At 32.4% G+C, this 142,968-nt stretch overlaps 13 protein-coding genes, 1 long non-coding RNA gene and 1 pseudogene across 18 annotated transcripts in view; 12 read left to right on the forward strand and 3 right to left on the reverse strand.

The window, feature by feature from the left end:
- The window catches only part of LOC133677479 (cytochrome c oxidase subunit 5b-1, mitochondrial-like), a 3,796-nt gene extending 54 nt beyond the window's left edge, over positions 1-3,742 (forward strand). The window contains exons 1-6 of the mRNA XM_062099571.1: positions 1-291; positions 658-743; positions 1,091-1,141; positions 2,674-2,740; positions 2,874-2,953; positions 3,407-3,742. The exon at positions 1-291 is cut by the window's left edge and continues 54 nt beyond it. Coding sequence (XP_061955555.1) covers positions 135-291; positions 658-743; positions 1,091-1,141; positions 2,674-2,740; positions 2,874-2,953; positions 3,407-3,472 — 507 coding nt within the window. The 5' untranslated portion in view covers positions 1-134 and the 3' untranslated portion in view covers positions 3,473-3,742. The remainder of the gene's footprint in view (positions 292-657; positions 744-1,090; positions 1,142-2,673; positions 2,741-2,873; positions 2,954-3,406) is intronic.
- A 6,783-nt stretch (positions 3,743-10,525) lies between these two features.
- Positions 10,526-14,725, forward strand: LOC133700358 (uncharacterized). 2 transcript variants are annotated; one of them, XM_062123861.1, is made up of 9 exons: positions 10,526-11,048; positions 11,243-11,357; positions 12,427-12,463; positions 12,615-12,696; positions 12,816-12,920; positions 13,308-13,458; positions 13,630-13,712; positions 14,160-14,253; positions 14,341-14,725. In XM_062123861.1, exons 1-9 carry the CDS (start codon positions 11,015-11,017, stop codon positions 14,426-14,428), a joined length of 789 nt encoding a protein of 262 aa, XP_061979845.1. In that variant the 5' UTR covers positions 10,526-11,014; the 3' UTR covers positions 14,429-14,725. The 2 variants fall into 2 exon arrangements, with proteins under 2 accessions (XP_061979845.1, XP_061979854.1); XM_062123870.1 differs by having other exon boundaries at positions 10,538-11,048; positions 12,627-12,696.
- A 586-nt stretch (positions 14,726-15,311) lies between these two features.
- LOC133690307 (uncharacterized) lies at positions 15,312-20,726 on the reverse strand (annotated as a pseudogene).
- Positions 20,727-25,323: 4,597 nt separating this feature from the next.
- Positions 25,324-30,328, forward strand: LOC133679477 (periodic tryptophan protein 2-like). Of its 2 annotated transcripts, XR_009836170.1 has the most exons (8): positions 25,324-26,662; positions 27,549-27,800; positions 27,891-27,983; positions 28,260-28,631; positions 28,988-29,332; positions 29,546-29,773; positions 29,864-30,180; positions 30,293-30,328. XR_009836170.1 is itself a non-coding variant. In XM_062102085.1 (7 exons), exons 1-7 carry the CDS (start codon positions 25,442-25,444, stop codon positions 30,029-30,031), a joined length of 2,679 nt encoding a protein of 892 aa, XP_061958069.1. In that variant the 5' UTR covers positions 25,324-25,441; the 3' UTR covers positions 30,032-30,296. The 2 variants fall into 2 exon arrangements, 1 of the variants encoding a protein (XP_061958069.1); XM_062102085.1 differs by having other exon boundaries at positions 29,864-30,296.
- Positions 30,329-36,739: 6,411 nt separating this feature from the next.
- Positions 36,740-40,204, forward strand: LOC133691246 (uncharacterized). The gene is made up of 7 exons (XM_062111676.1): positions 36,740-37,079; positions 37,163-37,267; positions 38,145-38,386; positions 38,586-38,668; positions 38,925-39,036; positions 39,438-39,512; positions 39,604-40,204. Exons 1-7 carry the CDS (start codon positions 36,818-36,820, stop codon positions 39,784-39,786), a joined length of 1,062 nt encoding a protein of 353 aa, XP_061967660.1. The 5' UTR covers positions 36,740-36,817; the 3' UTR covers positions 39,787-40,204.
- Positions 40,205-42,609: 2,405 nt separating this feature from the next.
- Positions 42,610-43,465, reverse strand: LOC133688632 (late embryogenesis abundant protein 2). Its single transcript, XM_062108191.1, has 2 exons — positions 43,336-43,465; positions 42,610-43,251 (listed from the first exon to the last, which is right to left on the reverse strand). The coding sequence occupies exons 1-2, from the start codon at positions 43,387-43,389 to the stop codon at positions 42,880-42,882; spliced, it is 426 nt and encodes a 141-aa protein (XP_061964175.1). The 5' UTR covers positions 43,390-43,465; the 3' UTR covers positions 42,610-42,879.
- Positions 43,466-46,358: 2,893 nt separating this feature from the next.
- LOC133700779 (late embryogenesis abundant protein 29-like) lies at positions 46,359-47,114 on the forward strand. The gene is made up of 3 exons (XM_062124446.1): positions 46,359-46,418; positions 46,585-46,683; positions 46,959-47,114. Exons 1-3 carry the CDS (start codon positions 46,359-46,361, stop codon positions 47,112-47,114), a joined length of 315 nt encoding a protein of 104 aa, XP_061980430.1.
- Positions 47,115-50,345: 3,231 nt separating this feature from the next.
- Positions 50,346-50,892, forward strand: LOC133687407 (uncharacterized). Its single transcript, XR_009840746.1, has 2 exons — positions 50,346-50,477; positions 50,581-50,892. It is a non-coding gene; the product is annotated as an uncharacterized LOC133687407 (long non-coding RNA).
- Positions 50,893-53,346: 2,454 nt separating this feature from the next.
- On the forward strand, positions 53,347-59,916 carry LOC133680975 (uncharacterized). The gene is made up of 10 exons (XM_062104048.1): positions 53,347-53,617; positions 54,917-55,042; positions 55,715-55,802; positions 56,261-56,346; positions 56,433-56,621; positions 57,878-58,062; positions 58,373-58,531; positions 58,634-58,714; positions 58,829-58,883; positions 59,473-59,916. The coding sequence occupies exons 1-10, from the start codon at positions 53,507-53,509 to the stop codon at positions 59,695-59,697; spliced, it is 1,305 nt and encodes a 434-aa protein (XP_061960032.1). The 5' UTR covers positions 53,347-53,506; the 3' UTR covers positions 59,698-59,916.
- An 18,695-nt stretch (positions 59,917-78,611) lies between these two features.
- On the forward strand, positions 78,612-80,097 carry LOC133700879 (uncharacterized). The gene is made up of 4 exons (XM_062124596.1): positions 78,612-78,769; positions 78,953-79,322; positions 79,533-79,644; positions 79,746-80,097. Exons 2-3 carry the CDS (start codon positions 78,958-78,960, stop codon positions 79,621-79,623), a joined length of 456 nt encoding a protein of 151 aa, XP_061980580.1. The 5' UTR covers positions 78,612-78,769; positions 78,953-78,957; the 3' UTR covers positions 79,624-79,644; positions 79,746-80,097.
- A 7,452-nt stretch (positions 80,098-87,549) lies between these two features.
- Positions 87,550-93,847, forward strand: LOC133679248 (uncharacterized). The gene is made up of 9 exons (XM_062101792.1): positions 87,550-87,756; positions 88,635-88,823; positions 89,589-89,650; positions 91,031-91,090; positions 91,258-91,503; positions 91,573-91,635; positions 92,559-92,627; positions 93,363-93,408; positions 93,547-93,847. The coding sequence occupies exons 1-9, from the start codon at positions 87,747-87,749 to the stop codon at positions 93,615-93,617; spliced, it is 816 nt and encodes a 271-aa protein (XP_061957776.1). The 5' UTR covers positions 87,550-87,746; the 3' UTR covers positions 93,618-93,847.
- Positions 93,848-97,261: 3,414 nt separating this feature from the next.
- LOC133699436 (uncharacterized) lies at positions 97,262-99,776 on the reverse strand. 2 transcript variants are annotated; one of them, XM_062122677.1, is made up of 5 exons: positions 99,501-99,776; positions 99,207-99,348; positions 98,583-98,653; positions 98,258-98,461; positions 97,262-97,618 (listed from the first exon to the last, which is right to left on the reverse strand). In XM_062122677.1, the coding sequence occupies exons 1-5, from the start codon at positions 99,705-99,707 to the stop codon at positions 97,544-97,546; spliced, it is 699 nt and encodes a 232-aa protein (XP_061978661.1). In that variant the 5' UTR covers positions 99,708-99,776; the 3' UTR covers positions 97,262-97,543. The 2 variants fall into 2 exon arrangements, with proteins under 2 accessions (XP_061978661.1, XP_061978668.1); XM_062122684.1 differs by lacking the exon at positions 97,262-97,618 and adding an exon at positions 97,620-98,035 and having other exon boundaries at positions 99,501-99,773.
- Positions 99,777-101,395: 1,619 nt separating this feature from the next.
- Positions 101,396-114,413, forward strand: LOC133672435 (phosphatidylserine decarboxylase proenzyme 2-like). 2 transcript variants are annotated; one of them, XM_062092853.1, is made up of 20 exons: positions 101,396-101,812; positions 101,912-101,936; positions 102,046-102,105; positions 102,877-102,945; positions 105,605-105,697; positions 105,781-105,831; positions 106,242-106,325; positions 106,673-106,764; positions 107,184-107,339; positions 107,459-107,543; positions 108,249-108,360; positions 110,326-110,426; positions 111,565-111,612; positions 111,744-111,890; positions 112,164-112,259; positions 112,769-112,843; positions 112,944-113,036; positions 113,591-113,677; positions 113,773-113,823; positions 114,065-114,413. In XM_062092853.1, exons 1-20 carry the CDS (start codon positions 101,523-101,525, stop codon positions 114,212-114,214), a joined length of 1,965 nt encoding a protein of 654 aa, XP_061948837.1. In that variant the 5' UTR covers positions 101,396-101,522; the 3' UTR covers positions 114,215-114,413. The 2 variants fall into 2 exon arrangements, with proteins under 2 accessions (XP_061948837.1, XP_061948846.1); XM_062092862.1 differs by lacking the exons at positions 101,396-101,812; positions 101,912-101,936; positions 102,046-102,105; positions 102,877-102,945 and adding an exon at positions 104,858-104,902.
- Positions 114,414-122,931: 8,518 nt separating this feature from the next.
- LOC133700330 (uncharacterized) lies at positions 122,932-127,939 on the forward strand. The gene is made up of 3 exons (XM_062123828.1): positions 122,932-123,046; positions 123,586-124,884; positions 125,628-127,939. The coding sequence occupies exons 2-3, from the start codon at positions 123,838-123,840 to the stop codon at positions 127,722-127,724; spliced, it is 3,144 nt and encodes a 1,047-aa protein (XP_061979812.1). The 5' UTR covers positions 122,932-123,046; positions 123,586-123,837; the 3' UTR covers positions 127,725-127,939.
- Positions 127,940-135,382: 7,443 nt separating this feature from the next.
- On the forward strand, positions 135,383-136,234 carry LOC133699062 (uncharacterized protein At1g15400-like). Its single transcript, XM_062122195.1, has one exon. The coding sequence runs from the start codon at positions 135,501-135,503 to the stop codon at positions 135,876-135,878; it is 378 nt and encodes a 125-aa protein (XP_061978179.1). The 5' UTR covers positions 135,383-135,500; the 3' UTR covers positions 135,879-136,234.
- Positions 136,235-142,968: the final 6,734 nt, after the last annotated feature.

The raw sequence follows: 142,968 nt of genomic DNA on the forward strand, positions 1-142,968 counted from the left end.
ATTTTCTTTCTTTCTTTCTTTCTTACTGATAAAAAAAAATAAAATAAATAAATAGCAGCAGCAGAAAGAGAAGACGTGGTATTACGAACAGGGCGTGACCTCACATCAAAACGAGAACACATACACAAGAAACAATGTGGAGAAGACTGGCCTCTTCACACCTCAGAACCCTAGTCACCACCACCACCACCACCTCCGCCCGATCCACTCAATCCCTTCTCCTCAATCGATCAATCATCAATCCATCTCCCTCCACTTCTCTCTTCAATCGCTATTTTAGCGCCGATTCAGGTCATCTAACTCTCTCTCTCTCTCTCGACTGTAGCCTAGTCTATTATAATCTCCTCTCAGATCTTCACCTACACACAATTACAACAACACTATTCCCTTGTGATTGTGGTTTTTGAGGGTAGTATTTGATTTTTTATTTTATTTAGGTATGTGCTAGGGAGATGAGATTTATTTTAAATCTATGAATTATTTTAAATTTTTAATTTAATATCTATGCCCGCTATTGGATTGAGTTGAAATAGATTTCCGATAAATGATTCTGCTGTTTAACGCTGAATAATTTATATTATCTGCGTCATTTATGGTGTGCGAATGCGCTTGTGGAAATTGAAATCAAATAATAAATTATGAAGAACTGCTTTGTAGTGGATGGTGCCGTGAAGAAGAGAGTTGAGGATGTAATGCCTATTGCCACTGGACATGAGCGGGAGGAGCTAGAAGCCGAGCTTGAGGTGATCCCCCCCCCCCCCCCCCCCCACTCCTGGAAAATGAGGAAAGGAAAAGGGAATTGTGTTTTCAATCATGTTAATAAAGCAAGAGAAATGAACTTTTGCGTTCTCTGATTTTTGGTTAGTCATTTTGATTTGCATGAAATGGGAAGGTAAATGGAACTGAGTGCAGTGTCACATGCACTTGTTCAAACTTTGTTTTGTTTGGACCTAATTATGATAATTTATGATGATAATGCATTGCATTTTTTTAATTCCAGTAGTCATCAACCAAGGTCTACTTTATCTCTTGGGTTTAATTATATAGTGGGTAAGAGATCATTCTGATTTCAATTGTTTTTTCTATTCAGGGAAAGAAACTTCTTGATATAGACTATCCCGATGGCCCTTTTGGCACAAAGGTTAGTGCTTTGCACTTTGCAACTTCAACAATGTTGATTCTGGTTTAGTATTGTGTTTTTAATAGATCAGGTCATTCTCTATGTGTGCTTTTATATATTATTATTGACCGCTGTTCATTTGTGCTATGAGCTGTGTTCTCATTGGTTGTAATGCTTTGTGTTTGTGTGACAAAAATGGTTCATGCCTTACCATATGTTGTTTTGAAAAAAAATGAAAACACAGTCATGATGGTGACAGCATTTTCTTGATTAGGATGCAAACTTGGCATGAGGAAGAAGTAAACTTCGGGTTGCTTGGTTTTTGTTTTCTCACTGTTGTGTTTCATTACATGGTTGAATGTCATTGTGATTGTGTAAGGTTTCTTGTGAAAGTTGGTCGACACAATGAGTGGTTTTGACCGTGATTTTGGTTAAAGTAAAGATTAAATGGATCCCTGTCTAAACTTGATCATTAACATGGCTCCTGTGTTGAGGTCTCTGGGATTGTGCCAAGGGCTGAGTCGCTTGACCTTTGTATTGCTCTAAAAGTTGTTTTTTAAATTGTACAGTATTATTTAAACAAAATTCATCATGTACTTAAGAACATGGTTAGTAATCAATAATGAAAAAGAAAAAAATCAGAATGAGAACGAGAAAAACCAATGAATCCAATGGGAACGAAAGACGGTTACTATGTTATACAGATCTGAGATGAGAAAAAGATTCTACGACAATAGTTAATTAATTGTTATTGGTGGTGGTGGCTGTGCTGGCAGCAATGAAGGTGGCAGGGGTGTTGTTTTGGGGCAGTAGGTGGTTTGGTGGTAGAGATGATGGCATTGATAGTGGAGGTGCTGATCAGGGTAGCTATGGTAAAAGTTTCAAGATCATTCCTATTCCTTGTATCTGAAATCCACATCCCATGGTTATATATCTAGAAGGACTTTTCTGATTCCATTTTTTTTAGTTTTACTCAGAGTTAATCACTGAATGAGTGGGTTTAATTTAATAACCTTTATTCACATTCATTCCCATTCTTGGAAGGTTAACAAGCAGAATCTAATGGCTCATGTTAGCCTGGGTTGGTTCAGTTCTCATTAGGGCCATATTTTGGTCCAACCTGCACTGTGCGCGTGTGCATACACATATATTTGTAGAGAAGTGGCATCACATTTTTCTTCACTAATTTTACATATGAGGTCTGTTTGTATACATTATGTTTATTTATATTAGATTCTTTCAGATGGATGTGTCTTTTGCTGTTATGATTTTATTTGCAAGCACAACTCTGCTAAACTGCCATTTGAATCTGCTGGTAGTTCAATAATAGCAAACCTCAAATAGGTGCCCTTCCGATTTTCTACCATTGTAAATGCTTGCAGGTCCTTTTTTAATGTAGATTTTATGTATGGATCACTGCCTATAATATGGGCCCTTTTGAATTGTCAACCATTCATTGCTGACAAGTTGTTATCTCTTTGTGTCTGTATTATACCCTCTGTTTTCATGGCTCAGAACTGTGATGATCTTGACTTTATATATTTCCCTTGTAGGAAAAGCCTGCTGTTATCAAGTCCTACTATGACAAGAGAATAGTTGGATGCCCTGGAGGTGAAGGAGGTTGGCTTCTATCACTCTTATATCTCCATTTTTGTTTGGGCTGATTAGTGCATCTTCACTGAAAGCAAAGGTAATTTATTGCAGTACATTGAACAAATGAAGTTCACATAATTTTCTCGTTTTTGAGTTGCAGAGGATGAGCATGATGTTGTGTGGTTTTGGCTGGAGAAAGGCAAGCCTCATGAATGCCCGGTGTGCACACAGAACTTTGTGGTAAGTAGAAGAGTTAAATTAAAATTACTTAGCAATTAGTAGGGCCTTCTCTGAAGTGTACCAAGCTTAACTTGAATGTCAATATGTATGTATAAATCTGGTCCTTAGATCTAGTTTTGTATGCATGTGAACATGCACCTGTGGTTGAGCATCGAAGGCTTTGCAGTTTTTATTCAGTGTTGAGTGTTCAATTACAAAGTGATGTCTATGGACTTTGTTTGGATTTGATTTTTGGATCACAATGTGCTGTCTATCATACCATTCATGACGTAGGGTAACTCAAGTAACAGAATGCGTAACCAAATAATTATCTTTCGGTCCAGATACATGGAATTCCATACAAATAGACCAAGTGTCTTTTTTTAACTGAATTGTCTTTGGTTGCACTTCTATAACAACAAGTTGCTTTGAGTAGTGCTGAAATTTCCTTATCATGTTGTTGATGTTTGACAGCTGGAAGTTGTGGGCCCTGGAGGACCGCCCGATGGACATGGTGACGACGATGATCATCATCACTAATTGCAGCTTTCAATTTTGCTGTTGGAATAAAATTTGAGAAGATGATGAGACAATTCCCAGTATACAATGCAGCTTCGAAGTTCAAAAGCTTCATAATGTCTTGTTTGTTTTTGATTGGTCCTTTATTGTTGTGGCAGTTGCTTTGGCAACAATTGGAATGGAATCTCATTTGTGGTTATGTAGACACAGACAGGTCAATTACTGGATCTCGGGATTTTGTTACGCCCTTTTAATGCATTGCAAAATAATCCATGGCATACATTCTTTCCAGTTTTTCATGGAACTTCATGATGGAGTTTCAAGGGAGCCATAGAATCTTTGGAGTTCTGTGACATGGTGCCCTTCTTGCTCCATCACCAGTACAGTATTCAATGTTATTATTGGCGTGTGCCATTGCAAAATTCGGAATGATGTATCACGAATAGCGAATGAATTTTATCAATCAAAACTTGGATTCTGATATTTAAGAGGAGGCCATGACCTTCAAATCTCACCTCTGGTCTTTCTTGCTGTTTTATCATTTATGCGAGTCTGTCACAAGAGAGAGCGGTGCGTGAGACCACGTCATCGTTGCATCAATGTATTGTATGCAAGGAAAACCGGAAAATGGAAACCCATCAGTTTATTAATAACAAATTATTAAAATAATATTTTTTTATTTTTTTTAATATTAACACCAAAATATATAAAAATAAATTAATTTTAAAAGAAAAAATCTAACTTTTTAGAAACAACTGTAAAAATGAATTGTTGTTGATGTATGTGTTCGAGACTTCGAGTAGCCTACAATGAATTTATTCCTATTTGGATAAAAGGTTGACGTTTCTTTTTTGAAAGTATGATAAAGAGATTCGGGTTAGTCTGTGGGTGATTTGGTGTTTGATTTCTTTGGATAATGCTAAATAAGTTTTATCAATTAAACGACTAGATAATCCCAAATGATAGCAAGATATTTCTTATCTCGCTCATGTTTTGAATTCGAATTTCAGAATCAATTTCGAAAGAATTTATTTATTTATTAAATCTACCATGTCAAGGTAAAAGTGAGTCCTTGATTTAATCTTGTAAATTCTTCTTGAATACAAATATAGAGATGAGTTTTTAAGATGGTTTCAGAAGAGATTTAATATTAATATTGTAATGAAGAATGAAAATCATCATTGAAAAAATAAAGAATGATCATGATGTATTTATTCTTCACAATGTGTATTCCTAAAGTTTTTTTCTTGAACAATAGATTCAAATATCATGTATTGACAAATAAAGCAATCTAACTAAAATTCAGTTCAGAAATATATTTTTAATTTTTGAATTATTAAAAATATATTTTTTTAAATGACCTTTATTTTGAAATTTATGAAGTTTCCTTCGTTACAAATCCACGGGGTCAGTACTGATAACGAAAGAAAATGTTCCATGCTGTATTTAAATTAATTCAAAGGGATAATTTTACATAACAGTATAAGCACATACTTTATAATTCTCAGCTTTTATCTTCTAGCTGGAGCAATATAACTAAATTTATCGGGTCTAAAAAACTTTAAAGAACTAAAAAACTCTAAATTGATCTTAAGCAATATGTCTGGACCCAACAACCCATGAACTTAGCCTAGGTGAAGAGCCTAGTTCTTATAGGCTCAACCTAAAAAATAGCCCGACACTACGAGCTCAGCCTAGGAGAAGAGCTCAATCCTCACGAGCTCAATTACATTTTAAATCTTACTCTTCATACATCCCCAGGTGTATAAAAAATCTTCAAGGACTTACCATAGTTCTATCGCATTAATATTTGTAGAAGACATATTTATCCCTCATTAATGTTATCAGGGCAAAATAACACTCCAACCTCTTCTCTACACAAAAAGATATGGCTCATGAGTTATAAATACCTATGAATCTTTCAAGCTTCAGGTTTATAATCTCTTCATTCTGAATATTTTTAGCATACATATTTTCAGAGTTTATCTCTTTAAAATATCATTGCATTTTTTCTTTCTAAAAAGATATCTAAACATTTTAGAGTCCCCACTTCTATAAAAAAAAACTTTTTTGTAGCTACTAGCCACCTTGACTTTCTAGACACCAGGCATTACCTACCAATCACTTTGGCTAGAAGAATAAATTAGATTGTTAAAACTAAGAGATTAATCAATTATCCAACATATAAGCCTTACTCTTAAGCTAATTGGATTTTTTGGTATATCATCATTGACACTTGTTTGTGGGAAACTGAACAAAAAGTCAGTTCATTCTTGTTTCTTAAAAGCTCTTTCCATAGTTGATGAAACCCCAACGCAATGGTAGCTATGCTAATGACTATGTTTACAGCCACGCCAATGACATGCCAACATTTATGCCTAGGCCACACCCCACGTGGCTATGTCAGTGGCTATATACGACTACACCTGCAATGACGCCCATGACTATGTCTACGATTAAACACGTGGCTACACTTCATGGTTATTCCCTAAGGTTATGCCCACAAACAATTTTTATAATAGTTTATACACACCAAAAGATGTCACCAGGATTTGAGGGCTCTGATGATACATAAAAGGTAACATTATGTGCTATAAGTATATATCCTTCCTTACTCTTGCTAGGCCATAAGCCTTCCTCTCACTCACTACTCTCCAAGGGATGAGTACGTAGTTTTCCTAGTGCAATAACACTATTCTTTAAGGAATACGTATGAGGTCTTCATTAGCAATAACACCACTCTCTAAGAGATGAGTATGTGTTCTATCTAATGCAATAGCACAACTCTTCAAGAGATAGGTATAAGGTTTCCTTATATAATAACATCACTCTTTAATGGATGAACTTGGTCTCCCTAGTGAAATAACATCATTTTTCAATGGATGAACTTTGTCTCCTTAGTTTAATAGCACCACTCTTCAAGGGATGAACTTGGTCTCCGTAGTGCAATTGTATCACCCTCAATGTGTTCCTTCTAACCTCTTAGAAATTTTCTAAGTATAAACTCACCCTCCATGAATTTCCTCCAACCACTTAGAAATTTTCTAAGTATAGGCTCACCCTCTTTAGATTTCTTCAATTATTTAGAAATTTTTTAAGTATAGGCTCCACCCTCCACGGGTTCCCATCGGCCTCTTAGAAAATTTTCTAAGTATAAGCTCACTTTTCTTGAGTTCTCCCAAGCCACTTAAAATTTTAAAGTACATGCTCACCCTTCTCGGGTTTCCCTTAGCCACTTAAAAATTTTATAAGTAGAGACTCACCCTTCATGGGTTCTCCCTAGCTACTTATAAATTTTCAAATATAGACTACACCCTCCATGAGTTCCCGTCAGTCTCTTAGAAAATTTTTTCAGTATAAGCTCACCCTTCTTAGGTTCCTTTCAGCCACTTAGAAATTTTTTAAGTACAGGCTCCACCCTTCATGGATTCCCCTCAACCTCTTATAATTTTTTCAAAGTATAGACTCACCCTTCTTGGTTCCCCTAGCCACTTATAATTTTTCTAAGTATAGGCTTACCTTCATCGAGTTTCCCCCAGCCTCTTAAATTATTTTTTTTTAAGTATAGGCTCACTCTTCTTCATAGAAATTTTCTAAGTTGGCTCACCCTCTTCGGGTTCCCCTTAACCTTTTAGAAAATTTTCAAGAATAGGCTCACCCTCAATGAGTTCTCCCCGGCCACTTAGAAAATTTCTAAGTACAAGCTCCACCCTTCATGAGCTCATTTCAGTCTCTTAGAAATTTTCTAAATATAGACTCACCTTTCTCGGGTTCCTCTTAGCCTCTTAGAATATTTTATAAGTATAGCCTTATCGTCAATAGTTTTCCCCAAGCTATTTAATATTTTTCTAAGTATATGCTTTACTCTCCATGAGTCCTTCTTAACATATAAAATTTTCTAAGAATGAGCTTCACCCTTTCTAAGGTCCCCCAACTCTTTAGAAATTTTCTAAGAGCTCACCCTCTTTGGGTTTTTCCAGCCACTTATAAATTTTTTAAGTATAGGCTCACCCTCTTTAGGTTTCTAAGTATAGGCTCATACCATTAAAAGACATTTAACTGCAAACTGAAAAGTTTATAAGTGCGTTTAATAAAATAAATAGAAAATTATATGTGCTAATAAATGATAATAAATTTATTGATTTCAACAAAAAAATTGAGTCGGTAAACTTAGATAAAGATGTCATTTCTTAGAAAAAAAAGAGATTGAATATGTGTTTCAATTTAAAATTAGGTCTTTAAAGTTTTAATTGGTTTGAATCAATAAAATTAAATTTTATTTTGCCAAACCAAGCTTTAACTCAACATCGAAATTTATTTTTAACATTACAAGAGCCCCATATAAAGCTAACCAAAACAAAACATTAAACTCAATCTCAAGTCTACTTAACATAAAAGGATTAAATTAAGAATAAAAAAATTCAAGTGACAAAAAAATTAAAGAAAAAAGTATTGTGGGTAACTATTACAACTTACAATGAACTGTGTTTTTTTTTTTTTAATGTTGTATTATTATTATTTTTTTAATTTCTTCAATCTTGCATTGCCTTTTTTTTAATGATTTCAAACACTATTTTATAATTGACTGAGCAATAATTTTACAAAACCAAACTATAATTAATTGTTAAATGGAAAGTAAAAGAACTTAATGAAAAAATAATGTGAATGAAAAGAAGAAGAAGATTTAAGGCAGTACACTACTTGTATATACAAAGTTTCCACCTCAAATCTTTTAATATTTGTATACTATACCATTCTCTTTTTTTTTTCATTTCAACAAACGCCCTGAATATATTTTCTAATCTATCTAATGCATGTCCCATCAAATTTTTTATCGCTACATTTGCTACTTTAATTTACATTCACTAATTAGTTTATCGATCTACAATTAAAATGTAGATCATAGGGAAACCTAAGCTAAAATGGTATGGTTCACAAATGTCTCGTCAGTAAGTGATCACCAGCTTCTTACCTAGAAAATATTATGCCTTTGCACTTTATTCACATTGTTGAAGATTGGAACCTTGTTGTCTCCTATTTGTAGAGCTAGCTTTAATACATTTGGAAGCCAGCTTAGGAATAACAACTAAAGCCTTCTTTCTATATAAAATAGGTTGCCTTAGTTTTATATCCCTGAGAATCCTGTCTTCTCCTTCATGTAATTTATCAGAATATTCCAACCCTCATGAAAATTTGCTAACCTGAGTGCTTTATTCATCTATTTTAATCTCCTGACAACAGCACATATATCGTCTGCGGTTTAATATGCAAACCCACAAATTAAAATAACCATTGACGTAATTGAGACTGATTCTTTCCCTACTGAACTTGGGGCATGGAATTTAGGTGTTGACAAGCAAGAAAGTTGCCCTTATTTATTTTCTTTTTCCTCCACAAACGAGGGAAATTGCCCTATTCGAGCGTTGACATTGAGCTTAAGAGCTTTTGATGGGTGCGGCATTTACTGCAATAACGAATTACGGCATGCCATGTCGGCCTGATTCTTTGGAGGATGAGTTTAGTCAACTAGTTGAATAAGAGCAAGTGCTTTTGAAATGTTCATGGAACCCTAAAAAAGAATACTCCTTGGGACTAATTATATATCACCATAGCTAAAGCTATAAAGCGAGTGGGACTCTGTGTGTGTGTGTGTGTTGCCTCAAGTTTGAAGTTCATAGCTAAGAATTCCTGGTTTTAAGAAGGAGAAAAGAAACATGGGTTGGGAACAACTGTAAATGGATGTCATCTGTATAGAAAGCAGAAAAGTTCTTCCACCATTGTTTCCTGTGTTAAGGCTGCTGCGTCTTCTAGGTGACCTACGAAGTGACATCTTATGATGAAAGGGCAAGACCCTTCGGCATTTCACTCTGTGATCTACTCAAAGTGTGAAACATTTGATGGTGGGTCTGCACGTCAAGACTACTTATCTAGCTGAGGCTAGCTAGGATATATGCTACAGCTGGCCCTGGCTTACAAACTTAGTAGCCAATCACATAGAGCAAATCATATTCCAATCCTGGCATTTGGATCTCAATTTGTGATGGAACATGTGGTAGGTGCAAAGGGAATTTTATTTAGGGGAGTTAAAAAGGAGCTGAAGAACTCTTTGTGATGTCTAGTGGTGTTGATTGAAGTGACACCCATTTTAGAGATTCCTGATCTTATCATTTAACAAAGGAATTGTGTGAGTGTATAGAACTTTCAACCAGAATGGAATGAGATGAAATTGGAGTAGGTCCTCGAATGCTTTGCGATTTTGTAAAAGCATGCCTCGGGATGGACATTTATAATAACAATCTAAAGTACTCCAGCACTAGGAAAAAGTTCACAGTGAGTTAGAGAAAGTTCTTCCTAGCAAAACACTCAAAAATCCCTCCTGAAAACCTTACCATGAATCCATAGTGCATTCTGCAAAAGGGAAGGTGCATTATGTTTGACCATCAGAGCATCATCCGCATGCGCGCTAGCACATACACACACATGAACGCTTACAAATTAGCACTTGAGATTCTTTTTTGAAGAAATCTCGGGAAATAGCTTACAAGACAGCCTCTTACAGAGAAAGAAAGAAAGAAAGAAAGAAAAGAACTGTGCTCATGTTTCCCCCCCATGACATTAGCATAAACAAACAAAAATTTTATTGGTGGGACTTGAGCTACCAAAAACTATCATGGTGGGAAACAGAAAAGCAAGAAAGAGGATTGGAAGGAGAGAAAAAAGTCGACATGCTTTTTCATTTGTCTCTTTCTTTTGAAAAATGCAGGTTGTTAATATGAAAATTCACACACATATTCTGGCAGACATATCATTATGTTCTGTGCACCTGTATACAGTACATTCATGTAAATATAAAGAAAATCCAACTTCTCATCATTATTTACTTCTGTTGCTGGGCAATACTAGTCCATGAATATCACACTTTGTTTGTCTGTCATCGATAAATCGGACACTTGAAACATCTCTTTAAGTTTGTGGTTAATGGGAATCTGTCGATCATCAGAAATGCATAAACAAATGATTGAGAAAATATATTTCGTAAAGCTGACTTGGGTTTATTCTTTCTTGTTTTCAGTAATATTCTTGAAAGCTGTTGTTGATTGTTGCTCTTCTTCTTGTTGTTATTAATTGTTTGGATTTCTTTTTAGCCACTTCCCCCAAGCATTAGATTCCTCTCTATGTTGCAAAATCGCAGAGCCTTCCCTCTCTCCTAGCTGGGCGGCTCAGAAATGGATGATTGTGCTCCTCTCTGCCTTGATTCTCTCTGCTCTTAAAAAGATTTCTTCCTTTTTTTTTTCTTTTTTTTTCTCTTTCCTTGTCTTTTTCGCCCTCTCCTTTTCCTGGATGCCTTGCCTCTCCCCTTTTCAGTTTCTAATTTGTAGCTAGTGTACACACTACACATAAAAATCTTACTAGTGAAAGATATGCATATTCACTTGTCTTATTCCTTTTCCACACTATAAATACACATTGTCTTTCTAGGTTTTCTTCATTGCAGTAGCTCCTCTTCTTGTCATTTATTAACATATAGGAGGTGCACTAAGGTGTTTGGTCCCATCCTCAAAAATGAGCTACCAACAACACTTTTCTATGGGTTCTGGTTTGTTTCCTTCCATATCTTGATTGCCTGTTTTCATTTCAATTTGAATATAGTTTTGTTCCATCAATGCAATGTTAAATGAATGTTGATCTTCTTGGTTTCATGTGCAAGATTTATGTTTTCCTTTTTATTCTGTTCTTTCAACCTCATGGTATATGAGAACGGAGAAGTGACTTCATCGCTTCAATATTCAGGTAGTAGACCTGCTAGAAGGAACTTTGAATTTGGGAGGACTTATGTGGTGAGGCCCAAAGGAAAACACCAGGCCACTATAGTTTGGTTACATGGTCTTGGTGACAATGGTTCAAGGTATTAATTGTAGCTGTTATTTTCCCTTTTTTTTTTTTTTTTTTTCTTTCATGGCATTGACATAGTGCTCTCTACCCATTCAAAACCAAGTTTCAGATTCCGAAACTCTCCTCCCCCAAAGAAGCATAGAAGAAACTTTTTCCTTAGATTTGTAAAAGTTGCAGACAACATATTCTTTATATTCAAGTCCATCATGGAATTAAGTGTTTTCAGACTCAAACATCATCATGTCGGTAGCATATCACTAATCAGCAAGCTATTGATCACTATTTTTCTGTGCAGTTCATGTGATAAACAGTCCAACTGGGGTAGTGGGAACTCAATGATTAATTGTAAACATGCCTTGGTTATTCCATAACTTGCCGACAATGATTTATGCTTTTTTATCTTTTCCTCCTTTTGTATTACATACAAATTCTGTGTTGGAATATGGTGGACCTTTTGGTTTGATCAAGGACAAGGATAAGATAAAGGAGTTCACAAACGTTAACACAGAGGCATGTTCTTTATTGGAGGGTTCCGTACGATGTCACATATTTTCAATGTTAATCTCCCTTCACTGAGATTCTCATTAGAATAAATTCCATGGGGAGAGCAGCAGCGCCGTGAAATAATGTTGATCAAATTATTCGTCCTTTCCTGTTTTTGTCTTGTTTGATACTGTGCTTAATTTGGGTAGGCTTTAATTGGATAACTTGTAGATGCCATATTCATGAATAGGTGACCACCACTTCGCTTAATTCTGGCATGCAACCCAACAATGATAAGCAGACATTTCTTGAAGGATATTCATATGCACTTAAGCAATAGATTGTTTCTAGAGATCATCTTTGATCTCTGAATCCTATGGGATGGCCAATGAACACAAATCCATGCCCCATGTTGAATTTGCTTTGTTCTTTCACTGTCGAAAACTTCGAAGATAAAGATATTCGTGCATTTATGTCTTCCACTGCTGCTTTTTCTCAAATGCTGTGATCATACTTAGAAAATATACTGCAGATGTTTATTAATAATTTATATCTTAAAACCAAACATGTTTCTCATTTTATTCTCTGTTTGGTTGCAGCTGGTCCCAGCTACTGGAAAATCTCCCTCTTCCAAATGTAAGGAATTCATTTTGTATTTTTTTTTTGCTTCCTAATCTTGTGCACTCTGAATAAATTTATATTTCTTTTTTTTGTGTGCTTTATTTATCACCTTGTGGATGAACTGTTAGTCTTACCCCTCCATAAGTATCTTATGCTTTGAGTGAAGCTCATGATGCAGATTAAATGGATTTGCCCAACTGCTCCTACTCGTCCTGTGGCACTGCTGGGTGGATTTCCTTGCACTGCATGTAAGAATGATCGCCTTGTTTTTTCTTTTTAATTTAATCACCATCACGCACTACACTTCCATCTTCAAATATTTCATGACGGAATCCATTCACCTATTATACTTATGAAATTTGTACAGGGTCCGACGTTGGAGAAATTTCAGAAGATAGCCCAGATGACTGGGAGGGTTTAGATGCTTCAGCAGCACATATAGCAAATTTACTGTCTACTGAGCCAGCTGATGGTATTTTCGAGGCTTTATTTTCTGTGAAAATCTACCTAATCTCATGCAAATTTATCCTGTTGTAAGATTTTATAAAGTACCGTGTGCTTATTACACTGCTTACAAGGGCAACTGATTTTAACAAAAAGTAGAAGTTCAAGTCCATCTGAACTATATGAAAGCAATGCTTTCTAGCCTGTACCAATTTACTCCAAACTGTAACACTGGATTATGCACCTTTGATATGTCGTCCGCTAGGTTGAACTTCTCAGTGCAGTTCTCCAAGTCGCAGTTATCAGATATGTTCTACTAATTAAGTCATCTAGTATCAGTTTAATGCATAACCTCTGTCCATATTATCTGATTCAAATATTGGCAACTTCATTCTTGCAACACCTTTTGTGACAGTGAAAGTTGCTATTGGAGGCTTCAGTATGGGTGCTGCAACAGCCATTTATTCTGCAACTTGTGCAGCCTTGGGACAATATGGTAACGGTAATGCGTATCCTATCAACCTCAGAGCAGTTGTTGGACTAAGTGGCTGGCTTCCAGGTTCAAGGTATGACCATGCTGAGCTTTCCTTCTCGAATAAACCCTTTTATCCTCCAGCTATTACATGGATGAGGGATCGGTGGATCCTCCTGTTATCTAAGGAGAGCATCTATAGAGCTCAGTACTTGTTTGCGAAATCTTCCCATATTTCTAGTTAAGAGAGCCTTTTGTCATACAGGAGCTTAAGGAGCAAAGTCGAAGGGTCACACGAGGCTGCGAGGCGTGCTGCATCGTTGCCCATTTTTCTTTGCCATGGAACAAGTACGCACTCCAGTTTTTGATGTCTCTAAAATGCTTCATTTTTTTTTAACTAAGATATCAATCTAGCATAATATAAATGGTGGTGGCACTTCAACAATCTGGACAGTTTATGAAGCTGAATTGAATAGCTGGCTTTGCTCTGGTGACAGGAGTTTCATAAGAACTTACTTACCCCCTTTGAGGCGTTTTTCATCGCTATCACGATTTTATACGGCCCTGTGCAACTGATCTGCTCAAATCTACAATGTTATTACTCAGCATGTCTATAGAAATATAGGGAATTAGTAGCTTTGTCTACAACCCATCATAGCAGTGAAAATGCCTTGAAATCGACCTAACTCTTCACCTTGATCAACCAACTATTTCCATCGCTGTCACTATAGGATATACATGTTTTCCTTTCCAATTGAATATGCAATTAATGCGACAGTAACATACCTTTTTCAGGTGATGATGTAGTCCCCTATAACTACGGAGAGAAATCTGCTCACAGCTTGAATACAGCAGGATTCCGAAACCTGATTTTCAAATCTTATGAGGGGTAAAAAAATTTCTTCTAAAAGCAGGAATTAACTTTTACTGGTGAATGTAACTTGAAGCAATTTTTGAGGGCTTAATTTGGCTGCAGGCTTGGTCATTACACGGTCCCCAAAGAAATGGATGAGGTTCGCAATTGGCTCACAGCCAGGCTGGGGCTTGAGGGCTCCCGCTCTTAGTTGCAGAACAGAATCGGCTTCGGGTTGGAGCTTATAGGAGAAAGAACAGGGAAAACAATAACGGGAAGAGGATGACTAGATTTTTATAAGTAGGTAGTAATAGAACAGGTTATGGAGAATATGGTATAGATAATATAACCTTCCTAATTCCCTTTTGCTTTCTTGCCTGACCTTAAAAATAAATCTTGCATGTTTTCATTTTGATTGTATAATTTAGCAGTGATGGGTCTAATCACTTCTGCTTGCTCAGCATTTTGTTTTGGTTAATCTAATATTCAGTCTAGTGAGTTTTGCCTACCATGGTTTCCTCTCTCTGGTGAAAGCATGACTGTTTGAGTTTTCAGTTATCCATTCAAGTTTCCATACCACAACTTGGATAGAAGGAAGACAAGATCTTTGATCTTGGATTCACTGTATCCCAAAAATAGAAATAGGAGAAAGGAGAAAAGTGTTGCATTCATGTATATGCACATGCACAAAAAGAGATTATTAACCTACAAGAGTACTCGTTCAGAAAAAATAAAATATAATCCCATAATAGTACCTGAAAGAGTAATATAAGCAGATGATCACAGAGTGATCAACGAGAATTTAAAAATTGCTTGAAGTTGTAAATTTAAGTAGCAACTGGTAAGCTGTAATGTTATCTAACCAAACAAAGGTGAAGAAAAGGGTTAAAGTTTAGCACTATTGAGAAAATTATGCTTCCAAGATTTCTTGGACAAAATGGTTGAGCTTGTGAGCAGTTAATTTGGAATATATCCTGGAGGACAGTACTCAACTCGCTTCAGCTTTGAGTAAGAAAAAACCCATATTTTGCAGACATGTTGCAATGGAAATCCAAATAACAAAGTTATCACATTCCACACTTAGCATATTCCAGTCATTGGTAGCCAGTGCTAGCTTTATGATCGCCATCATTTTCATGGATTGCAGCCTGTGACTTACTATATGGAGTAAGGGGAGGGAAAGAAGGCAAATCCTGCAGAATGAATTTGCATCCACTTCTCAACCCCTGTGACGAGCTTGATCTTAACTCATGTGAACGAATTTTTGGAGGAGACACCCATTTCTGATTAGGTGAGCAAGATTTCACTCCCTCTGTACTGGGGGTACAGGTGTTCTTGAGTGTCTCAGGCGTAGCATCCTCCATCATGTTACAGAAAAAGCTGTCAGAACTGAGCTCAGGCAGAGCCTCACATCCATATAATTTTGGAGGAAGACTACTAGGTGAATGGTGCCAATTAAGGTAGCCAGATGGTGAGAGGACGCTGCTTTCTTGTTGCGATTGACCTAGAAATTGTTTTGAACAGTCCCTTATGTTGAGAGAACCTGAAGAGGCCACTGCACCTAAGAGACAATGTGATGGTGGAGTCAGATGGCCTATATCAGCAAGTTCTTCCCATGTTGATGAGAATTGATTAGGTCTCTCAGCTTTGATGCAATCATTATGACTCTCCAAAGTATCCAGCTGCTCCCGAGATGGATTATTCCATCTTTCAGCTCTTCTGTTACTTGTTTCTGCAATTTCATCATCATGTAGAAATCAATTTGATAGTGACTTTAGAAAAGGGGCGATCGAAATATTCATAGTTTAATCCAAAGTATTTGTCCTAGATCGAATTCCAAAAAAAATCCGAAATCCAAATGAGGATTTACATCAGGAAACAGCAAACTTCAACAACCTCCACAATTGCCATCGATTTGAGTCTACAAAATATAAAAATCTTAAAGATGCCTAAAGCTTCAGTGGTCGTACAATTCATGGGATCAAAGGCATACGACTACTGATTGATATTTCAGGCTTTAATGATGTTGCCAATGAGAGAAGTTGTTCCCGCTCTAAACTTTCAGACAGTTCCGAGTACAAGTCTGAAAGTATTAAGGTAAGGATGATGTAAAAATGACCGTACATATCTCGAGAAAGCATTCGAGGAAAGGCATTTGATAATTGCAACATTGTTCTCACCGAACTTGTATGCTTGAAAAAGCTCAGAGGTATCAAAATATGCCATTATCACAAGAAATGAAGCAGTACCAACGTGCATTTTAAAAGTGAATACCAAGAAAGTTTTAATAAATCAATCTTGAAATTGACACGAGGCTACAATTTGCTAATATCGCTACAGTACTCTTGCATCCCATTAAAGTTTGAAGTCGCATACCCTAATTGCTCGTGAGAAAAGAAAATGGAAGTATTATTAGTTCAACAAGTTCCATTTCTGATGGTAGGAGATTGGTTCTTTTCTTTGTTTTCCGAAGCCAATGTTTGAATATGGATTCAGCATATGATCAAACTAACTGAAAATGGCTAATCAATAGAGTAAAGTGTCACCTGTTTTGTTTCCATAAGGATTGTAACATCCTTCACATCGGCATCCATTACAGCATCCAACTCCACCCTTAGAATACAGAGAATGTTTACAAAATAAGAACAGCTTAAAGATTGAATATGTCATGTAATTTCCAGTTTAAATATGCCATCCTAATTGAACAAAATAATCATAACATCAATGTCGAAATGCTATGTGTAATCAATTTCATCCAAACTAGAAATGAGAAAGAACAGTACTTTTTTAGAAACTCTTTTGCAGAAATACTGCCAGGAATGTTGATACAAACCTGAAAACATTCACAATATTTTTTAGAACACTTTGACTTCTTGCAGTTGCACCCTTTCTTGTGCCTGGATGAGGATGTTTTCATCCATTTTCCTTCTTCCTGTATATCATTTTCACCTCAAATAAAAAATTGAGGCAAAGAAACAAGATGAGCAACTTGAAAAATGAGATTACCATCATATTTGCTGGAGAGTTGGTGGCATTATTGACAACTTTTGGAGCAAAAGCAAGAGGATTACGGGCTTCAGTTTGTTGTCGCATATCGAGAACTGTGTCCTCATATTCAGGCTTGTTAATGCAATTTACACATGAACAAGTATCTAGACAATAAATTCCAGCAGCGAAGCACTCGCAATAACTGCCCAATAACAAAAATTGTAGGTGAGACAGTGGAAAATAGCAGGGATTATTGATTTTCTATTTTTCAATGAGACCTGAGGTAGTTCGCAAGCTTAGATGAACTAGTTCGTTTTCTTTTATACATGGAAAATTAAGGGACTGTGGACCATTATGAAAGGTGGAAGTCATCCCCAACTTCTGAAAGCGTAAGCAATTCATAGAACTAGAAAATTCATAAAACTTCCATTGTTTTTCATTTTAAGGGCATTAAAGATATCACCTGCCACTCCTGTAACGCACCATTTGTAATTACCGAACAAGTGTGAGCCACAAAAGCATGTCGATGCTCTTTTTTCTTTTAATAAAATAAAGCAAGTAACAAAACAAAATCTAAAATTTTCTCCACTCGTAGCTACTGTTCACTTACAGTTTCAAGCATCTTGATTTCTTACAGTTGCAACGTCTACAACCCTCACTCTTGATGGTGTATTTTGCCTTCTTCCTAATTAACATCACCAACAAATACAAAACGTAAGCAACTTGAAAGGGTATAACTGAGATTCGGAATGTTTGAATAAAAAACATTCAGGTATTCCACCTATTCCTCTCAGGGCTCATTTGGTTTATGTCAGCATATTCTGAAGAAGGCATTGTCCCCTTGCACAGAGATGCCTGCTGCTCATATGGTATCAAATGCAGAGAATCACATGGAGGTTGCATAATACTACTAGATTGATAACTGGAAGAACCTGCTCCCGCAGCAGCTTGACTCTCCTGCTGTTCATATCCCAAGTGAGAATAAATTTCCCCAAGAAAAGATAAGACTGGGATACCGTCTATTTCCTTGCATAAATAATGGTCCCTATCAGACATTAACTTCTCCTCTTGTTGGTGTAGATTACTTCCCAATTTCTTACTTGTACTAAATTCTGAGCCCACGGACTCAGATCTGACAAAGCTATTTAAATGCAAATCTCCGCCCGAGGGAATACAAGCTGATACAGCACGGTTTCCATAATTTTGAGCTGATCTAACAGATTCACATGCAGATGGGGAGAAAGAGGACCACAATGTTGCAGTCTGGGAACAACTTCCGGCCTGCCAAATGCCAGAGATTCCTCTTGTTTCAACATGAGGTGGAACCAAACTCTCAAAGTCTGTCTGACGGGCTGGTAAGCATAAATTGGCTGTCTCATGAGTCCCATTACCCGCATGTTTGCAGGACATTGCAGCCCCGAAATGCAAATGTCTACGTATGCCACGATGGCGCTGATCAGCCTCCTGTATTGAATATAACATTGCACTGCCGTAATTAACTCTCGAAGAAATTGGATATGAATTACTCTTGGCAATACCTTAAATAAAATATTAAATGGTAAGTTATTGTTTTTGCAAGAGAAACTTCACAAATCTCTTCAAACTCACAATTCATCAAGGATAATAAAATAAAAATAAGAATAAGAATGGGAGTATAAATTAAATTACATGTTTTATTAAATTGTGCACAAATTTCTTGGCATCTAAGTAAACTCTTCATGTTACATTTTTCCGTTAACACACAATACATAAAGCACCAAAATCTTGATTGGTGCATAATAACTCAAGAGCCATTGAAGCTTAAGCTTGAAAACCCTCTTGATTGCAACAAAGTGTGTGCTCCAATTATGCATCGCCTTTTCTAGTAGGTCCTACTGTCTTTTCCCAGGATAAAGGACGATCGTTGAACCAAGTGTTATGAAGTAGAAGAATATGACACCATCTTTGATATTTAAATTTAATAAGTTGCACCTTTGTAGTCAAATAAGATTCAGTTGAGTCTCAACCAGGACTCAGAAACTTTTTCTGCTAAAGAAAATTTAGGGAAACCCTAAGCAGGACGGAAGCCTGCAACGACACTGACGCACTTGAACAAGACACTTGAATGATATTGTCCGTATCAAAGAACGCATCACGGGGCACAGCTTCAAATACTATAAATAGAAAAGGATTTCCTAACAGAAATTAAAAGTATCCAGTGCAATCATATTATCTTGCTGACAGCACGTACGTCGATCTCCACTTCACACCAAATAATTTTAAATTTCGATAAAACAGATGAAGAACTTAAATCCAAAAGGTCAACATTGCATAAAAGAATATAACTAGGTTGAACAAAGCGAGAAGAAAAAAGCAGCAATATCTCCTGCACTATAAAAGGCTATAAATTTGAACATGAAATAAACTACACAAGTTTTGTATTATACGATGATGTATAAGAAACAGGAAATCAGTTTTTACCTTAACAGATTCTTTTGATAGCGATCCTAAACTCTCTTTAGAATATTTATATGCCTCATCTCTCTGCAAAAATTCAGGAAATATCTGAAAACTAGCACCAAGTTTATCATGTTGATCACCTGCAGCCTGCAGCTCAATATTCTGAGGAAGGTACAACAACGGGAAACCAACTGAAATTTCATACTGAAATTCTTGTTAAATTAACATGCACATAATGAACCCAAATCAATTTATTCACCTGAGGTGAAAATAGTTCATGGTGCTGTTCTCCAAAAAATGTGCCCCCAAATATATCAGACTCGACATGATCATCAACATTTCCAGGCAAACACTGCAGGAACTCTCCGAACCTCTCAGTTTCTTTCTCTCGTGCAGTGGCATCAAAAAAATTCATTGAAACAGAAGGGATTTCCTCTCCAGTTTGGTCTGACATCAACACTGTAGCCTTTCCATTGCCAGCATTAGTATCATCAGCTTTAGTGGTGGTTTCTTTGTGGCTTGTAAGGCTACTCATTGAAGAGTTCATAATACTGTCCTCCTTGAAAGGATCAGCCAGATGTTCGTCAATGCATCCTGAAGAACTGTACGATTGAACTTCCTTTTGAAAGCAAGGCATCAACTGAGGTTTCGGTTGAATATCACTTTGTCTATAAACATCTGAACCTGGCATCTCGCTGACAACATACAGATTAAAATCTTCAATAACAGAAATCAATGGTGTATTTTTCATTGAAAAAAAATGATAAATTCACTGCAACACGGACATCATAAACAAAACGAAAACGGTAGAATATTATAACATCAATAAATCTCGAACCTTAATAGGAAACTATTGTGTTGCTGCAGATCTACACTAACAGATCTTATGGGAGAGTGATTACTAAGGTAATTAAAACGAAATACCTACAATTGAAAAAAGAAAAACAGAGAAATTAAACAGAAGAAATCACACAATTCAGACTGTTTCCAAATTAGAAAACTCTAACCAAGCAGTTATGGGAGGAGAACATAAGGGGGTACGGGTACCTATAATCTTCACTAAAGAATCATAACAATGACACTATGACATGAAGAAGAAAACAATAATAAACATAAAAGAAAAGGAAGCAAAGAAATAAAGTAACAGATTACATCGTTTGAAAAATAAAATCCTGTCAGGAATAATAGTCATGTAAATTTGGAAAGTGAACAGAAACATTGGAAATGAAAGAACCTAGATGCAACAGAGACAGGTCCATTTCAGCGTCAAGAAAACAATCATAATAAAACCGCATTATTAAACCATCTGAAATATATAAAAAAATTACAATGGCTCAAGTACTTGTAGCAAATTTTCGTAAAAAGTTAAGAACTTGCAAGGAAATTAAACAAAAAAAAAAACTTGGAGAAGTTGGTTTATCCCCAAATTCCCAGATCAAAAACTTGACAACAAGAAACAGTGATTGCCATACAAATCAAAAGGGTCGTTCATAAAAGGAAAGAAAGCACAAACAATGTGTTTTCTTGGGGAAAGGTGGAAGAAAGACAGATACTTAGAGGGCCACACGAGAGAATGCAGGCGATGAGGACGTGAAGGGGATGATGCGATTGGGTTCAGGAGAATCGATATTATTGTTTTAAAACAGTAGTGGTAAGAAGGTTTTGTAACATCACCATCATCATCGAACAAAAATGTTTTGGTTTGGAATATGAAGATGACAATAACAAGAACAGCATAATCAGAGGTGCGGATTTTGTTGACGTTTCTTTTTGAACCTTCCTAGCAAGCGGGAACATAATTTTGTTTTCCTTTTTTCTTTTTTTATTTATTACTAGGGACTAGGTTTCCATAGCAATCCATAATAAGCCCATTCCATAAGCAAATACATCATTATCAGATAATTATTACCGTTATCATTATCAAATATGATGGAAGAAATGGGAGAGACCCTGTTCATAGACCGTGTCTTTTTTCTTTTTTTCATTTCCCTCATCAAACTTTTTAAATTATAATTTCATTCCTTAGTTATATATTATGATTTTATATGTTGATATTTCTTCTAACTTTCATTCTGTTTGGTCTACAAAGTATTGGCTAATGTTAGAAAGATTCGTGTGACCTGAGATTCAGTATTTTATCATAGTCAATTTTTAGACCGAGTTTAATAACTATAGTTTATATAGATTGGAGTTAATTATTTCATTTTTAGATTCACAAATATAGAAGCTACAAGAATAATAACATTGATGATGAAAGCATTGATGGAGATGACTATTTTTTAATAAAGGCAACTTAACGATCATCGATCCAGAATGAAAGCCTATGGTTAAGGCTTGGTGAGGGAAGTTCAAAGTTAATATATAATCAATACTTTTAATGGATAAAAAATGTTTTTAAAATTTGGAAATTAATTATTTTATGAAAATAATTTCAAGAAAAAATTTTGGTGGGACGAGACAAACTCAAAGGTGACAAAGAAAGTCTAGGAAAAATATAGCTCAACTAGATAAGGTTTGATGTGTGATGTATATTTTTTTTTGTATAATAGTGATATTTTTATGTAAATATTTTTAGTTTAATGAATTTTTTAATCAGATTACATGATTTTTAGTATGATGCCCACAATTATGCTATGAGATAAGTCGAGTCAAATGACTTTGATGTTTGGAAGAATTGTAGACCTCTCCATATCACAAAGAGTAACTGAGAGAGATATCCAGAGTTATTCATGTTGAACACTTTTAGGAGGCACTCATGGAGTGAGTACTCGAATAGAAACAAAGAGACCTACAGTTCCATTAGCAAACATATTGATGAATCATTTCCTTTTATTAACCATGCAAAACACTTGGTAAGAGCCTATTTTATTTTAAAGTTTTTTCTTCAAATGGTAATTGTTGTTTGTGATAATGTTTAAGTATTGGTTTATTTTACAATCAACACAGCTTGGATGCAAGTCTGCTCTGATGGAGTTGTATATGGAAACACAACCTAGCTCGATTCAACCATTACCAGCTATTAATGAGTTGGTTGAACAACGAGTTAGTGATCCGAGGGTCGAAATGGAGGCAAAGTATAAAGAACAAAAAAAGAAGTTGGAGGGCATACTTTTCCAGTCATTATCCTCCCTCATACGAACCTTCATGATATTTTTCTTCGCTTTCACCTCCACATACGACTAGATCTTGTAATTAATTTGTATAAACATTTGTAATTGATTTTTACATTATATAAAATTTATTTTTTAATTTAAATTAGTTGTTTGATGTTGTTTAATTCAATTATGAAATTATTGGATATCATTTTTTTTCTTTTAAAATAAAAATTTGTATAAAGACCAACAAAAATTACATTGGTAAATGATTGTCATTTTCCTCAGGGAATTACAAAGAGCCATTAATTGTTTGTGTACATACCGATGAATAAATGATTACCATTTTCCTCAGAGAATTCTAGAAAGTTGTTAACTGTTAATATATACCTCGATGGAATCACTAACAGAATATGTCCTTGGTGATTCTGTTGGTGAATCCATCAATGAGATAGATATATTGTTGACGGATGTATCTATCAAAAAACTGTTGATAAAACTCACTAATGAATTTAGCGACAAATATTGGTCGATCCTTTTTTAAAGATCAAAGAAAATAAGTCATCGTTATATCCTTTAGAATAAAAATAATCTTGGAATTACTGAAAAATATGACATCAGTAACAAGATACTTTCTGACGACTTGTTTCTATCAGTAAATCCATTGGTGATTTTTATATTGATGGAATTAGTGTGTTTATACCGATAGAATATTTCGTTGGTGTTATGCTATTTTTTTTGTTGTGATTTATTAAAATAGTATTGTGTGTATATGTATTATATTTTTAATTAGGATTCATAATCTTTTTTGATTTTTTTCTATGAGAATAACATCCCGATCCCATGACCTGAGTCGCGAGTTGACAGGTTGTTCCGGGGTTGACCCACTTCATTTTTTGGTCATTTTTTCATTGAATATTTATTTAATTGGTCTTTGTAATTTTTTTTGTTTGCTTTCTATGAGGTTATCCTGATCTCATGATTTAGGTTGCAGGTTTGGAAAGTTAACTCAGGTTGACTTGATTTATTTTTTTTGATTCATTTTTAATTGATTTTTTTTTAATTTCAGCATCCAACAACTCAATCTTCTTCTTCTTCTTCTTTTTATTTAGTTTTGTAATTTTTGTAATCTTGCTTTTTGTGGAGTTATCTTGGTCTTATGGATTTAAGTTTTTTCCCCTCAATTTCAACTTTTAACATTAGATATGTTGAAAATAGAGTTTTATAATTTTTTTTTATTTGCTTTATATGAAATTATCTCAGTCTCATGACTTAAGTCACAAGTTTAACATGTTAGTTCAGGTTGACTTAAGTTGTTTTTTATTTGTCTTTTTTAATTAATTTTTTATTTGTTTTCTATAGAATTATCCTGATCTTATGGTCCAAGTTTTGAATTTGGAAGGTTAACTCATGTTCAATCATATTGTTTTTTGTCTTTTTTAATTTCTTTTTCAAGTTTGTCCTTTAACATTGGGTTCATTAGAAATTGATATTCATAATTTATTTTTATTTGCTTTATATAAGTTATCATGATCTTATTATGTGGTTTATTTTTTACCTATTGTTCAACAGTTACCTGAACAATAGGTAAAAAACGTGGTTTGACTTTGAAAAAATTTCAAGATGATATCTATTTTGTTTTTTAATATTGAGATGATAATATATTGGATTGATTTGTGCTTTGCAACTTATCCCGTCAAATCCATAATCTGGATCATAAATTCCACTAATTTTAGCAATTTTATTTTTTAAAACTAGTTTTCACTTAATAGTACAATAACATAAATAAACGCTCATAAAATTGAGCATCAATTAAATATTATAATGTTTATTTGATATTGTAATAACCTCATATAAAACATACCAAAATAAATTATAAAAAAAAATTCAAAATCAATAAAATATTGAAGGATGAAATTAAAAAAAAACTAAAAAGAATTTAATTGACATAGACGTTTGAAAATTAAGTATCAACTAAATATCAAGATATTTGTTTGAGATATCAATAACATCATAAAAATCAAGCTAAAATAAATTATGAATAATAATTCAGAATTAATGAAATATTAAAAATTAAAATTAAAAAAATAAATAAAAGAATTTAATTGGAAAAAAACCTAAAGGATAGATTTTTTAAAAAAATATTTCTTTATTGTTAATATGAAGTACTAGGGAAAAATACCACTTCCTTTAATAGAGTAGGTAATCATTGGTACTCTTCAAGTGTGCTTATTTTAGAAGTTGAGATTAAATTTTGTGTATAAAGCCATCAAAAAGCTAGGAAAAACAAAAAAAAATTAACTTTTATAATTAAATTTTATACATAAATAAATTTTATCCCATTTCAATCTCAACCACAAGAACGTTTTACGTACTTGTACTTTTATCTATCGTTGACTTTTTCAGTCCTTCTTGAAAAACACTTGAGCAAGCTCTAACACTTGACCACCAAGAGCTTGCTCAAGTGTTTTGGGGCTCAATGGGCTACTTTAGTTTAGATTGGGTCACAATATTATAGGCCTTGAGGCCCGCTGTTTCTATTTTCTTCTCTGGCAAAAGCAAAACAACAAAAGAAAACAAATAAATAAATAAAAAAGCATACGCGCTCTGTTTAGCTTTAGCTAGCCCAGAGTTTAAACCCTAAACCCTACGAAAGCAAAGGGAAACTGAGCTGGCTTTCTTCTCCACTTAACAAAACACAGAAGATGAATTACAGATTTCATAACCTTCTCGGAGCCCCCTACAGGGGAGGCAACGTTGTGATTACCCAAAACACCCAACTTATCTCACCTGTCGGTAACCGAGTCTCCATCACCGACCTCCTCAAATCCCAAACCATAACCCTTCCACTCCAATCCTCATCCAACATCCGCCGCATCGCTGCCTCCCCCGATGGCACTTTCCTTCTTACAGTCGACGAGAACCACCGCTGCCACTTTATCAACATCCCCCGCCGCGTCATCCTCCACCGCATTAACTTCAAGAATGCAGTCAATGCCCTCAAGTTCAGCCCTGATGGTAAGTTTATTGCTGTTGCGGCTGGAAAGTTGGTTCAAATCTGGCGGTCTCCGGGGTTCAAGAAGGAATTTTTCGCTTTCGAGTTAGTTAGGACCATAGCAGATTGCGAGGATACAGTTACCGCGATTGATTGGAGCTTAGACTGTAAGTATTTGCTTGTTGGCTCGAAGGATTTAGTGGCACGCCTCTTTTGCGTTGAGAAATTGAAAGATGGGATTTTGAATAAGCCCTTTTTGTTTTTAGGCCATAGAGATAATGTCGTTGGTTGTTTCTTTGGTTATGATAAGAAAAATACTGATCAGGTTAATAAAGTTTATACAATTACGCGTGATTGTTACATTTTTAGTTGGGGTTATAGTGGTAATAATGATGGTAATTTTGATGAAAACGATGAGGGAAATTCAGAGCCTGCGTCTCCAGGGACGCCAAAGAGGGATGGGGAAGGGAATGTGAATGGTGAGAGCTTGGGTAATGTTAAAAAAAGGAAGGATTTTGATGGGAAAGATCTGGGAGAAGAGGGGTATTTGCATAAGAGGAAATGGGAGCTGTTAAGGAAAGATGGGTTTATGCAATCACCGGCGAAGTTAACTGCATGTACTTACCATAGGGGGCTTGATATGGTGGTGGTGGGGTTTTCTAATGGTGTTTTTGGGTTATATCAAATGCCAGATTTTGTTTGCATGCACTTGTTGTCAATTTCCAGGGAGAAGATTACTGCTGCAGTGTTCAATGAGAGTGGGAATTGGTTGGTGTTTGGTTGTGCAAAGCTGGGGCAGTTGCTTGTGTGGGAATGGCGGTCAGAGAGTTATGTGTTGAAGCAACAAGGGCATTACTTTGATGTGAATTGCTTGACTTACTCGCCAGATTCACAATTGCTGGCTACTGGGGCGGATGATAATAAAGTAAAGGTACAAAATGAGCATACAGAGATGTTTTATGTTTTTCAGAAGCTGTAGTTACTTAGCATGCTGTTCTTATGCTGTTCTTAGATTGGATTTGTTATGGAAATGTCTGCATGATGAAATAGGCTAGGTTATTCAAGGATATTTAGGTGCTGTTACTGTGTATATATGGATTGTCTGAAAGAAATGCGTTGCTATGTGCATGTGTGGACGTGGTTGGTGGCAAAAATTATATGCTTATTTGTTTGATATGCAATTGCTAATCTATATTCTGGAGAGTATGTTGGAAAAATGTTATTGATGCATTTGCAAAAATGTTATGATTTTTGTTTATTGTCTATATGTTATATTCATAGGTTGTGAATTTGTTTGTGTGCATGTACATGTCTTTGTTAAATGCAATTAGTTGGACACTGTATTTGTTCTATGTATTCTGTTCATGGTCCTTTAAATTTTCAATTGTTTATATGGCTTTGGTCCTATAGCCCATCTGCTGTTGCAGTTGTTGCAGTGTTGGTCTTTTCTAAGGTAACAAATTTTATTTAAAATGATGAGGTAGCATGTGACGAATGTATGCTTGTAATGTTTGGTAAGTGTGTGATCATACTGACCATGTTTGTCTTAAACAGTTCCTATGATGGTATATTAGTACTATATTTCATGTATCTTGTGAACTTAGCTATGTTCTGAATTTTACTAACGTGAGAATCATCAGAATCATAATTAGGAGATCTTGTGCATGCTTATTTCATAGTACTTTCACAATTTGATGATCTATTTTTCATTTCTGATTGTTTAGCTTTTGATAATGTGCTATATGCTTGTCTTTTTGTTGACTCCTTTATTTTTGTACGTATATGCCATATGAATGTGTTGTATTTGCTTGTCACAGGTGTGGACTGTTTCATCGGGCTTTTGCTTTGTAACATTCTCGGAGCACACTAATGCCGTGACTTCTCTTCATTTTATGGCTAACAACCATTGTCTTTTAAGTGCATCTCTTGATGGAACAGTACGTGCATGGGATTTGTACCGTTATAGAAATTTTAGGACATTTACCACCCCTTCTTCAAGGCAGTTTGTCTCTTTGGCAGCAGACCAAAGTGGGGAAGTAATTTGTGCTGGAACTTTAGATTCATTTGAGGTACTAATTTCTTTTGCTGCTGCGTTGAGACCAATATGCTGTTTTTTTTCTTTGTTTTTCCTGACAGAGCTTAATTTTTGTTTTCAATAGATATTTGTTTGGTCAATGAAGACAGGCCGTTTATTGGATATCCTTAGTGGTCATGGAGGTCCTGTTCATGGGCTGATATTTTCTCCCACAAATGTGAGTGGTATTTGATAGCTGTATCTGCTCTTTCTGGTTATCCATCCCTTATTTTGTGTTAATTCCTCTTGGTTTCTGTGTTTTGTCCAAAGTGGTTTATTTACATGAATTTCTTTTGATGTTCGATCCCCCTTCTACATTTGGCATATAACAAATCTTGGATTCTTGTAAATTAACTAATAGCAAAGGCATGAACAAATTTGTAAGGTTTATAGTCAGCTTTCATTACCTATTGATTAATGAGTAGCTTCTGAAGTGAATCTATTTTGCCTGTAGGCAGTCTTAACTTCATCATCATGGGACAAAACTGTTCGCTTGTGGGATGTTTTTGAAGGAAAGGGAGCTGTTGAAACGTTCTCTCACACACACGATGTTCTTACTGTGGTTTATCGTCCAGATGGAAGGCAATTGGCTTGCAGCACATTAGATGGGCAAATTCATTTCTGGGACCCAATTGATGGCTTGTTAATGTACACCATCGAGGGCCGCAGGGATATTGCTGGAGGGCGTCTCATGACTGATCGTAGATCAGCGGCAAACTCAACTGCAGGAAAGTGTTTCACAACCTTGTGCTATTCTGCTGATGGGAGTTATATATTAGCTGGTGGAAGTAGCAAGTACATCTGTATGTATGATGTCGCTGATCAGGTCTGCTTCATTCTTATGTATAACCTCATGCTTATCATTTCACATTTTAATTTGGTAAATGTTTCAAATAGTTTAATTATCTAGTTTTATTATTTCATGAATTTCATCACAACATGTTTCTATCAATCACTGGAAAGCTCAAACATTTTTGTTTTTGTCATGCATAAGCTAGTTGAATGTAGAAATTAGATTGATAACTATTTGGATGTTGGATATACTTTTGAAGGAATGGTATAGCTTAATTACCTAGTGGCTTATTCTTCCATTTTACATTTGTTTGGATGGGTTCCTTGGTCTGCCAATGTAGATCTCTCTTAATGTTTGAAGTAGCGGATTGATTTATGTATGAACTGCAGGTTCTGCTGCGTCGCTTCCAAATAACTCACAATCTCTCACTAGATGGGGTGCTGGATTTCTTGAACTCCAAGAAAATGACAGATGCAGGTCCACTTGATTTAATTGATGATGACGACTCTGATACTGAAGAAGGCGTTGATAAACAAACTCGAGGAAAGTTGGGGTATGATTTACCAGGATCCATGCCCAATCGTGGAAGGCCTATTATTAGAACAAAATGCCTGAGAATTGCACCCACTGGGCGAAGCTTTGCAGCGGCAACAACAGAGGGGGTTCTTGTTTATTCAATTGATGAATCCTTTATCTTTGATCCCACTGATCTAGATATAGATGTTACACCAGAGGTATCTTGTGTTCTTTTTGTAAAATGCTGTGAAACAAGTAAATCTTTAGTTTTCTTCTCTCTTGTAACTACTTACCATGGAGAATTCAAAGCATGTTATATAAGGCTGTCAGATGATTGGTATCTGCTTAGTTGGAAATAACAAGTTTTCTTCGTTGACTTTTAGTAGTGTTTTCATCTGCTGATTTCATTTGATGACTACAATGGTGTGCAGGCAGTTGAAGATGCATTAGATGAAGATCAACCAAACAGAGCATTAATTCTCAGCCTTCGTCTGAATGAGGATTCACTAATAAAAAAGTGCATTTTTTCTGTTAGTCCATTGGATATACCAGCTGTTGCCTCCTCAGTCCCGTACAGATATCTGCAGAGATTAATTGAAGCATTTTCGGATCTTTTGGAAAGCTGTCCGCACTTGGAATTTATACTCCGTTGGTGTCAGGTGCTTGCTGCCAACTTATGAAATTCTATGACATCATAGGTCGTCCTGTATTCAGATCTAATTCTTTGTTTGTGATTATTTTTTTGACAGGAGCTTTGCAAAGCTCATGGAAATTCAATTCAACAAAATTCCAGAAATCTTCTTCCCGCTTTAAAATCCTTGCAGAAAGCAATTACTAGAATACATCAGGATTTGGCAGATACTTGTTCGTCTAATGAATACATGCTCCGGTATTTATGCTCAAGCACCAACAAATGATGAACCACTATTAGTGGTCGGGATTTCCTCACTATTATCTGGCAAGGTAATATAACTTATTCTCTTGTGAAAAGGGAGCAGAGCAGGCACGCCCATAGCTAACGCCAACATGCCATGTTTGGATACTTTGATGCAAGGTTCATGTGATTGTAAGCACTTGTTTGTTGGATTTGATCTGTTGTTTATTGGGAAATGTAACAGACTTTGATTCATATACATGACAAATTGTCATGAACTGTTTTTAATGCAATTTTGTTACAGGAAAGATGAATGCAGGTCCATGACAATGATTGATGAGGGTTGCTGTATAATATGCTGTTGGTAGACAATCAAGTTAACGGTTCTTGCTGTGTTGCTTTGTGTTATTTCTCCATTGAAGAAAGGCAACACAACAAAAAGCAAATCACACATGGCCAACTAATAACCTATTTCCAGGCTAGTATCTTAGTTTCTGTGACCATTCTTAATGAGTAGTGTCAAATTAATTGACAAATGCATCCGAAGCACATGCACATGCACATCCAGCTAATAAATCACCAAAAATTCGCAGGTAAACATGGGACGTTTAGACATGGGCTGCTTTTGGACCTGAAAACATCATCGCACTTCTACGTTAAGATGCGCACACGTTTAGATATAAGCTGCTTTTGGACATTTAGACATGCACATGTTTAGATATTGCCAAGCAATTTTAACTGAGGAAAGTTGAAAGAAAGTATTGCACTCCTATGTTAAGCCATGCATGTGCACTATGACATGGAAGAGATATAGATTGAAGAATCTTCGGTGGCCAAAGAGAGCTAACACTTGAGCTTCTATCATTCCAAAGATCATCACATTGTGAATCACTAAATCTCAGCTAGGAAATGACCAATCGTTCACGTAATCCCTTTATTTCTTTCATTACTGCAATCATGATCTTCTTGTTCTAATTCTTGAGACAAGTGAGCATAACGCAGGTAGAGAAACAATCTTGTTTCGTAACATAGGCTTTGTGAAAGGATCCAAATCAGGAAAACCACTAAAATCCTCTCTCATACATGCTCTAAATGGTAGAGAAACAATCCTTAGGATTTGCAACAAAACCAATTTCGACCTTTATAATGTTCTCCTGCCCCATGGACCTTACCCATTCCCAATGTCGTTTTTCTAGGCCACCAATGTTCTCCTGGTTCCCACTAAAGAGAAAGGAACTATCTTTAGATCATTCATGTATTTTTCTACATGAACGGGCTAATTTAACTGTCAAGAAAGCATTGAATTCAGATTATCAATCAAAAAACTTCTAATACTTACTGTATTGCTTCAAATCTGTCACGGCCAGTGCGCTAAATCCACATTGAGGAAAATCGGGGTACCCCTTTATGTAAATCACAACAGGGTTGTCCTAGACATCCTGCACAACAAGCTGATAATGATTATTGAGAGATAACAGGAATATGAAAAAGAAACTAGCATCTACTAAGCTTGATAAATAAGATAGAATTAAGCAGACATATATAACTTTTCAACAACTTCCATGAAACTTATTCCGGAAAAACTCCCACTCCGACCCTTATTATTTTGTTGAAAATCTGCATGACTGTCAGGATCATTGGGAACAGTGGTAGAGAATCTCAGTCCAATGTGGTTAAAACATGCAGGAACCTGCAAGTAAACCAAGCGAATCAAGACATGTGCCATTGGCATTATCTTCATGTACGTGTTGAGAATTTGCAATGTGATTGCCCAACTAATATGACACATCACTTAAGAATTTCAAGATTATCAGTTAGTTAAGCTGCCACTTTGTGCAAAAAAAAATTAATTCCCCATCTCTGGGATTTACCCTGTTCATGAAGAACAGCATAAAAAATGGCGCACTAAAAAATTAACATGGTTCTCATTTTTCCCCAGAAAAAGAAAACTGCAAGTAAAGTTTGCTTCTTCGGAGCAAAAACCTGAGAAAAATAAAAACAGAGAGAGAGAGACTCTAAATATAAATAAAGGAAGCGGTAAACAAGTGGGAAGCCTCACAAATAACCAAAAAACTGAAAATTTAGAAAGGAGTAACTAGAACCCTAAATCTTGAAACCAAGACTAGCTTCAAGGTAATGCAAGGGATTCTGAACCAGCCTTATTAAAAAACAAATTTTAGCATAACCCTTTATTTCTCGAAATGAAAGGGTACCTACTGTTGATCACATAATCATTATTTATGTTCTTACAATGGTAGGAGAAGGTGATGCACGCGCAATACCCTTGAAGATTCTTTCTGGACGTGTTCACTATCTACATGATGTTAGAAATTACGAAGGAAAGATTAATGGCTTTATTGTTACTGGAGAATTAGCTTATTAAGGATACTGTATGAGCAACATCTTGGCATTTAAACGTGTATTATGATGTCGAGGAAGGAGGTTTGGCTTGTAGAGGAGGAAGAAAAGGAGTCCTATCTTCTTTAACTTGGAGATATGATTTTTGGGATGGGAAGTTCAAAGACTAAATGCTTGTTAGTTGTTTTGATATTGCATGAAGGACTGCAATTCTTCGATGGGGATGATAGTAACATGGCTCAACAACAATAAATGAGCATATAAGTTATGAAATATAATTTTAATAATCATGTACGAATTTTATTATATCTTAGTTTATATCCTCTTCTATTGTTGTGCTTAAATTTATTGCACAGAACAGTGATAAATAAATAATCAAATAGGCAATACCCTTGACGAGACAAGGAAAAAAATATTTATCCAAGTCAAAACACGAAGAATATTAAAAACAGAGAGGATAAATTGAAACAAGGATAGTTTTGAGAGTGTTGCTAGCGGCTGTCAAAATGATGATCGCTGGCATTCCTTTTTTCATATCTACATTCAAATGCTGAATGTTTCACAACAGAGAGGATAAATTGAAACAACTATAGAATTTGTTCTATTTACAAAACAAAAGACATTTGAAAGACAATGAAATAAATCGACACCCGGTACTTATTCTTCACTGCACGCTGGCTGTCTCAACAGTTGTGGCTCCATGAGGCTACGTTAAGAGTTATCATTCATCCTCTCTGAAGGTCTGCGCCTGAGCCATATTCTTCCCATGCGATTGTTCCTAAAATTGTTGTTCCCACTAACATTACGATTTCTACTAAAACTATCATTCTGTCTATAGCTGTTTCGACCATGCCGCATCCTCTCTGGAATATTACTCCTAGAACTGTTGTTCCGCCTAAAATTGTCGGTTCGTCTATTGTCATGACTAGTCCCCATTTCATAGCCTGCTGGCAACATGTTCCTGTTGTTCTGTATGAAATTGCTGGTCTGCCTACTGGTATTGTCTAACGGTAACATGCTCCTTGACAATTGATTCGTGAATTGAATGTTCATGATTACAACAGGATAGTCATATGGGTTTGAAGAATTCACAACCTGGTCAGGATCTCCTGAATATCTGTCTTCGTTCTCCTCATCTTCGTCTATGCTATTCGGGCTGATCATAGCAGGTAAGTCATCAAAATCTCTACCAAGATCCTCTTGTTCCTCTCTTGTTGAGGCGAGCATAGCAACCATGTCCTCAACATCTCTTTCATACTCAAAGTTGGTCCAGTCACGCGCGTTGCCGTTGGGGGTCCACCTTAGATGGCTGAATAGAAGGATGGTCAGACCTCGCGTGCTTTCTAAGTTCTGAATAATTCCCAATAAAATCACAAGTCCCCAAAGAACAACTCCGTAGCTTGGAATTCATGAATTCTCGTGCAGGCTTCACAACAGTCCATCCATAAATTTCTCCTCGACATAGAGGGCAACAAAGCTTAGGCTGCAGCTCACTCTCACAATGCCCACTTTGCCCAAGCAGTTGCAATTCTTCCCTTGTTCTATTGGAAACAGAAGGAATTTATTGCAACATTTCTGTGGATGGAGATGACACGGAAGACTTGCGGAATTGGTCGAGGCAATTTGAGTGGCGATAGCTAGTATTGCACATGTATGGCCGGCAGCCTTTACCAAAAGAAGAACATCGTAAGAGAACAGCATTGTGGGGATGTTCCATGCAAATGGGGCACCTAATTTCTTCCCATTCTTTGGCATCCTCAGTCGATCTCAATGAGCTCCTGGGATCTTCAGCTTTATCATGTGGATGGTCCAGTGAGATGGGGCACCTAACATTCTTCCATTTTTGGACATTCTCGTCTGATCCCAATGAGCAATGGGGTTTACATTGCTCAGTGTTGTTTGAAATGCAAGGGTAAGGAGACGATCTGGACTGATCAGAAGACAATCGTTTGAATCTTCTATCCTTTGGCATTTTCAGAAACTTAGAATTCACCTTTTTCTTAGAAAGAATATGATCCCTTGATAATCATATGAAAATCATGAATTCAGTAACTTGAGTTTAAAGCAAGCTATAAAGCAGTAAAAACTAGAAAGTCAACATGAAGGAAATAGTCATCAAATCCCAAAACCATTTATTCATCCACAGAATCCAAAAGCAAGAAATGACTATATATAAAAGCATAGAGCAAGTCCTTATATGCTTGTGTTAATGACTCCCGACAATTGATGGTTTTTCTTAAATTTGTAGATTTTAAGGGCTTGATCATCACTACTAATGTCCTATAAAGTGCAGCATGAAATAATTATAAATTCCCAAAATTGGTCCAACATAAGAACACAAGACATTGTAAAATGTCTTTTTCCTCGGAAAAATCTTAAGATTAAGATTACATCTCCTTTCATCTGCAAATTAATGAAATACACCATTAATTATTTGCTTACATCTCCTTTCATCTGCAAATTAATGAAATACACCATTAATTATTTGCACTATAAGTGAAACATACTGACAAATTAATTGGCAACCACCACTCGATGAATAGAATCTCAATCACACAAGAAAACCAAGCAATTGATTGATTTAATTTCTTTATACAAAAGCCTAAAACGGATGTAAAAGCAGTAAAGACCCAAGCTGGTTCAACTGAAACAAGCAAAGAACAAGACGATTTGACTGAAAAATAATAATAAGACTTTCAGATTACTAGCAACAAGCAACCATATCAATTAGCACCCGGATACAAAAAAAAAAAAGAAAAATTGTAATCCCGTGAGGATTTCACAAAGACATGACATCAAAAGCAACAAACAATCAAATACGTAAGAACCTGCGATCAGATTTTCATCAGGCAATCAGGCAAACATTAGAGCCCGTTTGTTTGTTTACGTTTTAATTAAATTGTAGATTTAAACCGTTTGATAAAGATAAAAATGAGATATACTGTTTATGATCCTATATGATTTTTACATCCGAAACGTTCGAAATGCAGGGAAAAAAAAAGCAAGGAATTTCTGCTTTTCACATACTGTTCAGGCGAATTGCACTATTTACTAAACAATACAATTAACATGAACAATATACGTTGATAAATTGTTCATATTGATTGCACTGTTTAATCAACAGTGCAATTAGCTTGAACAGTTTAACATGCTATACTGTTCGCCGAACAATTGTAGCATGCTACACTGTTCCGGCTGAATCGGGTCCGGTTCAAAGCTCAACATGCATTGAATCAGGTCCAACTCAGTAAAATAAAAAATAAAAATTATTTTAATTATTTTAAATTTTTGAATTATGTTTTATTCGAAAAACTAGTGTTTAATATTATTCAACGACATTACATAAATTAGACAGAGATAGCTTGATGACGTAGTATTTGTAGAATTTGATCGCAATTCCAATTTTGTTCCTAATTATATTTTACCTGATGTTGTCACGCGCTTAAGAAACCAAAAAAATTATAGTCCTTGTTAGATTCTTGTCAGATATATTTCATACATGATGAAATTGTAGATAGTTTAATGGAATAATGAAAAATATTTTATATAAACTATTTTTTATTTAATGATATAATAACAATAGTTAAATCTACAATATTTAAATTAAAAATCATCAATATTAATATATATCCTTTTAAATTATTTTATAAACTTAATTTCAAAAGTATTATTAACTAAATACATTAAATTACTTTTTGTTCAACCTCAATTTCAATCATAATTTTAACTAAATATATATAAATATTAAACCAATCTTAACTAAAAATATTTTTTAAATTACAAAAACAATTATTACAACATCAAACACAGGCTCGAGACACAGTTCTATTAACGGAGAAAGTCATGTCACCTGAAGATTCGGGAGAGACACAGACAAGATGTTACGTTTCCTCGTATTTATAACACAGCAGCAAGTCACCAGATGCTTCGATCAATGGTCGGTGCAGGTGCAAAAGAACCCTCGGCCGAAGGAAAAAGTGTAGTCGGTATAGCCCAGCCCAGGTATTTGTGTATATGAATCCCTGGCTTCAGGCCCAATTCTTGACCCAATAAGTAATGAAGAGAATTGTTAAAACATCTCAAATGTAGTCCTCGTTTTTGTGTCAATTCAGCAAGCAAGCCACTTTAAAACATATTTCATCAGACTTACTTTATATTCGTCTTATTTTATAAATTCAACCCAATAAGTAATCAAAATTCCAGGAATTAAACCTATTGGTAGAGGCTATATTATTCTTAGTATTACGATTCATTCCAATTAGATTAAATTTGACGAATACAGAGTACAGTTAATAAAATCAATTTTATAGGGGCTCATTTGTCAAACCTATACAAAAAGAAGATCCAAGTGTGATTTTCCGAAGTATTGTAAAACCCCTCAAATGGAGACATGGTTAGAACTTAAAACCCTAGCCGGAGAAACCCTCGGTCCTTTTCTGTTGCCTCTCAGTTCATTTAAACCGGGTGGAAGATGCAGGTTTTGGTGAAAACGGTAACGGGAAAGACCCTAACATTGGAGATGGAGTCTTCAGACACCATCGACTATGTAAAGGCAAAAATCAAAGACGAGGAAGGCATTCCACCCGAACAACAACGCCTAGTCTTCGCAGGAAAACAGCTGGAAGATGGCCAAGCCCTTGCCGACTTCAGTATCCGCAAGAAGAAGAAAAGCAAACCCCTCGAGCTTGCTCTGCTCCAGGTTGATGACGCTGATGCTCCATCAAAACAGCTAGGTAACATCATTTGATAGGACATGCTTAAGATCGTTCATTCTTGGTGTCTGGTATTATTACAATAAGAGGAAACTGTGTTGCAGATGTCCAAAATCTAGAATCGGAAACACCAGTTGCCTCTACGAAAGCTAGAAAAACAAAGAAGAAGAAACGCGCTGCGTCTGACACAGGAGACACAATTGATACTGGTATGGATTGTCATACAGTTTTTTTTTTAATTATAGTTACTGCTCCTTGTTTGTATTGTCCCAATTCATTTGCGTAACTCACACAATACATGGCTCATTGTGTTTAGCACTAGAAAGATAAATGTTTTGACTCGATAAGATGATGGGTTTTTTCCCTTGTTTATGTAATTGGATTTAGTTGAAGTATTCATTAACTTGATTAAAGCAGATAATATACAGTTCGAGCTAACGGTTTGCTCCTTAGTCCTACTATGATACAGCTTATGTCTGCCATTTTACTGAAAGATCATTTTTTTAAAAAAATTTTGGATCTGATTGGAGAAAGAGGATTTCCAGTGATAGAAAATATTAGGAATAGTTACTTTTCCTTGAGGGCAATTACCTTTGACAGAAAACAAGTTTCATAAACTAAATAGAATTAAATAATCAACAATGAACATTTGGAGAAAGAGGATTATAGTGGGATGAGGTCCTCAAGTTTCTTATTGATCCCAATATTGAAATTAGCCTTGTAACTGATATCACTCTGCCATCACTGTACTGGTCGCTATCAATCATGTACTTTTAGCAAAAAACCAGGTACCAAACCCACTCCTAATATATATAGGCATGCACGCACGCATGCAGTCTTGCATGTGTGATGATACCGATTATTGTCAAATACTTACATTTGGCTCCTCCTAGTGTCTTATCATTTTAGTTTGAACTACCAGGAGTGGTGTTGTGACCCAAATTTCTAGCTACTGATTGCGTAATTCTCCATTTTTTGTGGTGTTGGATTTTCTGAGATGTCACCTGTTATGGTGGTACTCTTCTTTTGTGATTATTACTATATTGAATGTTTATATATGCTCACACATTCACCCCTCTGATATAGATCATGGTGAAGCCACTGATGGTGTCCTTGTTGAGCATGATGTGAATGAGCCGACCATGGGTGAAAAACTTGCTAGTATAACTTTACAAGATGATGATAAAAGCAGCAGCCATGAGATGCAAGAATCACCTCCTAGCGCAAAGCCACCAAGTGCTGATTCAGTTAACATTCTCCTTAAGCAAGCATTGCGTGCTGATGATCGTGCACTTCTTTTAGATTGCTTATACACCCAAGATGAGAAGGTTGTTTTCTTTTCTTTAGATTTGTTAATGCTGAACTTTCCTTAAAGGAGGTTTTACTTTAGTACTAAATTAATTGCTATTATGCTTCCCATGAACTTGTGCACAGCACATTCCTTTTCACATTTGTTTTCAGTTGGTACTTTTTTTATCAAGAAACAAAATATACCGGTAAATAACTCATAATATTTTCTGTTTGCAGGTTATTGCAAATTCAATCTCGCTGCTTAATCCATCTGATGTTCTCAAGCTTTTACACAGTCTTCAATCCATAATTCACTCAAGGTGGACAATTACTTGTCTTATCAAGATTTGTCTGGTGAATCTGACAGATCATGTTTGCGTTATCTGTCCATGATTTTTTTTTTCAAATTTGTACCTAACAGCAATAATTTTTTTTTCCTGAATAACCATAGCATGTGGATTTTCATTTAACACTTTTTAATCTCAGGATTCTTGAAAGGCAGAAGCAAAAGTACTATTTGAATTCAACCCAAACATATCTTTCCATGAGGTCTTATGAAATGTGATTTTGTTACAGGGGTTCAATCTTGGCATGTGCTCTTCCTTGGCTAAGAAGTTTACTTCTTCAACATTCAACTGGAATAATGTCCCAGGAATCTTCTTTACTTGCTTTGAATTCCTTATATCAGGTGAAAAATGAGAACCTCACCTTGGAAAGACTCTGAAGAGTGATGTATAGCAACGAAAAAGTCTTTTTCATCTTAAAATTCATGTCTGTTCATGCTTTATGAACTTTTTTATTATCATTTTGGCCCTTCCCTGGATATCAAATTTGTCTTTTGGAATATAGTTGAGACAATCAGATAATATTGGTTTTCCTTAAAAATTTAATCGCTAAGATTAGACTAGTCTTTGCTGATGTTGTTTTGAGTTTCATCTACTGAGGTTATAATTGTTAGATTGTGGTGTATCTCACATCTTTTCGATGTGGTAATACTTGTGTTATTACATATTCTAGTGAATTTAAATTGGATAATTGCTATATGATTCCTCTTAAAGTTTTAATTTGAAGTATGTCATTGTTTATCAGCTCATTGAATCCCGAGTGGCAACCTTCCAGTCAGCACTTCAATTGTCAAGTTGCTTAGACATCTTCTATGCAGGGGTATGTTTTTTTGCGATATTATGCAGCTAGTGAATTTGCAGCTTGTAATTATTGATAATGTGATTTGTTTCTTTCTTTCTGCTTTAAACAGGTCGTTGATGATGCATTGGATGAAAATCAAACAATAACTCCTGTAATTTATGAGGACAATGATGAAAGTGACGAGGAGGAAGAGGAATCTGAAGATGCCATGGAAACCGAGCAAGGTAGCAAGGAGGAGGAAGCACTTGATGGACTTAGTGATATTGAAGGAAGTGATGGCATGAGTGAGTGATAGTGTCATTCAAGCACAATTTCGGTTGCTGCTTTGATAAGGATTAAGGGCTATCAGTTTCAGTGAAGACGATCTCTTCTTTCAGTCCAGGGGATCCTTTGACAGATTTAGAGGTAACTACTGTAAGTTCACTTCCTGGGGAGCACAAAGATGTTTGGGAAATCTCTTAGATGGCCCGAGGCATAACCATAGCCTTGCTTGTATGGCTTTGACTCTTTTCAATATTGTTTTCCTTTTGCTGACATTTTGAGAAAACCACACCAAAGTGTTGCATTTCCTCCTTTTCAAGTAAATTTTAGAGAAACAGAGACTGCAACATCGTTTCATGTACTCGTGAGATATGATTTCTTTTTGCAAATTAAGAAAATAGCAGTCCCAAGTAGAGAGATCAGAGACTGAATGGAATTAGATTTGATAATTTCTTGGCATCACTGATATTTTCGTTGCACAGGATGAGTCGTCGCTTTGGGTAGAGCGCATGTCCACCAGCGGTCTACTTTCTCAAGAGCTGTCCATTGCAAGCGTAGTGTCGACGTTGATTGGAAAAAAAATAATAATTGATACCTGGGTTCTACTTGCATGAAATTTGCAGAGGCGGATTTTGGTCTTTTGTTTTATCGATCCCTGGGCATTAAAAATCAATGGAATTCCTACGAATAGCAGTTAGTTTGCTCACATATTCAGGACCACGAAATTTCCCTAAAATCGGATATCTCCACCTCGATGGAGATGAGAATTCTAGCTTGAGAAATTTGGAAGTGTGATTGTTTAGTGGTAGATCTTGTGTTTGTTCTGGGGGTATAATCCTCAACTGCACAAAATACTAGATCAAAAGCATGAAAAATCATGCTTAACATAACCTATTTGGTATGGGGAAAAACATTATAAACTTGCCTTTGTTTACTGTGCTTAAATTAACGTTTTTATCTTTCACTAAAAAATCCAATGAACTGGCCGTGAAGGGTAAAATTATCCATTAAATTACTTGTTGCTCTTAGAAGCAATTACAAAAAAGAAAAATTTATAGACTAGGGGTTTTTTGAACAGTTTTTTTGCTATGCACTGTGTAATTATTCTGTCATCGGAAGCCAAAAATTCTTAAGCTTGACTTTAGTAGCATATTAGTTATTTTACATTGTTTTTTGTGCAATAATGATGTGAATCAAGGGGTAATTTGGTAATTTAATTAAAAAATTAAAAAGGAAAAGGAAAAGCTCCCAGCATGTTCCATGAATGCGCGAGTAAGTGAGTCGAATAACGTGTGCAATGACTCATGGAAGGGAAAAATAGATTTTTTTGGTGTTTTTTGATTCATCACAACAAAAATTATCTTTCTAGATGGCAGATGTTTCTAGATTACTTTTGGGTTTATTAAGATTGACTTCTTTTTTTTTTTCTCTTTCTTTTTTGGTTTTTGTATTTAGCCTGGTAACATTTTACTTTAACCCTTTGATTTATTTTTTTTTAGGATTTGATTTTTTTTTAATTGTTATTTTATTTATTTGAATTAATTTATAGAATTAAATTTATTTTTTGATTTTATCCATTATCATTTTTTTATTTCAGATTCGGCCCTCATTCTTTTGAATTCTATTTACTTTATTTAGGATAGTTTTTTTAAAAAAATTTTTAATGATTTCATCCTCCTTTATCATATTTACATATCATATTCTTTTTATTTTTTTTATTGTTGTTTTTTTTCTTCCTGGCAAGTTTTTTAAATCAATATTTTTTTTATTTTATCCTTCAATATTAGAATTAGCTTCTTGATTCATCCCGAGTATAGGATTTAAAAGGTTGCAAACTTGAGAGTGTAACCCATACTTAGGAGATTCGCCCGAGTTTTTTTTATATAAAAAAACTCATGTTTTTTAATTTTATCATTTAGTATTTGATTTGATTTAATATTGGGCTCCATAATTTATTTATTTTTAATATAGTATCTTCACTGATTTAAAAATTACTTGGGTTATCCCAGTTCTTTTTATTTGTTGTTCTTTGTTATATTGATCTTCTTTTTAAAGAATATTTTTTGAGTTAAATTAAATTAATTGTTCAATATTTTTAAAAAATATTGTGCAGTATGTGATCATCTCTAATTTTTAAAACATTTTTAAAAATTAGACAAAAATATCTAGCCGCGAAGTAGCCCAAGGAAAATATTCATTTGTTTATATTTTAAACTCATGTTTTTTTAATTTTATCTTTTAACATTTGATTTATTTAAAGATTGAGCACCATTATTTTTTTGGCTGTTTTTTATAGGATTTTTTTAACTAATTTTAAAAATAGTTTGCATTACCTTGAATCTTTTTATTTTTGTTAATTTTTTAATCATATTATTAAATTAATTTGATTTAATAAATCTAGTCAGGTAAACAACAGTTCTCAAATTTTCCTATATTCTTTAAAAACACTAGTTATTTTATTGGTTTTTTTCATTCATTTTAGGCATTATCACGGGCTCAATGCCCCGGATTACCAGTCTGGTAAAAAGAACTAGTGTCAACTAAACGAGCGAGTCCAAAAATCAGCATAACAAGGTAAATTTAGAGGACAAAACCTATGTAAATTACCAAGGTTTTTAAGGCTCATGTAAACATTTACGCCTTCGAACCAGAACCAACATATCTATATACAAGGTTTTAGGCAATGATTCTGGCTCTCGATTTTTCACGTAAATGTTTACTGCTTCTGCTTTTAATTTTTCTTCCTTTTCTTTTCCCTTAATGATTGATTAATCGTTAAAGTTTCTGTCAGTCCTGGCTTGATAACTCGATGTGATCAAGATCAGCCAAATCATACAAAAGCGAAAAAACAAGGGGAGGGAAAACAAGATTTTACTTCATCGATCTAACAAAGTGAAAATCACAACGAATCCCTTCATGAAGACACTGACTGTTTTATTTTTGGACTTGAAGCTTTCCAAGCTGCTAAACTTGGGATCTTTAGAAAACCAAAGGGAGCCCAATATCCAGCAGCTTGCCTGGCTAAGGTGATATTAAGGACTTAAAAAACATGCCCAAACCTAAACATAATTCAAAGGAGACCTAATTATGGATGTATCCCATGCACTTATTCGTACATTTAGCACTAATATTTGGTCTCCTTATAGATAGTGGTGTGCTTATAACCGGCAGGCTCTTCCGTCTCATCTTTCCTAGCATAGATATCCTCATCCTCACCAGGGCCAGTACCAATCCCCAAAGTCTGCTTCACAGTATCCTTAGCGCTCTCAGCCATCTGCATCACTTTCTCCCCAGTTTGCTGCATAACCCCCTTGGAGTTCTCCTTGCCTTCCTGGGCCTTCTGCTTGGCAGAATCGGTAGTCTCTGCTGTCTTTTCTCTGGCCTCTTGAGCCGTCTGTGCAGCCTTCTCTTTGGCTTGTTGGGCTGTTTCATATGTCTTGTCCTTGACTTCCCTGGCCTTTTCCTTAATGCTACCAGTCACTCTACCAGTCTTCTCCTGTTCAGGCAATAAATACATCAACAATCAATCAGGAAAGTTGCTGCCATTTATGCGAAAAATAAACTCATATGATATATATACCTCAGCTCGGCCACGGGATTCACCAGCTCTGTAGCTCTGCTCATGAGATGCCATTTTGCTCTTGAGAATTGAATGATAATTCTCTGGCTAGCCTCGTTTTTTTTTTTTTCTTATGTAGCTGTATAACGAACTTTAGTTGCAGTGAATGTGAACCCTTCTTGTTTGCATGAAATTTTATAGCCTTACGATGGTTACTGTATGACTCACACGTGTCCTTCTTTGCTGACACTTGTAGGGTACGTGCCTCGCGTTTGTGAGCAATCCTGCTTTATGTGTCGGCTTGATGTTTTTTATAAAAGACACTGCCTGTAAGGTAGTGGCACGTGGTACGTGGTCGTTTAGCATATTCAATTCGAACGTGTCAACAGATTACACTTTTGAAGTTTTTATCCATTGCTGTTTGATTTGCTTGCGTATAGAATTTATTAGTTTTTTCTTTTTTCGCCGGGACGTTGAAAATTATATTTATTTATTTAATTTTAAAAATTTTCATTTTTCTTTCTGATCAACATAAATTTTCAAACCGGATAAAAAAATCAAACTATCATCATATATAATATATCTAACAAAAGACAAATCATTTATTTTCTCTCCACCAAAAATAATTTCTCTTTCCAAATATCATTTTTTCTTTTTTTTCATATTGATCTAAATCCAAGTCAAAACTAAAATATAGTATTTTTAATTAATTTTTTTTAGAGATAATTATTTTCAGTTTGATTTTATTTTTCTAAGAATCTGTGTAAATTAATGTGTAAAGTGAGAGACTAGCCAACTATATATCCACTGCATCATTTGATGATTTTAATACCTTGAATTCAACTCATTTTATTATAAAAAAAATAATTAAATTGAAATTTTTTTTAGAAAAAAATCAAAACCGAACAAAACCCGGTTCAAACCGGCCGGTTTCAGTTCGGTTTGGTTTTTTAGAACAAAAACCGGTTCAAACCGGTTTGGTTTTTTTTTTCCGGTTTGGCTCGGTTTTTTTCAGTTTGGGTTCATTTTTGTTTTTTCGGTTTCAGGCTTATAAAACCAAACCGAACCGGTCAGTTTTTTTAAAATTCTAATCGGTTTTTTTCACGATTCAGTTTTTTTATTATTGTTTTTTAGTTTTTTCAGTTTAATCAGTTTTTTGTTTTTTTGGAATCTCTCCCTTTTCATGAAATGCAATTAGTTGTGTTTTTTTCGAAACTCTTGAAAACAAATCAAATTAAAGTTTAGAAAGAACCTTAATTTTTTAATAGTTGTTGGTGAAAGGAAAATAATTCCAAGAAAAACACTTAATACTCATTTTCCGAGAAAATTCATACATTTTGTAGGAAAAATTCTTAATTAATATCTCTTTGATATGATTCTCTATAAATCCACTTGTACGCTAAAACCTTTTGTTTTTTTTTTAAAGACTAGTGTGAGAATAAAAATTTGAGATGATAATAATCACGCAATGATACAGGAGTGTTTTAATTTTTTCAACAAATTGAAAAAAAAAAGGATGATAAGTCATGATTTATCTCTTAAAAGTGAATTAATTCATATTTTTTTCAATACATATAATAAATTATATATATAATTCAAATGATACCGTATTTATTATTATACCCTTAAGGTAAAATTAACAATTTAATCCACCTTTACTTACCTCCATCTCCATGAATAAAAAATTGGCTCCATGCTCATTTTTATTTGAATTACTGAAGACAGACTTGCATAAGATATGGTTATTATCCCTACAAACACCTCTTGTTGCCATCTGCCATGCAGGAAAAGGGTAGCGGTTTTTTTTTTTTAGTTTAATGTGGGTATCCGAGCTAACTTATACGTACCTTCACTAATTCCATGGGTCCTGAAGTTAACGACTATGTAAGCCTCCGATAACCGTCATATGAGCAATCACAAGACTCGAACCTAAAATCACAGAGGAAACAAACCTCTTGGTCCCAAACTCTTACAACTAGACCATCACCTAGATGATTGCAAGCTTTCAATTTTATTATCCCACTAAATTACACGTCATTTTAGTTCAAGTGACAAATTAAATAGTCAATATTGAGTTAAAATCATGTGTTAGAAATTAGAACATAAATTTTATTCTCACTTCTTTTTAGATAAATAATCTAACAAGACACATGATGAATTTTGGCGTGGTATTTGAGTGTATTAGAATATAATTATTAGTTGAGGTTTGAGTTTATAATTATATTTAATTTGATTTTTTTATATTTTATAAATTTTAAACTCAACTAATTTAGTTTTGTTTTGGATCTAAGATGGGTTGGATATATTAGATTAGATTAAATTTCTTGTGGATATTACATATATTTACGAATTGTGCAATTTTTATTAGTTTTTATTTAGAAATGGACTTGTAGCATAAAATATAGATGTTATAACAATTCTATTGTTAATTTCTATATCTTACAATACCATTAAATTCTAGTTATCTTAATTTACTTTCCCCTCACATTAAATAAATCTAATAGAAAATTCATTAATAAAAACTTTAAAGTTGAAATATTTTTAAATAAAATAAAAATAAATATTCAATTTATAAATTATCAAATATAAATAAAAAAATTATAAAACATACAAGTTAAGTCAAATTAATCGATTTTCAAAAGCCCCGCTCATCACAAAACCCGTTACATCCATTTCTTAATTTTTTTTATTCACTCTTAATTATTTATAAAATCCATGATTTAGTCAGATAATTAATGCATTTAAACACCCCTAAGTGTCGTGTAGAGATACCAATTTAATCACTAGAGCCGAGCTTTATCCGTACTCTAAGCCAAGGGTTTCTCCCAATTGACTGAGCAAATTCTTTTGAAACATTCCACGCCCCATAATCAAACTGTTATATCATGACACGTGTTTGTAAGACCATGTGATTTGGGGACTTTACGTGGCAAGGGAAGTGCACTTTTTTTTATCTATAAATTTCACTCCATTCTCTTCATTTCTTCAACCAATTTGCATTTTACTAAATCATCCATTAAAAGAAGTAAGAAAGAAAGGGAATTATGGATAGCAGAGGTAATGACATCACTTACAACGCCGGCGAACTAGCCGGTCAAGCTCAGGTGACTTCCTGGTTTCTTTTTGTGCATATTTTTTACAAGAATGATAGCTAAAAACTGTTATGCTTCATGATCTCTATTAATTAGATATATACGAGCTAGAATCTCCTTGTTTTACACACCATAATGTACTTGATTTTTACGTTATTTAATCTACTTTTCTTTACAGGCGAAGAAGGATGATGTTATGAACCAGTGCCAGGAAGGGCTTAACCAATCCACTCAAGACAGTTCCTATACTGCCCAAGCTTCCAGCTTTCTTCATCAGGCATAACTTCTTTGTTCTGTTTTCTGCTTTCATACTGCTATTATTTATCACCACAACAGCCATCATTAGTACAATCATATTCAAGCAATTCACGAATGTACAAGAGCATGTTTTTGTTACAGTTTACTCTAGCTCTCTCTTTTTCTTTCAAAAAACAACCAAAAGAGAGAGCCCTTGATTATATTTGGAATGGTTTCGGCAAATATTAGTTGTATTATTTTTATAGTTTAAGAGTACGTAAGAATAATGCGATTAATGTATTAATTTGTTTGCAGACCGGGGAGCAAGTGAAGAACATGGCTCAGGGAGCAGCTGAAGCAGTGAAGAACACTCTGGGGATGAACACAGAGAACACCCCCACCACCAATACCAGCAGCCTCAACCACCCAATCAACCCAAGCAATCCAAGCAACCCATCTACTAGGATTTGAGGTGTTTCTACGTTGAACACCATGATTTGCTATGATTTAGCAGTATTTAATTTGGTCTCCTAAGTTATTGTTACGACATTTTTGCTGCCTCTCTTTTGTGAGAAGGCGATTTTACGTTTGTTCTTGCTGATTTATTTAAGATGTAATCGTCTTTGGGTCAAAAAGAGAAAAGGGGGTGATGAGATGATGCCTCTTCATTCCAATTGTAATAAATTTTGATTCATGGAAATTATCTTTCCTTGATTCGTGTTCATCAATTTGAATGAGATGTCTTCGCTTTATATTAAGAGGTTGCCCTATATAAGGTTAATTTAAATAATTGGTTAAAGATGGTTTATATATAAACACACAGGCTAGTGCATGCTCAAGCCTATAAAAAAAAATATTGGAATTGATAAAATAAATATAGAAAATTGAGAGCTTATGAAATTTCAAATATTGAAAAAATCAAAATCCTTCCTAAGAACTTGCACGCTTCTCAAAAATAATATATTTCTATTTGTATTATTGTTTTAAAACTCAATTTTAAATATTAATCTAACCAAGTAATTAAGTCAATTAAGTTTTATTTAGGTAATCAGGGTTAACATCTAATTAAAAAAAAATCCAAGTTGAAATCAAAATTTAACCAGCAAATTAAGATCGATTGAAACCATCCCAGTATACTTCGTTCTCCTTCTAATTTATGTTTAATATCAACTTTCAAATAGTCATTAATTCCTTTATAAGTTATAATGTTGAACTTTAAATACCTTAACTTCATTTAAAAATAAAGAAAAAGATTTCAAGTTTAAAATATCTTATTTATATAATTTTTTATTTATAAAAAAAACAATAATTTTATTAAGCATTTGTTATAGTCATTAACAACATGACTTAATAGAAAAAAGAAAGAAAACAAAGATAAAGTCAAAATACGTGTAAAAAATCTCCCTATTAAGCCACTAAAAAAAATAGAAAGCACAGTCAGACATGAAATTATGAATAAAAATTATAACCACACAACTAAATTAGCTTCCCTATGAACTCTCTACTTAGCCAAATAATCTATTACATAATTACTTTCTCATTAAATTCCTTAATACGTGCAGGATGTAAGAAGATACATAGAAATTCTCCTTTATGATCTCTTAATACAACACTAGTTTCTGAAGTTCGTAGGTTGACATTTAAAGATGCATCTATATTTCACTTCAACATACGTGTTGGAGGAGGTATTCAGGATGATTCACTTCATATTCTTGCCTTGTTGATCTACATAAAAAAATTATTTAATAAATATAATAAATTTGACCCACTTGTATCATTGTATTTTATCATGTTGCAACTCTATGAAAAAAATAATAATAATCTGTATTATCATACTATATTATATTTCTGTCTTATTAAAAATCAAATTATTACAAGCATTCTAAATGGATCAAAATATACTAAAAAGGAACAAATACAACACATTTCTTTGCATAAATTCCATGATCATTCCATGTCATTGTAAGAAACAATCATCCAAAGACTTTGGCAAAATCTAATCTCCATTTCATTGTTTATATTTAAAGAGTCTTGTTGTTGGTTGGTTTTAGATTTAGATACAAAAGTTTTCTTCATTTTTAATTCAATAGGACGTCTATCTAAAATACTTTAAAGTTTTAATGAAAAATCAAGTAAGCTCTAATGTTCATCAGACTAGATGACCTAGACCAAAGATAATTGTAGCCTTACATTTGCCGATTCGATAATTAATGATCATATAAAACAGATTCTCTAAGAAGATCGTTTTTTGCGAAGAAATTGTAAGATTCTCAAGTTGTATCTACCGATACTTACCATATAGAAGAGAGAAACATAAGAAAGGAAATTAAATATTTTTTTTTAGGAATAGAGAGATATTCTAATCAGTTTTAGTAAACTTAGATGTGATTTTTCTCTGCATTTTATGTCTATTTCTTATCTTATAAATATTAATAATTATCGCTTGAGCACGTATGTTTTTTTCATTTAAATATAAGAAAGATAAATGTAAGAAATATATAATTTCTTCATATGTGATTATACATGTCGTACGTGTTGTGTTGGTAAATAATGTATATAATAGAAGACCGTGATTCAGAAGCTATACAAGCAAAAAAAAAATAAAAAAATTGCACATTTAAAAAAGTAGCAAATTAGAACAGGAAACAAAATGATTTTGAAAAATAACATAATTTGGTTAACATTGTTAAAATGAGGTGGCATAAATTCGGAGGATGAGAAAGAAAAAAATTAAAATAAAAAAACAATGAGAATTAACTCAGAGATGTACTTAAGTTTCAATTACAATATTATTGATATCATCAAAAAAATCTTGATAAAATAAATCCAACAACACTAGTAAAAATTATTAATAATGATTAGAGTGAGTCACACGCCGCAAAAAAATACGAGTCATCCACCATCTTTGAATAGCATGTGACCTACTTCAGTTATTTTTTATGATTATTTTTTATGATTTGTTTTTTATATTGTTAGATTTATTTCATTAATATCTTTCTAATAATACACTAGATATCATCAATAAAATTTTAGTATGCATCTTGTGTTTTAGTTTTTATTTTTTTTTCTTTTCCCTTCTTAGAATGTGCGACAACCCATTTTAACTATTTGATTAAAATGTCATATTTCTCAGAATGTTTTTGATATGCAGTGTCTAGCATACCATGTTATTTCTTTTTTTTTTTTTTGGTCGGTGCAATTTTGCCAAATATTTTTCCCAATGAAAGGAAAAACACCATGCACAAGCATATATTCAAAGCAAAAAAAGTGCAACAATATTAATGGATCCTTGACTTTTGGTACCAGTTAATTATCACTGGTAATTAAGCTGAGAAAGCTAGTAGAACTCAAAAATGAGCTGTTGATGACCAATAGTTGCCTATCAAGGACAGTTAAAACGATCAATCCAAAAGTCAAAGATTCTCAAGCTGCCTTTTTTTACCTCTAATTTAGCAAAACTAATTATTTAATCCTCATATTTTCATGAATTATATATTTAATCTTTATAAACTAAAAGACGACTGGACATGTATTATTATTTATTGAGATGCCTTCATGTTGCACTGTAGCAACCATTTACGACTCTGCCGACCTTCGTGTGGTTAACCATGTTTGACATTAACGTATGTTGAGGTCCAAGATCCTCAGGCCTATATAAACATCCTTTGCCAGTCCATGATCTTATCAGAACATCATCTTCATATCTTCAACAATATCAAGGCACAGATATGGCAGGAAATTCTTTGAAGTCTATTTTGGTGAGCCTCTTCATCTTCGCCATGGTACTATCTCCAATAATACCATCAGCTGAAGCCGGCCGTCTGAATCATCGAGGTATGCAGTCTAGTTGATTAAGCATATACGTCCTCTCTCCGATTCATTTCTGTTTTTCAATTCATTACCAGCAGACTATTTTTGGTTTATTTTATGCATGTAGGCCTCGCTGGAACCTCCCGAAAAATATGTCCAACTTGTGTCTGCTGCACACCTCCATCTCGAGGGTCCTGCTGCAACAAGTGCTGTGCTTCTCCTATTCAAACTCAGTCAACAACTGGGTCTCCATGAAACTATATGTTCACGCTCCTCTTGCACTCGTGGATACAGTAATAGATTAGCATGAATAAAAATTCTCAGAGAAGAAGAAGAAGAAGTACTGAATAAAAAGGAATAATATCTCTCTCGTTAATTTGTATTTTGTACTACTTAATGTTTCATTTAATCCCAAATTAAGGAATGGTTGGCTTGTTAACTTGTGTTGGAAAGTCCTCTCCATGAACTTAACCTGTGAACCTCGCACTCCCATGTCGACGGAGCTAGGCTTGGAGTTAGAGACCCATAGCAGTAGCTCTTAAGAAATTATCTATTCATGAAAACATGGATCTTCAACTGTTTTTATAGGGAAGTTATAAGGTCCAGTCCAGTGCCAGACACGGACATGGATTTGCAATGAGAGTTCATCTTCCTTTCACTGCCATAACAAGTTGTCCAGGGAAGTTAGGTGCTCCCCTGCGTTCCACACACAAGAAGTTTAGATTTCAACCAGCATGAAAACAGCTAAATTACAATCGAGACCCCATTTGACAAAAAAAGGTCCTTATGGTTTTAATTTAAGCAATTAATTCCTTATATTCTGGTCCTTTATGCACCAAAGATCTTTACGTTTATAGTCAACCCAGTTTTTCGTTAACTTTTTTTATATATATATAAAAGTAGGGGAGGCACATATCATCTTCATATTAGTTTCAATTATAGAAAAAAAAGAGAGAGAGAAACTGATTAGAAAATCAAAAAATGTTGTTAAGAATTCTTGCAAAATTTGTGTTTATTTATTTCTAGGAATTGCTTTTTTGAATTTTTTTTCATCATAATTTTTCTCTTTATTTAAAAATGTTAATTCTTTTTTTGTTGATATTTTTCATCAATTTATGCTGGATTTTTTTTATTTTTTTTCATAATTTTTTATATGATTTTGCATTCGATTTTCAAAGACCAAATAAAAATATTAGGATAGAAATAATTAAGAACTTTAGTTTCTCATGAATTAGAAAAATCCAGCATTAATTCATGAGAAACTAACAAAAAGGAATATGATCATTTTTTTTGTCTTTTTTAAATAAAGTAGCAGAATTTCCAACGTAAGCAAAGAACTTCTGAAAAACATTCTATCTATAAATGAATAAAAATTTGGGAAAAAACTTTAACAAAATATTTTTTTATTTTTTGAATTTTTCTAGAATTGGATTCAATAAGAAGTTGACACATGTCCCAAATGCTTTAAAATAAATCAAAATTTAGATTAACCATAGATAGAAGGACTCTTGTTGAGTAAAAGTTACATAATTAATCATAAGGATCTAATTATCTAAATTAGAACTACAAATGTATTTATATCAAAATCAAAGCCACGATAGAAGAGAAAACCAAACCAGAAGGATCTAACCTTGTGTGGTTAAGAAATTTGTTTTCAAGGTTAACATGAGTAGTTGGGCTCAATATTTCCCATACTTTCTCTCCAAAATGGAGAGATTGATTTTTGGTGGCTTCATGGGAGAATTTTCCTTCCTCTCCCTTCATTCTCTTCCTTCCTCTCAAACAATGGAGACTAACTGTCCACCGTCATCTCCATTCCTCTCTAATTCCTTGGTCTCACTTTTCCACTCTCGAAACACAATGTTAGGTTTCATCGAGCCAACGAGTTTTTACTCAAACAAAGAGGTTCTTAGCACCATGACTAAGAGCCTGTAGCTAAAACATTTGTGTTGTTCAAGCAACTTCCTCCATATACCTTCCTTAAATCATTTTCAATGCTTCTTTCATCAATTATCATACTCCCAGAGAGAGAGAGAGAGAGAGAGAGAGAGACTTTTATATTAATGTTGAGGGCACAATCAATTAGGTTTCCAAAAATGAAGTTACAGCTCACAAACATGAGTGGTGGGGATAATTGATGATGAGCTTGAATGTCTTGTTGTAGAACATCAAGGGAATTGAAGCAAACAGGTGATGTGCCTTTGCGTCTAAAATTATGACCATCTCCAGGGGAGTTGGAGGCATGGGAAGGCTTTGTGAAATCGAGGGAACTAAAGACAAAAGGATGTATCCATAAAAGTTGTTCGGAGGGAATGGCAAGAGCCCTAATTGTAACTTGTAATTCCAAGAGACAATGTTATTTTTTAAAAAATTATTATTATTATTATTATTAATGAGAATAAATGTAAAACTAAAGTGGACTGATGGGTTTGAAGATCTCGCATGTTTTGCAAAACAAATCATTAGTGAGAAAAAAAAAAAACCTTCATGATGGCTTAGTTTTTATTTATTAAAATATATTTTTATTTTATTAAAAAATAATAAAAATAAATAAATATATTAAATTGATTAAATAAAAATAAGAAGAAATCTTTTTGGAAATTAAACACATAAGAAAAAGTGATCATTATTTAAAAAAAAAAACCTCTTTAAATAAAAAAAAAAGTTTTAATATAAATATAATTAAGTTTTTTTAAAAAAAATTTAATTAAAAAAAGATTATACACGGCTGCCTGACAAGTAGGCCAGCCCACCTGACCTATTAATTAAAAATTTTATTTAAAATTAATTTTTTTATATTTTTAAATTATTTTAATATATTAATATTAAAAATAATTTTTAAAAATAAACATCTACCATGGTAAATTGCATCATCGGCCCCTGTCAAAACACAAAATCTACCCCTCCCTCCCACCCTCTCTAAACCCGAAAACTCTCTCTTTACTCTCTAGTGGAGGACAGACAGAACGTAAGAGAAACAAACCTTATTCGGAATCTCTAAAAGACAAAAAATAAAAAAGAAGAAGAAGGAAGACACAATTTAAAGAAGCATCATGTCTTTAACGAGCGTGAAGATGACAGAGGAAGTCTGGTTAACATGTCTTACCCATGCGTTGTCTACCGAGACTGAAGAAATCCTTGGCCTCCTCCTTGGTGATATTGAGGTTTTTATTTTTATTTTTAGTTTGCATAATAATCAAGCTATACCTTTTCAATTCTTTATTTATTACATGTGTTTTATGTTTGTATTTTTTATCGGTTGCGCTGTGTTCTTGGGTTATTCTTTGAAATTGTGTAATTCTTTTTTAACTACTTGTTTAAATGGAAATGGAATTGAATTTTTTTTTTTTAGTTCTGGGCTTTGATGGGGCTTTTAGGAATCTGTTCAAATGTTTTGATTCCCATTTTCCAGAATTTGAGATTGTCAATTGTCTTGTATATTGTATTTCTTTTTTATTTTGTTCTTTCAATGGCAATGGGATTTATAAGGGTTGGTTTTTTATGGATCATGAGCTGTAATTCTAGTTTTCCTTCCATTCTCTCCTTTTCTCATTATATACATTTCTCAAATTCAGCCATTGCTGCTTTTTTGCATAAAAACTTGTCAAGTCCTTTTTTTTTATGCATATACAATTATTTTTTGATAAATTCTAATATTTTGTTCTCAATCTGCAATTTTATTGAACTGGACTGTAGAAAAGTTCCTTCTTTAATATAATCATCGACTCTTTATCGTCTTTCTCCCTTTGAATTGTTACTAAATGTGTTGTGTTTATTTGTCAGTGGGAAACCTGTTTTTTAAACTGTAGCTAATTTTTCCAAAACTTCTCTGTAATGCTGTTGAAAAAGTCTGTTTGTGTATGTTTTGCTTGTGTTTCGTTTAATTTTTAAATTTTTAATGGATTCTTTTTTTTCAAATCATATCCTTTTTTTTTATTTTGGTTGAAAAACGTTTGGATTAGTCTCTACTTAATACCTTTCATTTTTAACATTTTTACTAGGTGTTCTGTGAATGTGTTACATCGAAAACGGAATTGTGGCACTTCAGGGTCAGTTGAATAGACTGAAAGTTGGGATTGACGCAATTTATTTTTGGAGATTTAAACCTCTTTTTCCTATATTAATGTCATTATACTCATTCTGGAACGACCATGTCTGTTACTTATGCTCTTTCTTTCGTCTTGTGATTTGACATTTGCTTTAGAGCCCAATGCCACTGACTAGGATTCTACTTTTATTTCAAGGATCTGGAAAGTGTGCTGTGTCTATGCTTGGTTCTTTGTAAATAATTAACTACTTGAATCTGGTATTTTCATCCGTCCTTTTTCTTAGAAGGGGTTGGGAATGTTTATATTTAGTGAATTTGAAAGTGGGTTTGCTCATTTTTATGTGTTTGTGCACATGTACATCATATTGCTTATATTTTTGTGTATGATTGTTTGGTTTTGATGTTGGAATATCAGTATGCGAAAGATGGCAATGTTACTGCATTAATATGGGGAGCCTCACCTCAGTCAAGATCTGATAGGAGAAAGGACCGGGTAGAGACAAAACCGGAACAGTTGGCTGCAGCATCAGCTCAAGCTGAGATATCCTTTACTGTTCTTGTGTGATAATTCTATCTGTTTTGAATGACTTAATATTTACCTGAAAATTTATATTTTCCATAATAGGAAAACTTCATGCTGTTGATAAATGAAACTAGCTTAAACTTCCAATAATATTTCCAATATTGCTTATTAATTTATGACTTCATTGCTTTATAAATTTAGACTTTTCATATTTTACAAAGTAATTTCTGATTGTTCTTTTTTGTGACCTCACAAGTCACAAGTGAATTTTTACTAGAAGGTCTACTTGATGAGTCACAGGAAATGAAATCCACTCCATAAACAAAATTCTGTGCATTATCATTCCTTTTATTTTTCCTATTTGTCTTGTTTTTTTTTCCAGTGGGATGGGTTTCTGTAGATTCTTCACAGATTGTCATGTCATTGACATGATAGTCGCAAACTTAAATTTTGACATTAATAGAGGTTCTTTAAAGCCATGTAGTTCATGCATTTGCATTCTTGAGTCATGACTTTCCGACAGAGATTTGGATAGCAATGACCTTTAGGGTCACTACTGCAAATTGACATTTAGATCTGCTTTTGCTTCATTACTGCTGATGATTGAAAGGGGTAGTCTAGCTTGCATGATGCATATGCATGGGGATGTTGAAGATTTTTGGTAATGTTGTATAGTTAACTTTGTAGCACAGAATGACTGCATCAACAGGACGAACAACAAGAGTGATAGGGTGGTATCATTCACACCCTCATATTACTGTGCTTCCTTCTCATGTTGGTATGTTTCAAAGTCCACAAAGTTGGATGAAAATCATGAAGAGCATTTAATATTGTTTACACACACACACACACACATCAATTCTAATTTTTTTGCATGCTTGATCTCTTTTGTGGACAAACACAAAATCTTATGTTATCTAAAAGTGTCATTTAATTTATTAGAACAGCCTTTTGTTTTGAGGATTATTTACACAAACCTAAATTTGTAATTTTTTTACTCAAATAAATCTCTCACATAACATTGGCTGTTCTTATTAATGTTTTTTATTCTTAATTTTCTACTGCACTCCATGCTATTTTCTCATGAAGCACACTTTATTGTTTATTTAATTCTCATCAACTTAAACTTGCAATAATACAATTTCCCAATTTTTTGTTGACTAGTTGATACATGTTTTATACTTGTTACAAATGGTCACTGGAAATTAACTCACTCTTGTCGCTTACCCTGTGCAGATGTGAGGACCCAGGCAATGTACCAACTTCTAGATCCTGGGTTTATCGGCCTGATATTTTCCTGTTTTAATGAGGATGTCAATAAGGTCTGCATTAGATTTATGCTACGTAGGTAGTCTTTTGAAAACTTTTGTAGCTTGGCTGAAACATATCTTAATCTGAATTATTTCAGGTTGGAAGAATCCAAGTCATTGCTTTCCAGTCCTCAGATGGGAAACAGAATAACATGTTAAGACCTGTTTCTGCATTGCCTGTAAATAAAAGTTCAATAATAGAGCTTGATTCATCTTCCTCAGATATTGCAAGTCTGGAGGGCCCTGAACTGGACACTGCTGATTCAAGAGCTGCAGGATCCAGTAAGGTACGACCTTTGTTTCTTGAAATTGAGTCTGGCCATGTTAATTGGTGAAAAAATAAAAAAGTTCACAAAAATAATGGATGATGTAGATGTTTCATGATTTTACCTATATGCTCTATCAGTGTTCTGTTAAACATTGGATAAAAGGCATTGCACATGGGCAGCATTATTATACTGATTGTGATTTTCCAAGTTCTCATCATCATTCTCTCTACTACCAAGACTATGGAAATTTCCTCTTGCCGGACACCTCCAGACATGTTCTTCTGGTGACCCTGGTGCTCTGTAACTTGGTTATTTCCATTTTTAGATTGCTACTATGCCCTTTTATGCTGTCTCAGATCACACTTTATGTGGAGTCTGGCTAATATGCAGTTTATCATCATATTAAAGTTCTTTTCAAATATTTTTAGTTTTTCTACTCCAGTTTGCTAAATAATTGCATGTAAAGCTGCAATGCTGTATAAATACAGCTAGGTTGGGCTCAAATGCAATAGCATGAAGACCATTTATAACAGTTTTTTTTTTTTTTTTTAGATCCAGCCTAGATACTCTTCTTTTCCAAGCATTACATATACTGTAGCATCTCAAGGGGCTGCTGAATGTCACCATATAAATTCATTGAGAAATAGAAAAGATAGGAAACAGCAAGTCAGGCCTGGTGTAGATAAAGGGGTCATTGTGAGATGTGACAAACTGCTTCTGACTCTTATATTTGCCTATTAATGAAAATTTGGTGCTTTCTGATTAGCATTAGAAGTTTGAAAATCTCTTGAACAGCATAAACAGGCTGGTTATTTATAAGAAAAAAGATGGAAATGGAAGTGTCTGCTTTGTAGAGCAGTTGTTCTGGGGGGAAAACAACAAGAGAAGAAGATAAAAGTTGTATTCGATGTGTTCTTTTGTTGCAAAATTCTTAATTTGATAAAAAAAAAATATTGGTATAGTGGGCGTTTATTGTTTGTTAAGTGTATCTGGTTGCTGGCTGGGTTGCAATAGATTGTGTGATTTCTTTCTGTGTCAAAAAAGTGTTCATTAACACAAGGTTTTCTTGTCTTTGTGCTTTAAATCTTTGAATGATATGATACAGATTAATTTTTCTTTTTCATATTTATGCTCCAGAGGTCCTGATCTTTCAATGCTACTACTATTTTCACTTGGTGATCTCCATTGCTGAACCTTCTTGCCCCTTAAATCAAAAGAAAAATTGTTATACTTCACAGTTACTTTTCTAAATCTGTGAATATACTATTGACTAGGGTGGGGCAAGATCTTTGGGTCTTGGGGATTTCTTTGCTAATGCTGATGCCAACTATGTTGGGAGAGAAAGAATTGGAGGAAACTACTATAGCAGCAATTCAGGTGATAAGATAACTGATATAGACCCCATGGACATGTCAGAGAGTATGCAGGAAGCTATGCACCGCTCAAATTTGGACATGAGGTATACTTGAGTGTGTTCTTTGTCAGTTGGTTCTCTTACACCCTTTCTTCTAATTGTTTCAAGTTTTTATCTGTTATTGTTGCAAAAACAGCAACCGGCTGATGTTGTTCAAGTGGCATCAGTTCTCTTATAATGTGTGTTAGTTTGAGAAGGTTTCTCTTTTCCATTTTGTTCATGGTTGAAGTTATTATCTGCTATCATTTGGTGGTGGTATTTTATATTCACAAATTAACAATGTCCTGTCATTTTGCAAGTTAGCATAAGGCAATCCTCAATTGCAAATTCTAAAATTGCTTCTATATGTTGATAGTGGTGCGGAGTATTCCAGAAGAGAAATTCCTCTTCATGTTTTGCCCACATGCTCTCTGCTTAAGCTTGATTCACCTCTAATGTCATTTGGTGATTTGCAACGTGTGTTATATGAAGAGGAGCGTGGAGCATACAACCAAGCCATCTTGCAGAATATGAGGTAATCATGATGGTGTAGAAACTTATTGTGTACCTTCTCTTTTTCATGTTTGTACGGTTACTTTGACCACTTATTCTCTTCTGATGTGCTGCATTTTATTAGGAATGGAAAAGTACATCCCTTGACTTTCATTCACCACACAGCAACATATCAGGCTTCCATGTGCAAATTGATTGAATACTGGTTAGGAACAATCAAACTTCCCGTCTAATCAACTTTTTGTTGTTACTCTTTTTCCTTTTAGAACTTTTGTTAATATTATTTTCTATTGATATTTCTTTTACTTGAAACTTGCAGTCTAAGTCCTGCCATAAATGCTCTCCAGGGCCGCTTGAGAGAGAACGATATTCGGGTATATAATTAAATAAAATGCATGCATTTGATTGGCAATCCAAAAGGCTTATGATTATCTCCTGGAGAAAAAAAAAGGGGGTGCTTATGATTGCTATAGCAAGTCTTTTCAATTTCAAAGGACTATTTTTTCGTCCAGCGGTAAAGTCTTGGGCTGCAACTACGGTTGCAGGTTGAGGCCTCAGACTCCTTTATCAAACAATGTTGAAAGATAGTAATGTTTCTAGAGATCCTGCTTTGGTTGGACAGTAACTGAGTGATGGCATTTATAATGGAATTTGTATAGATTCGACATTCTGTTTTAGTTTGACCAGTGTTGGATTTTAGAGCTTTTTTTCTTCGGAGGCCAAAATTCCAAGTTTTCCAAGTTGCAATCTCTGTGTTCCAACTGGTGTATCTTGTCATGTAGCTGCTTCTCTCTGATATATCTGCAAATGATTTGCATGTCACACCTTTGATTCCTTCAATCACTTTCTCCCTCCCTTCTAACATTCGGTGCCATACAGCATCTTTGTGTTGATCCACTTAATTACATCACCCCTTTTATTCCAAGTTACATGTATCTACACTAAGCTGCCTTTATGAAACAGTTAGCAACACTTGCTGATGAAGCCAAGATGTTGGAGATGGAAACCGCTAAAGGGAGTGAGTTACAGATCTCCCCGTCAAGTTCCAGATCTCCCCGTCAAGTTCCATCTCCCGGACTACGAGGAAGTGCTTTGTCTGGTCAGAGGGACTTTCATGGTTCATCAGAATCTTTTAGTTCGAGGACTGTTGCCAGCCCTGGCAGCCGAAGCAGAACAAGCTCCTCATAGAGCTCAGAACTAAACCGCTTTGTAATGCATTTTGTAAGTGTGACTTTTGGATGTTAAATATGCTGTCTTTGTTTTCGTGTTTGCAATTTGTAATTGATAGATGATGCAAATGCAGTTAAAATTATGAACTCCCGTGCTCCTTTGGCCTTCAAACCTGTATTCAATAGGACATACATTAATTAAGAAATGGAGAAACTAATGTGTAATTTTATAGTTTAAGCAATTTCTTGGGTGATTAAGTAAGAGCACTACCTCCCATGCTATGTCTACTACTTTCACCGACCAGCAGACCTAGTGAAACAGCCGGAAAATATAAATAGAATTTGACTTGGCATGCGTAATTTTCCCGGCATAACCAGTTGAGTTTGATGATTTATTTTAATTTGTTTTGTATAGGTTTTTTGTGGTGTCATAGCAACATCCTGACATTGAATTCATACTTGTAAATATAGAGAAATTGAGAACGAGGCAAAAATTTTGGTTTTTCCATCTCTACTGCTGTTTCTAACGTGGTTCTTTTTTTTGGTTCCATTCTTGTACATTGTGTTGATTTGATTGGAGTTTGGGTTTCAAGATTGATTCATTCATTTTTCTTTTCTAGGGTTGTTGTGGTTGCTTTAATCAATTGATTTGATTTAATTTTCCTGGCACGATGCTTGATTTTATAAAAATAAAAAATAAAAAAAATTTGGTTTTAATGGTTGCAGAAAAAATAAAAAAGATTTTGGGGACTAATTTGACCATGAGGAAAGAATACAAGGTTTTTTTTAACAAATATTGAAGTTAACATCTTGGTTCCACGGAATATTTTTTCGGTGTTTAAAATCTTTTTTTTGTCAATGTTTGAATTGCCAATAAAATTTCTGATAGAAACATGTCGGCAAGTTACTCATCAAGGATTGTTGTTCCATCGGCAATTCAAATATCAATGAAATTGTCGATAATATTTTGATGGATTATTAAAATTAAAAAATCAAATTTTACCTTTTATTTTTCATCAGCAAATTTATCAAAAATTAATTTTTGATGGAACTTCTAATAGTAAATTCTATTGAAAATACCTAAATTTTTGTAATTTTTTGATGAAATAAGAATGAAATTGCTGGTGAAAATATGAATGGAATGGACTTGTCTGTGACAATTCCATCAATATTTTTACTTTATTTTTTTAGTTGTTTTAATTCCTTTGGTAATCTAAGTATGCAACAACAACAAGTATTTTCAAGTTAATAATTATTCACATTAAACCTAAAGAGAATGAAAATATAAATGGAATGGACTTATTTGTTGATAATTTCATCGATATTTTTACTCTAATTTTTTAATTGTTTTAATTCCCTTAGTAATTTAAGCATGCAACAACAAGAAGTATTTGCAAGTTAATAATTACTCACATTAAACCATGAAATTATTGAAATAATGAACGAATCTTTTTAAAAAAAACATAAAACATACAACAAATATAAATATAATGTATTTAAAAAGCATCAATAAATATCTTAAGCAATGAAACTATCACCTCAATGGTGTCTCTTGCCTTTATCTTAAGGCTACCAATCCACGGCACATGTATCTGAAAAGCATTGCTAGCTCTCCATTATAGAGATACAAAAGGGAAATTGAAAGGAACAAATTTATCTGCAAAAAGAATCAGAACATGTCTTCCATGTTGAACAGTGACCTGTGCATTTTCCAGGAGCTGCATCACATAATCAAGGAAAAAAATGTTAGTCAATGCCAAATGCCATATTTTTCTTTTCTGTCATAAGTTTGATTCGAGAGGGAGGTGTTCGGGACTATGATAGCGGTTGTTTTTCAAAGTATTTTTCGCTCAGAAATGCATCAAAATAATACTTTTTTTATTTAAAAAAAATTATTTTTGACATTATCACATTAAAACGATTTAAAAACACCAAAAAAAAAATTTATTTTATTTTAATTTAATTTTTTGCAAAAAGAGTTTTTGAAATGCAAAAGTAAACAAGTCTTAATGTCTTGTATTAGAAATAAAAGCACTTCCAAGTCTACATAATCAAGTCATTTGCAAGTATGATTTAGCATAATTTATGCAAAACTATATTGGGAATTTTATCCATTTATTGGATTGCTGATCTCAAGGCAAGAAATAAAGGAGTTGCTAGCACTGAGTAAGAGATGTATCCCTGAAACTTATTCAATCTAAATTAATATATTTTAATTATTATTAATTCTATAAAAATCAATTTTCTCTCTCAATTTTCAACTTAACAATAAAATTAAAATATATAATTAAAATATATTTTTTTCAACTATAACACACCTAAATTACAAAATCAAACTCAATTTTATCAAATGACAAATAAAATCAATTTTCTCAAAATCCCAAACAAACCATAACATACAAATCATGCATTAATACAATAAAATTATCTAGGAAAAAGCTATAAAACACTTAAATATAAAAGCCATTAACAAATACCACAAGAAAATTTCAATAAATTAACCTAAAATATAAATGTTTTACAAAAAAAAAAACGGTAGGTTTGCATACTTGGTGTAGTGAAGGTACACAAGAAATAGAACTAAGAGAGGAAAGCTAACACTATTAATGGATGTAGTTCGACGTTGACGGGTTGGGAGCAAGATTTCTGAAGAGGGTGGACAAATTTGCTAATTAATTGGGAGAGTGGGGTTGTTGTTTTCAAAGAGAATGAAGAACAATAAATAGGAGGGAAGAGAAAACTATTAGGTTTTAATTTATTTAAATTTGCAAATGAAAATTCCATAGGTAATTCCATCAGCATAGTTATCATGTCAAGTTATCGATAAAAAATTTTATTGATCTTTTTATTTTTTATATTCCGTTGCTATTTCATTCAGAAATTACTAACTTAATATTTTTCATCGGTGTTTTTCATTGTTATTTTTCAATTTTATGATAGGGAAACTTCATTTTCATTACACTCTCATCCTTAAGTTTAAAAGGAGAGGGAGATGTCAAATTACAAGATTAAAGAGAAAGTTGTTGATTGGCCCAATTCTAGTGATCAAAAGTCAATCTTAGTGTTAATAGGTTCCTTTCATTACATTAAGATGATTTTCAACCTTTATCTTACTTTAGAAAGTTTTTGGATTCGGGTTGGATTATTTTTTTTGACCTATTTTTGGCTAATTTAAGCCCACATATGAGTTTATTGAGATCTCTAAAGTGTTTATTAAGTGTTTTTAAATAAAAATGTAGTTGAAAATAGAATTATTTTGGTCCAATAAGTCAAAAACCTGATTTTCTGGCCACTTGAGATGGTCGATGTCTAAACCAAAGGCGACATATCATCTACCAATATAGGGGAAACATCATTTACCAATGCAGGCAACACATTATTTTTCTTAAAAAAATAAGGTCGAGCCGACCAACATAAGCCGCCAAATTTGCTAATTAATTGAGAGAGGGGTTGTTGTTTTGGAAGAAAGGAAGGAAGAAAGTTATCGATAAAAAAATTTATTGATTTTTTTTATTTTTTATATTGGTATTTTTCAATTTTCTAGTAGTGAAACTTCATTTTCATTACACTCTTATCCTTTGGTTAAAAAGGAGAAAGAGAGATGTCGCATTACAAGATTATAGTGAAAGTTGTCGATTGGCTCAATTCTAGTGACCAAAAAATCAATATTGGTGTTAATAGATTCATTTCATTACATTAAGGAGATTTTTGGGCTTCATTTTACTTGAGAAAATTTTTGTATTCGGGTTGGATTTTTGTTTTTGACCTATTTTCAGCTAATTTAAGCCCACATATGGATTTATTAGTTGTTTTATATTAAAATATGGTTGAAAATAAGATTATTTTGGTCCAAGTAAAAAACATGATTTTTTGGTCACTTGAGATGGCCGGTGTCTAAATTAGAAACAACACATCATCTACTAATATATGTGACACATCATTTACCAATGTAGGCAATACATCACTCAATTGTTTTTACAAAAAGGTTGGGCCGACCAATTTATTTCAAGTTAAGTTAAGAGAAAAATACATTACTTAGATAGCACAGTTTTAACTACATGGAAACCTTTTTCGTTCTTATTTTAAATTACTTATATTTATTTTTTTAGGTTGATTGTTATTGCTTATGATTTTTAGTAGATTAAGAATCCATGAAAAAAACATGTTAATAGAAAAGGAAGGAATTATACTAGAGTTTTTTTTTAACATAAGAGTTGAAGTAATTACTTTTCATAAAAGAAATATTTTTTTTTTGCATAACTAAATAAATAAATTTTAAAGAGCTCTCTGTATGATGTGATCATATATCTTGATATCCATCTTTGTCTCAATTTATCAGCTCAATCTTTGGTCAGGGTCATGAATTTTTTAACATATGTTGGAATATATAATTCTTAATTTATTAATGTGTGCATCATCTTTTTTTGCTTTTTTTCTTTGTGGTGTCAAACATGTTACCAATACCTGTATTTTCTTTTTTTTTGTTGACAAAAACAATTAAGTCCGACTCACGACGTACGCAAACAAGTGACTAGTTTGTTATGAATTTTTTTTTATAGTGTGGTGTAGTATGGTCTACCTTTTGATCCAATCAAATATTTAAAAATATTTGATTAATCAACATGCAACACATATTTGCATGGGTCCCATTGAAAACTCTCTCTTAAAACCTTGATTAAAAAAACATTACATTTTATAGTTTTTCTTAAACTTAGTTTTTTTTCAAAGTACAACCACAAAAGTTAGCACAATGGAAACACACACTATCTAATACCTTTATAGTATCGTACCTTTTACACATGAAACCCAAAAAGAAAAGAAAAAGTGTCGGAATTCTTATTAAGTGATGCTAAAAATAAGTTAAATGATGCTTGATCTTAGTCACTACAAGAAAATTGATTTACACTAACAGAAATTCTATTAATGCAAAGTTGTATTTCTTTCAGTATAAAAATCATTTATGGATATATGTCATCGACTAGTGTCTTGTTGGGGATTTTAGATTTATCGGTAATTCAGTCAGTGATTAAATATTGATAAATAGATTGACAGAACATTCGTGTTAGTGATGAAAATTGGTGTCAATCATTTTTTGTCATCCTATCCATCTATAAATATTATGACAACTCACTGACGAAGGTCATCTCTATATTTGGCATGCAAGCCAGTGTTATATTGTTCCTACACAAAAAAATAAAAACAAATCAAAGATGTTGACAAAAAAATATTAGTCTAAAAAATATACAACATATCTCAAAGTTTACTTACAATAAATGCCTCAACTCAACTATCCATGAACTGCTACATCATTTTCTAATTATTCTCTCTCTCTCTATATATATTTCCATCTATTATTCCATCGAAGTTGGCTCGTGCTCAAGCTATGTAGCCTACAAAATAAATCATTAGTTAAACATTTAAAAAAATAATCACTAGGAAACAACCCATCAATATGATTGCTAATGAAATCATAAGTCTCATTGTTTTTATTTGAAAACCTACTTTATGACCGCCTCCTAAAACCCTCTAGTGTCAAGAACTTTAGATTTCTCTCCTAATTACTTTTGGTAATGTGGGGAGGTCTAAAATTCTTTCACGCCTCAAATTCATTTTACTCGACTCTTCTCTTAGCATATGTATATGCATCATATGAAAAATTGCATATCCTAGTCTAGAAGTTCATTAAACTAAAAAGATTATAATGATAAAAAAGATTATAATTTTACAAAAAAAAAAAAAACCTCACAAGTTCAAACTTACCTAGTTATACAGTGATTCTTCCAGACTCGCTTAGCAAACCTAAAGTTTGCAGCATTCCACCAAATTTCTATCTTATAATCATTTGAATAAAATAATTAGCTTCTAAATTTTAATATATATATATATATATATATATATATATATTAACTAAAAGTATTGATTATATGTGTGCGGACCTTAAACTTCTCATACCAATCCCCAACCACAAGTATCCATTATTGATGATCTCTAAGCTAGCTTAATTGAAACAAAGGCATATCCATTGATGCTTTCATTGTCGATGTTTTCGTTCACACAAATTCTATATTTATGAACCTGGGAATTAATTAAATAACTTCAAACTATATAAAAACTTAACATTAATTTAATATTATCTTTGAGGAAAATATTTTCCTTACATGTTTAAATTCGGCTTTCATTATGCTATTACTTTTCTAGAATAAGGATCTTTAGCAAATTGGTTGTCAGATCTACAACCCGTAATTGACAAGCTTGCATCATTAACATGTTCATCAGGTGTCTTATTATGATTAACACCTAAATATACTGCATGCTTAAGAACATTTTTACTTGAAGAAGCATAACTGCTATATTTTGACCTTAAACCTTTTCTCGATATCTAAATAATATAACTAAATAATTAGGTATGTTCAATTAAATTCTTAATCTATATTTTATGGGTTTTTGTTTTAATGCGTCTATCTATTTTTAATAAGGTTTTGGCAGCACCTCTCCTATACGAGACCATACCCACTTAATTGTCTAATATATTGACCCATTTTCAAACTTCTTAAAATTAACTAAGAACCATTTAATTTACATTAAACAATATTATTAAATTTTAAAACTTTATTAGTACATAACCAAACATAATATCATAGCAAGTAACAATCCCAATTAATATTCATATAAAATTATGGCATCCTTTTATTTTCCCATTATAGCCATTAATTTACCAATTATAAAGCTAATTGTTCTTATCTTGTTTTATGTCCCAATTTATTTATTTTCTTATTAGCAACACCCTTTAAACCTATAATTTTCATACTTTTTCCTTTTATATTTCAATATCATAGCTTTCAACCTCATTTTAACACCTTCCGACATATCCAACATACCAACATACATCAAACTATAATTTCATTCTTATCCATTTATATTGAAATATTAACAATAATTTAAGCATATTTTACGTTACAACACACACACACCTTTCACCTTTTTATTTAGTCAACATTTTTTAAATTTAATCCTCATCACCCCACATTTAATCCAAACTCTTGTACCAAATCCAACATATCCAATACTATATAATCCAACAATTTTCACCCTCAAATACTTAATCAAATTTAATACATTTAATAATTTTTAGGAAAGTATTCATAATTTATTTTTTGCATGTTTTTCTTTCCATTCCAAAAAAAAATGCATAATAAATTAACAAACTTGAAAAAAAGCCAATGAATCTAAGAAAAAAATATGAAACCATAAAGATCAAACCTTAAGTGGTGGAGAGATAAAGAGAATGTTGGCCACTAATAAAAGAGAAAGACAGAGGTGAGATAGAGAGAGGGAGGGAAACAAGGAATTTTATGGAAATAGGGAAAAATTAGGGATTGTCTGGACATATTTAGGTTTAAATTTACCAATAAAAAATTCTATTAGTGGGTCTATCGATGATTTACCATGTCAGCACATTACCGATAAACTCACCAATATAATTTTTGAAATCCATTAGTGAGTCCATTGATCATTTCAAGAATTTCTAAAAAATCTTGAAAACCCCTCAAACTTACCGATGATTTTTTATTCATTGGTATTTCCATCGATTAGTCCAAATTCATTAATTATTTCCTAAACTCTTCGTAATTCTCCAACTATTTTAGAGTCCATCGGTGAGTCCATTGTAAGCATAAATTTCACCAATAGATTTTATGTTGTCGGTCACTCCATCGATCGATTCTAATTCCATGCATTTCTTGCCAAAATTTATGTAATTCTCCAACCATTTAATATATGTTAATGAGTTCATCAGTAATTTACCATTATTTTTAATCGTTAACGGATTCACCAATGAATATTTAATTGTTTATATTTTTTATTTATGTTTGTGATTCTATCGGTGAAGTTAAAAAATATTTTCTTATATATTGATTATAATTCTTATCCAACCTAATTAAACAGCAGCAATAATAACATTTATAACTTATTCAACAACTTATTCATTAAGACCACAACCATAACAATAAATGCTTGATAAATATATATAAAAAATGCATTATAAAATGACATCAAATATCTTAATTACACAATGACATTTTAAATTTAAAATCAATTCAAAACATTTTTAATTTGAATCCTCCTCGTCTTTATTTTCATCATCATGATGTCCATCATCATCTTCTTTGTTGAATTGAAGTTATTTGATCTTTTCATCTTTATCCATTTATATATGTTCATTGGTACTCAATATATCATTTAACTCGTTAACATCAACATGAACATAAGTATTCTTAGTGACATAAAAATTTAAATTTTCTTATAACTTCGTAGATGGAGCAACTCGATATGAATTAACTAACTCATCAAGTTAAAATACATCTTCTCCCCAAGTTACTTCATCATTACCTTCTTTAACAACTTAGGCATGACTCCTAGTTTGGTTTTCATAACGGATAACCAATCGACTGTATTATGATCCTTTCTAAATGAAGGAGTATATATACAATACATTTGTTGGTATTGTTTAGAAAATACAAAAACATCGTTGATATTGATAACTCTACCTCTTTTATCAATTTTGACCAAACCACTGTGAAGATCTACTTTAATTTCTCTATCGGTATCATACCAATAGCATTTGACTAAAAATATTGTATTTCGTGCCATATGTTATTGCAATTAAATCACCTGTTCTAACTTTCCATAATAATCGAATTCAAACTCATTGAAAGTTGATCCATTAACATAAACTTCATTATTATAGGTATTCATACCCCTTCCATACTCTTTAATATAAAAAAAATATTCATTAATGAAATACCCGTTATAATACTAAAACTTTCTTTTAGGATCCAAGGATAGTAATTTCAAACTTTTAGCATTGCCTCTCATATTGTATACCTGGTTAAAGATAATAACCATTAACAATCAATAAAAAAAGTTAAGTAAATATATTCTTATTAGATTTATAAATTATTACATACTTGTGTTTTTAATCACATGACCAATTGTTCATCTTTTAATTGGAAAACTTAAGCTTTAGTAAGTTATGGATTTTGGAATAACAAAAATTGATAATATTGCCTATAAAAAAGTTACTTAGAATTTAGACTAAATGAGAATACATGAGAAAATGACTTAAAATTGTAAAATCATGTATTAACTTACTAAACAAAAGGTCTCAGTTTATTAGTTAAATAGAACGTGATTATATACTTGTCTAAATTCAATGTTTGTCAAATATCTTCTCGAAACTGTATTCTTTGACAATGATCGTTTAAAATGGGAAAATATTGATAAATTCTTACTAGAAGGCGCTTCACCACCACCATCAAATCTTAGAACATGGTTGATTCTTGTTCTCATATAAGGCTCAAAATAATATGAGATAAATATTGAAATCTCTTTAACTAAATAAGTCTTGCATAACAAAACCTCAATATACACCTTATTTTAGCCTTTTTTTTAAGTTGAACAAATATCTGTATGAAAGTAAATATAGATTGAATGACTAAATGTTTATAAGAACACATTAGACACTTAGGATACATGTAATCCCTAACCTCTCAAATGGATACATCTATTTGTACTACATATGCCCTCCAATTCTTACTTCATATGCTAAATGTATAGGTAGATGCTTCATTGAGTTAAAGAATAAGGGAGGGAAGATCATTTCAAGTTTTTACATTGTCTTAATGATGTTCATTTCAAGCTACTTAATATGTTGGGAACGTAACTTATTCGAGCAAACATTTCTAAAAAAGTGATAAATCTTTGTGAATGGATCACATATCTTTCTTTACAATAATTTTCTATAAGCAAATGGAATAAGTGTTTGCATAAACACATAACAGTCATGACTTTTCATTCCACACAATTTTCATTCATTTAAATTCATCAATCTAGATATATCTGAGGCATATTCATCAAGAAATCATTTTAAGTCATTAATATATAAGAAATTATGCTCTCTTTTGTTCTCTAAGATATAGGTGATTTTGGGCTTTGTAACATATATCCCATCATTAAACAATTCCATATTCTAACGGTTATAAAACAAAGTTATATCCAATTTAGCTTTTATATTGTCATTTGTTTTTCCTTTTACATTTATGAACATGTTAAAAAAAATTAAACATATTCTTTTTAATATGCATGATATCCAAATTATGGCAAATGAGATTAGTCTTTTAACAAGAAAGTTGTAATATCCTCATATCTGAGATAAAGCAATGATCTCAAAATGTAACATCCTCATATCTGGGATAAAGTAACAATCTCATGTTAAATGATAATCAGAGTGATTAAAATTATATTATACACACACACACACACACACACACACACACACATACACATGTACATGGTGTTCATATTAAAATTTATTAAAAATTTTACTAAAATTTCGACAGAGTCTCCCATATATCGGGAGGTCCCAAGTTATCGACATACGACCTGTTTATACTAGGGGTGTTCACGGTTCGGTTCGGTTCGGTTTAGACTAAAAAAACCAACCGAACCGAGTTATATTAATTTTATGAAATAGTACCCGAACCGGACCGAAATCCGATTCAAACCGAACAGGTTCGGTTCGATTAAATCCTTTTTTTTGGCAAAAAAACAGAAAACCGAATCCCTTCATAGATCAAACACTAATTTTTCCTTGTTTGGAATTTTATATTTCCTGCTATTACAATCTTGAGCTGACAAGCGAGGAACAATGCAGTTTAGCTAACCATTCAAAGGATTTTGTAATAGATTCGTCTTTGTTGCAGTAAACAACAAAAGCTATAAATTCATCTTCGGTCATTAATCATTGTTTCCTGTTGATATATCTAGGATCCCTGGGCAAACACCAAGTACTGGGTCAAAAATTACCTTGTTATCTTTTCTCTACAGGATCCATCTCCATCTACTGCAACTGCAACAACTTGCGCAGAAATAAAGAAGGATTGTGCAAAAGTAAAGAGAAGAGAAGTTAAGGAGATGAAGAGATGAGTTTGTGTTTGGCTCATTTGAGATGAAGATAAACGTAGATGAAGAGAGGAGAATCACTTTTGAGATGGAGATAAACGTAGATGAAGAGATGGGGAGGGAGAGCAATTGAAATTTGAAAGGGAAAGGAAGATTGAGATCAATATTCTCAGGGGTTAAGCGGCGGCTTTTAGGGTTAGGTTTTAGTATTTAACTATTTATACCCCTCTTAATTTGTATAGCTTTGGGTTTTTGGTTGGTTCGGTTCGGTTCGGTTTGTCGGTTTTAGTTTTAAAACTAAAACCGAACCGGATCTATTAGAATTTATGATTTTGAAAATCAGTTTAATCGGTTTTTTTATCTCGGTTCGGTTTTTTCGGTTAATTTTTCTTTGATTTTCTCGGTTAATCGGTTTTTTTGAACACCCCTAGTTTACACTTCTAATATCCCGCATCTCCTAATTCAATTCAACCCAATCATCATGGGTCTCAATCCCACAAACATCATCATTCATGTCAACCACAATATTTATGATATACATTGAACAACAATTATCATTATGGATGGATAAAAGATATAAACATGTATACATGGAATGTGGTTATACAAACTACAGAATTAAATTCATCTATTTAAGTTTAAACATCAATTATACAAATTAAGTTATATAAAAGTTGTAATATTACAAAATACAAAGGTATACTTCCTAGAACCTAGATTACAAAAAGTGAACATAAGTTAGGATCTATTCCTATCGTGCATACGATGATCCTGAAACAAAATACATATTATTGAAATATGAATATCACAATAATATAGCAATACAAATATACAACCATTTAAAAAGGCAAATATATATTCATATTTTATTCATTTCTCCTTTCTGGTTTTCATTGAAACTCTTTCTCCTTCAATTACTAAAAATTATTTCCTCTTCCATTATCAACCTCCATTCAAGATTTCATAAGATCAACCATGATTATTTTCGTTTAACACATTACTGATACCAATTTTACTGGTATCATCATCACCCCGTAGGAGTCGATGCAAGGTGATCCCCTTACTCGGAATCCTAACATGCACTAAATGTATGCTAGTCAATATACGTTGATCCCCTTACCCGAGATCCTAACATACACTAAATGTATGCTAGTCAATACATGGCAATCCCCTTACCCGGGATTCTAACATACACTAAATATATGCTATTCCACGCCTCATATCACACTTCTCACATTTTTTTTGTCAGCTATAATTTCATCACTTGGCAATTTACACAACATCCTTTCACCTTGAATACTATTCAAAATATCGATATCATTACGCAAAATTTCCTTCTTTCCCATAATATCCAACATTTGGTAATCCACATATCACATCAATAACATATTAAATCATGGAATTTAACTAGAGAGTATAGATGCGGATCACCTACCTGCAGTAGAAGCTCTATTTGTGCTCCCCTGCTGCTGCTGTTGCACCACACTGGTGGTCCTTCCTGCAATCACAAGCTCATCTCATAAATTTTCTTCATTCAAAGATATGTTTTATAATAATCATATCAACCGCTAATAGCTCTTTCTTTCTTTCAATCATTTCTTTCTTTATATTTTATGTTTTTCTCATTACACCCCTTAATATTATCATTCTGTATTTAACCATAGTTATCATTTCTTTCTTTATATTTGAACTATTACTGTTTAAACCTTGAACTGCTATTGTCCAACTGTTACTATCTAGACCTTAGACTGTTACTGTCTAATCGTTATTGTCTTGACATTGAACAGTTACTATCTTGAATTGTTACTGTCTAGGCATTGAACTATTACTATCTTGAATCGTTACTGTCTAGATATTAAACTATTACTGTTTTCAAGTGTTACTGTCTATAGAGGTTGTATTCCAACCTCTGCTTTGATTTTTAACTATATTTGGAGTTCTAGGACTCTATTTCAAGTGAGGTTGGTCGCATTAGAAAGTTAAGACATTGGGCTACAAGCCTCTTAATTGAAGGAGAACCCAAATTATGCCCCTAAGATAGTCAAAACTTTTCATCAACAAATCAAACCTACTGCCCTATAGGGTCTGTCATAACTCAGTCTCGGTTGATAACCCATAACTAGAGTTCTACAGCTCTAAATTGAGTAAGATAAATTTTCTTAGTTAGTTAACATCCAAAACTACAATTTTTATGAAGAAACCTAGTCATAATTCCCTCATCCTTCTATTCAAAATCTTACTGAAAGTCAGGAGACAAGTATGTCCACACTCGCCATCCCCTTCCCTTCATATATAACTTTTATAAACTATATTTTCTAGGTAAATTATCATGGTTTCACGTCCCCAATCATATACCACACATGAGTTAACTTAATTTTAACAACAATTACTTTTTCCTCAATTCAAATCTAAGAACTCTAATCTATAATTCAACATCAAGACATCAATTCATTATCGAATTTGAAATGAATTATAAGATCATGTTTAGAATACCTTACCCGGTACGAATTAAGGTTTTGATCTTCAACCAGTTGAAGATTTTCAACTCTCTCCTTTCTTTTCTAATGACATTCGGCCCTCCTTCTTCTCTTCTTGTTTAATTTTCTTGTTAATCCCTTGCCCACAAGTGTTTATTCCATCTATAAACCCTTAATCTTGGATGGGTTCTTGAAATTTTAGTGTTTTTTTCTTGATTTTGCAAGAATGGATACAAAACTCCCTCTTTTCTTTCCTTATGGTTGTTACAGATTTTTGGTGAGGGGAAGAGTATTTATACTCTATAATTTCTCTTACTTGCACTTAGGCCTCATTTCCTTTAAATGTATTTTTCTTCTTCAATTAAATACAACCCTCAACATTACCGAGTTTATTTATAATGTCTTGAATTATTTCACCCGCAAATTTATATTAAAAAATTTCTGAATTCCTGTTTTTATTTAACCATATGCATGAATTTCTTCACTTTTATTTCTCATGTAGTTAGTTTGCAATTTAAGCAACCTTAATTTTTTCCCGGGGTTTACATAAGCTCTCAAAAAATTCTATGTTTTACCTAATTATGGGTCACACTAAAACCAAAACCAAAACCAAAAAACTTCTGTGTACCAGATTGAAAACCAAATATAATATCTTCAAACTACATCATATAATTTTTCACTTGACAGTACAAGTGGTGCAACATCTTTTTCAACTTTACCTTCTAAAAATTTCTTTATGTTATTTTTGTATTGATGATAACTTGGCAAGGACTTGCAATGGAAATAAAAAAAAAAAGATCTTTACCACCATTCATTAAGGTAAAGGCATATTGTTTTCTATATAGTATAGACGTGCTAATTTTTCATATGTGTTTCATCTAGAAATCATCCGATGTACAAAAAAATTATTTATAGTCCACATCAAAGTTGTCCTCATTTGAAAATTTTATTTCTTTGAGATATCACACATCAAAGCCCTAAATGACCATAAGTAATTCAACTCATCAATCAATGGTTAAAGGCAAACATCAATATTTTTACCTGAACTACAAGGACCATGTATAATCATAGATAAGAACATGAATTCCAACGTCAATATCCCAGAGGAAAGTTTAAACTATTAGTATGATTGACCGGCAAGAATAAAGTGCAGAAAATGACTCAAATAGATTAAACTCATAGGTACACAAACTAAGATGTATGTCTCGTGGTTCCATTAAAAACTAAGAAAGTACCCTATTAAACTACTTCCAAGCTTCATCATTAGAAGGGTGGACCATGATTTCATCCACCGTATCATGTGTATGATGTCATGTCATATGCTTGACTGTCATCGAAGACATAAATAACCTAGAAATGATTAGAAAGTATCTTAATCTATGATAAGTGTATTTCCTCTACTAGTATTGGGTTTATACCAAGCACGCCTGCAAGTTTTATACTCAAATAAATATGCATCTTCATCGTCATACAATATGCAAAAGTTTGGGCATATATCATATTTTTTTTAATCCTAAGCCAAGTGCTTTCATCATGGATTTTGCAGCATAGAAATGTTTTTTAACTTTTTTCATTTAGGTAAAATGTTTTTCACCCATTCAATGATGTTGTCATAATGGGTCTTACTCAACCCATATTCTAACTTGACGGTAAAAACTCTTGTAATGGCTGATAAATTACTATAGTTTGTGCACCCATCCCATAACAATTCATCAAAATCTTTAAAATGTTCAAAACACCTAACTGCATCTATATTTGATTCTTCATCTACACGTGAACTTTCACTTGAATAACCATAATTTATTTTTATTGTATCTATCACCATACTTCTATAACGACTACAATTATCATCTACAACTTCATGTATATTTTTAAAAGTAGATGTTGAGCCAACAATCCTTTCTAACATGGTCTTATAAGGAATATAGGGTTCTTCGTATGCAAACCAACACAAGTATTTCTCTACAAACTCTTTTCTTAAAAGATACATCATCAAAACTTCTAATTGATGAAACTTTTTAGTTTTACACTTCACATATAAACATCTAATTTTGCCTCCACTAATATTTTTTAGATTTGAAAGTGTGAAATTAATAAAACCCTTAACATTTTTACAATAATCTTCTATAAACAACCTTTGGGGTGAATCTCAATACATCCAAGAACAATCATCCATTACTTAGAAAAACTATATAGAATATTAATGACAACATTTATTAATAATGTAACCATCAAATCAAAAATTAACTTTGGTAATTAAAAATAAATTCTCAACTAATAACCAATTATTATTTGTACAAATTCAAAGTTACATTAAAATGTGAACTAAATAAATCAAATTAACAACAAGACAAGTAATAGGTACCCTAACTAATAATCTATCATTTATTCAATTCAAACTTATTCAATCTAAACTCATACCATTTAATTGTTATCAATTCCATAAAAAATTAATTTTCCTAAAATTTTAAACTTAACAATAAAATTGATAAAATGTGATTAATTCTATTAAATAACCCATCATTTATTCTAATATAACATACCTAAATCATAAAATCAAAGTCAATTTCATCAAATTACAAGCAAATTTAAATTTTCTCAAATTCAAAACAAACCCTAACATACAAATCATACTTGAATATAACAAAATTGTATATGAAAAGGATGTAAAATACATAAATATACAAGCAAATTACAAATACTATATAAAAATATCAATAAATTAACTTAAAATATAAATTGGTAGGCTTGCGTACTTGGTGTAAGGAATATTTAGAAAAGAAATCAACCAAAACAGTGATGTTAACACTACTAAATGTTTGAGGGGTGAAATTTGTGAGGATGGGGCTTAGATTTGTGGCAAAATAGGGAAAGGGGATGTTGTTTTTTATAGTGAAAGAAGAAGAAAAAGAAAGAGGGATGGGGCTACTATAGTTTCTAACACTTTTATATTTGCCAATAGAATTTTCAACGGACACTAGCTATGGAATACCTCCCTAAGTAATTAAGTAGAAAATTAATGATGTTTTATTTTATTGATAGAATCATTGACATATTTTTTACTTTTTAATTATTTTATTCTAATGAAAATTCCATCATTAATACCGACATAAAACTTTCAGTCGGTAATTTTGTTAGAATTTACCAATGGATATTTTTCATTACTATTTAAAAATGATTGATGAAAAACCTTTCATCACTATTTCCGTTACTCTTTGATAATTTTCTAGTAATGAGTGTTGAATTTTTTGGTTATATAAATGAGTGCATGCCTACTTATATAATAAAGAAAAAATAAGCAAATATCTTCCTAAGGAAATAAATTGAGCAAAGATTAACTAAATTAAAATCCTGTAAAACTAATTGAAGTAAAAGTGGTACTACATTCTTCTTTTCTTTTTTTTCCTACCAAAACACACGCGCACGTAACGACACAAAAGAAAGAGAAAGAAAGGAAGGAGAGTTTAGCCACGCAGGGAGTGACAGGGAAAGAAAAAGCAGAATATTATTATCAAGGAAAGGAAAGAGTTGGTCGTGGTCATGCATGGGTGTGATTCCCAAGGAAGAGAGAATCGAATCAGCACCACTTCCCATTGCTCTTGTTGGCTCTTCTTTACAGTTTGCCCCTCTTCTCCCCTTTACCATTCTCCAAGAGAATGGAGGACAGATAGCCTAAGCATTTTGATACGAGTACTCCCATGTATGTTGTTTTTGAGATGGTAATAAAGAGATTAAAGGGAGTGGAATAGCAGCCGCAGAAAAGGAAAAACAAAAAAAAGAAAACAAAAGCAAAAGGTGGTCAAAATGAAATCTCTCCTCGATAACTTGTATTATTCCATCATTTACAGCCTTCAAGTATCTTTATTGAAACTCACCAGTTGCCTTTCTCTTTTTCTCAATTGTTTTTTTACACTAATGGAGTTTTTTACATCTATGTTTACAGCTTCTATATATGGTTAATTAGGTCCGAATTAACTAATGAGATGATAATATTTACTAAAAAGAGAAAAGAAAAGAGCGACAGAGATCAGAGGGAGAGGGAGAGGGAGTTATAGCAATAGAAAATAGTGGGAAATTAATTATATATAGCTGCCTTCTAGTTATATGTATGTATATATATAGCACTAATTCAAATTCAAAGGAAAACTAAAGCATGAAAAAGGGAATATTCAAATTCGTAAAGCAACAACAATTTACCAAGGCATTCACCCCCCAAAAAATTTGTTGATTCTCAAAGTGATGTTGATAGAGACATGACTCACCATGGGAATATTTGAGATGAGAAGTGGGCCTCCTCAAGTTTATAATACCAAGAGTACTTATTACATGTCTACCAAGGTATGCTCATTCATTAGGATTCCTTAAGAAGAAACTGTGCGTTCTTGATTCATTTTTGGTTTAATTTTTGGTCGTTCGAGAATATCTCCATACTAGCCAATTCAATTGGGAATACACACTTTGAAAACATGCTAGTGAGTTAAGGGTCCCGGATGCCTTGGTCAAAGGGGCCTTTCTAGGGTTCGTGGTTCACTTGATTAACTGGATTTTTGGATTAGGGCTGTTGTGCTTATAGGCTGACAATAACTTCTGTTTGCTTTTTGTGGGATCCAGAATTTCTAAACTTACATGGACTGAATGTGACCATCCAAAGCTCAACTCCGTTCAACTTAGTTCAGTTTGACTGGTGACAAATCTAGCTAGTGATGTGTGCATGGAATTTCATGATTCGATATGCAAATTCCCCACTAGACATACATGCGACTGTCTCCTGAGGGATTTATTGGAAAAAAGCATTCAAGCAATCATGACAGTACTCCAAGGCATGCATGCATCTCGCAGCAATAATCATATTGGTTTGCTTGTCTTCAACTTTGACAACTAAAGTTAATCAATCTTCCTCAATTGAACAAGAAGATGATCTTATTTTATTATTTTCTGGTTCATTTTTCTGTATATGTACTACAGTAGTATGGAGGGATAATGTTTAAAAATTTTAACCCAATGTTTATTGATCGATAGTCAATGAAAATATTCTTAAGATCAAAGGGGCCGGGCTACATTAATTACCTCTTGATGAAAAGTGAATGGATATAAACCAGATGGGAATGGGAAAAAAAAAATCAAGGAGATCAGAATTAATGGCGTACGAGCTAGCAACAAATTATGTGTTGATAATTTGTATGTAACTTTTGAAAGGAGAAGGATTATATATAGTTAAACCATGATGATTTTGTCTATTTGTGCATGTACTTCTCAAATTTCACGTCAGAAACCCTAAAAGAAAGCAATATCTAGTCGGACAAAGTACATGTTCAAACTTACAGCAGGAGTAGAAAAAACCAAACCAGTCTTTGGAATCGTGGCTGGAATTTTCCCTTTATCTCTTTTTCCAACTTTAGGTTTTTGTTGTTTTCCATTTCAAAGTTTTTGCAACACGAAAAAGTACGTATCACTACTAACACACCCATCTATTTGTTCCCCCCGTTTTTTTTCCTGTGGTCTCAGCATGTATATAATCACCACCATATCACACATTTTCTCATCACCATTTCCCTTTCATCTTCTAGCTAGCATAGCTTCTCAGAGGTTTTTGAAACCCCTTTTGCCATTCTTCTCTCAGTTAGTATACTTAGTCTTCTCTAATCAATTCATAAGGTTTGTAACTCTCACCCTAATTTCCTTGTTTAATCTTCTAGCTAGATAGCAGCTGAACCTTGTACTCTTAATGCAATTTTTTTTTTAATATAGCTAGAAAGCTCTAACAGTAATCAGTAACAGCTTATTATTTGCCAACTTTCCACTAAACATCTCTCGCCTTATAATCTTATCTTAATGCAGCAAATATGAACAGGCCAGGAGACTGGAACTGCAGGTCATGCCAACACCTCAATTTCCAGAGGCGTGACTCTTGCCAACGTTGTGGGGACCCCAGGTCCGCAGGTGATTTTGGGGCTTTCGGTGGGCGGGGTGGCTCATCACTTGGGTTCACGGGGTCGGATGTTCGTCCCGGTGATTGGTACTGCACTGCCGGAAACTGCGGGGCCCACAACTTTGCTAGCCGTTCTAGTTGCTTCAAATGTGGAGTGTACAAGGAAATGGACTCCGCCGGGGGCTTCGATTCTGATTTTGCTCGAACTAGAGGGTTTGGTGGGAGCACTGGAGGTGGCAATCGATCTGGATGGAAATCCGGAGACTGGATTTGCACTAGGTACGTATAGCATTATCTTTTCTCATACCTCCCTGCACATGATCATAAATTAATTAACGGTAAATCTTGCCTTAATTAAGAAGAAGCAAAGAAACAACTGCGGCTAATTCAACCTTGTTAAAGAAAGACATTATGAATCAGACGTCAAGCTTTATGTAGAACGAATCTGGATGGTTAATGTTTTATATTTGGATTCAATTCATGGGACAGGTGGGGATGCAACGAACATAATTTTGCTAGCAGAATGGAGTGCTTCAAGTGCAATGCCCCAAGAGATCTTAGCAACAGAACTTCATACTAGATACAATTTCTCCATTTCCTGGTACGAAATACATCTATGGTTAGCTTAATTTCAAGATTAGATTAAGTGTGTTCTCTGCTTTCTTACAGTTAATATATGGTATGCTTTTTTACTTGCTGCAGGGACTGCACCAGCCAAGAACTAAGACAACATGATTAAAAAATATATATCACTACTTTTCATTTTCTTCTTGATTTCTTTTTGTATTAGCTAGCTAGGGTCTTGAGGCGAGACATGGTTTAAGAACCATGTTTACTGCTTTGAGCTATATATAACCCTTGGCATTTTGTCAGGCTTCCTGTAGGAAGTATATCGTTGTCTTTGTGGGCTTTTGATCTATTATATTCATTATTGTAACCAAGGGACCAAAAAAAAGAGGAAAAATCTACTGCCAATTTCCCTTTTTGTTTTAGAGACTACTTTCTTTATTGTATTGTGCATGGTTTTCTTAAAAGAAGATGATTCTCCTCCATATATTATTTTCTATTATCTGGAATGATTTGACATTAACGTTGCTGGTCTCCCCCCCTGTATGTATGTATGCATGTATGTATTGAAGCTGGCTGGTTTCATGAAACGATCCAAAATATGATCTGCAAGCTTAGTTAGGGAGCTCTTGAAACGGAAACAGATACTATAAAATACGAAAGAAAGAAATCACTAATCCATAACGTTCACCCCTGTAATCTTACTCATTTATAATCTTTTCATTTTTAATATTTTTAAATATATATTTTTATAGTACATCACTATAGTTTTTCTCTATATAAAGATACTAACTTTACCGTTAAAGAATTCTCATACCTATCAAATAGTATCTTTTACGGGTAATAACTATCACCTACTATTATCATAGCTACTAGCTATTTTAATTTACCAGACATTATTTGTTCCTACTAACCACATAGATTTTCCATATCAAGTCCCTAAACATATTAACTAAAGAGAATGAATTAAATTGGTTGAATTAAAATATTAATTAATTATTTAAAAAACTAATTTTATCTCTAATCATTTTAAATTTCATCAAAAGTCACACGAGATAATAAAAAATGAAATGTATGAAGAAAAAACAACGGTACTGTAACTTTGAAGCATGAAATTGCAAAGATCAACAATTATTTTTAAGAAAAATAAATAATAAATAAGTTAGTCAAAACAAGCGTGAAGGATGTGTAAAGTAGGAATAGTCGTAGATGCCATATTCTCTCTCGTAAACTTTGCTTTTAGGGTCCGAAATTAAGGTCCCCCGCAGTTGAATTTAGATGGGTCAAAAACAGGCCCAATCGTATAGACAAACAATCCCTAAATCTATGGTCTGCATAAGGTAATTGAAAGGCCATTTGGAGTGCTTTTCAAATCAAATTCTGCAGCCCCAGAAGACAGACTTTCAAATTAAATTCGGATTTTCCTGTTTTCGTCAACCCTAAGCACCCTCCATTGTCTCCAAATGCATACATTGTTTATTAGAATTTTTGTTTAACTATAAGTGATTGTAGCCTTTTTCTTTCTACATCCATGAATCTGAAGCATTGGATGGGGATTTTTTATTATTTTTTTTTGTACATCTTTCGTTCATGAATTCAAATTTTTGAACCATTAGTTATGGAAGAAATTGTTTGATTTCATTTATCAATCCATTAGTTTTTATAAGGCATTCTCCATAAAAAAGATTTTGCATTTAAAAGTCACTTGCCTTTAAAAACTTTAAAAGAATTGTGAAAATGTTGTTTACGTCACTATTCATATAAGCACAAGGCATTATGTATTACTACAATATTTTTTTTTCATCTCAATATTTTTTTTATAGGACCAAATTGATAACTAATTTAAATAAACTTGTTAAAAAAAGATAGAATTAGAAGAAAGATAATCAAAATATATATTAAAAAAATAGGTATAATGGATGGTAGTTTTAAAATTTAGGTGAAACGCCCACTTTGATACTTTTATTTTTTTAAGTGATAACTTTATGATCCCTCAATATTTTAAAATTTTAATTGTGGTATAAAATTTTATTTTTTTTATGTTTTAGTTTTTATTTGAGATCCGAGAGATAAAAGTGATTGAATTCTAGTCATGAAAAAGAATTATTTTAGTATTGATGAAATCTATTTGATGAAGAGAGTTTCATCTAAGTGTTCTTTGTCCTTCCCATTGCTTGAAATGATTGATTTAATCTCAAGAAGTTTTTTATTTTATTTTGAGTTCATTTTCAGATTTGTGTGTGGTTTTTTGATATATTGGAGGTCGTAAATAGATTTGTCAATGAGTGTAAGGTGTTTTTTAAAATGTTTTGGGTCAAAATAGATTAAAATAAAAAATTTTAATTAAAAAAACTTGGCTTGAATTTTCAAAAACCCACAAGTTGCCTAAAACTATACCAGCATGTCGTGCATTGCTTAGTATTTGTTCATCCACTAAAAAAAAATTAAGACATGCATCTTGTTCTGGGCTAAAAAGCCCACGCACCAAGAATTTTTCTAGATTTAAGTATGTTAGGTTAGCCATGCCAAACTCATGCACCCAAGTCTTTTTTTTTTTTTTTGTTATTGCTATTTTTCTCTCTATTCCCTTCAAAATCTATCGTTCAATGTTGGCTTTTTATTGGTTGTTTTTTTTTAAATTTTAATAAATATTTATGTTGTGTTTTTAATAGAATATGATTTAATTTTTACTTAATTTACAAATAACGTTTCAATATTTTTTCAGAAATTATGAGGTAATTTTTTGTGTAACCTACTTAAAAAAAAATCTTTTTAAGCTTATGCAATTGCTTTCCTCTTTTGTTTGTTATCATTTTATTAGATAAAAAAAAATATTAGTTTCAGAAAATAAAGTTATTAAATACAATTGTGTCTATTATATGTTTTTCAATATCAAATATCTATATTTACATCCATCTCTCGGCTTTCTAATTTAGTCTTTGGTTAAATATCATATAAGTTTTACTTAGTTTTCACATAAATGATAATAATATTTTTTATGATATGTGTAATAATAATAATATATATTTTTTTAATTTAATTTAATTGATTTAACATGTGTATTTATTTATATTATCATTTAATTAAAAAAATTGATCTTGATAAATAAAACCGTTGAATACAATTGGGTTGATGGTTTATATTACAAAATCAAATGTTTTGATTAACCTTTATTTCTTGATTTTTTTTAATTTAGTTTTTAGTTATTATTAATGATATATATATATATATATATATATATATATAATCAAATCTAATCATTGATTATCAACTATAATTATTTTTAATAATAAAAAAGAAAATTTATCATTTGGTTTGGTTGAAATAATTAACCATCAGTTTCGGTCATTTTGTCATTAGATACATGAATTTTGATTTACGAAAATTTCACCAAGGGACAAAAAGAAAATAACCACAATGTTATCTATAATTACACTATATACCATTCATAAAAAAAAACTACACAGCAATCAATATTTATATTTCGTGATTCAAGATAATATTATAATAATACACGACTGTTTAAATTCCATTTCTTTAATTTCTAAACATTGTTGAAATTTGTAATTACAAATAATATCTTAAAATTCTTTCCTTAGCAAAATCGGAAATAGAAAACAATACAGATACAAACTAGGTTATTCCCCGCTGTTGGTTGAAATAATTTTTTTTAATATAAATAAATATTAAAAAACCAAAAAAACCCAAATAATCAAAAGAAAAGGAAGCTCAAGCACATATGTCCAAAGTCAATCCGAACTAAGTATAGCTGGAATTTTTTAATAAAATCAAGAATGATGATTTTTTTAAAAAAAAATATTGAGACAGTAATATATTAAATTGATCTGAATTAATTTGTCAAACTCGTGACGCAAGTTATAAAATTATAATAATCTTATAAAAAGTAAATCAATATAATTAATCTTATAAAAAATAAACCAAAACATATTATAAAGGTTAATTCCAAATAAATCAATGTTTAAATAAAAATCAAGTTCTTTTTAGAAAAAATATTGAAATGATAATTTATTGGATCAATTCAGATTTTATGACTTAAATTTTCAAATTTGTAACTCAAATTTATAAACTCAATTGAGTTTAATAATTTTATTTTTTAATTATTTTTTATTTAATTATATAATAAAAAAATAAAAAACAAATGACAAAAAAAAAATAGAACTAAGATACAAAAAAAAAAAAAAAAACCGACTGACAGATAGATTCGAACCTCGGCAAGCAAACTCTAGAAAAATTTACCCCTTCCTCTTAACCATTCAACACAAATTTATTCTTAAGTAAATTTATTATTTTTTTGAATAAAAAAAAAAGAAAACGAGCTCGAACCCATGTCGTTCACCTTATTAGCCATATCTCTTTTAAGATGATAAATTTAATAAAAAAAATCATAAATAAAAAGACTTGTGATAATTTAAGTTATTTTTTAAATTAATAAAAATAATTATAAAAAGAAAATAAGAAAATAACATAGCTTAATCTCTCATTAAATAAATATGGAATGATGAAATTAAAAAAAAATATAAAATTAAAAAAACCTAAGCAAACCCATGCAAATTATTTACATCTAAGTTAATTTTCCAAACTCATAACCTGTGAAATTCTAGAACTAGATTCAATCAAAAATCTCAATTTCAAACCAATTTAATGTTGAATAATAAAATCAGAAAAAAATATTAATTTAAAACTTTCCAAAGTAAAAAAAAATCAAAAAAATAAAGATCAAATCTAATAGGTGAAAAAATGAAGGAGAATGAAATCATAAAAAAAATTAAAAATTATCTCAAATAAACCAAATAGTAATCAAAACAATGAAGATCAAATTTGATAGATGAAAAAAATCTAAGAAAGATAAAATTGAAAAAAGATTATAATTTAAGAAATTATTTTGACCAAAACAAATAGTAATCAAAAGAACATGAGCCAAATTTGAAAAAAAAAAATGAAGGGCTGCTTTGAAAATTGTGAGGGAAAGGTGTAAAAATCAAGAAGAAAAAAGAAAAAAAGAAAAGAAAATGCAATGAATATCAAACCACATATTTGTTGCCTATTATTTGGCAGCTGAGCCCCTCCTCATGCCACCGCTCAAAAAGCATGAATACAACCCACATACTATGGCGTGAGGAAATAGTTTTTATAAAATGATATTTTATATTTATTAAAATATTAAATTGTCGGTTTGTCAATTTGTTTATAATAATAAAAAACAAAAAAATACAAAAAACCCTTAGACACTAGTTAAAGGTATTTTGTTTTAAAGGGTAATTTGGTTGTTTTATTGTGTTTTGGAAAAGTGAAAAGTAAAAAAACAAAGCCCATGAATAATAGTAAATTAAATTTTGTTTTTAAGAGTAATTTAGACTTTGATAATGACTAATGAACTATACGAAAGAACTGTATTACTGCATTACTTAGGTTAATATTATTTTTTTTTAAGAATGACAAAATCATCATTATATTGTTTAAATCCATAAAAATTTGGGTAGTCTAAGCTCTTTTAGGTTTTTACTAGATAAATGATACATGTTACGGTGTGAGATGGTTAATTATTTGCCAACATGAAAAATAATATTCATGCAATATCAACGTTGTCGAAGGAGTAAGAAAAATCTAACAACTTAGTAATTGAAAAAGGTCGCACATGTTATCATAGCAGTGACTTGGAAAGCAAACAAAAACAAAAATACTGTGAATCAAACATCTCATGCTTACTCTCATGCAATTCATTTAATTAAATTAAAAAATAAAATTGTAAAAGTTGAAAAAAGAATATGAGTTAACTTTTGTTACTTTCAAAACCACAAAAAGATCCTATAGAAAGTGTAAGAAAAATAAAAAAAAATATTGATAGATAAAATTGAAAACAAAAATGAACTTAAAAACAAAAGAAAAAAACCAAGCAACCTCGAGTGAATCATATAAACCTGAATTAATCTCTCAAACTCGTAACCCATTAAATTAAAGACTTGAGCTAAAATACGAAGTTCAACAACTTCCAAATTTAATTTTTGGAGGCGAAATCAATAAATTAATTTAATTAAAAAATAAAATTTCTTTAAAAAAAGCAAAATTTAACAAAGACAAAAAAAAAACATGAGCAACCTTTGTTATTTTAAAAAGAAAGATAAATCTCATAGACAACAAATAAAAAGAACATTGAAGGATGAAATCACAAGAAAAGAAGCTTAAAAAAGGAAAATAAAAAATAAGCAAACCCGAGTGAACTTTGTAAACTCAAGTTAAAATTTCAAACCTACAATCCATTAAATTTTCAACTTAAACTCAACCTAGAAACACAACCCCTGAAAATTTAAATGTTGGAGGATGAAATTGATTAATTTAATTTAACTTAAAAAAATATCCTTTAGAACAACTAAATTTAACAAAGATAAAAAAAAAAACGAGGTAACCCGTGTTATTTTCAAAACAACTAAATTTAACTTAAATGAAGGATGAAATAAAAAAATCAATCTAAAAATCTTGCAAGGTACAAAAAAAAGCAATAATTAAAAAAGGAATTAGATTTGATAGGAAAAAAACTTAAGAATGATGAAATTGTAAAAAAAAAAAAACAATTGCACAAACCATCTAAAATAAAACAAATAAAAAATACAAGAATCAAATCTTATAGATAAAAAAAATCTATTAGGGATAAATTGAAAACAAACATTGATTTCATAAATTATTCTAAACATAAAAAATTGTATTAAAGAGAATACGGTATGAATTCTTAAGGATAACTAGCTTTGAGGGTTGATTTGAGTTTCTTTGAACCAACAAAAATCAAGTAGGAGTGAGAAAAAAAAAGATCATACACACCAAACCAACCACCATTATTCCACATGCGCCACTTCTACGTGGATGGGACATAAAGATACTTTGATCACTACCTGAGAAGCAAAGTTTCAGTTAGGGGTAAGCATAAAAATTAAAAAATCAATTAAACTGGGAAAATAAAAAAAACCGAACCGTAAAAAAAACCGATTAGAATTTTAAAAAAACCGACCGGTTTGGTTTCAGTTTTATACATTTGAAACCGAAAAAACCGAACCGAACCGAAAAAACCGAGCCAAATCAGTTTGAACCGGGTTTTTTTCTAAAATAACCGAACCAAACAGAAACCAATCGGTTCGAACCAGTTCCTGTTCGGTTTGATTTTTTTTTAAAAAAACCGGTTTGATTATTTTTTAGATAAAAATCAAACCGAATAAAACATAATCACTTTTAGTTTTAGTCATCGAACAACACCCACATGTGTTGTCCAAAACTAGCAAGACATGCTCATGTGCTTCTGATTTTATTTTTTATTTTTTATATTTATAAAATTACTTTGTTATCTCTAATAATACCTCGTAATTATTAAATAACTAAATGTAAAAGATCAAAGAACCTCTCACTCACAAGCCAAGGCAAAAAAATTTAAATTTTAAAGGCAATAACATAATTGAACTGTTTTAAAATTAACTAAAAGACTTAAAAAGCTCCTTCACCCGAGTTTATTATTTTTTGCTATTAAAGATAATAAATTAATTACATTACACAATAAAACTACAAAAAGATAATTTAACCTTATTTTTTTTTTTTTGTAATGACTAACAAATCTCATGGAAAAATACTTCTCTACTTCTAATCTAATACCAACTGATTTTGCCAATCAGGAGCAAAGTAGTAGTTTCACTGTATAATTTGTACAGTGAAACACTAAGTTATTTTAGCCTTTTGTAATAATTAATGTGAAAAAAATGGCTGATTTTTAAAAAAGAGAAAAAAAAAGAAAGAAAAAAGAAAAATGGAGGCACAGCTCATCCAATAATATTTTACAGCTGTCTTGTTCACTCGCAGTCTCATTTCCACCTGTCATAAAATTTATGGAACGTAAACGACGAGTCTCTCCTTTTTTTGGTGGCTCAATAGCCGCAGGACTAGTAACCTGTAGACACACACGCACAAAGTGACACAGCAGCAGAAGACGACTGCCTGCATCACACATCACACACAATCTGTGTTTCTTTCCGAAAATATTTAAGAATAGATTGGAACTGGGTTTTGCTCAGTTTTGGACTCTTCATTCACTACCATTACTTTCCTCTCCTCCCCTTTCTTCAAACCTTTCATCTTTCAATGGCTTCTTGTAAGTCCCTCCTCCCCATCTCTTCCTATATTTACATAGAAAATTATGATTTTTTTCTTTTTAAAATATGAATACGTTTGAAGTTATTGTAATGTGTGTTTTGCCGAGATTGCTTTTCGTTATGGAGCGGTTTAGTTTTTGTTTTAAAGGGATTCAATGCTTGTTGTTATGAGTTGTTATCCCTCTATACTTTGATATTCTCATGGGCTATACCATTTTTATTGTTAGGTGTTGGGATTAATGCAAGTTTGAACCTTTTTCTTCTTTTCAAGTTCTTTCATGATAAAATCAGAACGAAACCTCGAAAAGTTTTATGATTTGTGTGAATCTTTCTTGTGTAGGAATCCAACTCGAAATGTTAATTTCATTTTAACAAATATTGGTACATTTGAATGTTATTTTGATTATTTCATATTGCAGACTGTGATTTAACTTGTAGATAGAGTTATTTCTACTTTATCACTTAATTGGCATTCATTTAAGTGCACTCCCGCTCTTTCTAGTGCCAAATTTCAAGCATGCCGCAAATGGGAGAAACACATTGTTGAACATCTTTAAAGCTTCGGGCTTGGTATCCCAAGGGACGGATAAATAACATGGAAAATGCGCTGTATCTGATTCTGTAAACAATTTTTTTTTTCTTATAATGACTCTACAATGGATCGTATATGTTTGTGTGCCATCTTGTCAAACAAGAATGAAAGTAAATATTTATCTCATTTGTTGCCTCATTAAAGGATGGGTAAGAATTAAATGATTGTGGGCCTAGCATAGAATTCATACTTACGATGGTGACATGATTTTTGTTCTTCTGATGTTATTCTGAAGTGTGCTGGAAAAATATTTTGACCTTCTTTTGTCACTTTTGATTCGTACAGGTAGCTTAGGAGCTTCAAATATGAAGCTCTCAAAGTTGGATTTTGGTAGAGCAACAGTTGTTAATCTACAGAAACAAAGTGGTTTAATAGCGTGGAAGGGTAGGGGACGACTGCAACATGCAGGTGTGGCTATCTCACATAAATCAAGAGAAGCATTCAGGTGTCGTGGTTCCGCTTCGGAAACTGAGTGTGAGTGTTTTTATTGGTATATCTGTCAAAGATACACTCTTGTTTAGGTTAATAGGCCCCCCAGTTTTAGTGATAAAAGTTCCATTGAAACCCCCCCCCCCCCTCCCTTTTTTTTTCATTTTAAAGTTAAGTTAAATCTAAAAGTTGGTTGTTATCTAATTGTTCTCTCCTCTCTTTGAATTCAAACCCTATGTTACTCAAAAGAACTTCACCAACTGGTAGATGGATGGCTTGTGGAATACTGTCTGACAGATCCTCCTTTTCCTAACATTATCATGCAGCTTTATTTACAAACAACGATCAGAAAAAAATATTTTTGGAGGAAAAAGAACATGCAAGAACAATTTTTTTTCATGTCATCCATAATTTTCCACAGTATTTGTGCTGCTCAATTTCTTAGAAAACAGTTTTCATCCATAATTTATTAAGTGGTTTGTGAAATGTCTTCCATAAAAATTTTCAAGCTACACTTGATCTTCCGAGCCAGAGCATAGGATTATAAATTTTATTCTTCAGAGATGATATAACTTGCCTTTATTCCCTAGAGTAAGTTTAATAAAATTTGGAATGCCCTGGTACATCCTCTTGAGCATGTTATTTTAGTATTGTTGAGTTTTTCTTTCCAGTCTATAGAAATCCTGATTTCTTGAGCAATTGAAAGTATAACAATTGAAAATAGTTCGAAATCTCTTTTATTTATTGATGATTGATTGAAAATTTTATATTTTTCAGCCGCTCATTATATTCCAGGTTTTTTTTTTGTAGTGACTACTAAAGAGACCAAATCATCAGGTTTGACAAGCCAACTTATTCCAAATTCATCTGAGGTGAGTACCTCGTCTTGGTGTTGCATGAAATCTAGCTAATGTATCTTTTTCTCCCGTTAAGTTGAATAGTTATTGTTTATAACAGATATTCATAAGTTTGTAAGTCATCCACTCATACTCAGCTACAAAAGATTGTTTGTATTTCTTTCAATGTGTTTGTTCTGAGCCTATGCTTGCATGGTTAATCATTCCTGTTCTTTTTGAATTGGATGTGGTAGAGCAAATTTGTGCTTCAAATGGCATTGATGAAAAACACAAAAATTGCAATAAATAAATAAAAATAATGTGTACTGTAAAATCTTACTGATAGATACACTGTTTAATGTAATGATGTCATATCATACTTGTATGGCAAAAGATAACACCATACATCACTTGCCTTGTCAGTTTATAAGGTTGTTTTATATAATTTTCTTTTCATGTAGACTTTTCCAATTTTTTTTTCTTACCCTTTTTATCAAGTGCTGATAAATAGCACACATGAATGCACCAGATAGATGGTTCATTGTTATTTTAACTTTCGCAAAGAGATTTTGTATAATCAAATGCACGCCAGATAATTGCTGCAATTTGCAACCTAATATCTTACTTCTGTTTATTCATACAAAGAATGGAAGGAAAAAAAATTCATGTTGCCTAATGCTGTCAAGTTGGAATTCAGGCATTGTGGATTGGTGTTATGCAATCGAACAAGTTCTTCTATACCTTTTCCCCATTTTTAGTGGTTTACTATCGAGCCTGTGGATGAGGCAAGCAAGCCACTCAAAAGTTGCTTTATTTGTGTCTCAACTTCTTAATTTGTTAAACAAGGCAAAGTTAGAAGCAAGCTGGTCTCTTCAAATCGAGTTTAAGTGGTGAAGACATTGCTTTGTCAGGATTAATGACTTTTTCTTACTGGTTTTATTTCATCAGTTGTCAGCTGTATGTTAACGCATTAACTTATTGTCAGCTTTCTTCATGACCATTTGAATTTTAAATGCACATACCACAACCGGACCTAAGCTTTTGTTTGAAAGAAGGTTACTTGATTTTATGGTTCTGAAGGTGTCTTTCAAGATGATTCTTTGTTTCTTTTTGATTGACTCGGTGGTAAATTTTCATAGTTGGATAATCTATAGAGCGGTGGAGTGGGGTTTGATAAAAGGTTTGCTAATGGCTTTGGAGGGTATTTTGGTGTCTGATCTGCAATTTGCAGATGGCGCTTCCTATTTTGTCTGATGATAGACTGGATTTAGACAATGTGTTTATTTGCTTGGAGTGTTTGAGGAAGTGTCTGGGATGTGGGTCAATATGCCCAAGGCATCTGAGCTGAGGATCAATATGCCAAGTTGGAAGTTTCTTTTTCAATTGAAACACATATCTGTTAAATTTCATCTGCAGATCGAATCTCTGGTCACTGAAATATGCAATACAACCTCGGTAGCAGAGTTAGAATTGAAAGTAAGTAAATTATGAGCTGTTCTATATCCATTTTTCACCACTTGACAGTAATTTGGATTTCTTTTGCCTTATTCTCTAGCTAAAGAGGATAAAAAGACTTCATATCTATTTTAAAATCTGACGGTGTTCCTTCCACCTCTTTTTCCTCTTTCCCCACTGATTGTTAGCTTGGTGGGTTTCGGCTATATGTGAGGAGGGATTTAACTGAAAAAAATAAAGATACACATCAACCCCTGCCTGCTCCTCCTGCTTCTCTTGCTGTCACTGTGAAAACAACTACTGATGCATCTGATCTCAATGGGTCCGTTTCTACATCTTTAGCTATCTCCAAACAAGAGCCTTCTTCAGGGGGGATTATATCATTTCTTGATAGAGCTGCTGATGAAGGCTTAATGATACTGCAGTCTCCAAGGGTGAGAACCTAAATTGTAATGCTTCAAAACTTTCTTTAAGCAAAGGAACTTAAGTCATAAATGGTGCAGGTGGGGTTTTTCCGGAGATCTCGAACCATAAAGGGAAAGCGTGCACCCCCATCGTGTAAAGAGGTACCAGTTCATGAAGTCTTGTTGTAAATACTGTATTATGTACAATTTAGGATAGAGAACAGTCAAATGGCTGACTGCATTTATATCTGTGTACATGGTTGGCTTGGAATCATAAAGAAAATTCCCTTTTTTCTATCTGTTTTTTCATAGCATTTAGAATAAGCATATTATCTGCTTGCAATGTAATTATCCTTGGGCTAAAACATGGAAACAGATAGATTTGATTTTTTAAACAGGCATTGAATAAATTGCTCATTATTTATTGATTTTAGTTCTCTTGTAAATTGTTACTAGAAATGACTGGTAATCCTTTAACATCAAAAGTTTAATTGTCTTGTTTCTTTGGACTTGATGAACATAGGATTGAAATTTGAGCAGAAATAAAATAGCTTCATTTCAAATTTGGTTTTCGTAACTCACATTAGATATACAGGTTTTAGAATTGTATTGGTCATTAACTCTTTTTGTGCCTTTGCAAAGTTTCAGGAAAAAAAAATGAAAAAGAAAAACAACTCATACTAAAAGTGTTATTTGTGCTAATCAAAATTTTTCAACATTACCCTTTGTTTTAATTCTGAATGTCAGGGTTTTCTTTTTTTATTATACTTCTCATGTCGTTTCCTTATCTTCTTGTCGGCAACTGAATATTAGAGAGAGAGGTTCTTTTTTTTTTCTCTTTTATTTTAACAGCAAGAGTTTAACTACATGCAACAGTAACTCTCTGGAAAATGTAAAGCACTTTTCTGTTTTAGGGTGTCTACGGGAGTGGTGTTTTAGGGTTTAAAATCTCTTGCCTTGGTTATGGGTCAGTATCTTTCTGTTGATGTGCTTTCAAAGTCAACTCTACACCGCCCATTCCTTTTCTATAACCTTTCTACTTGCAGTGTGCAATGAATCCTAATAATTTTCCTCTGCTGAAACAGAAGCAAATAGTAAAGGAGGGTCAAGTGCTATGCTTCATCGAACAGCTTGGTGGTGAACTCCCAATTGAGGTTTGGTTCTTAAATAGATTTGAATATTTCATTTGCTAGTGCAGGCTGAATGTGAAAGGCAAAGGGCGCATCCCCTGCTTCCCAATGCTTATTTTTCTTGCTATGTTAATTTTTATACTACTTGCATTACAGCATTAGTATCAATCTTTCTTATCGATTTTAATTTGAAAATACTAAATTACATTGTCGAGAAAAAGAACAAAATATGAAAGTTACTATGATTTTTTAATTTTGGACAGGCACTGTAATCTAAATTATAATGCCAAAGTTCCAGGAGGCTTTGAAGTTCATCATTTTTTTATGTAAAAAATTGTGTTCATCTTAAATACACGGGTTCTTTTTGCGTTGTGGAAATATGACCAATCATATAATTAAATGTATATATTTTTCAAATAGAACATACTAAATTGTTGTTATATAATGCAAGTATTGACAATATATCAATAAAAGTGGCAGTGGGCTCACCCTCCAAACTTTTAAACTCAGTTTGGTGATTTAGATTGTAAACTATATATATTATTCTCAGTGATGATTGCCAGTTCACAAAATAACCTGGCCAGTTCTTGTGAACTGTGACCAGGTCACATTGCTTGAGATTGAACCTCAATTCAAGTGACTTTTGACCTCTGGCGAGTTCTGTTGGGAACCTAAGCCATGACTGTTTCCAGGTGGTTCACCTGACCAGGCTGTTTTTTTTCCTCATTGTCCTTTATTTTGTTCTCTTTTTTTTTTCAGACTGATATATCTGGGGAAGTCATCAGAATACTGCGAGAGGATGGTGGTAAGTTCTCCTTTCATAAATCTTTTTCAACACCGGAGTTTTTGTCAAGTTTCTTTCATCATTTGTATTTTATACTCACATATAAACAGAAAAAGAAAAAAAAAAGGCTGTACTCATTCAATCTGCTTAACTTGACAGAACCTGTTGGATATGGTGATGCATTGATTGCAATTCTCCCATCATTTCCTGGGATAAAGAAGCTTCAGTAGATGAGTTGGTTCATCTTTGTTCACCGCCTTCCCTACATTATTTGAGTGGTAATTGCATGTAAACAATACATTTTGTGCTAAATCATCCTCAGCGGTTCATTACACATTATTGAAATTTTGACATTGCTCGAGAGAAGCAATTGAACACAGGGCTCTGTGGAACTAATGACAAAATGTCAGCTTTTTGGACTCTTGGTTGTATAAAAAAGTGGTGGTTTCTCTTGGACAAAGGTAGTCTTCAAGTTTTTCCTTCGATGTCAAAATACCCTTAACAACAACTGCCGGTTTATGATGATGATGATGATGATAAGTGATGTATATCACATCATCATGGTACCGAAACCATGACACTCGGTGGAATGAGTGGACAATAATTCCTTATTTATATGGTAATAAAATAGATGATTTTAATAGTAAAATCAAGATAGCAACTACATGTTGTTTTCTACTTATTTGGAGAGTGCAAACACTTTTGTTGAACATGTTTGTCTAGCATATGCCAGCATAAAGTATTTTAAGTATATCATATATTATAGAGAAATTTTGCAACCCAGATGGTAGATTTGACTTGTCTGGATGTTAGTTAGGCTTTACATTAAGTGAAAATTTGTGTAGCTTAACATGTTTTTAAGGGTTTTGTCATTTCAAGACTGCTAATTACTCTTAAAATCTGTCGACTTGGTGCTGGGTTGTCCAATAAGCTTAGATGGTGATAAACTTGTCTTGTTCCAGAGCATGCACGATGTTTTACCAACTAATTATAAAAAGTTAAATGGTGTATGAAAATTATTATTGATAAAGAGATTTTTTTATTGTAAACGAGTTGCATGCCGGCACGCTGTCGCGGTTTATAAAATAAATATATTTAATAGTGTTATAATTTATGAATTAACGCTAGATAAGTAATAGAAACTAAAGGTACGATGGAGTTAATATTTCATGACGGAAAAAAAGTTGTGTTGGTGATCAAAACTTAGAGACTGAATAAAATGATTTTTAGCAATCCACAGTGTTTTGGGAGAAAAAATACAGTGCTTTCGCCACATGATTTAGCTTTTCTGTTAATAAAAAGCAAAAAAAATTACAAAGCTAAATTCTCTATCAACTTAATATTAAAGAAAAAACCAATAAAGATAATTTTGGAAGGATAAAAACCCATGAGAAAAAACATTGTAGCAATTGACAATGTTTTGTGAGGAAAACTATAGTGTTTTCCCCAATAAAATAAAATAAAAAACCATTTAGAGAAATACTGTAGCAATCTATAGTGTTTTGTGAGAAAAACTATAACGATTTCTCCATATGATTTAGCTTTATTGTAATTATAATTCTTAACCAACTTAATATTAAAAACAAATGGACAAAGATAATTTTGGAAAAAATAAAAAAAAATCATGGAAAAACACTGCAATAATTTAGTTTTTTAAAGAAAAAAAATTATAAATCTAAAATTTTAATCAGCTCAATATTAAAAAAATCAAATCGACAGAGACAATTTAAAAAAAATATTAAAACATAAACACAAAAAAGGGGGGGAAATCATGTTGAAAACACTGTAGCAATTCATAGTGTTTTGTGATAAAAGTTACAGTGCTTCCCCACATGATTTAACCTTATTTGTAATTACTTGTAATTGTAATTTTCAACAATGTTTTATGAGGAAAGCTATAGTACTTTTTCCACATGATTAAGTTTTATTACAAAGTTAAATTCTAACCAACTCAATATTAAAAAAAATAAAATCGACGAAGATAATTTTAGAAAAAAATATTACAAAAAAAGAAAACACAAAAGAAATTGGAAAAAAACCATGTGAGGAAAAACTGTATCAATCCATAGTGTTTTGTGAGGAAAAACTTGTATTTAAATGTAATTGCAATTCTTAACCAGCTTAATATTTAAAAAATAAAATTGACAAAGACAATTTTAAGAAAAAACATAACAAAACAGAAAAAAACCATATGAGAAAAAACACTGTAGTGATCCACAGTAATTTGCGAGGAAAGTTACAGTGCTTTTTTCATATATTGTAACTGTAATTTTTAACTAGCTCAATATTAAAAAATAAAATAAAAAAAGATAATTTCAGAGAAAATCATAAAAAAACAAAAAAAAACCATGTAGAGAAATACTGTAGCAATTAACAACGTTTTAAAGAAAAAATTACAAAACTAAATTCTCAATCAGCTCAATATAAAAAAAATCGATAAATATAATTTTTTTTTTTAAAAAAATAAAATAGAAAAACTATGTGGAAAAACACCATAGCAATTCACAGTATTTTAAAGAAAAAAAATTATAAAGCGGAATTTTTAACCAGCTCAATATTTAAAAAGTAAAATCAACAAAGATAATTTTTTTAAAAAAAATTAAATGGAAAAAAAAAAGCAAAGTTGGAAAAAAAAAAGGAAAGCAATCTTGGCAAAAAAAAAAAAAACAAAGAGAGGGAAAGTTGGAAAAAAGAGAGGGAAAAGCACTGTGGATTACTGTTGTAATCCACAGTGATTTAGGTGTGGAGGAACAATGATTCCCCCGTACCATTTAGATATTGTTAATTGTAATGGTAGTTTTACTCTCTTTTTTTAATCTTTTTACAGAAAGTTTCTTTGGTATTTTTTTTGTTCCCCAACGAAAAGGTGGCTCCCTCACTATTATGGAGGTGCGTGTGACGCTTCCTGATGATCAAATCTAGTCATTTATTGCCTCACTAGATGCGCAGTCGTGCTCTTTTCTATATGGTGTGGCTCAGTGTAGATAAATAATGGTTAGATTGTCGTCTGTTATCGATTGTTTGTGTTGTTTTTTTTTTTCTCATGACAATTAAAGTGTATAATTGTCCTCTTTGTTTGTTGTTTGTCAAATCAGCCATATTTGTCCTTTTGTTAAAGTTATTTTCTTTTCAATTTTATCATCCAATAAAAAAATTATAGGTGCCCTCTAATAATTTTTTATTTTTATCCTTATTTTTTAATTGCTATTTTTTTTATCATTTTATATAATTGATTTTTTTTTATTTCATCCTTTAACATTTAATTTGTTTAAGATTGAGTTTTGAGGTTTTTTTATTCGGTCTAATGACTATGTCACAAGTTTGAAAGTTAATGAGGTTTGAACTCTTTTTTTTTGCTCATTTTCTTTTCTGATTTCATCATTTGACATTAATTTTTATTTAAAATAATTAGCTTTGTAGTTTTTTTCAATTTTTTTTTTTATGACTTGGGATGTAAGTTTGGCAAATTAAAGCTCAACTCTTACAAGTCCATCATGCTAACTCGAGTTGACTCAAGCTGTTTTTTTCTTTTTTATTTAATTTTATCCTTTTATATTTAATTGACTATTAAACTATATTGTTTTTCCTCTCTTGAAAAAAGGTTTATTTTTCAAGTTATCATGATCATTTATTTTTAAATTTTCATCCTTTTTATTACTGTTTTATATTTTTTTTATTATCTAATTAAAATAAAATAGCTAATTTGACTTGTCACTGCTATAACCCAAGTTATATAGTTTTTTTTCTTTTTTAAAACATGCTTACGGCACCTAATCATTATTTTTTACAACAAAAAAAAATTAATAATACGAACCTGCATCGTGGGCACACCTAGTAATGATTCTAAACTCCATTTTAAAACATTGCATCTCTATTTGTAGAAATTAAAACTCCTTGATAAACTGGACTAACTAAATAATTGATGAAGCAGTTATATGAGCTTCGGGTTTTGGAAACCTCTTCTTCTCTAAATAACCAGACAATAGTCACTCTATACAAATAAGTGACATTTCAAAGTGTTCTTGTTCTCACAGGAACCCGAACGGCTCCAGCACCCCTAGCATGGCAGGACATTTTATCATCTCAAACAGGGGACTTCAATAACCAAAAGTCGAATTGTTCCGTTTATTTGAGATATTAGATTATAGTTATCGCATTAGTTCATGTTGATGACTCCCAGTTCATTGATTGCCCAAACCTTGATTATGGTTTTCATCTTTTTGCTTGGAACCTGAAAAGGAAAACTCTGAAAGATTACATTTTTGGTTGAGTCATGTTTCATTGTTATTTCCTTACACAGAATTAGAGAAGTCCGATGAACACATTGCATCGGCATCAAAATCTCTTCCTATAAGTATGGATGGCATTGATACAAATCACAAGCATGAAGCGCAGGCAATACAGTGCAATCCTAAGACAAGACTCAAAAACACATCAAACAAACATTACATGCTGATGGACCAATAACCAGCATAAAGTTTGACACTCAACAGTTGCCCATATGTGATGGAATCACAGTCCACAGAAGGGGCTGCTAGTAGAAATTGCCACAAATACTCCTTTGCAATGTTTATGTAACAAGGCAGAACACAGCACATCAAACGTCATTTGAATATGTCTAGATTACTTGTCTAGAAGTTTTATTTAACTGCAAAAAGAGATCCGGACAGCAAATTGGTTAATTTGATCAAATAACTATCAAGAATATAAAGATTACGAATCGTTTCTGTCATGTGAATAGAAATAGTAGGAAACATGAAATCAATCAATGTGAAAAGAATGTCCAACAGGGAAAAAAAGAAGAAGCAAAACTATGAAAGAACACAAATCAGTAGCGAGAAACTGAGTATTTCAACCTTTGAAACATTACCTGCATTTCCCTGGCAATAGAAGGTAGCCATCTCTCCCCCCTGATCCGTTTCAATTCTACAACTCTTTCTTCCTCCTTTTTGGCTTTGGCTTTTGCTTTTGCTTCTTTAGCTTCTAATTGAGCTAATGATTTTTGCTCTGCATCCCTTGCTTCAGAAATTATGTCCGCCCCATCAACAGCAATGGACTGGATTTGATGCCTAAACTGTAGGACGCTAAATATTTGTTAGAGCAATTTGGATATCTTAGCATTGGTGAGAATTGCTAAAAGAGAGTAGTACATCAAGGAATCATCAATGGAAGAGCATATTGTGAAAGAAACAAACCTTCTTTGATTTTTCATCAATACCGTGTCCCGGTAGGATTCGTGGTCTCTTTCTTGGCCCTTGAATTTCATCTGGTGACATTCACACAGCCTTCAGTCCTCATGCACAATGTGGTAAGAGCACATACAGAAAGCATTACAAAGTGAACTGATGGAGAATGGTATCTCTCCTATCATTCAAAAAAATTCAATAATGGCAGGCTAAACTCCTACTAGTTTAGCAGCTCTTGGAAAAAATATTCAATTATGATGGCTGCCACCAAATTTAGATTCACTTCCATAAAGAAGGCATTACCCCCATGAGTCCATGTAAATTTGCATAGAAAAAACAGTTTTGTGGCACTGGCACAACTACAATGCTACTTCGCTAATTATCTAAACCAAGCTCTGACTACTAAGAACCAGTGATTATTCAACATAACCACCATCTATTTTCAGCATAAATTACCTCAAGAAATTAGGAAACAATCACTGACCTATCTGGCTGACATCACCAAAGCTATAGGTTAAATGATACATAATTATACATAAAAGGGGCCAAACATCATTTTTCTCCATCAAACAAGCACCCAAATTATAACTGCTAGAAAAACATAAGTCACGACATACGAAGAGAAGAACTCACCTAAATGGTCAAATACAATTCCAGCGGGAGAATGCTTAAACAACCTTACCCCAACATCGTTTGCATCTAGATCATTATCTGAGACAGGATCTCTAACCATCTCTAGAGTCCTTTCCAAGATGATATCCAAACACTTTTGCGCCTGCCATTAAGGTCTATTGCTCATTTAAATTAGAAAAGAAAAGAAAAGGAAAAGCAAGAAGCAAGAAACCCAAATAAAAATAGTAGTCTTATTTTTTTTTAACTGCAAACAATGGGGAAAATAAACCATAAAAAAACAACTGAGAGCGTTGCCTTAATTTGGTAGTGCTTGAGCTTTCGAGAATCCTGGGAGTTCTCTGCATATGCTTCTGTAGTGGGTGCTGAACGGGACGTTGAGCCATTAGAAGTACTGCTAAGAACCTTGTTAGCAAAAGTGGTAGTTGCAGCTATTGATTCGATAGCTGCTTTCCAATTTGCATCTTCCTCTTCGCTGCTGCTGCTGCTAGCTGGACCTCCCATCACAGCCGAAAGCAAGTCTCCTGGTGCCAAAACCCTGCATTTTTCATTTTCTTTGTTCGGGGTTTATGTTTGGACTTAGAGAAGCCTGCACAAGTGGGCTTCACTGGGCTTTAAATTAGTTGGTCCAAGCTTCATTGTAGTTTCAATTTCCCCTGCGGGTTAACGTCACTAGTTAAGTTCAGTCATGGGGTTGTCGGCTTCTAACTAGCTTGAGGCTGTAGTTGGGGTCCTTGGGACATGGGGTGTTAGGAAGTAACTGTTGGTTTTAAAAATATATTAATTTTTTTTTTATATTCATACATTAAAATAATTAAAAACATAAAAAAATAATTTTTTTATAAAAAAAACAGTTTAAAACGCAATTCCCATCTACATCATTCAATATTCAACCACTTATTGATACAGACTGTTGATGAATATGAGAAGGCTCCATGTGTATTTAGCGTTTAATGCAACAAGAAATTATTTTTGTCGTTTGATGATTCATGGGAGCTTGTGGATCTAAGAATGTTGGGAATTCCCAGAAAACAAGTCCAAGCTTTTCTTCACTATTCGGTCTAAGTTGTCTGGCACAAGGTTGAGGAAATATTTTTAAAAAATATAATTAAAAAATAATTATAATTATAATTAACAATTAAAAACAAAAACAAACCAATATCAATATTGATACATATAAGGTCCTGACTCAGCCCCAAAAGATGAAAGTTGTGATCATACAATTTTATTCATTGTCGGCCGTTCAACTTGCATAGAATAGCATGGATCACAACATATATTAGAACGGCGTGTCACTTTAGTCAAAACCTTTTAATGAAATTCTATGAGTATTCTTAAGGTTCAAAACCAGTGATGCCACAATTCCTCTCTCTTGTGACTAAGGAGATGTTTTGCATTGAATTTCATTCTATATTTAAGTTAAAAATTATTTATTTTTATTTTTTAATCTTTTTAAATCGTTAATATACTATTATTAAAAATAATTTTTTTTAAAAAATCATTGCTACACTTTTAGAGTATTTTTGGCAGTGTGGTAGCGGTTGCTTTTCAAATAACTTTTCGTGCCGAAATGCATGCCAATAATATATTTTTTATTTTTTAAAAATCATTTCTGACATCAACACATCAAAACGATCCAAAACATATAAACCATATTAAATTTTAGTAAAAATATTAAATTTTTTAGGAACGTGATTTGCACCGCGTTTCCAGACAGTTTCTTAAACACCTTAAAAAACATTCTTTATTTTGTGCCAATCTAGTAAAAAAACCAATGATATGAAAATTACAGTTATTAAGAGAAAATTATCAATAAAAATTAAGGGTGTATTTGAGATTGTGATAACAATAAAGATTTAAAATTATTTCAATTTAGAAATATATTAAAATATTTTTTTAAAATAAATTTTTATATAACAAATTAAAATAATTTAAAAATATAAAAAATTTTATTTTAAAATTTAATAGACCACGTTCCGCTCTCTCACTTGAAACAATAACCAAATCTAAAAAATAAATATGATGGCATCAACCGCGGAGTAGTTTTTTTCTTTTAATTTTAATAATTACAATTGTAATTTGAAACATTGTGGTTAGTTCTAGAAATAAAAAGTAAAAAGATATTAAAAAGTAGCTTTACATATTTTCAACGGACTAATCATTGTACTAGTTAAAAGAAACATTGAGCTGCTGGGGTGGACCCCCCAGGGTACCCGCCTTCCTCTTCCTTTCCCTTTTGTCCTGAATCTTTAAGGATATCTCCTCTCCCCTCTATTTCTTCAACATCTAGAGACCGGAGAGTGACGACAAGCACAGAGAATGGGTCACGGAAGCTCTAAAGAATTGCCTGAAACTACTAATACCGAAGGAGCTTCGACTCCCTCCTCTCGAATTAAACGTCCTCATATCCGTCGCATATTCCGTCGCCTTTCTGTTTCACGAGGAAATGGAAGCTCCTCCTCCTCCACTCTCAAACTCGTCTCCGCTGAGGGTTTTGCTGGAATTGCTCTTCTCACTCTGATGAGCGCTGATATGCAGCAATTCAAAGACAAGTGGCTCGCTTGTGTTTCTTTCGGCGAGCAGACTTTCCGTACCCATATTTCCGATCAGTTAACTTAACTACCAACACCCTCTTTCTCTCTTTGATGTTAGCTTGTTGCCTTTTCTTTTAATTGATTAATTCATTCTTTGCTTTGTTTGTTTTGCAGGACTGACAAACCTGTTTGGAACTCGGTCACTACTCTATATTTTTCTTTTTCTACAATTGAGAAATCAGCTATCTTGGATAATGCGGCGTCTATAGTATAATAAACAAACACTGACCTGAGATTTTCTCATGCAGGAAAAGAAGCTTCTGTTGGAGAAAAATGGGCCTCGTCTTGCCAGGATTTCTGTTTTTGAGGTCTGCAATCACCTTACTCTTGACCAATCTATTGCATGCCCTTTAATTTTTCTAATACGAAGCCCTTCCCTTCCCCTTGACTGCTTAGATTTAAGGCTTTTCATTTCTTAGGACCTGGTTGAACGTTACAAGTCATGACTAACAAAACGGACTCCATCCAGCACTGGATCGGTGTCCATGTGATTATACCATTTCTCTTTTGTGACAAGATTTACCTCCATGCCAATGAATAGAGTTTGATGGACATCCACGGGGCACAATTTGATACGAGTGTAATTTGTACCACAAAATATTTGTCCCTTGCAATTTTGGGCACAATCCATTATCAACTATGAAGTCTCTAACCTGACTCACTGTCTATTTAAATTTCTAGCAAGTTTTGAAATTCCATTTCCTGTTCTCTCTGCAGAAATTATGTACAACACTTCAAATGTCTTAACTATTACCGTAATCTGGTTGCCTGTGCTCAATTTTGAGCACATTTTGGCTCCTAACCTGACTCACTGTCTATTTAATTTTCTAGCAAGTTTTGAAATTCCATTTCCTGTTCTCTCTGCAGAAATTATGTACAACACTTCAAATGTCTTAACTATTACCGTAATCTGGTTGCATTTTGGCTTCTGCTATGAATTTTTGTTTTCAAAATCTCATTTCATAGTGTGGGTTGCTTTTTTGCAATTGTTCCCTTATTTCAAAGCATTCCTTTTCATTACTTTAGTTGATTTGCTATGGTAATATTATAATCATGTAATTTCTTGTATAATGATGCAGACCAATAGAATATCGAAGAACAACCTTGTTGGATATTGTGAGATTGATCTACTTGAACTTCTCACACAGGTAAACAACAGGATCATTGAATTACTGCTCGCTAAAATATGTGTAATTTCTGGGCGTGTGATGTCGTTGAGTTCTACATTTATTGCAATTATAAAACCATTAGCATATATGCTAAAAGCATCTCTGTTTTTATCCTGCCAAGTGCTAGACAAAGAAAATTCAGTAAATTGTTGGAGGGAATTCTAAGTTCAACTAAGTTACTAGATAATAACATTGCAAAAGGAAATTCAGTAGTTGTAAGTGATGAGATAAGGGGAAAGTTTAGGTGTTGTATGGAGAACATCTATTATGCAATTAGTGCTTGATTGTAATGTATTTCATGAAAGGTATCCTTCATATTTTTTCTCTCAAAATTCATTTGAGATTCCTTTCATTCTAAGAAATCAGCTATCCAAAGAATTCAAAAGTCAATAATTGCATGACACAGCTAAATGAACAAAATATACCATGCAATTGAAAGAAAAATCATGTTTCATTTACTTGATATGACATTCAAAGTCCTTCACTAAATCACCAACTTAAAATACATACCTATAGCCAAGTAACAGGAGAAGCTTCTTCTACTAGTTTTAGGGCTGGAACTCAAGTTCATAGAAGTTGTTTTTTGCTAACATAAACTTGAGATTCTAAGTTCTGTGTGGGGAAATTTCAATGTAGTTTATATACCAAGTGAAAAGCTGGGAAGATTTTATCACCGATGGTTTCATTACATTCTGCATCATAATCCGAGGGATGTTCCATGGTGTGCTGCTTGATTCACTGGTCTCTTTCTGATAGGCTTGCTGTAGCTTCTAGGATTGATAGACTTTTGTTCTGCATGATTGGGAGGATACCTTTCAGAACCTTGTTGAAGAGGTTCTTTTCATGCTCTATGTCTGATGTCTTTTCCGAGCACACCAACCAGAGACCACAATACAAAAATCTATGCTTGCTTACAAGGGGCTAGCGCACAATGACCTTCTTTGATAGGGGCAAGCTTCATCAACACAAGATTCTTGTGGTGGGGGTGGGTGGGGAATGTAACAACCTAGACTTTTAAAAGAAATGGACTTTGTGTCCCTTGCCCTTTGAGATTCTGCGCTTCTAACATCCTTCCTAGATTGTATAAATGAGTGAGTGGAATAAGTGTGCAACGAAGCGTTGTGCTGGTTTTGTTTGATGAACGAAGCGTTGTGCTGGTTTTGTTTGATGAAGATGCATGTAAATTGTTTGATAAAAAAAGCTAAAGCATCAAGCCTGTCAAGGTGAAGGTAAAAGTTTGAAGTGTTTTGAGGAATCGGATAGCAGAAGGAAATTTTGGAGAAGATTGAAAATTTTTATTCTAGGGAGTTGAAGGATCTGTTTCTAGTATTATTTGTCGAGACCTGCTTTCATTTATGAATGAGTTTTAACTGAAGCACTTACTCAGGTTAAGGAAACATTGCTAGTGGCAGGAGAAGGAAGGGTCTGGTGCTTAGAAGACAGACTTGTCCTTGGTGGGTTTGATTGGGATCTTACTTTGCAAGAGAAAGCATGTTGGTCGGGAGACCTTTTGGTCGAGTCTGCATGCCTTTGGACAAGTGGAGGGGTGTGCGCCTTTTACTTTAGGGAGACACTTTACCTTTACTATTTCTGCTCATTTGATTTTTTCTCCCCCCCTACAGTTCTCTGTATTTAAAATCCTAGTGATGGTAGTAAATGAAAGATATTGTGATGAAGATTTTTCCAGTCAGGGAAGAGAAGAGAGCAGATCATTCTTGTATTCTTGCGCTCAAGCATGCGATTATAAGAAAGCAACAAGCGAGAAAAGCTCTTTGTTTGTTGGGAGTTCTGTTGACCTAAATTATAAAGGGTCCTAGTTCTTACACGTTGCTCTTGAAGACATTGCCCTGGTGGGTAACTGGTTGTACTTGGTGATGTTTCCTCTAAGATTCCAAAGCATTTGGTGATGTTTCCTCTAAGATTCCAAAGCATTGTGGTACTGATCTTCTATCACCTGGACCCTGTCCTTTAAAATTCATATCATAGGTTTCCTCTCGTTTGTTTCTTTCCCTTATATTCACTACAGAGTTGGTAACAGCTCTAGGATTTGTTTCTTGGCAGACCTGTGTGATGCAAGTTGCCTTTCGTATTTGTTTTCCCTCATTAATATAATCTATATGATTCTATTCATATTGCACATCTGCCATATATAGTTTCTGTATTATAAGTGGAAGGGGGCATTGTCTATTGGAACTTATATTGTCTAGGAGCCAAGTTATTGCATTAAAATAAATAAATAAAAGAAAAAGAAAAAGGATCTTACACTTTTTGGTTCATTCATCTTCAAGTCAAGATAGACAAATTTGGACATTGGTAGGAAAATGGTATGATTTCTTGGAAGTCTTATGTTTCTCATGTTTCCTGGTCTCTGAATACAAAATGTTCTATATGATTTTAAAAATGATTTTCCCACAACCTGTTGCATCTTAACATATCCTTTTTATTTTCCTTATGGTTTCCTTTCTTGTTGACATCATTCATATCATTGTATCTGGAGATGCTCAATTCATTTTGGCAAATCTAGTCTGGGTTAACTTATGAGTTGCTGTTTGCATAATGTTTATATCCTTCTTTATATAATATTCTTATATACTTTCAGTCTTTCTTTTCCCTTGACATGAATTCTATTTTGTTGCAGGATTCAGATTCTGACTTTGAAGTGTTTGAACTTTTTGACCCAGCAGCAACTGGTAAAGTTGTTGGCAGAATTTCTCTGTCATGTTCTGTTGAGGTGCGCAGTACACAACTTGCATTGAGTAGTTGAGACTCGTGGATGCGTTGATCATCTTTAACATTACCTGAAATTATCGACAGGATCCAATCGAAACAGAGAAAAATTTTGCAAGACGCATCTTAGCCATTGTGGTATGTTGCATAATCCTGCATTCCTTTTCCATATTGCTAGACATATGATTAGTTGTTAAAGTGGTAGTGCATGCCAAGTCTAGCTGGCTCTTGTAAGATTTACAGGTGATTGGAAAGAAAGATTTTCCAGTGCCCATTTGCATGCCCCTGTTTAGCTTCTATTTTTTTTTTTTGTGAGTATTATGCAAATACACTTGGGTTTCTTGAGCTGGCTTGTGATTTACTTGTACTTGTGTTTTCCATAGAACCAGACGTTTAGCCATGGAATGAGGCAACTCATATTTGAATGTTTGAAATGCATTACTTGTATCAGTCTTTGCAAATGTCTCATGTACTATCCATGCTAACAAATCACCAGTATTTCCCTTACTTTTCAACACTATTAGTATTGAGTTTTTGTCTGTACACAGGATTACAATGAAGATGGAAAGCTTTCTTTCTCTGAGTTCTCTGACTTAATTAAGGCTTTTGGCAATCAAGTGGCAGATAACAAGGTTTGACTATAAGCAGTTATGTTGTTTTTTAGCTCTTTGCATGCATTTAATATTTAATTTTGTTCTAAATTACGAACATGCTAGACATATAAGTTAGTTTGGAGACCTGTATTTGCGTTTGGGATGGGAATTTCAGAAATTTAAATTTTATGGGTATTATTAAACGACACCTTGACCTTTTTATTTGAAGTTTGGGATTCTAAAACTGATCAATTTACATTTTCTAATTCCATTTCTCTTTCTAATTCAGAAAGCTATCCTAACCATTGAGTGACGATAGTATATGCTTAACTTTAAACATGGTTTTGTAGTATTCCTGACTTAGAATTAATTTACCTATTTGCTAGAAAGAGGAGCTTTTTAAAGCTGCTGACAAGAATGGGGATGATGCTGTAAGCATGGATGAGTTGGCTGAACTTCTTGCCTTTCAACAAGAAAAGTAACAATCCTCTATATTTAATGGCAGTAAGCTTGAATTATGAATGTATTATATTCTGGTACCTATATGCATAAAAGATGCTTCTTGTATAGCTTGCTGCAGGTTGCTATATCATTTTTTTCCCTCCCCTTCTTTTTTGGACCATCTCCTGTGAATCTGTTGTGCCTGTTTCTCAACCAACCCCCCCAAAACACCCAATAAAAAAAAAAGACAGAAATGAGGAGTTGAGTTTGGCTGTGTACTTCAGCTTGCTTGCATATATTTGCCATTTTATTCACAACTCTTCTCATCCCGATGTTTATTCCCCAATACTATATGTTGAGAATGCTAGAAATATGCAGTTTTCTTGATCCTGACCTTTCAAGTAAGATGCAAGTTACTTTCCTGGTACATCTCTTAATGCATTTCCTGCATTGCAGTGAACCTCTTATAAATTGCTGCCCTGTTTGTGGTGAGATTCTTGAAGTTTCTGATAAGCTAAATACCCTGGTCCATTTGAGTCTTTGTTTTGACGAGGGAACAGGAAATCAAGTTATGACAGGTGGATTTCTTACTGATAAACAGGCTTCTTATGGGTATGAACTTCCTCAATGTCAGCTTTATGAATTGTCTCATTCTGTGGCCTCTCCTATTTTGATGGCTATATTACTTTATGTCTCGGTTGAGATGGGTGATTAAGTTTATATTTTGACAGGTGGATGTTTAAACTGAGTGAATGGGCTCATTTTTCATCATATGATGTTGGTTTGAACTCTGGTTCAAGTGCTTCACATATTCTGGTATCTTTTCCTCCAGGCCATTTTTAAGAATGCTTAATGTTTCTTTCCAGCTTCTATAGTTTGGGGTTAGTTCACATCAGAGATTTGAATTTGGCGTTATATGACAGTCTTGTTTGTGTCTGTATTTCTAGTTAATTTATGTATGGTAGTAGTTTTCAGCTTCAAGATGCCAACACTTTGTTCAAGACTTCTGAGTACCAGCTCCCCTTTCAAGTCCAGTACCACATTGCAAAATTTGTAAACCAATGAAACTTGTATATCCCAGTTCTTCTGAGTTGCCCCTTTTTATTTATCATGGTTAATTCCAAACAATTTCTCTAGATTATAAGTGTTGTTTTGTTGTCATCATTTACTTCTTACAAAGTTGAGAAATGTTCTTTCCATGGGGCATCATAGGAAAATCCATTGTCAACAACTTCTTGGAATCTTGTGTTTGAATAATACTAAGCAGGTGGATGGGTAGAAAGCTCATTTCTTAAATAAATTCTATTTCTTTTTGTAATTGCTCAAAATTCATTCTGAACATAAATTAACAAAATACCTATGTTTTTCTTGAATGATTCTGCAGAAGATGCCCCATTAAATTATTGTCCATGGGTGCACTAAGTTTTATGCATTTGGACAGCTCTGAGTATTCTAGATGTCATTAAATTATGTTTGGGATCTCATGAATGTAAACTTTCAGTTAACAGCTTAATGCTTTAGGTATTTGATAGGAAGACAAAGAGGCTAGTGGAAGAGTTAATTGATAAAAAGATTGTTCTGTCAATGAGAGCAATTTATCAGTCAAAGATAGGACTTCGCCTTATGGACAAAGGTACGGGTTAATTTGTGCAAATGAAAAACAAAGTTCATTTTGAAAAGAAATTTGCTAGTTTATAGATTTGTTCATTTTTATTTTACCAGCCAGAGATAGGACTTTGCCTTATGGTCTCTCTTTCTCCTCCGTTCTGACAAATAGATTTGTTCATGTGATGGATTGTCAAATTTGCCCATCTTGGCTTCAGATTTTTTAGGTCTGCTAGGATGGACTTGCAGTTTAGGCTTGATTAATAGATGTTCAAAGTTTTAGATTGGTTATGAAATTTCATCCCAATCCTGCTCCGACATAAATTTCTCCCATTGCCTTTTTCTTTCATTGAAGTTTCCCTTCCATTTCAATCTCAGAATCTAGACGGTGTTTGGTTCATGGAATCAGAGGGGAAAGTTAGCCAAGAATGTGAGGTTTCAAGAATTATTGTGTTTAGTTACTTCTTTTTTTCCCTTTTATAAAGGATAAGATGGTGATTTAGTTGAAATGCCTCTAGGATTTCCAATGAAGAGATGAACAAAAAAGTGATACTCTCCTAGGAATCCTCTATTGTTAAGCAAACACAAAATTTTAAATTCTTTGGGATCTCTTTCTTAGGAGTGTAATTCCCTGGAGGAGAAAGTAGCATCCTTGAAACAAATGCCAACCAGTTTACAAGCCTGCTTTTTTTTTTTTTATCCTCTCGTTATGGAAATTCAGGTCTCTATATTTATGCTGTTTTGATGGAAACCATCATTGCAGCAAACACGCTCTATTTCTTGTGAAAACTTAACGTATTTCAAAAAGGTAAAGAAATGTTGGGTTAGCGTTGGAAGTTTTTAGTGGACAATACACTGTTGAAAAATCATGCTAGCATATGTGCCTGTGGTGATATAAAAATTGATGAGATCATGACAACTAAAAAATAAACATGAAGATCAACCCATTTTGTCTCCTTTTTTTTATGGATTATATGGATGACTTTGCTTATAATTTTTTAATCTTCTTTGAAGAATTTGTCTTCTTGTGGGCTTACTAGACCAATAATAAACTGAAAGAGGGTTAAAGGAAACATATGAACCCTAAATGATGGTTGTGGAAGTTCCATCCTCTTGAAAGTTTATCTAATTGCATATCAAGTTTTTTCTCAGCTCTATTTTTCATTTTTGGTCCTCATTATATAATTCTTTCCGTTTCTTCTATGCTATTAAGTTATGTGTGGTTTTTTCTCTCTCGTATTATTACTTCCTAAGCAGTAATACTTGATATGTATACAAAATTATCCTCTTTTTTTTCAAGTATCTTCTCCATATTCCCAGCCTGGGCAATACTTTTTACTTCTTCCCTTTCCCTTTCCCTTCTTTTCTTTTCTTTTCTCTCTCTCTCTCTAAAAAGCTAATTCTCACTCGTGGTGTGTGGAGGGAGGGATTTCAGACAAACTCCCTATGAAGTATTGCAAGATTTCATTGTATGATCATCTGGCACAGTTGCATTTCTACATTATCTCATTGTTGAAATTTTGAATTCTACATAAATGGCACAAAAAACTGCATCTTGAGATTGAGTGCTAAAATAGGTTGCTCTTCTTGTGTACTTGCATGCACACTCTTGCCTTTTATTCTATTGATATCAGAAAGTCACATGGTCCTCATCAGTGATCAAGGAAAGTGTGAATTTCTACTGGCATTCCTTTCTTGAGTAATTCTTGAAACAACAATAGTAAAATAAATATTTGAAAGCATATATAAATGTCTTGAAGGGCATGCAATCACCTCCATATGCATCTAAGCTCAGGTCCAACTATTTGTCTTGGTCGGATCATCCTTGTCAGTCTTCTGATCTTCCACATCTACCTCACTATTCTAATTGGATAGCATTGCTGATGGTTCTATGCATCTTAACATCATACAATAGTTATTGGAATTATTATTATGAAGATAATGCTTTTATTCTTATAGAGCTGCACTATTTGGTTGGCTAATTTGGATGCAGGAGCAAAGGAAATCCTGCTCAGCATCTCTGAGAAGCAGGGAAGGGAAATGAACACTACAGAATCTGCTAGAGACATTCCAGCATTTGTTGATTTTTTCAAGGTGTGATCGTCTTGCGTGATGAACAAAGAATCCTTTAAATGTTTTCATCTCATGATTATTGAGCCGAAGAATGAAAGGGGAGTGCTGCAGAAACTATGCCATCTATTAATACTTGCAGAACCACAGAAATCCTTTAACAAAATCAGCTGCAAATTATAATTTTCTGTGTAATTGAAACTGCTCCAATGAAGATAGTAGTGGTGGCAAAACCCATGCCCGCTTAACTCTGCAACGCTTCCCCTGGGATTTTTCACCATCCTCACCAATCTCCTTTCTCTGTGAGGATTAAAATTTCATGACCGCTAGTTGATCACATGAACAATCTTCTTTTCTTGAAGTTAAAGGAATACTGGAATCGAAAGTCTCTCAGATTATAAAGATGATGGTCTGGCAAAGTCTAAGATGGCAATTTAAAGCCAAATTTCTTCTGAAATGGAGACTAGCAAATGTTAATATGAGAAAAAGGATCACTGTATCCTATAAAGATGTGCTCATGTGTCTCAATTGAGTTCAGAGAGATATATCTATAATTTGAAACAAAAGCTAGTCTTGTAATCTGTCCTCCAATAATCACATAATATGTGGTTTGTCACTTCCACCAGTGCACGAGAAACTAGCTGTTAGTAGCAAAATGTATTTCACAGGTGCATGACTCTTTGTTGTGGTGCATCCTTCTTATCTACTTGCAAGGGCATACAAACAGTGATTGGGACTTGCTTTGACTGCTTGACATGATTGCATTTTTCTGTGTTTCTGGATAAAAAACTGCTATGACTTAATGCAATAGAAGTGCAAGTATAGTAGAAATAATCAATATGTTATTTGGAGCTGTGAGATCTTCTTCATAATTAGACTAATTTACCAATGAATTAAATGCCATAACTGAAACATGAATGAGCCTTGATTCCCTCAAATTTCACTAGTCCTTTGCATTAAGTTGTATCTCCATGTTTTGGTTTTCTTCATATTCTTGTGTTTAAACTTACCTACCAAGTAAAACACATAGTGCAGCATTTGTTACCATCAAAAGCAAACCCTGTTATGAAACCTTTGCTTCTGGCTCTTCTTTCTTACAATATGGGCATCTACATGCTAATGCTATCTCACTTCTTGTATATGATAAACTATGGTGTTGTAGGATCAAATAAATTTGGCTGAAGTGAAGTACCCTTTGGAGCATTTTAAGGTAAGCATATATTGATTTTGTGAGATAAAATAAAACTGCGGCACCAGATTTCTGAATATTACTGCAAATCTTACGTTGTGTATCTTTCATGATTCATAATTACATACAGTTTGGATTTCTTCCACTTGCAGACATTCAATGAGTTCTTCGTAAGAGAATTAAAGCCTGGCACAAGACCAATTGCTTCCATGGAACGTGATGATGTTGCCATATGTGCAGCCGATTGCCGTCTTATGGCTTTTAAGTCGGTAGAAGATGGTCAAAGATTTTGGATCAAGGTATTTCTACTGCTTGCTTTTAAATGCTTCAGTTCTGTCACTCTCAACACCCTTCCTCCCTTTATCAAAACATCATGCTTGTGTCAGTGAGTATGTGTTCCAGTGGAATAAGTATGAGTAGAATAGATAACTTCTTTTTGGTGAATAGAGGAAGTCATGTTGAAAATGTGTGTATTTTTTTATTTAAATATTTTCTGTTATTTACTATTGATTATTATTGGATTTGCTTGTTTAATAATAGTTAATTGCTGGTATCTCTTTTTTAATTTTTAGGGCCGCAAATTTTCTGTACAAGGGCTTTTAGGAAAGGAAACATATTCAAGTGCTTTCGCTGATGGTACTTTGGTGATATTTCGTTTGGCACCACAGGTACTTCATACAACACCCCTTAGTAATTTGCAATTTAAGTTTTGGAAAAGTAAGCGATTCAAGTGCCTGATTGACCAATGATACTGCTCTGGAGGTGGCATTGTTTCAGTCGTTGAAGCAGAGAAGTAGAAAATATAAATAAGAAGGGACAGTTTAAGGAGAGACCTTACTTTATTCCTAGTTTGAATGTTGCCAGGGATAAGGAGAGAAATGTGACAATTTCGCAATAGCAGGTTTATTTATCTGCTTATTCAACCAACCAAACTCCCGCTCACCCACACACTTAGGAGACCATAGAAGGTATTTGGAAATTCATCCATGAAAAGAAAAATTATTGTTGACAGAACAATGGACCAGCAGAGGGAGAAATTTGTTGCCATTTAGGAAACTATTAGACCCTTTTGCTTGTATTCTCTTCTACTGAATTTTCTCATTCCAACAACACTTGAACTTCCTGAAACCGTGTAATCTGATTTCTTCATATATATTTTTTTTCCCAATTGGTGCAGGATTATCACCGTTTTCATTCTCCAGTTTCTGGAACCATTGAGAAATTTGTAAAGATACCTGGGTGTTTATATACGGTATGTATAAAACCTAAGAACTTGTTTTGTTAGTTTTCGTGATCTTTTCTTTTATATGTTATTAAGTTGCCTCTGATGTCCATCTCATTCTGTTTTCCAGGTTAATCCTATCGCTGTCAACAGCAAGTACTGTAATGTTTTCACTGAGAATAAGAGAGAAGTATCAATTATTTCTACTGCACATTTTGGAAAGGTACAATCATCTGACTTTACAAAGTTGAACTTCTTACCTCTTTTCATATAGACAAGTTCTTTGTAGAAAATAAAAAAACCAAGTTTTGCTAACTGTTCATAGATCCAATGACTCTTTTCTTGAGGACATCATAGAAATTCTGGAACATTGATTTTGTTGCTCTTTAGTTTGAACTTGAAAGGCATGGATGTAAACTTCATGAGTTTTTTTCTCTATATTCATTTCACAATTCAGACTGAATGATATTTACTGGAAGATTATTGAATCTATTCTTGTCATTTCTTTGTGTATGTGCTTGGTTTTAGGGGTGAGGTTGAGTATCTATAATTTGCAATTTCAGATATCTCGTGTTCTTTGCATTCTGCAATACAGAAGATGCCTTTTGTTATGCTTGTTTCAAACTTCTATCTGCCGTAACTTTATGTCAAGCTGTCCAAGAGTAAACAAGCAGAGCTGTCTTTGCATTCCTAGGATGGATTAACTGACTTGTTTAGTTTCAACTAGCAGTTATTGAACATTAAGAGATCTTTTTTGTTTTGGCATTTTGGCCGCAGGTGGCATTTGTTGCAATAGGAGCAACCATGGTTGGCAGCATCACCTTCTCGAAGAAGGCAGGTGACCATGTCAAGAAAGGAGACGAGGTGAGCAATCTCTATTACTCTGTTTTACATATTGTTTGTCTCTAAATATATAAGATGGTGGCTTTTTTAATTGGTATCTTGTACTGAATCTACAGTATGGATATTTCTCATTTGGTGGAAGCACAGTGATTTGCGTCTTTGAAAAGGTTGGTACCATGTAGAACTGCGTTTCTGATACTGCATATTTCAATCAAAATGCGTTGACAATCTCCCAAATTTCATGTGCTTTGCCTATTGCGGTAGGATGTTTCCCAAATATTCTGGAAGTTTCTTTTGGTTAAGAAGCTCAGCTTTCCACATTCAAACTCTAACCAAAGCATCGCTAGCACAATGTGTGACTGGTATCCAAATGTATGACCCACAACTAATCTCTGGGTTATTTTGCAGGATGCAATTGAAATAGATGAAGACCTCCTAGCAAACAGTGCCAGGTCACTTGAGACCTTAGTTTCTGTTGGAATGAAGTTGGGTGTTGCAACTAAGAAACAGGCTAAAGTTAATCTGCCAAACTTCGATAATTGGGTGTTAGAAGAATGACAGAGCATGTGTTTCCTTAAAAGAAAATGATTAATGGATATATCTGTGTTCAAATTAAGTGGAGTTTTCTTACTTTGTTAGAACTTTGTTGTAATTTAGTCTCAGGCATGTGTTTTTTTAGCATAAAACATTAATATGATTTAAATAAATTGTAATTGAATGAAAAATTGATTTCAGTAGATATTTTGTTAGCATGAAACTTAAAGTCTTCAAAAAATACTATTCTATATTGGAAAGATATAAAACATTCATAATGTTTATACAGATTGAGTTTGAGAGAAGATTTAAACAAATTGGGTTTTGAGTTTAAACCTGTGCTTGTGCTGGATCGGGTTTGGGTCTCTGTTTGCTGTTTGGTATCTTAAAAGATTATTTTTTTTCTATTTAAATTTGGGTTTGGTCTGTTAAAAATTATTTTTTCCAACCCGTCTATTATTTTGTTTATCCCATTAAATGAAAATTTTGATTAACTTGTCTTTTATATTTTCAATAGAACCTAATAAAAAAAAAAAATTTCAACTCAAAGATATTTGTTTTAAGATTATAATATTTAGGTTTTATTATAGATTCGTGTGGATGGTTAATAAGAAGTTGATAATATGAAAATTAATTCTGATTGATAGTAATTAATTTCTTAACTTTTAATTTTCAAAATCAACTATAAAAAGAGAAGAAAAGTTTTAAAAAAAAATATATTTTTTTATGATTTTGCATTCTTTTTCTTATTTTAAATTTTAGTGTTTTCTTTTTATTTATTAAGCTTTTATATTTCTTCTAAATCTAGAATTTAGACTTATTTTATTGAGAAATTATGAAGTTTATTTATTTTAGTTTTAAAATTTTGTTTAAAAGTATATTTAAATTAAGATGTTAATCAGTATGAATGCTAAGACTTTGTTTTAATGTCAATTATAAGTTGATTTATACTTAATATGCGTAATATGCATAGTAGAATCTTTATATATGTTTTTTTTGTTTTTGTTGATAACATATATATATATATAACATGTATGATTTTTTTTTATAATAAACTAAACAATCTAATATATGTTTATTTTGGTCTATGATCTAAAAACTTTATATTGCATGTTAAATTTGTTTAGTTTATACATGTGTTTTTTTTTACACTTTTGAGTGGTTTACTTCTTTGTTTAATTTGTTTAAACAAACCTTAATTAGCATGATGTTTGTTAATAGGATCTAAAACTATATTTGTTTTTTTTTTCTATGATGCTTTCTTGAAAAAACTTCTATTATGCTTTGATGCATGTATAAACTTTTTTTAGAATTAATTTTTTAAGAGATTATTTTGAGTTTATACATGTTTGTTGGTATGATCATGCTTATATATATTATTTTGAGATAATGCATGTTTTATTTGATATCTTTTGAATTAAAAAAAGTATTTATATTTATCTTGTATAATTTAAATATTTTTCTTTATCAAGTTGTTTTATTTCAAGTTTTATATTATTTACTTGCTTGTTGTGGAGTCAAATATTTATTTATAAATATTTTTTGCTATTGTTTTTTATTATTTATATCATGTTTTTAGCTCAAGAATTGGTTTTTCCAACCAATATTATTTCGACAAGTACTACTTTAATAGTAAGGATTCTACTATTATCTTTTATGATGCATAGCAAAAAACTTGAAAAATCCAATGGATTGAATTCTAAATGGTGACAACATAAAGTATTGATCTATATGCCTATCTTGAAATTGGTTAAGTTCTTGTAGGAAAAAAATGCTAAAATTATCAAATAATGAATTCAATTTCATTATTATGGTAGCTTTGTGCGTATGGAATCATAGTGATTTCATGCATAAAAATTACATTTTAATTAGATTAAACAATATACAATATGATATGTATAGTTCAATCAAGAGTGTAAAAATACTTTGAAAAGCTTTGGACAAAAAATTCAAGGTTAAAGTTATCATTATAAAAAGGATTATAGTCAACAAGTTTTGAAATCTCAATATGGTCTTCGAGAGTAATAAATTTATACCTTTTAAAAGCAGCATCAAAGCTATTTGGTTGGTTTTGTTCACGTATACAACACTATTCATGTATACGATATTGTTTATATATATGAAAATTCAGTGCAGTGAATAGAAATGGTCTAGAAAGCTTTGTTTAAAGGACTATTTGTCACCCTTCTAAGCTTTCATAAGAGCTTATTTGGTGAAAGTATTCTTTCACATGATACTATTTTCATATATGTTACAGTTCATAAATGAAGTGATAATTGAACAAAATAGGGTTCTATAAAGTAATCCAAGAAAGGGAATGATTATTAAAGCCAATATCAATGAGATTAATTACCTCGCTGATGAAGTGTTGAAAATGAACATGTTTTTTTTTGTTTCCAAAGTCAACTTGTGTGTTTGATATTGTGGTAGCTGTTGTGGTTGTGGTTTGAAAAAGTTATTTTATAAATACTTTTGATTGAGGTTGATTTGATATTGTATATATGTTTGGTTAAAACTGTGGTTGAAATTGAGATTGAACAAAAAGTAGTTTAATGTGTTTGGTTAATAATGCTTTTGAAATTGAGGTTATAAAATAATTTTAAAAAATATATATTAATATTGAGGGCGTTTAATTTAAATATTGTAGATTTAACTATTGTTATTGCATCATAAAAATAAATAATACTTTATATAAAATATTTTTTATTGTTCCATTAAACTATCTACAATTCTATCATGTATAAAATACATCCAACAAAGACTAAGCGCGCAATAACATCAGGTAAAATATAATCAGGAACAAAATTGGGATTGCGATCAAATTCTGCAAATACTACATCATCAAGCGATCTCTGTCTAATTTATGTAGTGTCATTGAATAATGTTAAACATTAATTTTTTGAATAAAATATAATTAAAAAATAAAAAATAATTTTTATTTTTTATTTTACTGGGTCGGATTTAGTTCAATGCATTTTGAGCTGTGAACCGGAACCGGTCTGGCCGAAATCGGTCCGACCAGAACAGTGTAGCATATACTGTTCAGTAGTGCAGCATGCTACACTATTCACGTGAAACAGTGTATGCAACATTGTTCATGCTAATTAATTAGCATGAATAGTGGTTCTAGGCGCACCATTGTTTCAACAATTAGCATGAATAGTGGTTCTAGGCGCACCATTGTTTACTGTTGAAACAAAAGTAGTGGGAAGCTGCTTCGTGAAACCCTATGTTTGGAACACAGTAATAGGTGGGGTTCATGAACAGTAAAACCCATTTTTTTTGTAACCAAACATGCAAGAGCTGCGTTTTGTTTAAAACGCAGCCGCAACCGCGTAAACAAACGCTGCCTTAATTAAACACTTCAAATAGTGATGGATTGACACTAATGCAACAATCATGTATGCACCGAGAAAACAATGTTCTCCACTTATAAAAAAGTTGATAATGAATACTTATGTATGAAGAATTCATCAACCTCCAAAGTACTAGGTGTTGGAAAAGTCATTCTAAAAATGTAAAATAGAAAATTTAGGGATGAGATTTAATCTTTACAAAAACATAAAGGAATAAATTGAAATTTTTTCAACATGCAAGGCAACATAAGAAAAATAAAGTTTTGGGATTGAAATATAAACAACTAAAACTATAAGGGTCAATAATAAAACAATTCATGAAATTAAGGGACCAAATTGAACTCTTTATTTTTAATTCATTGATCAAATTGAAAATAAAATTTAGGATCAAATCATAATCACTTGCCGGAATCAAAATGTAAAATTAAAAACTTGAGGGATGAAAATACTTTTTAAATAAAAAATAGTTATTTCCCCACGTAATATTATTGGCCAGTTATCAAAATCTCTTTTTATTTAATTCCTTATCATTAAAATAGATATTTGAACAAAAACAACAAATAAAATTTTGAAAAAAATTTATCTTGTGAGAATAATTATTATTTTAGATAACATAAAAGGTAAAATTAATAAACATGATTGATGCAACAAGCCTATAAATGTGGGGTTTTTTTTAAGTTAATTTTAGTTGAAATTAAATGGGAAAATTGTATAATTTATTTTTTTTAATTTGTTTTTTAAAAAACAACAAAATTATTGCAAAGGCAAGACTTAGGATGAACATACTTTAATTGAAATTTTCTTTATTATAGTCTTCTTATTGTGTGAACATGTAAGAAAGAAAATGAATAAATATTATTAGAATTTAAAGTAAAAGTAATATCATTTAGATGATATAAAGTATTTGTAAGAGTTGTTAGCTTCCATGTGGATAAGACCAAATCATCCTTCTGTATGTGTTCCCACTTATCAATGGAGAATTTACTTGATTTTTAGAAGGTTGGGATTTTTTTTAACTATACAACAACTAAAATAAATATTTGTAATAAATTGAAAATTTAAATTCTGAAATAAAAAAAATATATTCCTGCAATAAAAAAAGTCTAATAATTTATATATAAAAAAGAAAAGCTAAAAGGAATCATTGAAACTCTATGCATGTAAAATCATTACATTATGGATTCGATGAAAAATTGACCCTTAAAAAAAAATCAATGGTATAGTTATTAGGGTTAATATGATTTTTTTCCATAACGTGCATTAAACATTTTCAGATTAAAAAAAGATTAAAAAAGAATAGTTTGCTCTTCTTAAAATTTTGAAGCACTAGAATGACTAAATTACTATTAAAAACAAGATTTATTTAACTGGTTTCTAGGAGTTTTTTGAATCTTTGACATTTTTAAAGCATAACACAATGACAAAATTACTTTAAAAGTAAAATTCATTTAATTGGCGTTCAAGGGGTTTTTTGAATTTTCTTTCATGGCTTTTTAGTTAAAATTAAGTTGATTAAGGGATAATTTTATACTTTAATAAATTCCAAATATAATTTAAAAACAAAAATTGGTAGATGCATATATTGTATGTGTCAACATGTATGCTGCTCATCGATTTCAAATTGTGTGTGTGGTGGATTGCGATGATCAAAGATGATCTCTTTTGATGTGGTTTGAATCCTTTTGGTAGACCATTTCTTTCTAGACAACATGTGTAGCTTACTGACCTCTAACTTAGCATCAATGACCCTTTTGTTTTTTTTATTCTCGATTTTCATGCTTAACTCTTTAAATTTTTTAAATACCCTTTCAATTTGTTTTTCCTTTAGATATGGTCTATGTTTTTTTGATTTTGATTTTTTTTATTTGAAATAATTTATAAATATAATTTTTTTTCAATTTCATTCCCCTTCAATTTTTTAATCTATTAGTTTTGGTTCTCATTCTTTTGATTTTTATTTATTTTATTTAGATAATTTTTTAAACTGATATTTTTTTTATGATTTTATCCTCCTTCGAGATTTTTTTTCTATCAGATTTGATCCTTATTTTTTTATTGCTATTTTTTTTTACTTTGAATTTAAATTAATATTTTTTTTCTGATTCAATCCTTCAACATTAAATTACTTAGGAATTGAACTTTTTAATTGAACCTGAGTATATGATTTTGCAAGTTACAAGTTTAGGATATTAACTCAGGTTTAGAAGATTTATCAGGGTTTGTTTGGTTTTTCTTTTTCTTTTTCTAAGCTCATGTTTTTTAATTTCATCATTTAATTTGTATTTAATTGGATATTGGAGTCCATTATTATTATTATTATTATTATTATTATTATTATTATTATTATTATTATTATTATTTCTATAGGATTTTTTACTAATTTTAAAAATAACCCAGGTTATCTCGGATCTTTTTATTTGTTATTTTTAATTAAATTTAGCTTTTTAAAATATTTTTAGAGCATCTCTCTCTAAAATATACTTGCATTCTCTCTCTTTTTTAAAAGATATTTACTTAAACATCTAAGAGTCTCAAAATTTATCGAAGATGACTTTTTGCAAGTACTAACCACCAATTATCTTGGTTAGAAAGAATGGATCAAATTACTAGAATCAATGAATTAAGTGATTATTCAACACATAAACCTTGCTCCTAAACTACTTTATTTTTTTGGGACATCATTAGAATGCTCATTAAGAATATCAACATCCATACTTTTTATCCTGTAGCTAAATTCTAGCTAAAATAGCTAAAAAATATATTTTAGCTAGCTCTTTAAAAAAATAAGGTTACATCCATGCTTTTAAAAATAAGTAGTTATGAATATTTTGTTATTTTTATTATTATTCAAATTATATGATAAAAAAGAACTAATTAACAATTTTATCTATGTGTTTATTTTTAAAAACCCCTTTTAACCAACCAAATTACCACAAATATTAAAAAAGAAAAAAACTAAAAGGGATTGAGGTTCTATTATACACACAAACTCATGTTATTGTGGATTGGAATAATACTAACCACCTCCAAAATTAAATACATCCAATATAATGAAAAAAATATTGCCATTTTAAAATACTTAATAGGTTAAAAAATCATATAGAAAGGTTATTAATTATAATATTTAAAAAGATATATAAAAAGTATTAATTAAAAAAGAAAAAGAAAAGAAAAAATAATGTTAGGTGTTGTTAGGCCTAGCAAGCCATGCCAAGCAGTGGACGACATGATTTTTTTTTATAAAATAGATGATGTGTCATTTAGATTCCTAAATTTTCAAATCATTTTGACCCAAAACATCCTACGAATCTTGTTAAACCAATCCATAGTCTAAAAAAATGCAAAAAAAAAAAAAACCTCAAAACCCAAAATCAACCCGAAACAAAAAATATTCTCGAGTTCATATATGTTTTTTCAGGCACTTTCAAGGTAAAAAAAAAAAACACCTAGTTCGAACTTTTCTCATTATATGAAACTATTTGACACAAAAATCGATCATTTTAATGACCGGATTTATCACCAATGACAACTTTCTCTTTATTCATCGAAATTCAACGAATCCCTCTCTCTCCTCCCATAAAAAAGGATTGAAAAAAAAATTAATGTTTGGTATGAAAATTGAGTTTTTGAAAATGAAAGAAAATGATTACTTAAGAGCCAAAAAAAATAGGGGTGAAAATGAACTTGGAAGACAAATTTCAAAGATGCTATCTATTTCACCTATTTTTTTCACTTCAGTCTCTTATCTTTCAATTCAACCCTTCTTTTAAAAAAAAATATAATTAAGTGCTAATTTAGGGCTCAAAATAGTTAAGTCATGGAAAATATAAATTTAAAAACCAAATTAAAATTTTTAAAAAATCACAACTCCAATCCATATTTATACGTGTGTTTGTTAATTAATTCTAGCCCTACCTTTTTATTATAAAGTTTTGAAAAAAAAAACCAAAGGACAGGAAAGGAAAAGAAAGGAAAATTTAAACAATAGATATATACAACAAATCCTAATTTAATTTTTAGTTTTTATATAGCACCTTAGTATTTAAAGTTGTATAGAGAAAAATAATTTTTATTCATTAAAAGACCTAGTTTATTTAGCATGTAAGATATTATTTTATTACCTTCCGATTCTTTTCTTTTTTTAATTTTATCTAAAGGCATTTATCATTAGATCATTTTAAAAAAAATCATATTCTAAATCCAAAGGTATTTCACCATTTTCATGTACTATCAATTTATCAAACTCTCATTTATTATTGAATTTATTTTATGTGAAAGCTTATTTAAAAAATACAATATCATTTATGACGCCCTATTTACACCATCTTTAAAAACTCAGAAACCTAATTTTCTAACCACTTCCTGTTTCAAATTTATACAGTATGTCCTGTCTTAAAATTGAAGGATCGATTTTTTCTTTATTATTTATGTAATTTTTTATAGGTTGCATGGGCAAAAACATAATAAAATAATGGTAAAATTTCTGGTCTAGGCTAATTATATATATATATATATATATATATATATAAAATTAGAGACAAAATACATTTGTTAAGACAACAATCAAAATCAAGAAATACCCATCAACACCACTGTATTTCTTACCCACAAGTCAAGAGGGACCTGATTGAAGAAAAAAAAGTCTTACATTATACCTGTTTTAAGGAAGACTGGAATAAGGGCTTAATTAAAACTTTTGCAAACCTTCAAGGGTGTGTATACACCTCGGGATAAATCAAACTTAATTTCCTGGAAGAATTAGCATTAGATTTTCTGAAGAGTCTAAATCAAAGCAAATATTAGATTTCAGATTTAAGGGAAAAGCATCAAAGTCAAATCAGATTAAAGTTCAATGATGCGTTTACTTGCTAGCCATATTTTTATACAATATTCTTCCCTTACTTAGCACATGCCGAGCAACCATACCATTTCATTAGCAACCTCTATAGGTGTGTATATCTTCACATCTACATAGTAACACGACTTATAATTTTTAGTTTTTAAGAAATATATATTGTTTTTTTTATTTTTTATATTAGTATATATAATTTATATTTATAAAAAAAATTATGATTTTTAATGTGAACTAAAAAAAATTTAATTTAAATACTTTAAGTTAAAAAAATAAAATATTTTAAGTTAACTCAGTGGAGACCTGCTTAACTGGGTAAACCTTCGATGACTTTTGTGACGTTAGCTGATGGAGAGGCCATATTATTAACGGAACAAGGTGTACATTACACGGTCCGTATTGAAAAGGGAAAACATGAAAAGGATCACATTAAGAAGAAATGGAAACTACAGGTACCAAACGTATAATTAAGCCCATTATTCAAGCAACGTTTAGTTGACCCGTGGGAACATCTCTTTGAAGGTTCCTCTGTCTGTTGATGAGACCGGACAGACAGACAGACAGTTATAGAATGGACATGCCTTTCCCGGAGAAGTAAGAAACTGTTCTCACAGTACTATCAAGTAAAACTCTTCACAACCATAATAGGTATGGCTAACTTCCTTACCAAGCTTTTTAGTTGATCTGTTAAATGCAGTACTTGAAGGTCAAACCTGCATGCATGGTCTTAGGCTTCTTGATTTAGGAACTGGTTTGATATTGTTTTGCAGTATTCCACTTGTGTTTTACCTTATTGAAAACTCTGTCTTTTGCTTTTTTTTTTTTAACTTTTAGAGCTGATATAGATTATCTGCATTGAAACTGGGTTTAAGAATAATGTTTATTCAATGTTTTCAATATGTTGGAGATCATGCTTCTCAATGAATGATTGAATGTTAAGTGGGTCAATATAGGAGGTTTGTAGAAGAGTCTGTATATTTGATTGGATTCACTTCAAGCGCGTCTTGTGTGGAACTGTGAACTTTTATACGGAGCTAGTTTTTTCCTCAGTGTCTAATCTGCTGGATCAACTAGCATGACATCATGAAATTTCATTGATGTTAATAGCCTGGAAATTTTTCTCATCAAGTTTCTATGTAGAGTTGATTTATTATTATTATTATTATTTCTTTTGGTTACATTTGTAGAGTTGATATGCGCACCTCCGTGGATGAGACATGAATTTATCGGAGTATCCTGCGACTGCTCTCTTGAATGTCGTGGAGAATTTCCTGAATCTTGAATTTTGTACTCATTGTCCTATTTGGCTAAATTGGATTGTAGCTATTGGGTTTATTTATTGCAACAATCCAGTTTCTTCCTCCTAAACTAAGAGAATTCTACTATTTCTTCCTCCCTGGATCATTTGGGATTTGCAAGCTCTGTCATTCTGAGTAGCAATGGAAGCTTTGCAAGTTATTTCCTCTGCAACACAAATAATCTCAAGTATGGTAGGGGCTGTCAGTGCATTAGATCAGGCTTCTAGGAATCTTGACGAAGCTCCAAAGAGAATCCGAAGCCTAGAGGAATTTGTCTATGATCTCGAGAATTTGACACGCGGAATCAGGCAAAAACATGTATACAAGCTTCATAACCCCCAGTTAGATCACCAAATCCAAAGCTTGAATTCCCTGATAGAACGGCTGCGTCCAAACATTACGAAGGCAAGAAGGATTGTGTCAAGAAGTAGGATCAAGAATTTGGCCAAGGTCGTGTGGAGTTCTATGGCTGGAGACCCTCTCAGCAAACTGATAAATACCATTAGGGATGACTTGAATTGGTGGCTTGAATCTCAAAGGTTAACCCAACATGTTCAGAAGGTGATAGAATCAACAGCACAAGATGTCCCAGTTCGATTGAAAATAAAGATCGAACAAGGATGGCCACTTTCTAGTAAATGCCACTTTGTGAGAAACTTATTGGAACTAGAGGATTCTCATCGGGTTATTCTAATTGTTGGGTTATCTGGTATTGGAAAGTCATGTTTGGCTCGACAAGTTGCTTCGAACCCTCCTACAAAGTTTGTGGGTGGAGCAGTTGAACTTGGATTTGGCCAATGGTGTAGTAGAAATGCTTGCAATGGAAATAAGGATGAGTACCAGAGACGGCTTGCAAGAAAAATTTCCTACTTTCTGGTACAAATTGGATTCTGGAAGAAGATTAAAGATGAAAATAGTGGAGATCTTGAATATGTTTGTTGTATTCTCCAAGAAGCGTTGTATGGAAAGAGCATTGTCATACTTCTTGATGATGTGTGGGAGCAGGATATAGTTGAGCGGTTTGCAAAGCTATATGATAACAATTGCAAGTATTTAGTGACAACAAGAAATGAAGCAGTCTGTGAAATAACAGAAGCCGAGAAAGTTGAGTTGAGCAAAGATGACACAAGGGAGATAAGCAAGGCAATTCTTCAATACCATAGTCTTCTTGGCATGGAAGAACTACCGGTATGAGTCAAATAAACCTCATTTCATGTTCTTTTATTTTATTATTTCCAAGTCCTTCAGCCTCTAATTTTTCTTTCCTTCTCTCCTGTTTTCCCCCTACTCAATTTTATCTTCATTGCCTGTTTATTTTCTTGCAATATAGTGAGAGATCCCTTTGTGTTTTTTCATGATAAGTCTACAAGATATTCTCCCCAAATTTCCATTTATGATTATAAACCACTGAAAGAAAAGATAATAACCTGCCTATTGAATCTTTGTGCAATATTTTTCCCCAGCACAGTTTCAATGTCACAATTGCATAGTGCAAGCAAAAAGAACATCAGTACTGTTGCACTTGAAGTTGGGGGTTGCAGCATTCCTTATACTTGTTTCTGATTAAATATTGTGTCTGCATGTGCATGTGAGACAACATTAAAGCTGTGCAAATTTTCAAGTTCTTTACCTGCAAAACATATATAATTATCATTTTGAGAGCCGCTAACCGCGTTGTGAGCCTCATTAATTTCTGTCAGAAGACTTTTAACATAGATATATATATCTATTGCATCCTCGTGTAAGTTTAATTTTACAACTGAAATCTTGTGATCCATCAGCAGATTTATCATACCGTATTACCATCATACTATTGTGCACTTACATGCGGGCTTCATATAGAAATTATCTAGACGTGTAAAATGCTTTCACATTGCTGATTCCATTAATAAATTGTTGGGTTTTTCTTTTTTTTCTTATTTATTTGGTAGGGCATAGCAGAGACCTTGCTTGAACATTGTGGCCACCACCCTCTGACAGTTGCTGTTATGGGTAAAGCCCTTAGGAAAGAAGTAAGAGCTGAGAAGTGGGAACAGGCGATCACAAACTTATCGACATTTGCCACATGTGCACCTGGCCCTGTCTCATATGTAAATGAAAAGGAAGCTGAGAGCACGTTAACTATTTTTGGGTCATTTGAGTTCAGTCTAGAAGCTATGCCTAGAGATTCTAAAAGGCTCTTCATAGCTCTAGCTTCGCTTTCATGGGCAGAACCCGTACCAGAAGCTTGTCTGGAGGCTGTTTGGTCAGTCCTTGGGGACGAGAGCTTGTTCCCTCTCATTGTCTGCAAGCTTGTTGAAGGCTCCTTACTGATTAAAACTGATATGGATCCCTTGTACCTAGTTCACGACATGGTTTCTTTGTATCTTGCTAGCAAGGCAGATGACTCTACTGAGATACTACTAAATGAATATTCACCCGATGAAACTGCTTTTATTTGTCCTTGGCTGCTTATTTTTGGAAAAGAAAATGTCAAAAAGATTGCTGAAGAAAGGATGGAGTTTTTGTTTAATGTCTTGGAAGGAAAGCACGTGGTCACCACCTTAGAAGCACTCATCCACGCTCTTATGGCTAGCAAATCCATGTCTGAGCTTGAAGTTAGCAGGGAAAGATTTAGTAGAATACTAGGCCCAAGGATTGCAGAATTGATCTCCACTGATTCTTTGAGTCTGACTGCAGTGACTACAGAAGCCATCACAAATATATTCAGCAAGAGTGATTATTGCAATTATTTTCCTTCCCTTGAGACTACTGGTGCAATCAATAGGTTGGCAACAACGCTAGGGTATTGTGAGGAGAACCCCATAACTCAAATCCACATTTTAATCGTCCTTGCAAAGCTTGCAGAATTTGGAAGCCCTGAGACAGTTGACAAGGTGCTCGATAGCATTCCCTTTAACCAGCTAGCTGATTTGCTCTCCTCCAGTGCTGAGAAATGGCATGAGAGCATGTTTACAGTATTGAACTCTTTGACCAAAGCTGGAAAGTCGAATGCTGTTGAGAGAATGTTTGCTTCTGGGATCGAAAAAAAACTTATTAAATTGCTTGAGAATGGATCTGAAGTACTACAGCACCATGCCATTGTCACACTGAAGGGATTTTATGAGGTGGCTCGCACTCCTGAAAATGTTTCTCTTCAGCCATCTAATCTAAACCTTCTGCCATGGCAAGTTAGGCATCGTCTGGAAACTTTTGTTCTGTCAGATCGAACAGTTCCCCATTCGCCAAAGCCACTATCTTTTGAAGATCTCGTTTATAAGGTGTTAGATGGAAATAAAAGGCAGGTATTGCAGGCAATGCAAGATCTCATACCGATTATTGAGAAGTCAGCAGATTCTAGAGTCAGAGAAATGATTTTACATAGTCTCCTTGTCAACAGGCTATCAGAACTTCTGCAAAGTAGGCACTCAGAACATAACTCAATTAGATCTGAATCTGCCTTCTTACTGATGAAGCTAGCTTTCTCTGGTGGAGAACCATGCATTAAGAAATTTCTAGACCATGATATTGTCCCCGAGCTAGTCAAGATGATGCAATGCAATGTTGTGGAGTTGCAGGATTCAGCCTATACAGCATTGCACCAGATGCTTTTTAGCAATGGTGGGATCCTTGTGTTGAATAATATCTTTGAAACAGGTTTCGTAGATAGGATGGTTCAATCAGTAGACAGCAAATCAATAAAGACACAAGAAGTGAATGTTCATTGCATTTTGGATCTTGTTGAGCTAGGAAATAAATCCTGCTTAGAGAAAATGTTGTCGTTGCAGGTGGTGGAGAAGCTTGTAAAATTGGAAAAAAACACCGGGGGATCTGGTGAAACAATAGTTGGATTCCTCAAGGGCATGGACAAATGTAAGCATCTGTCAATGATGGAGCGTAGGGTGATAAAGCAACAAGTGGTTAGGAAGATAAGGGCCTGCTTGAAAGGGCATAAATTTGAGACTCAAATATTAGCATCCGTAGATGCTTGTGTGTCTGAGGGTTCAAAAGGTGCCGGTAGAAGTGGCAGTAGTAGATGCAGAAAGTAAGCAATCAGGTCTGAGAACCGAGTTTATTCCTTCATTTAGTTTACTCTTCAAGACATGGCCTTGAATCATTACTTGTAAACATGCCACTTTGAAAGAATGAATACAGCTTATTGTTTCTGTTTTGTGAGTGCTAGTAAGTTCACTTATCATTGTCATGATGGCTAGCGACTCTCTTAAGCAAAATCTGCAATAAAAAACAAATGTTTAACAGGTTCCATCCTCCACCTGATGTTGATATCCTCCTTTCTTTGTTAAAAAAACAATAACATCAACGCATTGCAGGCATGGTGTAGTGGAAGTGGGGAAGAGTTCTCAGATGGACTGATCTTGTTTGCCATCTCCCAACTTGCTGGCTCTAGAAATGATCATTGTGTGAACAGGCTTTTATTAGATGTTTGTATCTGTTTCTGTGAGTGAAATGTACAACCAGAGGAAAAGAGTATGCAGTGGCAGAACTTCAAAATTGTGTAAAATTCAACGTGTAAAAGACAATTTTGACCAGAAACTGCTTGGCCAAATGAATGCTGAGAAAAGATAAGCCAGCTCCTCAGAAAAGATAACAGTACAAGAAAGGCAGGAAAAGAATATAAAATTGATGAACCGATAAAAGGATTGAACAAATTGAGATTTGGCAACATGTTTTCTAATATAAAAAAATTAATATGATACATATTAAATAACATTTTAAAAAAATGGATTAATATGATGTTATATTAAATGAATTTCTTTTCAAATATTGATGAAACAATATATTGAATTGACTCGAGTTAACCTGTTAAATTTATAACTCAGATTATGAGCACATGCTAATTTTATAAAAAATAAATCAAAATAATTATAAATTTTAATCTATAATCAACCAAATGTTAAAGAACAAAATTGAAGGGAAAAAAAGAATATTAAATTTAAAAAATGACAAAGAAAACCTACCTGATCAATTAACTTGCAATCTAAGTTAGGAGATCAAGATAACTTAATATATCAGTGATATTAATTTATTTTTTTAATTTTCATAATTAATTTTGATATTTATGACTGATAGAATAAAACTAAATAGTAATTATTTTGTTTAATTTAAGATATAATTGTTTCACCAACAGTCAAATAATTTCATTAATAGTCATAATGCTAACAAACATAATATTTCATTAAAATATTTCAAGTTTAATAAACTTGTTATTACTCAGAGAATATTTATATAAAAAACAAATGTATTTTTTTTATTTATCTAATTTTTTTATTTTTTTATAGGTTTAGAGGACTTAATTATATCCTAAAAATATTATTTCTATATAAAACAAATAAATATCTTAAATATAATATTTTTCCATCTCTAAATCAATTTTTTATTTATTTTCATTTTGTAACAGTCGAGGGCAAGTGGATATTTGTGTCTGAACATCATCCGTAAAATTCTTTTTTTTGTTGATATTAACAGTACAGTTTTTCTTGGATTAGCTTTCATACACGAGACTAAGTTCTTCTTGATTAAGTCTTAATCAGGCTACTCACACCAGTTCAGTTCATTCACAAGAAAATAGTTTTCTATGGCCTCCCCTCATCTTTAAAATTGCTAAACACTATTCTAATGTCAGCCTGAAAGCTCTTCCATCAAACCCTCATCTTTAAAATCGGAAAACGAACTCCAAAGAAGACCATCTCCGCTAGAAAGTTAAGATGAGCCCACCCTTGATATTCTGTTCAGCATCAATTCGTTTAAGTGCATTGAATGGCGAACAAGCTTGGCATGCACAATGACTTTAGCTATAAAATCTAGGCCATTGAAACAAATCCAACATGTTACTTTGTAGTTTTGTTCAGTTCAGCCGACAACTTTCTCTGGCAACAATTCAGCAACAAAACAGCAAAAAACAAAACCGGCTTTAGATATATTCTGACTTCGTGCATGATGCCTTTGCAAACGGAACATCCCAATAATTGCCAAAGCAGATCATGAATCCTCGAAACAAGGCTGGAAAAGGTTTAGAATGAACAAATCTTTAGCGTGATTATGTTTCCCCAGGTCTCTGCTAAAACAGAAGGAAAAGGGCCAGCACCACTGGTATATATATTCAAGCTATATGACTTCCAAGTGCCACCTATAAGGTTTCGGCTTCCTCTGCAAGAAGACACTTCTTCGAGGAATTCAATAGAACAGATACATTTCATAATCCCAGCAAAGCACATTTTGCAGCACCCATCGTCTTGGATTCTAGTCATAGGATACCAGTTTCCGCATTCAATCTTGCTGGCTGACAAAATCTGCTACTGCAAAATTGGATTCTCAACATGTACTTAAAGTAGGTCTTGCTTTTACCCTTTGTCTGTCTACTTTTTTTCTTTCTGGTTGAATTTCGTTTGTCTACTTATTATGCCATGTTGTTTTCAAATACCAGTCCAGAGTCAAGACCACAGTGAAGCAGTGATAGATTCTGTATCATCCATTTTTCAGAAACATAATGATGGTGATTATTATGCCATGTAGTTTCAAATATCAGTCCAGACAGCAGTTGATTTGCGAGTTAACTTTTGAGCAGATTTCTTTTCATTATAAATCCGTTTTCCACAAATAATTTGCAACTCGCCACTCAAGGTTTGAGTTTTCCTTGATAACGCCAGCCAAATGAGAAATCATACAGTTTTTATTTTGGACATGCAACCTGACATTAAAGGGGATAAAGAAACTCATTGTAAAATAGTAAAGTTTTGTTTGGCCGTAATATAACCATCGAAAAAGAAGATCTTTGTGAAAATAGATTTTTTTTTTCTAGGCATTAATCTAATGGTTGGATTTTAAACAATAACCTAACAATCAACTTGTTGCCTGCTTAATTAAAAAGGGAGAGGAAAAAAAAAAACCCGGTTGTCGAGTAGATCTAGGTGGATCAAAGATGTTATTGTTTTAATATTTATTTATTTATTATTTTGTATATAAAGTTCATAATCAGAATTTTAATTATAAATAAAAAATATATTAATAATCTTATATACCATTTAAAAAAAAAACTTGTGCGACCAGCAACGAAACCATATACCCTGTATCGTAGCTGAAAGATTTGGGCGAAGAGATCAGTGAAGTCTTAAATGACCAAATTCTAATCCAGCAATAATTAAGGATGGACTTAACAAGAAAGTATGGAGGGATGGCTACACTCAGAAAACCCCAAGCGTAAGGGGACAGAGTATATGATTGTTCCTACGCTAGTTTTTGTAAGTTACTCTTTGGTTCTCTCTCTTGTTCAATCTTGCCGATGATGAGAATTCAAAATCTTTAGAATCAGACGGGACATCATTGCGTGGAGAATATGATTGTGGTTACTTTTCAAAGTATTTTTCACACAGAAAAACATGCTGATAATATTTTTTTATTTTTTAAAAATTATTTTTGAGATCAGCACATTAAAATAATTTGAAAACAGCAAAAATATATTAATTTAAAACAAAAAAAATTAAATTTTTTTCAAAAATACTTTTCAAATACAGTGACAAACGCACTAGACCTCCAATTAAACACCCGAATTCTCAATATCATCCAATAAATTTTAGTTTTTCAAATTGAAATTTCATGTGCTGATTCATCCTAGCTATATTAATTAACAGGCAGGCAGTGTAAATTGGAGACTTGCAGGAAAGTATAAGACACCCAGCTAGCTGCTGGGACATGGGTCAGTAATGAGAGGTTGGTTTTAGCTTAATGTTTTATCATGGGTTTAATAAGGTTTGTAATGGCATGTTACGAGGCCAATTCATGAAGATCAACATGATTGGTTGTCGATCGAGGTAAATGAAAACTCTTTCTTTGATGATGTTATGATGAGGCTAAGACACTTACAAATTGGTGCTTGATTGTGTTTTGGACCGACAAAATCACATAAACTCCAAACTAGCTTGCTGCAATGATGGCAGCTTACGGGCTTTCAAAACCCTAATAATTAATCAATAAAAGTTAAGGCGGTGGGTCACATCCTTTCACCTTTAGGGGCGACCAAATATCATTCAAAAGCTAAAAAATCCCAAGTCCTTGACTTCCTCCAGAAAACAATTGCAGAACGAGTTGCCATCTTTGAAAAGAAAACTTGTAAATGTTACAGGCGGAAGGGAAGTCAGTAAGTTATAAATGGTATTCTCACAGGTAGAAATGGCCCATGCATCTTCTATCTTTAATTGTCTTGGTTCTGATGAATTACCATGCATGGAGGTCGGTAATTGTGCAGATGGAGGACTCAACATTAATGGGTCATGCTCAGTCCCGGCCACCGCCCTTCGAGAGTCTCCTCCGCCGTGTCCATAATTACTTGACCTAGTTGCATGAACTTTTAATTTACGCTTCAACTTGATTGTGTTTTGGAAATATATGGACAATCCAGTTGCGAGGATGAGAGATTCTTTTTTCTTTTGTTTTTTATTGGTCGACTCCACATTAATTCAGTTCAATATTATCATACATTTATATCCATACTAACATGAAGTGTGTATATCCTTTTCATAATTTGTTAGAGTGTATTTGAGAATATGGTTGTTGTTGTTTTTTAAAGTGTTTTTTACTTGAAAATATATTAAAATAATATATTTTTTATTTTTTAAAAATTATTTTGACATCAACGCGTTAAAATGATATAAAAACACCAAAAAAATATTAATTTAAAACAAAAAAAATTAAATTTTTTTCAAAAACACTTTTAAAATGCAAAAACACAAGACCTAAGATCCACAAATAGCATTTAATTACCACAAATAACATAATTTATATTTTAATATTTTTATTATGTAATTAAAATAAAAAAATATTTTTTCCCAGTCAATTTAATAATAATTAATAAATTTATAAAAAAGATTTTGATAACCCTAATATAGTTAGTATTAAATTTCTTAGTTCGAGGAGCAAAACTTCTGGTTAACAGTATTTTCACTCGTATGTACAATATAATTTTCCATGCTTGGTTTTTCTGGGGGGGACCAAATTAACCTGCTACATGGAGCTTATTATTTTTCTTTTTTATTCAAACAATAAGATTTAAATTCATCTGAATACTTTTAAGAGCCTCGCATTTATTGGTCGAGAAAATTTCTTAGAACAACCTCAAGTAGTTGACATTTTCTACTCTGACATCATTTCCACTCTTGACAAATATAAGGAGGAATTAATTAAATTATTTTCCCTTCTTTATTATGAATTTGTGTAGATTAATTAATAATGGCTGGCTAGTTTTGTCATTTTGCAGGATTTAGAATTTCAAAGATACCTAATCACCATCCCGCTGATACAGCCACCCAAACAAAACGAAGAACAGTCAGACAAAGCAGGTGCTTCAAGATGTTTTCAAAGCTATTTTATTTTAATGGTAAATAAAAGAAAAATCACTTGGGGTATTATAGAGATTACACACACCATTAAATACTTAAATATTTAATAGAAACACTCTCTATATTTAAATATATATAGAATCAATGATGAAAAGAAAGGCAAGATGACTAAAATCAATCGGTTTCTGAGATGGCTTTGATGAGAGCTGAGTGCTAACCAGCTAGCACAACATGTGGGTGGAGACCTCTGGGCTTATTGGGTGCTCGATGGCAATAATATGTAAATATTCTTTTTCCTTTTTAAAAAAAAAAACTTGAAATGTAGCATTCCTTGACATATAATCGGCTGGATTGTACACTACAAAAATTTGTTTATAGAAGAGAAAACAATTAATTATTTATTAATAGATTTATTTATTATTAGTTAGCATGGGAGAAACCAAATAACACTAGGTAAAAACCATATTGTAGGTAGGTGAATTAAGTTAAACTAATGTAAAAAATGCCTTTTTTTTAATAGAAATCTTGTTGAACTTTAAAAAGTGGTAAAAAAGTTGGTCAAAGATGTTTGCTCTCTTTATTAATCTTTTGAATTCAAACTTTAAGATTACTATAGTATATATAAGAATTTATTAAAATAAAGTTACATTTTTAAGGTTATTTGAAAAAATAATTGAATAAATAAATGACTCAAGAATATTACTTTCCATACTAAAAAACTTAGGATCTTTTTCTTTTCTTTTCTTCCTTTTTTTAATTTTAATTTGGTTATTATTTTTAATTTCATCCTCAAATATTTTTTTAACAGCCATTTAGGTTACTTTTGAAAAGACCAAGTGGATTGGATCACGTTAGGACAACTCCCACATAATTGAATTCTAAACTCGAGTTGAGCAAGGAGGCTAGTCGAGAAGTTTTTTTTACCAATTTCATTATTTTTTTTTAATTTTATCCTTAGACTTTTTTTACCTGTCAACTAAGTTGTTTTTGAATCAACCAAATCGACTAGGTCATATTAGAACAACTCTTATACAATTTAGTTTTAAATCTAAGCTAGAAAATAAGTTGGGTTGAGAGGGTTTTTTATATTAATTTCATTTTTTTTTGTTTTATCATTAGATGTTTTTTACAGGTTGGTCAGGATGTCTTTGAACTTATCAAGTAGACTAAATTATATCAAAACAACTCTCATATAATTTAATTTTAAACCCAAATTAAACAAGAAGTACTCGAATCAGAAAATTTCAAGATTGACTAACTAGATCAAATTTAATAAAAATATTAAATAATATATTCTTTACAACATTGATATTTTTTTATTAATTTTTATTTTAAGAAAATTAATCCGACTCATAACATAACCAGTTATTACCGCATAAAAACTAGAGATCTTATTAAAGAAGTGTATATGCAACCTCCTCTGGGTATAAACATCCATCAAACAAAGTTTCTTGTCTATGATGAGCTTTATATATGCTGTCAAACAAGCTTTGGAATCTTGATTCCAGCAATTTCATTCCACTGTAATTACTAGTTTTGGCTTCACTTTAGAACTCTTGAAAAAAAAAATTCAAAATATTGTTACATATGATGGTATAGATTAAAACAAGGCGGCTTCTCGTGGACGAGGAGCAAGGAAAGGTCAGCTATGTTGAAAACATAAATTAATATATGATCAAGAATGTGCCCGCGTATTAAACCTGACTAATTGATCATATAATATATGAAATCACGTACAGTAATAAATTCATTTGCTGTGACAACAATTCAATTTATGATATTTCTTTGAAATAAATATCATATAGTTAACAAATATACTATTTTCAAATTAGTTTTCATATATTATAATTAAATTGATATCTACAATCAAGTTTTAAGCAAGCTATATATCTTGCTAGCATTCATGAAAACAAAAAACAAACAGCTATAAATTTCTTATCTTAAATAATAACAGAGGAAACGAACTTACGAATTAAACTAAAGACTTTCAAGATTATTTTACCATATTAAAAGAAAAGGATTTCTTCCTATGCTATTAATTGAGTTCGTGGTCTAACGTTCTTGACAAAGAATTCTTTAATTTTATATTTAAGTTTGATTTTTTATGTACATGCCCTGTTATTTCTGCAGTGTCTTACCTATTTATTAGGTACATAAGCTGGCCCGAACCTCCTAAAATTAAAAAAAAAATTATTTATTAAAATTTACTATCAAACTTTTGGAGATAATATTAGAATTAAATCAATCTTAATAGAGAAAGAGGAGAAAAAGATAAGTCTTGATATATTTGACCAAATTGCTTCGTTGTGACGTCCTCTTCTATCTTAACGAAACCAAACCGACTCGGCCCTTGTTAACTTCTTCTTCTTTTACATTTGTCCCTTTCTATAAATATATATACATTAGGAGAAGAAAAGTCGTATACATTCATTCTTTTATAGCCCATTCAAGAAAGGTCCAGAGAGAGAATTAATGGCTGGATTGCAAAGATCTGATGTGTCTTTCAGGAGGCAAGGTTCCTCTGGGCTTATCTGGGATGATAGGTATATCTCCGGAGAGCTAAACCAAGTCAACCAAAAACAAGAACATGAAGAACAGCCACAGCGTGATCAAAGGACAGAAATCAAGCTAGAAAATGATGCCAGGCCATCTTCAAGATCAGCAACGACGCCCAACATCACCATTGAGAGAAGTCGATCCAACGGTGGACAACGTGGCTACCGCACCGGCAGGGTGTCTCCGGCAATAGAGCCTCCCTCTCCAAAGGTATTTACATGTGGGTTTTGTGGTGCTTTCGGGAAACCAGGGAAGAATCATCGGAAAAAGGCCGTTATCGGTAGATCTCGATAGTTCTCGTAATTCCCGATGGACTATTCCGGTCGAAATGAGGTGTGGTTATTTATAGTGCGGGTATGTTCATATATTTTCTAGGCTTGTAGATTTCTTAAAACTTGTCGGCGTTCATCTTAATAAAGTGAGATATAGGACCTTCTTTAGAACAAAACCAAGCTATGGATTGCATGTGTTCTTTTAATTTATTGTGGCCGACTATATATGTTCTTTTACTCCATATATATGTCTAGTTTTAGGCATGGTTTTGTGCTTGGGAGCTTCCAATTATGTGTATATGGTTTGGTGCTTGAGGATTTCTATTTTTCTATACAAAATCAAAATTTAACCCTCTCTCTTTCATGGAGGTTGCCTTCGATCTTTAATCTTAATTCTTGATACATGGGATTTAGAGTTTTTTCTTTCTTTTTCCAGGCAAGATTAGACTTTAGGATCTTCCCTCGCTCTCAAATATTGAAAAGAAATGCAGAATCTAGGTGAATCTAAACCTTTTCCTCTTGGCAGAGATTTATCGGGATCACCAAAGATCGTTGGGCCCTGTTAAACAGTTTATTGCAGTACGTTAACTACTCTACTAATAGTAGTAATCGGTAGTGCCCTTGCAACTAGCAAGTGGTTTAGGTGATCCACCTACTTCCCTGTAGTTTTATTCTGATTCGGACCTACTTTCCGTTCACCGGAGTGTGAACCACGATAACCCCACTACAGCATTACGACTCCTTGTGTGTAAAACACACCCTGCATGTCGGCCATGTCGGGCAAGGCGAGTAGAAAAGGCCATGCTCCTCGAGTCAATTTGTGATGTTCGAAAACTTTCAAAGCATCCCCCTTTGCATCCAATGTCTCTAGGTAATAAGTACAAACTATCATATATAGACAATCCTGTCTCTTTGTGCCAAAGTATTCACATGCGCTCGGATTATAATGCCCTTGATGGGGTTTTGATTTGGCTTTTCTCTGTAACTTTATCTTTAATAAAAATACCGTTCTATAGCATATGAATTTTAAAAATAATGTGTTTTATATGCACAAATTAGTTTTCAAGTACCTGTTACTTTTAAAAAACCTTTCGTCCATTTTAATTATTTGCTTCTATTATGTGTTGTGCCTCCCATTTTTGTTTAAGTTATCTTAAAAATCTAATTTTATATTTTAGATTATACGGGAGGATAATATAAATTATATTTTAAAATTTTATTTAATAACTAAAATTTTTAGATTAAGATGATTTTTTAACATTGTATGGTAGTATAAATCTATGCTAGTTTTAAATTTAAAAGACTTTCATTTAAGAATGTGTATTAAAAAATAATAAAAAATTATATACTGGAATCTTATTAGATTGTAAATTTTGGGCTAAACTCTTTGTTGCATTATCAAAATCCCCATTTTTAGCTACAAAATCACCTTAACAACTAACCTATTTTAAACTCAAATTAATATGAAAATATTAATAGATTATTTGGAGTTTTTTTTTTTCTCAAATGAAATATTTCCAAAACTTAAATTCTCTAAATGTTTTACTTTCAAACTTATTTACCAAACTTAGATAATACTTTCCACATGTGCACTAAACCCAGTTAATTAAGATGGAATGAAAATAAAATATCAATGAAAAAAACATCGTGGCTCCACAATCAGTATTTTATATATATAAATATATATATAGTAATGAGTGCCGCCAAAGAAAAAAACATCCTAGTTATATATTATATAAATTAAGATATTTATTTATGAGTGTACGTTGAAAAGAATATCAATGATAGTTTTTTTATAGTAATGTTAATGATACTCGAAAGCTTAATTATAAATAAATTTTATCCGTAGATTTTATAAAGAAGGAAAGATATCAATTGGAGTATTTTGAATGAACAACATAAAAATATGCAAGAAAAATTAAATATATTTTCAAAAATAATTTTGAAAATTATACAGGTCAAGAAGTATTTAAAAAAAAACTTTAAACATTAAATATTAACAAAAATTAGAATTATCTCAAATTTTGTTAGGGCTCAACAAGAGTCTTAGTATGATTCTCAAAATATTTACATGCTCAAATATGTAACACCTAAACAAGATTAAAATAGATTAATTTTGGAATCACATGAAAAAAATAATTTGAAGAGCCTTACTAAAATTATCTGTGTAAATTCATATGATCTCCTTAGGGATTTTAATTTTTTTTTTTATGATAATCACAACTTATTTTCTATTTTTTATATTTTATTGAATTTTAATTGTTCAGAAATTAAAAATAAAAATAAAAAAACAACTTCTTCTTCTTCTTCTTCTTCTTTTGAGAGAGATCGAAAGGATATATCGTGGCTACACAATTTAGAGATAACCTTTTCTATTATAAAAAAAAAGATTCATAGAACATGAAATTAATTTGAAGTAAATTAATGGATACATAACTAAATATTATAGACTGTATATGCTTTTATTTTCTTATGCATAAGGTTGCAAGATTTACAATTACTCGACATAATTATGACACCAGTGGTGGAGCATTGACTATAATATTAAGAGCCAAGTTGGAATTATCACTAGGCTTCAGGAATATAATTTAAAAAAAAACTAAAAAAATTGGAAGGCCTATTAAAAAATCTTAAAGGATAAATACGAAAATGAGCCTAAAACATATATAGGGACTGTAATGAATTTTAAATTTTTTGGTGAAACAGGACCCTCTTATGCTTATCCAGTTATCCTACACGCGGCTCTGGATAACACCATTATATATATATATATATATATATATATATATATATATATATAAAAGAAGAAGAAGAAGAAGAAGTAAAGGAATGGTGTTTTGCTGTACTTGAAGGGTTTTAGCTATAGTGAAACAACATTGTTTGAGCCATTAACATAAAAAGATGTTGTTTTTAAGAAAATTAAGTAAATTTTATATTAAAAATAATAATGTGTTTTTCTCACTTTGATCCTTGAAGTTCTAAACTTATATGAAATCATCCCTAAACTTCATATGAATTATAACAAGGTTGTAAATGTAGAAGGAGGCCAGAGATGGAAAAGAGAGAGGAGAGTTCAGTTTTCAAGGTGGATTAGAACGTTGTTTGAGTTTCTATTTGTTTGTTTTTTTTTTTGTTAATTTAGAGGATAATAATAATTATTTTTAAAAATAATTCTTGTTTGAAAATATATTAAAATAAATTTTTATTTATTTTTAAAATTTTAATTTTAATATCAAACATCAAAACAATTTAAAAACATAAAAAATATTAATTTAAATTAAAAAAAATTAATTTTTTAAGAAATACTTTTAAAACATAATAAAAATAAATAAAATATATAGAAATATTATAGAAATCGTGATGGGGGGGGGGGGGGGGGGGGGGGGGGGACAGTTGCCCTCGTGTTTTTCAGCAACAAAATGATTGTCGAAAGTTGAAGAGCAGCGTCGAAAATTGCATTGCCATCCGCCTATCTCTGTTTTTCTTTTCTCTTTCTAGCCATTAGGGCGCGCGTCCAACCCAAGAGCGTGGGCTTAGATGCGGCCAGACCAATTACGTTCGCAGCCTAACTTTTTGTTTTTTTCCCGTTGTTTATTATTTTATCAATTTCGATTTTTCCCAGATAATTAATGTGGTTCGTTGTTTTGTGTTTTTTATAACCTAAAACAAATATTATTTTCTACGCTTTTGACTTCTTATTGTTTTCTTTTTCAAAAATTATTATAAAAAATAACCGCTACTATATATTTTTTTATGGAACCTTATAAAAAAAACCAATGATTAATTATAAAAATTTAAATAATAGAGGCTTGGTAAGTCGATGGTCAATCAATCTAAGATGCATATTTTAAAAAAAAATTAATTACAATAACATTGAAATATATTTGATAAAACATTGATATTCTTCTTTAAAACAAATATATGCGTTGACCCTAGCTAGATTAACATGCAGAGAAAAAAAAAAGGGTCTAAATAATAAGAATTTGATAGTTAATTAATAATTTATCATATTTTAGTTTGTATTAATTTTTGATTGATTATGTCCCCTTTAAGATTGATCATGATTCTACAACATATACTGAAAAGAAAATCAACATTCATAATATGTATATAAAAAAAATCAAGTACGAGTTGTTGATGATTTCTTGTCAAACATATTCATAAAATATATTTAAATTTAAAAATAAAAACACACATGATAATACACATTAAATTAAAAAAGTCTACAATTAATGTAGACTTATTTTAATATACCATATTCACTGTTATTATGATTCAATTCACTAAATTTGAGAGCTAGTAAATGTTGGTATTTTAGATAATGTTTGGCATCAATATATTAAAATAATTTAAAAATATAAAAAATTATCAAATTTATTTTAAAAAAGTGGCTGGAGTGCAAAAACAAACTGCATATTAGCATCTTAATTTGTTCTGATATAATTTGAGGAATTTTAAACGTGTAAGCAAAGTAGGTACGAAAGGAATGACCAGGAAATGGGAAATGGGAAACAATAAACAACGAAATTATTTTCATGGTTTATGGCGCGCGCGCGTGTGTGTGTGGGGTGTAATTTGTCCTTTTAGTTCGTTTTATTTGGCTTAAATGTGCAATAAAAAAGACAACAGTTGACTTCAACAACTTCTTGTAGCTGGGTTCATCCACATCATCTTATTGAAAAGCGATATCCATGCATCAATGTGGACGTGTTACAAGCTCAATTATTGATGGAGGACATGTGCTCTCCACTGAGTTGTCAGTAACCCACTCTAGGGATGAATAAAAAAAAATAAAAAGTTAATTAAATTCAGAAAATTAAAAAATCAAATTGTGTAAAAAAATCAATTAAACCGATTAGAATTTTTAAAAGCCGACCAGTTTGGTTTAATTTTGATTTTATAAGCATGAAACTAAAAAAACCGATTCGAACCCAAACCGAAAAAACCAAGCCAAACCGGAAAAAACCGAGCCAAACTGGAAAAAAAACCAAGTCAAACAGAAAAAACCGAGCCAAACCCGAACCGGTCAGTTTGAATCTATTTTTTTTTCTAAATAACCTAACTGAAACCGGTCGGTTTGAACCAGTTTCAATTTTTTTTTAAAACCAATTTGGTTATTTTTTTTTATAAAAATTAAACCGAACTAAAAATAATTACCCCTAACCCGGTCACTCACTCCACTCGTTAACCCTGGGTATGATCATAGACTCATATGAACGTATCATTGATTTATTTTTTAGGGTGTTTAAAAGTTTGGTAAAAATTATTTTTTAAAGTATTTTTTATTTACAAATATAGAAAATAATATTTTATTTTATTTTTTAAAATTTATTTTTAATATTAGTTCATTAAAATAATTTAAAAATATATAAAAAATAATTTTAAACAAAAATAAATTAATTTTAGCTAACTTTCGTTTGAGACTTGCTTCCAAACATGAGCTTAATAAACCCTGCTTCCAGGTACCACTCTACCAGGCTACCAGGCGTCTTCTTCAAGCCAATTTTCTTTTATAAATAAGATTAAAAAAAAAAGGGAAAAAAATAGAGGCATCTTCTTGTATTATTACGATAGCAATTTTTTTAAATTATTTTTAACATCAGTATATTAAAACAATTTAAAAATATTAAAAATTTTAATTTTAAATAAAAAAATTAAAATTATAAAAAATATAATTTGCACCATATTTTTAAACAGTATATATATCACCACGGATTAGTCTGTATTTGTAGTCCGTATTTGTAAGTTTTCCTTGTGCTTCGAAACGAGATGATAGACGTGGCTCATTGGTAAAATTGAGATTGTATAATTACAAGTTTACAACTACAAAAAAAAAAAAGAAAAAAAGAAGAAGATAGTGTTGCGTTGTGAGTTGAAAATAGCACAAGTAAAAGCAATATTTAGTAATAGATAACATCCACCGATTACAAATATCAACATGCCGCCACTGTCATGAGCCTAGTGAGCATAAAAAAAATGATACGAGGGAGGGTTTCAAATTGTTTGTAATTAAAAATAAAATAAAATAAAAATAAATTTGGAAAAAAAAAAAAAACATGAAGGTTTTTCATGTTCACCCTACTGCATATACAGACACATTGTACTTTGCAATCCTCAGTGCAATTTCGACTGTTCATAAAGTGCTGAATAGGCACTGTAACTTTTTTTTTCCATCTTTAGTCCATGTAATTTTTAGCTTCTTACATATTAGTCATAAAATCTTATTTTTCTCACGTTTCAATTCCTAAAATCTTATAGAGAAGAGAAAATCATCGGAAAAAAGGTTGAGAAAGAAAATCTGTGTTTGACAATAAAAAAAAAAAGACTCATTTTAGGTTTGTAATGAAAAGGAAAGTTTGATGGAAGTGATTTAAATATTTAATTATATCAAAAAAAATATATATCAAATCTGTAAAGTTTGTTTTAATTTGAGCTGTGTGATTTTGAATATTAAGGTTGATTTCAAGGTGTTTTGTGATTGAAAATAGAATTATTGAGGTTTTTAAAATATTTTTTTACGTGTTTGAGAAGAAAAAAACAAGTTAGAATTTGAGTTTGAAGAGCAAAATTAATTAAAACTAGTTTTCTAGCCATATTTGGTGGCTAAATTAGTTGCAGTGAAAGGCACACCATCTCTGTATAGGCAAAGAACACATCGTACATTGTTTATGAGAGCCTGTTAGAAAGTATGGTTGCAATTGTTTTTCAAAATGTTTTTCATTCGAAAATACATTAAAATGATGTTTTTTTTATTTTTTTGATAGTAGCACATCAAAATAATTTGAAAACACAAAAAATATTAATTTAAAGTAAAAAAAATAAAAACATTTAAATTTATTTAAAAACACTATTAAAATACAAAAATAAACAGACCAAAAAAATATCAAGCAAATAATGCCTGTTTGAGTTTGAAAAAATTAACGAAACACGCAAGCTTAGCCTTTTAAGCCAATGATATTTGATTTTTTTTTTCAAGGCACGTACTCGCAGGTTTAACTTTCCAAACCCAATTATGTTCGTGGGCCTGACCTTGATTCCTGGCTCTTCACCCTATTTTTGTTCATTTTTAATTTATTTGTTTTACAATTTTTCAATAAAAATATCTTTAAATA

Source organism: Populus nigra, chromosome 1, assembly GCF_951802175.1.
Source record: "Populus nigra chromosome 1, ddPopNigr1.1, whole genome shotgun sequence".
Classification (NCBI taxonomy): domain Eukaryota; kingdom Viridiplantae; phylum Streptophyta; class Magnoliopsida; order Malpighiales; family Salicaceae; genus Populus; species Populus nigra.

Bases quoted from the DNA above. Each gene is read 5' to 3' on its own strand.
- LOC133700358 (XM_062123861.1), top strand. From the start codon at position 11,015: ATGAGCTACCAACAACACTTTTCTATGGGTTCTG. The intron at 13,459-13,629 runs GTATGACCATGC...TTTGTCATACAG, and splicing joins GGCTGGCTTCCAGGTTCAAG to GAGCTTAAGGAGCAAAGTCG. The intron at 14,254-14,340 runs GTAAAAAAATTT...ATTTGGCTGCAG, and splicing joins ATTTTCAAATCTTATGAGGG to GCTTGGTCATTACACGGTCC.
- LOC133679477 (XM_062102085.1), top strand. From the start codon at position 25,442: ATGAATTACAGATTTCATAACCTTCTCGGAGCCCCCTACAGGGGAGGC. The intron at 26,663-27,548 runs GTACAAAATGAG...TGCTTGTCACAG, and splicing joins CGGATGATAATAAAGTAAAG to GTGTGGACTGTTTCATCGGG. The intron at 29,333-29,545 runs GTATCTTGTGTT...AATGGTGTGCAG, and splicing joins ATATAGATGTTACACCAGAG to GCAGTTGAAGATGCATTAGA.
- LOC133691246 (XM_062111676.1), top strand. From the start codon at position 36,818: ATGCAGGTTTTGGTGAAAACGGTAACGGGAAAGACCCTAACATTGGAG. The intron at 37,268-38,144 runs GTATGGATTGTC...CCTCTGATATAG, and splicing joins AGGAGACACAATTGATACTG to ATCATGGTGAAGCCACTGAT. The intron at 39,037-39,437 runs GTGAAAAATGAG...ATTGTTTATCAG, and splicing joins CTTTGAATTCCTTATATCAG to CTCATTGAATCCCGAGTGGC.
- LOC133688632 (XM_062108191.1), bottom strand. From the start codon at position 43,389: ATGGCATCTCATGAGCAGAGCTACAGAGCTGGTGAATCCCGTGGCCGA. The intron at 43,252-43,335 runs GTATATATATCA...TTGCCTGAACAG, and splicing joins AATCCCGTGGCCGAGCTGAG to GAGAAGACTGGTAGAGTGAC.
- LOC133700779 (XM_062124446.1), top strand. From the start codon at position 46,359: ATGGATAGCAGAGGTAATGACATCACTTACAACGCCGGCGAACTAGCC. The intron at 46,419-46,584 runs GTGACTTCCTGG...TTTTCTTTACAG, and splicing joins AACTAGCCGGTCAAGCTCAG to GCGAAGAAGGATGATGTTAT. The intron at 46,684-46,958 runs GCATAACTTCTT...ATTTGTTTGCAG, and splicing joins CTTCCAGCTTTCTTCATCAG to ACCGGGGAGCAAGTGAAGAA.
- LOC133680975 (XM_062104048.1), top strand. From the start codon at position 53,507: ATGTCTTTAACGAGCGTGAAGATGACAGAGGAAGTCTGGTTAACATGT. The intron at 55,043-55,714 runs ATATCCTTTACT...ACTTTGTAGCAC, and splicing joins CAGCATCAGCTCAAGCTGAG to AGAATGACTGCATCAACAGG. The intron at 58,884-59,472 runs GTATATAATTAA...TTTATGAAACAG, and splicing joins TGAGAGAGAACGATATTCGG to TTAGCAACACTTGCTGATGA.
- LOC133700879 (XM_062124596.1), top strand. From the start codon at position 78,958: ATGAACAGGCCAGGAGACTGGAACTGCAGGTCATGCCAACACCTCAAT. The intron at 79,323-79,532 runs GTACGTATAGCA...TTCATGGGACAG, and splicing joins GGAGACTGGATTTGCACTAG to GTGGGGATGCAACGAACATA.
- LOC133679248 (XM_062101792.1), top strand. The intron at 91,504-91,572 runs GTGAGAACCTAA...TAAATGGTGCAG, and splicing joins TGATACTGCAGTCTCCAAGG to GTGGGGTTTTTCCGGAGATC. The intron at 91,636-92,558 runs GTACCAGTTCAT...CTGCTGAAACAG, and splicing joins CACCCCCATCGTGTAAAGAG to AAGCAAATAGTAAAGGAGGG.
- LOC133699436 (XM_062122677.1), bottom strand. From the start codon at position 99,707: ATGGGAGGTCCAGCTAGCAGCAGCAGCAGCGAAGAGGAAGATGCAAAT. The intron at 98,654-99,206 runs GTGAGTTCTTCT...GAATGTCACCAG, and splicing joins AATTGTATTTGACCATTTAG to ATGAAATTCAAGGGCCAAGA. The intron at 97,619-98,257 runs GTAATGTTTCAA...TTTCCTTTTCAG, and splicing joins CTATTGCCAGGGAAATGCAG to GTTCCAAGCAAAAAGATGAA.
- LOC133672435 (XM_062092853.1), top strand. From the start codon at position 101,523: ATGGGTCACGGAAGCTCTAAAGAATTGCCTGAAACTACTAATACCGAA. The intron at 101,813-101,911 runs GTTAACTTAACT...TTTGTTTTGCAG, and splicing joins CGTACCCATATTTCCGATCA to GACTGACAAACCTGTTTGGA. The intron at 113,678-113,772 runs GTGAGCAATCTC...CTGAATCTACAG, and splicing joins ATGTCAAGAAAGGAGACGAG to TATGGATATTTCTCATTTGG.
- LOC133700330 (XM_062123828.1), top strand. From the start codon at position 123,838: ATGGAAGCTTTGCAAGTTATTTCCTCTGCAACACAAATAATCTCAAGT. The intron at 124,885-125,627 runs GTATGAGTCAAA...TTTATTTGGTAG, and splicing joins TTGGCATGGAAGAACTACCG to GGCATAGCAGAGACCTTGCT.
- LOC133699062 (XM_062122195.1), top strand. From the start codon at position 135,501: ATGGCTGGATTGCAAAGATCTGATGTGTCTTTCAGGAGGCAAGGTTCC.